At 37.2% G+C, this 144,179-nt stretch overlaps 1 pseudogene; it reads left to right on the forward strand.

Annotated features, from left to right (window-relative positions):
• The first annotated feature begins 88,356 nt into the window (after positions 1-88,356).
• Positions 88,357-88,547, forward strand: LOC123925336 (annotated as a pseudogene).
• Positions 88,548-144,179: the final 55,632 nt, after the last annotated feature.

Raw genomic sequence — 144,179 nt, forward strand, 5'->3', positions numbered from 1 at the left:
TCTCTGAGAAATTCCTAAATACCTCTTTGGTTTTGTGGTGTGAATTTATTTAAAGGTTCTGTTAACTTTATTTTGCTAAGAAACCCTTTGTCCCCATTTATTCATTGTGGATTTTTGTCTTAGTGGCTAAGGTAGATGTGAAGTTCAACCCAATAACCTAACTTCTAATTTTATTTCATCACCTCAAAAACATATTTTTACACCTATTACCTAAAGGAGTAATTAGAGGGAGTAGTAGTGTGGTTTAGTGGTTGAAGACTTAGTCTGAGAACTAAAGAAACTTTACTCCCACTCCTTGAGCTGAAGCTATGTCATTGATTAACCCTTTAAGTTCTATAAAAGTAGGGTTTTCAAAAGGAAAACCAACACTTCTCCAGAGGTGATGAGGCAAGTATTTTCCAGAATAGAGTCATGTTGTAATTCCCCTGAATGACAGTAATTTATTTTGAGGTTTTACAATCAATGGTGGATTTTGAGGGGAGCTATTAAAAGATCATGACCTGGAATGAGCAAAAGACACATTCTCCTCTTGGTCCAGGTTTATGATTTTATGCCAGAGAAGGCACAAGAGAGTCCAGAGGACTTGCTTCATTATAGAAAACAACCCAGGTAGTAAAGAAGGTTGAAAGTATATTTCTTTATTTTACTTTTGATCAAATCCATAGTGCTCTCCAGAAAGTAGTACCCTATAATAGCTTCCACTGAATCTAAAATTTCTAAAGGATTCAGAGAGAAAAGACAGAATAATATATCTTTCCAACTTTGCCCACTATACACTCTTAAAACTACTGAAAAGAATTACAAAAAAATAAAGATAATTCGTCCACACTAAAGTTAAGATAAAATCCAAGTTTATATCTCAAACTCCAGAAGTCAATTAATTCTTATATTTATAAGAACAATGTAAATCAAATGGAGAGAGAACATTATGAACTTTCAAATATCACAACAAATTAAATTAAATGTAAAATCTGTTGACAGATTGTACTTGTATCCCTGAAGAATTTTTAGATTACACAATTTCCACTCATGAAAATTTTCAAAATATCAACTCTGACATAGAGTATTACAGAATGATATAAATGAGGCACAGTATACCAAAAGGACAAATTATAGGGAAAAATAAAATTTAAAAGCATATGACAATACAGGAACAGAATTGATCCTGGAGAAAGTAAAATTAATAACATTGAGATATGAGATAACCAGAGTATAAGAAGTCTTACAATTCGAAAACAAACAAATAAAACTCCAATTGAAAAGTGGGCTAAGGATTTGAATACACATTTCTCCAAAGAACATATATAAATGACCACAAGCACATAAAAAGATGTTCAACATCATTAGTCATCAAGGAAGTACAATCAAATACACATTCTGGCAGTTTAATCATGAGTCACCATATGACTCAGCAATTTCATTCTTCGATGCACATCCAAGACAGGTGAAAACACATGTCCACATAAAACCTTTACACAAATGTTCATAGCAGCATAAGTCATAATAGCCAAAAGAAGAAAACAACCCAAAATTCCAACAATGGATGAAGGGATAAGCAAAGTGTGGTATGTGAATATTAGGAATGTTATCAGCCTTAAAAGCTAAGGAAATTCAGGCACCTGTTACAACGTGGCTGAACATGTATGACATTATGCTAAGTGAAACAAGCAAGATACAAAAGAACAATTACTATGTAATTCCTAATAAGGTCACATCCTGAAGTCCTGGGTAAATATCAATTTTTGAGGGATACTATTGAAAACCCAGTCATTTTTGTACTAAGCAATAATTCTAAGAATATTTACTTCTAATACCTAATTTATTTCTCACAAAACCTGTGAGGTCATCCAACCTTTCAGATAGGAAAACAGGCATGGAAAATACGTACAGCTAAGTGACTGAGTCAGTATTTGGCCCATTGTCATATTTAAAAGTATTTGGCTTTGCACCAGACACAGCCAAACTGGTTTGGTTTGCCATGTTTTTGTATCTTTACTCACTTTCATCTAACTCAGGAATTTTTCTGCTTTTCCGTTTATTGATTTCTCTCTGAATTTTAAGTAACTGATGCTCATTATGTATTATTATTAATGGCTAATAGTAGTAATAGTGAATGTCTAACAATTTGGGTTAGTAATAAAGAATGTCTAATAAGAGGATTTATATTTAGGGTTTTTAAATTATGTTTTTAATTTCAAAAACAATACATGTTAATTTCCACAAACTAGAGAGATAAAACAATGGAAAACTAGGGAAATTATATTCTTTATCTTATTTGCCCAGTGATAATCATTCTTAAGAACTTAGGACATGCCTTCCTATTCTATATATAATTTCTTTTGCTATGGAAACATGTTTTACTTACTTTTCAAGTATTTAATTGTAAATTAGAGACTTAATCTGCTTATTCATTTCTTCATTTGTTTACATATTCAATAACTGTTTCCTAGGTACCTGTAATGTTTTGGGTGTTATGCTAGACATGGGGGACAAGGTAATGAAATGTGAAGAGTCCCTCCCCTCACACAATGTATAGTCTGGGGAGAGAGACATATTTTTATAAAATAATCATACACATAAAGGAAAAAGGAACTATAATAAGAAAATACAGGCAAAAAAGTAAGGGGAAAATGTTTCAAATGAAGGATATGTCATGTACAAAGGGCCTATAGGCTGAGAGTGTTCAGTAGATTCCAGGATGTTAAAGGATCAGCTAGCCAGAGAGCAAGTGTGGAAAGGAGACAGTTTGGGATTTACGAAAGTAGTCAGGGGACAGATCATGCAACATATTATATGCAATTATAAATATTTTGGATTTTATCATACATACAATTGGAATCCATTCAAGGGTTCTGAGCAGGGACATGACATCATCCATTTTTTCCAACCACAGTTCTATTGCTAGATATTTAGCTTACCTTTGTATAATAACTTACCTTTGTATATTTAAGTTGTTCTAATAAATTGTTTGAATAAATATCATATTATTAAAATTAAGTTTGCTCCTACTGATTCTCTATCACTGACACTTTAGTTTGTCCCAACTAATTCCTCATTTATGACATTTAAAATATTTTCCACTAACTCACTATTGCTGGTCAATTATTTTGTTCGAACATTTGTTTTATAAACTTACAATATTTTATAAACCCAAACAATATATTTTATATATCTGAAATAATATATTTGAAATGCTTAATTGTATTAAAACATAAAAGTAATATATTTAGAGTGATGAATAAAAATGTGTCATCTCATGAGCAGTTGTTTATGCTTTCACTCTCAAATGATTGTCACATACTTATACAATAATGAAAAAACTCCATGATGTACTGATCAATAAGAATTAATACCTGACAGCTGATGATACTCCTTTTTGGATAAGTAATTATTTAAAAGAAATCTTCCTGTTAACCAATTCTTTTCATAAATTGTTTTATCATTTTGCAATCAAATCAGTTGGAACGATCAGTTGGGATAATTGTTCATCCCTGCCTTTGAACCATCCCCTCTTCAAGTCTTCAGATGTGGATTTGGCTGTCAAACTGTGCTCAGTTTTGTCTGATTCTGGAACTGATCGCAAAAAGGGGATGACGAAGAAGGAAAGCAAGCAGCTGTGGCTGATTATCTGTAGGAACTTCTCAAGAAGTTTTGAATCTACCAGTCCTATGAAACATGGTTCAGTATACCTCTATAAAGCAACATTTGATTCACTCTACGGTGGAGAAACATGACTACTTGATGACTTTTATCACTCTGCCGGTAATTCTGAAATCTAAATGCAACTTTAGTTTCAAACCTTTCTGTCAATAAATACTTTTTACTAGTTATATTGAGGGTGTGTAGATGTGGTTTCTCTTTGGCCCTTGATTCCAACACAGGTTGTGAGAGGAATAAATTAGCAAAAAATGGACAAAGATGAGAATGGTGATGATGAAGCAAGGAAAGAACATCAAGAGGGTTGGACAGGATTGTAATTTTAATTAGACAACCCACACTGAGAAGGTGTCATGCAAATCAAGAATTGAAGAAAGAGCATCTCAGTCAGGGAAAAATAAATGTGGAAGTTTTGAGGCAGGTGCTTGCTTGATAAATTGAAGAAAGGCAAAGACCATCCTGGTTGAAGCCAAGTGAGCAAGGAAGACATTACAAAAAGCAAGGTCCCAAGGGGAAGAGATAGTGTGTGAAGACAAGGAAGGATCAATTCTACATGATAAAGACAATTAAGGAAGATAAAGTGAAGGAAACGAAGAAAGTTGGGTATGTAAGATTGGTAAGGATATCTTGAAAGTTACAGAGAATAAAGGAAAATGTGTTTTGGTATTATGATTGTGGTTTATTTTATAGTTAGTAACTGTTTTAGAAAGAAAGACCAAACTTGTTTCTCAAAATTGCTGAGTAAGCATGTGCTAAAACCTTCTCCTGCTGCAAAATCCCTAGATAACACAGCATATAATTTTAAAATTGGCAATCACTGTAACACAAGGGGGAAACCAGAGGCTGTGAAGAATCTCTGTTGTAAAATAAACAGAATCAGCCTGAAAAATATAACGACATCTGAAACCATGCATAAGACAGTTGCAGTAAGATCAAGTACTGAAGTAAGATGCGAGTGTTTCCCCACCCAGAGGGGAGAGGTGCCAGAGGAGGAAGGGAATCCAGCAGAAATTTGCAGAGGATTTCCTGGAAGTACTACATCAGAGGTTGTCACTGTTCAAACTCCACACATCTCTTCTCCTTGCAGCTTTGTCTAGACTGCCATAACTGAGGTACCCACTTTATCTGGGACATTGCAGGTCAGAAAGACACATGACAGTGATAATCTCTGGGAGGAGCTTGGAGAACATACACAGAAGACTAGTCATTGTAGTATCCTGTTAGGTGGCTCATCAAAAACTTCTGCCTCTCTCACCTATAAAAAGACTGAATATAAGCTATAGAGTTATATCATCATAGTCTGCCTCCCATGCTTGCAGGCTGTCATACACACATACAGCAGGTAAACGCAACAGTGCATCTCAGCTTCAAAATTCACCATGAAAATGAGAAAAACTCAACAAACTGAACAGCTTACACCTGAAGAAACAAAATTTATAGAATGGTGAAACAGAACTTTAAAATAATGCATCTCTCTTTTTTTTCAAGATTTATTTATTTGAAAGACAGAGAGAGAGAGAGAGCACTCACAGGCACGCATGGGGCAGGGGTAGAGGGAGAAAAATCTTCAAGCAGACTCCCTGCTGAGCACAGAACCTGATCCCTGGCCCATGGGGCTTGATCCCACCATCCATGAGATCATGACCTGAACCAAAATCAAAAGTACCACTCTTAGCCAATTAAGCCACCCAGGTGCCCCTAAAATAATGCATTTCTAAAAGCCAGAGGGTGATATTGATAAAAATGGACATCAAAGAAAAGATATACACTATTGGTGGGAATGCAAACCGGTGCAGCTACTCTGGAAAACAGTATAGAGGTTCCTCAAAAAGTTAAAAATAGAACTACCCTACCACTCAGCAATCGTACTAGTAGGTATTTACACAAAGTATACAAAAATACTGATTTGTAGGGACACATGCACCCCAATGTTTATAGCAGCATTATCAACAATAGCTAAATTATGGAAAGAGCCTAAATGTCCATCGACTGATGAGTGTGTAAAGAAGCTGTGGTATCCATATACAATGGAAGATTACTCAGCCATCAAAAGGTGAAATCTTGCCATTTGCAACAATGTGGTTAGAGCTAGAGAATATAATGCTATATGAAATAAGTCAGTCAGACAAAGACAAATACATAAAATTTCACTCATATGTGTAATTTCAGAAACAAAACAGATGAACATAGGGGAAGGGGAAAAAAAATAAAGCAAAGTCATAACAGACTCTTAACTATAGAGAACAAAATGAGGGTTGCTGTAAGGGAGATGGGTGGGGGATTGTCTAAATGGGTGAAGGGTATTAAGGAGGGTACTTAAGGAGGGTGAAGGGTATTAAGGAGTTGAGCCCTGGGTTTTATATGTAAGTAATGAATCTAAATTCTACTCCTGAAATCAATCTTATGCTATATGTTAACTAACCAGAGTTTAAATAAAAATTTGAAAAAAAACAGAGAAAAGATATTTAGCGAGATGAAGACTTAAGTGAGAGAAATTTCCTAGAATGTTGTACAAATGTGTAGAGAGAGATTATAAAAGAGAAATATAGAATAAAACTAGAATATCCAACACCTAATTAAAAGCAATGTCAGTAGGAGAAAATGTGATAAATAAATATTTAAAGAATCAATAAAAGGATATAATAATAAAGAGATGAATTTTCATATTGAAAAGGCAATTAGGTTCTAAGTTGAGTTTATAAGCAAACGAACAATCCTCTCCTACAAACACAGGAAAATCCTAAAATTTCCCAATGAGAAGGAATAGATTATTTAAAAAGCAAGGAGGGACAGGGGACATTAAGCTTCTTGGCAACACTAGTTTCTAGAAGACAATTGGGTCATATCTTCCATTTTCTGAGGGAAAGTAACTTTAAGCATAAAATTTTAAGCTAAAACATTTAGCCAAACTTTGTTTAAAGGATGAGAGTAAAAGGATAACATTATACATGCATATGACAAAAACTCTATCAATTACTGACCTTTTCTAAAATATGTATTAGGGAATACATTTCAGAAAAAAGAAAATAAGTCCTTGAGTAAGACACATACAAAAAGGAGAGATGAACAAACATTTATTATTTAGCCAAAATGTATTAGATATATTTGCCTGCCAGGAGTGAATCTGAAAACAATACAATGCATACAATTTTATACTTGTAAATCTAAATATATTTTCTATTGGCATGAAATTAACAAAACAAAATTATAATCATTTTAAAGTGAACAATTCAGTGACATTTAAGCTTCATCCCATGCATTTTGGTATGTCATGTTTTCATTTTTATTTATCGCTAAGGTTTTTTTCTAATTTCTCTTGTGCTTTCCTCTTTAACACATTGATTGTTTAAGACTATGTTGTTTTAAATATCTAAATATTTTAACTTGGTGCCCAGGATTGTTGTGAACTGTTCAGTTAACCTTAAAATGTTTTTGAGGACTACTCAATGTTTTTCCACCCTGAATGAGCTCCAGGATCTCCCAGTCAGGTTGAAACAGAGAAGCACAATTATTTGTGACCATGTGGTGCTCCCTCCAGAGTCAGGAATCGGGGTCCCACCCTGGGAATGCGGGCTGCCATCTTCAAAAGTGCTGTGAGCCAGGAGGGAGTGGGACAAAAGGAATTAAAAATACCACAAAGCTTTCCTACTATTTTCAAGTTGCCTTTTCCTTGATTCAGGATTCAGTTGGATGCTGTAAACTTTGACCATTTTTCAGAGTTCTAACAAAGTTAGTTCTGTTTCTGCTTGATTTCTTGATGTTTCTGTGGAGGCAGAGGCACTCAGAGCTGACTCCTGGGCCATTTCTGGTGACCTCACTCTCCTACACCCTCATATTTTTACCCTGTGGGGAAATGGCACACTTTCCTGGGAAAATATGAATGATAATCATCTCAAGAAGAGGGAGAAAACTGAAATAGAACAAGAAATAAGAAGACATTGAAGTACTAATCAAGATCTGACCCACAGAGTAGAACAAGACCCTGGAAGCTTTATAGTGGATTTCAATGAAGCTTCTAAGAAATAAATAACCCTGAGCACCTATGAAATCAGGTCGTTCATTTCACATGGCTGATATTTGCTAAGGTCTTTAAAGAACTATGAAATATAGCAAGAAAGTTTATCAGAAATATGAGGCTGGTTAGTATTAGGTAGTTTGTCAATGCTATCATCTATATTAATAGAGAATGAGAAGAAAATAAGTCATTCATACAGATGCCTAAATAAAGTTGATAAAATTCACCACCCATTTCCTTCCAAAACAAATGGAAATTCTTATTCAGTATATTATAAAAACATGAAAAAAATGCATATTTGATCCAGAAGAAATAAAAATGTTGTCTCCAGGTATCAGAAACAAAGAAGGGACTTGTAACTGAAGAGTAAACCAACAAGTTAGAGATTCAGTGGTCCCAAGGGAGGTTTTGAACAAGAATATAATTTTTTTTATCTGTGCTTATATAATTGGACTGATTTCCCCAAGAAAATTTCAGCCTAGAGGAAGAGAGAGAACATGCACCTAAGACTAATTAATATAAGACGTTAGCCTCTAGGTGTGCCTGGGTCGCTCAGTCATTAAGCATCTGTCTTTGGCTCAGGTCATGATCTGGGATCCTTGGCTTGAGCCCGCATCATTCCCTGCTCTGCGGAAAGCCTGTTTCTCCCTCTCCCACCCCCCCTGCTTGTGTTCCATCTCTCACTGCGTCTCTCTCTGTCAAAAATAAATAAATAAATACATTATATGTTCATAAAAAAATAAGAAATAAATAAATAAATAAAATCAATCTTAAAAAAAAAATACCTTCGCTTCTGAAGTATAGATAGCCACAATTGGAGGTTGAAATGGCAAATCCTCAGCTTTCGGAGTTCAGGCAATATTCTCTGTAGCAGCTGAGTTTAAAGCACAAACCATGGGTGGAACAAGAGTGAGCTGAGGAGGGCGACCCATATAAAATATTTAAAGTCAAATTTTAAAAAGTAAACACTGCTGGCAAACAAAGAAACAAATCAATTTGATTCACAGTTGACTAAATCCCTGGCTGGCTCTGGTTTCTGGAAGACCTATCTGCAATGGTGTGGGGAAACTCACGTAATTCCTTGATGGGTTTTTTTTGTCAGTCCTGCTCAACATTTTTATCCACAGCCAGATGAGGACTCCTTTCACTCTGCCTCATGTCAGCAAATTGTTCATGTCAATCATCAAATTAAAATAAATGTTCTCAGCCTTCCCTCACAAACACAGATTGTAGTCAAACCACATTACAATGGAATTTAAAGAATACCCATCTTGCCTGTTTAAAATATTGTTTGAGACCTTGCCACATTTTTTAATATGTACCCTGATTTCTCTGATGTCACAAGTAGGTTTTTAAAAATTGTTTAGTATTTATTTAATCCCAACATATGCCAGGTCTGTGCTAAAGGATAAAATGGAAAAAAGGATAAGTAAAAATAGCCATTGACTAATGTATTTTGAACTTATGATAAGAAATAAAAAGGCAAATAGTGTTCATTAAAATAGCAAAAAAGCAGTACACATGGATTGTGAGTACATTTGAATCAAGGACTACTTTAGAAGAGTGGGTTGTCATGAGAGACCCCAGTGAGACACAGAGCCAATGTTCAAGGTTGATTTATGCCTTGCTTTCACTTTAGGTTAACACAGTGTTTAAATTTGCCTGATTGAACGTGTAATGTTGTTATTAAATGTACCTAACTATAATGTGCAAACCTAACACAATTCCATGTATTATTATAATAATGTTTTTGAACCAATTATTATTATTAAAATAAATATTCTAAACTTGATAATAATTTTTAAAAGACTGCCCAAAGAAGCTTGCTCTACCCTATATTATGATGACTTATAAAACTACAGTAATTAAAGTTGTGTGATACTGAAAGAAATAAGTCAATGGAGCAGAAATTCATGAAAGCTATCCAAATAATTGAAAGCTTATGTAGATGTAAAAGGTATAAATGGTTATCCCTATGTGTTATAATCACAGCCATAATCATCTCCCACCTTTTTCTCTTTTTGCCAATACATAATTTATAGACCACAGCAAGGGGCTTCCTTGAATGAGGCTTTCAGTTGGGTTTAGCCAGTGAGAAGTATAGCCAGAGATTAGGGGCATGAGGAGGACAGTGAGATTGGAGTATTTATTCCTTTAGCTCCCTTGCTGCTGTCTCTCTTTCTCTCTCACTTCTGCGCGCTCTCTCTCTCTCTCTAATAAATAAATAAATCTAATTTTGTAAAAGAAGACACTGAGGCCAGCAGCAGTGACTTGTTTTGGCAATAATGATAATTTGGGGCAATAATGGTAATTATGATCGTAGGGCCAAGAGTTGATTCTGTTGACTACAGAGATTGTACTCGGGGGAGAAGTAACATTGAATGCCTTGAATAAGGCATATAACTTGTGTGTGTGGGTGGGGGGAATAGGAATCAGGCTCTGTGATCCCTTTGAAGGACTCCTTCCCAGTGGAGTGGCAGGATTGCAGAGTTCTGTTCCTCAGACCCACCAGTTTTCTTATGTGAAAGTCTGAGAACTCATAGAACAAGAGAGGAATCCTGAAATGTGGGAGGAAGAACTTTGGCAGATACAGATAACTGAAAATTTTGAAAGCCCTGATCGCCTGAAATTCTCCTGTTGATTAAGGAGGCAGTTCCTTCATCTAATCTGACAGAAGAAGTTGCTCCCAGACAAACATCCTAAAGTAACTTCTGTGGAGGTGATTGTCTCTCAAGGGATGCTGCTTGCCTTCAGAAATCACACCCACCCATTCCTCCCTGACTGCAGTTCCATAAAGAGATATGACCCAGAAGAACTCAGACCTAATGAAGTCTAATCTTGAGAAGACTTGTAGGACTTAATAAACTGTACCAGTGGGACTCTGGAGAGCAAATATAGGAATACTCTTAAGTGATAAAACAAAGAGGGTAAAATTTTGAATTCCAATCTGGCTAATTTTACTGATATAAATATTTTTACCTGAAATTTGTAATTTAATCTGTTGATTTAAGCACCTAGGAGTGATTAAGTTTGTTTGTGTTTTCTAAGAGTCAACTCATTATCTTATGACCAATGAGATGCCATGCTGGAACTTAGCTCACACATTATGGAGGAAGATGTCTGAAGGCTCAGAGAGTTGAGAATGATAGATTGAATGAATCGTGTGCATACTTTTCCAATTCCCCTATCATATATTTTTTAAAGGTCTGGAGAACATTCATTTCTCCCCATTATTAAGAAATGCATTAGGGAGAGGTTCACTGAAATCCTTGAAAAGCCCTGTGGTGGTGCCCTCTCTGGGCTGAAGATGATGGTGGAAGTTGAATCCAGGCTGGCATCATGATCTCTATGGGAATAATGGGTCTGAGAGTGGGAGATGTCAGGACGTGGTGTGATTATTACAGTAAGTCATAGCGGACATTTTGTCATGCATGGTCTCTGGTGATAAAGTATACAGGTGAACTACCAAGTTTTTGCTTTATATATATATTTTTGAGATGTGAAGTGTAGATACATAATTCGAAGTACTATGGAGGATGTTCACATCAACTTACCCAGTCTGTAGTGAACACAGTTTAAAAACAGCACCTCAAATGAGAAGGATGCCAAATCCCTTAATGGAAGGGCCCTTCAGCATAGGTATCAGTGTACACAATTGACACTTGAACAGTGTGGGGTTGAAAGTGCCAGTCCCTTGCACAGTTGAAAATCTGCATATAACTTTTGACTCCTTCAAAACTTAACTGCTAATAGCCTACTGTTGACCTAAAGCCTCCTTGAAAACATAACCAGCTGATTAACCCATAATTTGTTTATATGAACTATATACTGCATTTTTACATTAAAGTGAGCTAGAGAAAGGAAAATGTTAAGAAAATCATAAGGAAGAGAAAATACATTTACAATACTGTAAAAAAATCCACATGTACGTGAACTTGGGTAGTTCAAACCACGTGGTTCAGGGGTCAAATGTATTCTGAATTGTCCTTGCACTTATTCCAAAAGGATCTGCAGTCATCTGCCAGTTTGCACCAGGGAAAGGGAATACCTGGTCTTGCTGTGGGTCATCAGAATGGAACTTTAAGGGACAACAAACTTCCAGAGACTCACAAAGCCACAGTGGCCCCAGATCAGAGAAGAGTTTTGGCCTACATCCACCTCTCTATGAGACCAGTGGATCCATTGCTCTAATTCCAGGTCTCTGTTGTAATATAATGCCCTAATATGATCTCACAGGCCTTTGATCTTCCTGCTGTTTCACTGAGCATTCCTTTAATGCCATTACGCTACCTGGACATAGGTGCAGTCATTTCTCCATGCATCACTCCAGGTGCCTGGGCCTCTGCACAGTCTGTTCTTTACAATGATACTCTTTCCCCAGACAGCCTTATGACAAGATGTTCCCCTTGTTAAGTCCTTATCCAGATGTTTCTCCTTCATAGATAATTCCCTGGTTACTCAATCTAAAACCCTATTCAATGTACAGGCTTTACAAAAACCTCTTTAATGTTACATGCATTTAAGTAGGGGCTCACGTAGGGATGGGGGATGGTGAGAAGGAATATTAAAATGAAATAAGAGGAGGACTGATGACAATAGTAGACCATAAGTTGTGGGATATTTAATTCTTTGCATCTAAAAACCAAAAAAGAAAAAAACGGAAAGGACACAATGCATTATATTATCAAACTGGGTATATTCTATCTTATTTATGCATAGATACATATATGGTGATATATAAAAAATGAGCCTGTAATCTTCAAGAACAGAGATGTCTTTGGGAAAGGTGAGAAGGACGAAAGGGGGAGGGAGAGCTTTGCTGTGTATTTACAGTACATGGGAAAACCTTAATATCTGTCCTGTCCTATGGTCAACTCATAAGTGTCATTACCTAATTGTCTTTCAGGAGGCAGACAGCAGTGTTGGATGAAAATGCAGAGGTAGACAAGGAGCAGTTCAGGGATGAACCTGTGTTCTATTCTAGGAGGTTTAAATTTCTTCCTATGGGAAAAGGCAAGCCACTGAATCACTCCCAAAAACAAGCAAATAGACAGTCAAATTTTTCCTTTTGTGGGAATCACTCTGTCATATAAAGGACACCCCCCCAAAAGAAAAGAGGGGGTCCAGTGCAAGGCAGCAAAGAAAGAGGGCCTGGAATGTGCAGAAGTAGGGGAATGAATACAAAGGGGAAGTCAAAATCAGGATCCTCACTTGGGAGTGTGTGGCTTATCACGGCCTAATTCAGCATAGGAAACAGAATTGGAGTGATTAGATCCAGTTCTGCATCCAGCCTGAATCCCTGGTGTTAGCACAATGTGGATTCATTCTGCTGAATTAGGTGCCAATCCTCAAGGAACAAAATGTGGTATGGGATGATAATGAAAGTCCAAGAAATATTGTCTAGCCTTCTATCTAGGTGATATGAAGTGTTCCTTATTTGCAAGGTCTGGAGAAAAAAAAAACTGTTCTAAATGATTCCTCTTAATTGCTACCTAAAGTCCACAAAATTGAATGTTTGCCAACTCAAAGTGGTGGTTAATACATGCATTGCATTTTCTTAAAACTGTATAAATTGAACTTCTATGAAAATAAACCAGTTATTGCTCACACAACCTTTTTTGAATCATCAACCAATCATTATATAGGACCTCACTTATAAAATTCTCTATAAAGTAGATAAAAAAGAGCAAAATTATACATATTTAAGAATACTGAATGGGGACACCTGGGTGGCTCAGTGGGTTAAAGCCTCTGCTTTTGGCTCGGGTCATGATCCCGGGGTCCTGGGATCGGGCCCCGCGTCGGGCTCTCTGCTCCGTGGAGAGCCTGCTTCCTCCTCTCTCTCTGCCTGCCTCTCTGCCTAGTTGTGATTTCTCTCTGTAGAATAAATAAAATATTAAAAAAATTTAAAAAAAAAGAATATTGAATGAACACCCTAATGAGTAACAGAAAAATAAAAGTAGTGTTCATATAGTTTCAAACAATAGTTTTGGTAACATTAAGTAACTAAATGTCAAAGAAAATATCTGACCCATGCCATAATAATTAATCAAATGGAAGGGTCAGATAAATTTACCAAAGTGAGCTGTGAAGCTACTGGTTTTCATAGTATGTTAAAAAAATCTTAATTTCATCTTTCTTGTTTTTTACCTATAGAGCTCACAAAAACCGAAAATGGAAAACATAGAAAGTATGTACACATGTATATTTTTAAATGAGTACCAGTAGTAATACATGCAAGTGTTTGGTTTACAATCCACACATATGTAAAGGCCAAAGATGTTGATACCGCATTTTAATTAACCCATGGGTCACCAAGGTTAAACAGAAGCCCGAGGGAAAGTGACAGAGACAAATTGAATCCTTTATAGCTCCTTATATTCTGCTAGTGAAAATGAAATGATCATGGCTAACATCCTCTCTAGGAACCTGTTTCTAGTCTTTCTCTAGATGCAATGAGAATAGTATTTCATCAGGCTTTGGAAAAAAATGTAATACATATCTTTGAAATAGTAACAAATTCCTATGATTCATGGTTTCTTGAGTAGGAAGAAAGGGAAAAAAATCCTAAGAAAATGGTCTTCCCCCCCCCCCCCCCCCGAGGATCCCAAAGCACGATTCATGTTTTCAGCATTTGGTAACAAATTAGAGATGAACTGAATTTCCTAATCTTTACTCACACTTGAAGGCAGAGAAAGAACTAGGGAAAACACATTCACGAATATTCACAAAGTGGTCTTCTGAGTGCTGCTTCTGAGGCCGCCTCCCAAACTGTCGCCATCAGGTAAAGAAGTTCAGGTCTTGAGCAGGTGCAACGATGATTCTCAGAGATGGTGGCTTCTTGTCGGTGGCTTCTTGTCTGCATTCACCTAACAAGAACATGTGGCTACATCTGAAGATGCACAGGCAATGCCCCAGCCTGGAATTCCCCACAACGGGCATCTCTGGAGCCAGCAGCGTAGGAAGTGAGGACATAGAATCAGTGAGTTACTTTTTCTGGAGTGTTGGAGAAGCAGCCATGTCCTCAAAGGGGGTACAGCACAGCCTCGGGCACAGGCAGCCCCAGCCAAGACAGATTCGAGGGACTGGCAGTTGTCCTGGGGGTCTGTTCTTACCCTTCTCCCATCTGCAATACACAAAGAACACCCAGGTGCCCTTCTTCTGTTGACCTGTGTGCTCAAAAATCTGTGCTCCTCCCAACTATACTGTGTGGACCAGCCCCCTGAAACATGCCACCAGCCTTACTATTTTCTCATCTCCTTAATGAGCACAACTTAAACCTTGCACGTGGGGTTCAAGATGAGAACTTGAGACAAAGAGTCACCCTGCACTCATCATCCCCTGGTTACCGATGACTGAATTTTGATAGAAAGGTTTGATAGAAAAAGCCTAGGTTACCTCGTGCCTTACGTTAGCCACGTGGAGCTGGCTTCCTAACCACAGCCTCAGCAACTCGTGTGACCCAGACAGTCTCCATAAATCCTTCTTTATCACAGGGGGCCAAATTGGAAGTCTCAGGGAATAAGCCAAGATGGTTTATCTGAGCGTCTTCTTTTGTTATTGCAGGTCCATTTGCGTGGCAATATGCTTGTCCCATGAAACTGTCTTCATTTATAGGGGAACAAAACAATAAAAACAAATAAACAGAATAACACAAAACTTTGAAAATACATAAAAGCCCAACTGAGCATGAAATTGATGTTGGGAAACACCTCAATAATTATGATAAATATTGCAAGTGATCCAGAACTGACGTGTGGATTAACCTACAAAAATTAGTTTTCATGGTGAAATAGTCAGCGTCATTCCATTTTAAGACTTCATTCAAATGATCCTTAAGCAGGAAAACCTGCAGCTTGAGCTTGCCTGAAATCTACACCACAGGGTTGCCGGCAGGGGGAGGCTTCCTGGTGGGCTGGCCCTCTCTGCACTTGGGTTTCAGAGCAGGAATACATACACCCCACATCCTGGCAGGAAGGAGGGGATCTGCAGGAACAGGAATAGAAAAACAACTACCTGGCACCAGGCTGGTGCAATCTGTTCGAGGGACTTGTCTGCCGGCATGGGGTCAGCGTGAGAGAGAAGGACCTGGTAATAGACCTTTCCTCCAGCCATGGAGTTTCCCAGAGATGCTGAGTGATTCCTGCCAGGTCTTATGGCCAGAAGGAAAGCAGAGGGCTGCGTCTTTCAATCTTTATTACCTATGCAGTTGATTTTTTTAATGTCCCAGAAATTGAGGCCCTTCATTTTTACAAAGCAGCATGTTTGGGGAATGTTTACAATCAGGACTCAAGGCAAGAGCAAAGGAAGAGCAGAAGATACAAAAACAAGGCATCAGTTAAAGAGCAAATAAGAGCCTAGGTAGGTAGCCATGTATGTAGATTTCATTTCAAAAAGGCCAACTATTTCTGCTTCTATTTTGGAAAGCCAAATAACGTTTTAAAAAAGAACGTTTGTGATTCTCGGTAGAGTTTTACTTTGTTATTTTGGCTAAAAACTCAGAAAATACCTTAAAACCATGACTCTAGAAATGTAACAAGGCATGTACTGGGCAATCACAGAAACTTCCAGCCCCGCTGTCTTAGATTTTCTGAAATGATACGGAGACCAGGGTTTTACTTTTCTCCTGTCTCATGCAGAAATAAAGCCTCTTGAATTCTCTTTGGGAAAAAGAGAGTTGGTGTGTGATTTTGCAACAAATATACAACTTCTCCATACATTTATTTACATATAGCAGGGCAAATGGAAGACAAAAATGCAATGACTCAGAGACTGTTTTCTATAGATCCTTTTCATGGAAACAATCTGTACCTACTTTGTGCAAAATGTATGATGATCACATAAACAAGCAATACCATGTATTGAAACAAGTAATGGCTATTACATCTGGATTACACTATTTTCCCCCCATAATAATAATGAATGTACGTATGAGTTTGAGAGTTTACTATGCACTGGCTGTAATCCACTCATCAATTATGTATCTTAAAAGAAAATTTTGAGAGCTTTACCTGATATGAATGCTTTATGGAGTGAGAAACAAGACTGTTTGTGAACAGGAAGAATTCAAACGGGAAAGTCGTATGAAAGTCAGTCATGACATTATGGGAAGGCTTAGCAAGCAAAAACAAAGAAGTGGTTTCACTTCGTACTGATTGGTTAATCTAGTAGGAGTTTCCAGGCAGTGGAGATTGGTTAAAAGTGATTATCTTATATTATTTTAGGAGAATGACTCAAGTTTTATTTATGATTTTCAGAGGCATTTCCAAGAAATAAGTTGTTTCACTTACGTTTATGAAAAAAGCCAGGTGGTCTAATAGGTATTGTCGGCTTGGGGGATTTGCAAGTCTGGGCTTCAGTTTATTTCATTTCATCCAACGATAGATAAAATTCCCATTTTATAGATGAACAAGTTGAAGCTTTATATTCCTTTAACCTAAATAATCCTTCCTGGAAAGATGTGAAAGATGACAACTTGGTTAAAAAAAAGAAAAAGTAGATATAGTATGGTCTTGTTCTATAAAATAGATGGCATGTTAGCACACGTATTAAAAATATGAACTTTTACTTGGGTGGTTTATTCGCACACGGAGGACGAGGTGAAAGAGACTTCTTTAATCTTTTGAATTATATTTTTTCTCTCTCTTTGACTTGCTATACCCTTATCAAAAATAGAAGTAGATTAAAAACAAATGTAACAAATTTAAAGGATAGTTTTCACCTAGAGGTTACTATTATAAACAGAGAACAGATGCTGAATGAAAGAAGTAGTTGACCACTAGATTTTAGAGAAAAATGAGATTTTTTTGTATTGCTGAAGTCAAACAAAATAGTTCTGTAGGGAAATGCTTCTATACTTTCCTTGCTGTTATGTTCATCTTTTGTTTTATTTGTTAAAACTTTATCAAAGGTGAACCTTTAATCTCTGAAAGTTCTGGCACAAGAAAGAAACTTGAGGATGCCTTGGTGGCTCAGTCGGTTAAGCATCTGCCTTCAGCTCAGTGAGTGATCTCAGGGTCCTGGGATTGAGCCCCACACCGGAAGCCCTGCTAAGCAGGGAGTCTGCTTCTCCCTCTGCCTTTTGCTCCCCTTGTTTGGGCTCTCTCTCCCTCTAAAATAAATAAATAAAATATTTTAAAAAGAGAGTGAGAAAATTGAAACTTTTGACATCTAAGTGAAAGTGATATGATTTAGACACTGTCTGGAGAACTTGAGTTTATGAGGAGTGGCCAGTCCAGACCAGGTCACGAGCAGGTACAAATAACATGTCTGCACATCTGTCTGCCAAATAGGTTTTACAGTTTTAAAGGCTGTGATCCTTCTGAAGTATCTCCAGGATGACAGCTTTTATCAGAGTACTGAATTTGTCATGATCACTTTCATAGTGAAAGAACTGCTCTCCAACACAAAGTTTGGACAGTAAATAATCTCCTATTTTCTCCCTTGATGTTTTGCGAGATTGTGACTGGTGTAAGTACATTCCAAGTTACCAAAGCAAAGGGCAAAAATAGATGAGACGTTTTCAAGGATTCCAAAATTTGGGATGGAAATTCTTAGTGAAAATGCCTTTGAAGATAACAGGAGATAGAAGCCAAAATTCTTGACAACTCAGAGTCAAAATACTTTTGGAGATACCACTGAAAGTTTGGACAACTCCAACCACAGTCACAGCCGCAGCTGCAGAGAATCCAAGGCTGTCTGCAGAGCAAATGTCAACCTTTCAAGAGAGAATTCACCTTTCCTTGATCTCTTTATATTGATTCCACACTGTTGAACTTTCAGTCTTGTCCTTTTATTTATTTATTTATATTAGTATAGTGTACAGTATATTTATTTAGCATAGTATACACACACAATGTTACATTACTTTCAGGTGCTCAACATAGTGATTCAATAAGTTTATGTCCCTTGATTTTCTTTTTAATTTTTTTTTTTATTTTTTAGAAACATATGATGTATTTTTATCCCCAGGGGTACAGGTCTGTGAATCACCAGGTTTACACACTTCACAGCACTCACCATAGCACATACACTCCCCAATGTCCATAACCCCACCCCCCTCTCCCGACCACCACAGCAACCCTCAGTTTGTTTTGTGAGATTAAGAGTCACTTATGGTTTGTCTCCCTCCCCATCCTATCTTGTTACATTTATTCTTCTCCTACCCCCCACCCCCCCCATGTTGCATCTCTACTTCCTCATATCAGGGAGATCATATAATAGTTGTCTTTCTCTGATTGACTTATTTCACTAAGCATGATACCCTCTAGTTCCATCCACGTCATCACAAATGGCAAGATTTCATTTCTCTTGATGGCTGCATAGTATTCCATTGTGTATATATACCACCTCTTCTTTATCCATTCATCTGTTGATGGACATCTAGGTTCTTTCCATAGTTTGGCTATTGTAGACATTGCTGCTATAAACTTTCGGGTACACGTGCCCCTTCGGATCACTACATTTGTATCTTTAGGGTAAATACCTAGTAGTGCCATTGCTGGGTCATAGGGTAGTTCTATTTTAAACATTTTGAGGAACCTCCATGCTGTTTTCTGGAGTGGTTGCACCAGCTTGCACTCCCACCAAAGGTGACGGAGGGTTCCCCTTTCTCCACATCCTCGCCAGCATCTGTCATTTCCTTACTTGTTAAATTTAGTCATTCTGACTGGTGTGAGGTGTTGTCTCATTATGGTTTTGATTTGTATTTCCCTGATGCCGAGTGACGTGGAGCACTTTTTCATGTGTCTGTTGGCCATCTGGATGTCTTCTTTGCAGAAATGTCTGTTCATGTCCTCTGCCCATTTCTTGATTGGATTGTTTGTTCTTTGGGTGTTGAGTTTGCTACGTTCTTTATAGATTTTGGACACTAGCCCTTTATCTGATATGTCGTTTGCAAATATCTTCTCCCATTCAGTCAGTTGTCCTTTGGTTTTGTTAACTGTTTCCTTTGCTGTGCAAAAGCTTTTGATTTTGATGAAATCCCAATAGTTCATTTTTGCCCTTGCTTCCCTTGCCTTTGCCGATGTTCCTAGGAAGATGTTGGTGCAGCTGAGGTCGAAGAGGTTGCTGCCTGCGTTATCCTCAAGGATTTTGATGGATTCCTTTCTCACATTGAGGTCCTTCATCCATTTGGAGTCTATTTTCGTGTGTAGTGTAAGGAAATGGTCCAATTTCATTTTTTCTGCATGTGGCCGCCCAGTTTTCCCAACACCATTTATTGAAGAGACTGTCTTTTTCCCATTGGACATTCTTTCCTGCTTTGTCGAAGATTAGTTGACCATAGAGTTGAGGGTCTATTTCTGGGCTTTGTATTCTGTTATATAGATCTATGTGTCTGTACCAGTACCATACTGTCTTGATGATGACAGCTTTGTACTAGACCTTGAAGTCTGGAATTGTGATGCCACCAACTTTGGCTTTCTTTTTCATATTCCTTTGGCTATTCGAGGTCTTTTCTGGTTCCATATAAATTTTAGGATTATTTGTTCCATTTCTTTGAAAAAATGGGTGGGATTTTGATAGGGATTGCATTAAATGTGTAGATTGCTTTAGGTAGCATAGACATTTTCACAATATTTGTTCTACCAATCCAGGAGCATGGAACATTTTTCCATTTCTTTGTGTCTTCCTCAATTTCTTTCATGAGTACCTTATAGTTTTCTGCATATAGATTCTTAGCCTCTTTGGTTAGGATTATTCCTTGGTATCTTTTAGTTTTGGGTGCAATTGTAAATGGGATTGACTCCTTAATTTCTCTTTCTTCTGTCCTGTTGTTGGTGTACAGAAATGCAAATGACTTCTGTGCATTGATTTTATATCCTGACACTTTACTAAATTCCTGTACAAGTCCTAGAAGTTTTGGAGTGGAGTATTTTGGGTTTTCCACATATAGTATCATGTCATCTGCAAAGAGTGATAGTTTGACTTCTTCTTTGCTGATTTGGATGCCTATAATTTCTTTTTGTTGTCTGATTGCCGAGGCTAGGACTTCTAATACTATGCTGAATAGCGGTGGTGATAATGGACATCCCTGCCGTGTTCCTGACCTTAACGGAAAAGCTTTCAGTTTTTCTCCATTGAGAATGATATTTGCAGTGGGTTTTTCGTAGATGGCTTTGATAATATTGAGGTATGTGCCCTCTATCCCTACACTTTGAAGAGTTTTGATCAGGAAGGGATGCTGTACTTTGTCAAATGCTTTTTCAGCATCTATTGAGAGTATCATATGGTTCTTGTTCTTTCTTTTATTAATGTGTTCTATCACATTGATTGATTTGCGGATGTTGAACCAACCCTGCAGCCCTGGAATAAATCCCACTTGATCGTGGTGAATAATCCTTTTAATGTACTGTTGAATCCTATTGGCTAGTATTTTACATCTGTGTTCATCCAGGATATTGGTCTGTAGTTCTCTTTTTTGGTGGGATCCTTGTCTGGTTTTGGGATCAAGGTGATGCTGGCCTCCTAAAATGAGTTTGGAAGTTTTCCTTCCATTTCTATTTTTTGGAACAGTTTCAGGAGAATAGGAATGAGTTCTTCTTTAAATGTTTGGTAGGATTCCCCTGGGAAGCTGTCTGGCCCTGGGCTTTTGTTTGTTTGGAGATTTTTGATGACTGTTTCAATCTCCTTACTGGTTATGGGCCTGTTCAGGTTTTCTATTTCTTCCTGGTTCAGTTGTGGTCGTTTATATGTCTCTAGGAATGCATCCATTTCTTCCAGATTGTCAAATTTGTTGGCGTAGAGTTGCTCATAGTATGTTCTTTTAATTGTCTGTATTTCTTTAGTGTTAGTTGTGATCTCTCCTCTTTCATTCATGATTTTATTGATTTGGGTCCTTTCTCTTTTCTTTTTGATAAGTCTGGCCAGGGGTTTATCAATCTTATTGATTCTTTCAAAGAACCAGCTCCTAGTTTCATTGATTTTTTTCTATTGTTTTTTTTTGGTTTCTATTTCATTGATTTCTGCTCTGATCTTTATGATTTCTCTTCTCCTGCTGGGTTTAGGGTTTCTTTCTTGTTCTTTCTCCAGCTCCTTTACGTGTAGGGTTAGGTTGTGTACTTGAGACCTTTCTTGTTTCTTGAGAAAGACTTGTACCACTATATATTTTCCTCTGAGGACTGCCTTTGCTGTGTCCCACAGATTTTGAACTGTTGTGTTTTCATTATCATTTGTTTCCATGAATTTTTTCAATTCTTCTTTAATTTCCTGGTTGACCCATTCATTCTTTAGAAGGATGCTGTTTAGTCTCCATGTATTTGGGTTCTTTCCAGCTTTCCTCTTGTGATTGAGTTCTAGCTTCAGAGCATTGTGGTCTGAAAATATGCAGGGAATGATCCTAATCTTTTGATACCGGTTGAGACCTGATTTGTGACCCAGGATGGGATCTATTCTGGAGAAGGTTCCATGTGCACTAGAGAAGAATGTGTATTCTGTTGCTTTGGGATGAAATGTTCTGAATATATCTGTGATGTCCATCTGGTCCAGTGTGTCATTTAAGGCCTTTATTTCCTTGTTGATCTTTTGCTTGGATGATCTGTCCATTTCAGTGAGGGGAGTGTTAAAGTCCCCTACTATTATTGTATTATTGTCGATGTGTTTCTTTGATTTTGTTATTAATTGGTTTATATAGTTGGCTGCTCCCACGTCAGGAGCATAGATATTTTAAATTGTTAGATTTTCTTGTTGGACAGACCCTTTGAGTATGATATAGTGTCCTTCCTCATCTCTTATTACAGTCTTTGGCTTAAAATCTAATTGATCTGATATTAGGATTGCCACCTCAGCTTTCTTCTGATGTCCATTAGCATGGTAAATTGTTTTCACCTCCTCACTTTAAATCTGGAGGTGTCTTCGCGTCTAAAATTAGTTTCTTGCAGGCATCATATTGATTTTTTTTTTATCCATTCTGGTACCCTGTGTCTTTTGATTGGGGCATTTAGTCCATTAACATTCAGGGTAACTATTGAGAGATATGAATTTAGTGCCATTTTATTGCCTGTAAGGTGACTGTTACTGTATATCGTCTCTGTTCATTTCTGGTCTACTACTTTTAGGCTCTCTTTTTGCTTAGTGGATCCCTTCCAATATTTTCTGTAGAGCTGCTTTGGTGTTTGCCAATTCTTTCAGTTTTTGTTTGTCCTGGAAGCTTTTTATCTCTCCTTCTATTTTCAATGATAGCCTAGCTGGATATAGTATTCTTGGCTGCATGTTTTTCTCCTTTAGTGCTCTGAATATATCATGCTAGTTCTTTCTGGCCTGCCAGGTCTCTGTGGATAAGTCTGCTGCCAATCTAATATTTTTATCATTGTATGTTATAGACTTCTTTTCCCAGGCTGCTTTCAGGATTTTCTCTTGGTAGCTAAGACTTGTAAATTTTACTATTAGGTGATGGGGTGTGTTGATTTTGAGGGGGTTCTCTGTGCCTCCTGGATTTTGATGCTTGTTCCCTTTGCCATATTAGGAAAATTCTCTCCAATAATTCTCTCCAATATACCTTCTGTTCCCCTCTCTCTTTCTTCTTCTTCTGGAATCCCAATTATTCTAATGTTATTTCATCTTATGGTGTCACTTATCTCTTGAATTCTCCCCTCCTGATCCAGTAGCTGTTTGTCCCTCTTTGCTTAGCTTCTTTATTCTGTGTTGTTTGATCTTCTATATCACTATATTCTTCTTCCTCATTGATCCTAGCAGTGAGAGCCTCCATTTTTTATTGCACCTCATTAATAGCTTTTTTGATTTCAACTTGTTTAGGTTTTAGTTCTTTTATTTCTCCAGAAAGGGCTTTTATATCCCCAGAGAGGGTTTCTTTAATATCTTCCATGCCTTTTTCGAGCCCGGCTAGAACGTTCAGAATCGTCATTCTGAACTCTAGATCTGACATATTACCAATGTCTGTATTGATTAGGTCCCTAGCCTTCAGTACTGCCTCTTGTTCTTTTTTTTGTGGTGAGTGTTTCCACCTTGTCATTTTGTCCAGATAAGAATATATAAATTAGCAAATAAAATACTAAAAGGGTGGCAAAGACCCCAGGAAAATGCGCTTAAACCAAATCAGAAGAGACCCCAAATCGTGGGGGGAAAAAGGGGATAAAAAGAAGTTCAGAAAAGAAAAAAAAAATTAAGAAAAGAAAATAAATAAAGAAAAAATATAAAAAAGAGAAAAAAAAATATATATATATATTAGATAAGCTAGTTAAAAACGCTGAAAAAGAAAAGGGTAAAAGTTAAAAAAAAATTTAGCAGAAGAAAAAAAATAAAATTATATAATATTAATAAAATTAAAAAATATTAAGTTAACAGCAAGACTAAAGAATCAGGGGAGAAAGCCGTGAGTTTTGTGCTTTGCTTTCTCCTCCTATGGAATTCCACTGATCTCCTTGACAGGTGAACTTGGTCTTGGCTGGATTTCTTGGGGAGGGGCCTGTTGCAGTGATTCTCAAGTGTCTTTGCCTGAGGTGGAATTGCACTGCCCTTACCAGGGACCGGCTAAGTAATCTGCTTGGGTTCACTTTTGGGAGCTTTTGTTCCCTGAACACTTTCCATAGAGTTCTGGAGGATGGGAATGAAAATGGCGGCCTCCTAGTCTCCGGCCCAGATGAGCCGAGAGCTCGGGGCCCCACTCCTCAGTGTGCCCTCAGAGAATAGCGCCCAATCACTCCTGTCTCCCTGGCCTCCAGCTGCGCTCCAAGCTCACCCAGCCTGCGACCGTTTCAAGGTAACCCCGAGCTGAGAGATCACTCCTCGGCTCTGTCTCTGTAGCCGGCTTTCCCGGTCTAATACCTGCGAGCTCTGTGACACTCAAACATCCCCGATCCTTCTGTGACCCTGCGGGACCTGGGGCCACGCTGACCCTGCGTGGGCTTCACCCCGGTTTAGCCTCTGGAGCCTTGTCCCTCAGTGGAGCAGACTTTTAAAAGTCCTGATTTTGTGCTCCGTTCCTCCGCCGCTTGCCGGGAGCTGGCCCCTCCCCAGGCAGTCTATCTTCCCGTTGTTTTGGATTCACTTCTCTGCCAGTCCTACCTTTCTGAAAGTGGTTGATTTTCTGTTTCTAGAATTGCTGTTCAAAGAGCAAAGATCTTTGCTGATCAAAGAGAACTTTGATCTCCTGTTGGAATTGTAGGTGTTTGCAATGGTTTGATAAACTATCTAGCTGATCTCCTGTGACCTGATGTAGTCTCAGCCTGCTACTTCTCCGCCATCATGACTCCCCTCCCTGTTCTTTGATTTTAATCCAAAACACAGATCAAGCCCACTAACAAGAGTTTAAAAAATAAGAGAAACTTCCCATGAAGCATCAAGAAAAGATCACTCCCCATGTCAAGGAACTCATGCTCTGTTTCTCCAAGTAAAATGCTGAGTGTATAGAAATTTGAATTAATGGTGTCTAGATCCAACCTTGTCCACAATGTGCACTTGATGTAAGAGGCACTGGGGAATGTATTCTCTCTCCATCCTGGATTAAGGATGTTAGTGAGCAAGAGAAGATCAGAGTTCACTTTTAGCTCAGGAGCTAACTGGGTAACCCTCAATTCTCCAACACTGTTTTCTGACTGTGAAATCAAGGGGATAGACCAGATCAGCAATAGACAAACTTCTCCCCCACCCTCCCCAGTTTAGGATGTGCTTTACAGAAGAAAATTGCATTTTTTTAGGAAAGCAAAAGAGATTTGGGGGAAAGCAAGCTGCAAGGATTTGGTAGAAAGGCTAGAATGAAAACCAGAAGGCTCTTTCAATGCTCATGTTGTATGCTCCTCAACGCCACTGCATTCCACTCAAACTTGGCTCATATTTAAAACAGTTTTGATGTTTTCTTACTTAATAACTGAAAACTTTTTTTTTCAATTTTATGATTTACTCTGCATATTACAATGTATTTTCCCAGAATTTTATCCATTATATACCCAACTTGATACAAATATCTAGTAGAATGCACAAATACATTAATTCCAATGAATAATACACATGGAAAAAAATATATGGCTTGAGAATTTTGGTTTCAGACATAAGAGAGAAAGAAAAATCATATTCTTCAATAAGTCATCTGGGCAGCAACTCTCTATTCTAAACCCCACCTGAATTGTGGAACTGATTAGTGGTGAGAAGCTTTGCAGCCCATGATGCCAAGAGTTCACCAGCATAACTGGTGGAAATTCAAGTTGTTTGAGATTTATATAAGACACCTTAAAGACTGTATTGCAAGGTTTAACATTTCTTTCATTTGTTGGAGCATGTAGTATAATACCCACTTTATGGATAAAAAAATACAGGAACAAAAGATTAATTGATCTGCCTCCATTCTTTCAATTTGTTATTGGTACTAATGATAAAAATTATGAGTCTTTTGAAAATCGGTTTTTGTTGTGCTTTTCTCTGGACCAGTGTTTTTCTAAATAATATGACTGGGATCTATAGTAAAAAGTACCTCCCATACATGAGCCAATAAAGGTATACACCAACTAAAACTAAAAAAGAAAAGAACTTCTTGAAAGAAAAATAATCCTTTCTTTTTTCTTCTCTCTCTCTCTCTCATGCTTGCCATTCTAGTCACTTAGTCTGTTTCTTTTCTTTAAAACCAAACATGATGCTTTTCCAACCTTTTTTTTCCCATTTTATTTATTTTTTCAGCATAACAGTATTCATTGTTTTTGCACAACACCCAGTGCTCCATGCAAAACGTGCCCTCCCCATTACCCACCACCTGTTCCCCCAACCTCCCACCCCTGACCCTTCAAAACCCTCAGGTTGTTTTTCAGAGTCCATAGGCTTTTCCAACCTTTTAATGGGTCCAGATATGCAGATTGAAATATAATGCTTTAAATTTTATATCCTCACATGCTTTTTTAAATTATTTTTTTATTTTTTTTATTTTCAGCGTAACAGTATTCATTGTTTTTGCACCACACCCAGTGCTCCATGCAGTACGTGCCCTCCCTATTACCCACCACCTGGTTCCCCAACCTCCCACCCCCAGCCCCTTCAAAACCCTCAGGTTGTTTTTCAGAGTCCATAGTCTCTCATGGTTCATCTCCCCTTCCAATTTCTCTCACGTGCTTTTTCTGTTGTAATTTTTTCTATTATTAAGTTTTAGAAAAATAAAGCAATAAAAAAGTCACTGTCAAGATGAGTTTTCCAGCAGACCTTTCCAGGGAAGAACCACCCTTTTACTGACTACTAATTCTTACTACTATTTGGTAATAGTAATCATAATAGTAAGATGACATTTGCTCCACAGACATCACCCTTTGCTTTTTAAAACAATGAGGATATTATCTCAACAATTATCTTTGTTTTTAACATCTCAGAAATAATTAAATAGTTGTCAATTTATATAAGTTCTCTAAATTATATTTGATGTTGTTAAAAGTTTTGGTTACTTTTGAAATGTTTATGTCTCTTGATATTTTTAGAAATTTGATATCAAATGTCTGAGAGCTATGAAAAATGACCCTTTTATTTGCCTACTGCTGGCTCTGGGCCCTTATATATTTCTACATATGTAAGTTCTCTCTAAAAAGCTGACTTTCCCAAAAGAATATAGCTGCCCTTTCAATATGAAACAATTATTTCACAATTTGGAAAAGCAAACTTGTCTGGGAAATATTCAGTATGGTGCGGCTTATGTTGCACAGTATTTTTTTGGAGGGAAGATGTTACCTATCTCTTTAAATCTGCTGAAAGTTACAAAAGCATGCTATCCAAAAAGGTAGGTAATAACCACAAGTGCCCACAGAGCATTGAAATGTCAATACCATGGCTGAGGAACTAGATTTTTAATTTATTTAATAATAATTAATTTATATTTAAAGTAAAAATTAATACTTAACAGTTAATGGAAAAACTCTGGAATAAATTGAATATGTGAATCTGTTTTTCATATGACCTAATTACAGGCCAAGTATTTCCAATGAAGATATAGCACAATTGAGATATGTTGTAAATATAGAACATACCCCAGATTTCAAAGATTTAAACAACAACAACAAAAAAGAATGTAAAATCTGTTGGGGTGCCTGGGTGGCTCAGTTGGTTAAACATCTGTCTTCAGCTCAGGTTATGATCTCAGGGTCCTGGGATGGAGTCCAGCATTGGGCTCCCTGCTCAGTGGGGAATCTGCTTCTCCCTCTTCCCCTTGCTCATACTTTCTCTCCCTATCTCTCTCTCTTTCTCAAATAAACAAATAAAGCCTTTTAAAAATAAATAAAATTAAAAAGAATATAAAATCTGTAGTTAATAATTATGTCAATTTCATGTTGAAAAAATAATACTTTTGTCATATTGAGTTAAATAAAGTATATAGTTAAAGTAAATGTCAGTTTCTTTTTAGTTTTCCAGGTTTCCAAGCAAATTTAAAATTGCATATGTGGCTCTATCTATTGATACATCTGTTGGATAGCACTTCTTTTTTTTTTTTAACAGATTTTATTTATTTGACAGAAATCACAAGTAGGCAGAGAAGCAGGCAGAGAGGTGGTGGTCGGGTGGGAGCAGAAGCAGGCTCCCTGCTGAGCAGAGAGCCCGATGTGGGGCTCGATCCCAGGACCCTGAGATCATGACCTGAGCTGAAGGCAGAGGCTTAAACCCCTGAGCCACCCAGGCGCCCCTGGATAACACTTCTATAGACCTTTCCCCTTCCCCATTTTACACGTATGCCTAAACATCAAAATACTACATATAATTCAGGATTAATGGGCTCTTTGTAGCCCAGTCATAACCTCCTGTCAAGGTAGCCCAAAGAAAAAGCCATGTCTCATCACTGTCTTCATTGTGCAGAAATGGAAACTGCATGTCTAGGTAGTTCAGTGACTTGATGTGGGTCAGCTAGTAAATGCCAAAGCTGGAGTAAAACCAGCCTTGGTTGCTTTTGTTATTTTCTCTTAATTCATACTTGAATATATAAATAGTAGCCTCACCTACATAGACTCATTATTAATCTTTCAAATGATTTTTGTATGAGAAAGATAAACATATATCAGACCCAATAAAATTTTAACATGATGTGAGGACTTTGAAAACAAGGATCCATATTTGGAACATACCATCACAAAGGCCACAATTAGTAAATTTAAAATATATAGAAGTAAATCAAGCATGTACTTTATTTATCAGAGGATAGTGTGTTTCTTACCTATAACCTTTACTTTATTTATTAAAATGCTAGTACTAATAGTACTAAGTACTATGTAATTGGTCCTGAATCTGTGTTAGGAATTTGCCTTGATGCTTTAAATATATTATCTCATTTAATATTCAAAATAATCACTCAGTAGTCATTCTCTCTAACGACTCAATAATAACTATTTGTCAGGCCATTCAGAATTTTACAAATGACCATAAGATGGAAAACTTCATTGCACTTAGGAAACTTCCAGATCACAGAACCAGGGAGGAAAGAGACAAGTTTTAACCCAGACCTGTCCAGCTCCAAGTCGAGAGCACTATAGTATCTTGTTAAAAATCTCTTGACAATCTGACTCTGTTTCTGTGTATGTATTATTTCTCTAGTCCTAAAACCAATGGGAGAGAGGGGGTGTAGAAAAGAAATCAGATGGGATGTTTTTAACCTATCATGCATGATAGAAAGCTTATAATAAAAGACATAAACAAACTTAATCAAAAGGAAATCAGTATGTCTACTGTAGAGAAAGAAAAGGATGGCCATAGTCACTTCAGAACATTTATCTATTACATGAAGTTGTGTTTTACTTTTAAGAAGGTGAAGGAAAAATTATTATCTACGTTTCTGGTTTCTGGTCCACATGATGGAAAAAACAAGGTAATTAGCAATACACTCAAGAAGATGGCAGGTTAGAGAGAAAAATAATGCAATTAAAAATAAAAGTTATGGTAAGATTTAAAAAAGAATAAAATATCAGCTATGAGACTCTGGATAGTTTTCCCCTCTGTGTAATGGGTTAATATATCAGGCCCATGCCCACTCTACTCAATATAAGCTTTTAGCTGACACTACCACTCAGAGAACCATGTGTCCATGTGGCCTAGTGGGGGGGTGGGCTCTAACCTAACAGGGACTTAGGTGATAAACTATGCATTCTGCCTGACTCCATCCAGAATTTTGTTCAGAGTGTACAGTGGGGATTTGCCAGTCAGAAAAGAGATAGGACGCTGGAGGAGAAATACAGAGGGAAGTGACTGTGAGCCCTGGAAAGATGGCTGGTGTTGAGAGTAGACTTTGCTTCTGGCAGACATCTGTTTTACCTGAAAATCCAAGTATGTCCAAGAAGGAACCGTCTCATGTCACTCTGTAAACAGACTTCCTGGATATGAAAGGTATCTTTCCATTTATTAGCTGTGTGACCCTGAGCAAGTTAAAAACCCCTCCAGGCCTTGGTGTTCTTATCTGTGAATGGGACTAATGATGAGGCACTGACACTGAGCTGACACCTAAGGATGATGGATGCTAGACAGATGGGTGGGCAGTACATGGCGTGATCTATGGAGAGGAAAAAGCATGAGTGAAATCGTGATATGGACAACGTGGGAAGCATCCAAGGCACTGAAAGTCCAGTGTGGCTGGAGTATAGGGTACCATGGAGGAATAAGACCTCCTAATGCTGGAGAGGTAGACAAAGCCAAACTACATGTGGGTTGTCATAGGAATTTTGCTCCAAGCCAGGAAACACCCTTCTGGGTTAAGACTCTGTTGGTTCTCACAAGAAAAATGCAGTGACCACTGGACGAGCTCCATAGCCTCTAAACTTGCCCTTTACTCATTTTATAGATTACTGCAAAATTAATCTTCCCAAAGCAGTGGTCTGATTAAAACCTTTCCTTGCTTAGTGGTGTCTACAGAATGTAATTCCAATCTTTTAATGGTTTTTTTTTTTAAGATTTTATTTATACATTTGACAGACAGAGATCACAAGTAGGCAGAGAGGCAGGCAGAGAGAGAGAGAGAGAGAGAGAGAGAGAGGAGAAAGCAGGCTCCCTGCCAAGCAGAGAGCCCGATGCGGGGCTCGATCCCAGGACCCTGGGATCATGACCTGAGCGAAAGGCAGAGGCTTTAACCCACTGAGCCACCCAGGCGCCCCTGTAATTCCAATCTTAAGCAGGCATTCAGTGCCCAGTTGACTCCACCAGACTTTTCCTTTTTGATTTCTTAACCTCTTTTTTATCAACCTCACTGCCTTATAGTACTCACTATTATGTAGGCATGTGCCATGCTTTTGTGCCCTTCTGTCTTTACTTACACTGCTTTGTCCACTTGGAATGACTGGCCTTCTATGTCTTTATAACCTAAATGATATTTTCTAAGGTCTTATGCCACTTTTCATGGAGACTAATCTGACCTCACAGATGGCAATAATTTTGTCATTTTCTGATTTCATAGAAAGTTTTGCCTATACTTCTTTTATAATGCTTATCATATTCTTACTTGGATCAATGTTTTCAAGTTATGAATAATAACCCATTCATACCTCACATAAGCCTTGTTAGTGGGACATTAAAAAAATGAAGCAGAATAGAACAGAATGCAATGAATTTAAAATATCAGAGTGCATTTCTTGTAATAGTTTATGTATATTAGTTTATGAAAGAAGAGTATTTTGTACAGTGCTCCATGTTGAAGAAATTTAAAAAACACTGTTAAGTAGAATGTATTTTTTTGTTTGTTTTTGTTTAATTTTTATTTATTTTTAAAATTTCTTTTCAGTGTTTCAGAATTCATTGTTTGTGCACTACACCCAGTGCTCCATGTAATACGTGCCCTCCATAATACCCATCACCAGGCTCACCCAATCTCTCACCCACCGCCCCTCCAAAACTCTCAGATTGATTTTCAGAGACCACAGTCTCACATGGTTCATCTCCCCCTCCAATTTCCCCCAACTCCCTTCTCCTCTCCATCTCCCTATGTCCTCCGTGTTATTTCTTATGCTCCACAAATAAGTGAAACCATATAATAACTGACTCTCTCTGCTTGACTTATTTCACTCAGCATAATCTCTTCCACTCCCGTCCATGTTGCTACAAAAGTTGGGTATTCATCCTTTCTGATGGAGGCATAATACTCCATCGTGTATATGGGCCATATCTTCCTATCCATTTGTCCGTTGAAGGGCATCTTGGTTCTTTCCACAGTTTGGCGACCGTGGACATTGCTGCTATGAACATTGGGGTACAAATGGCCCTTCTTTTCACTACATCTGTATCTTTGGGGTAAATACCCAGCAGTGCAATTGCAGGGTCATAGGGAAGCTCTATTTTTAATTTCTTAAGGAATCTCCACACTGTTCTCCAAAGTGGCTGCACCAACTTGTATTCCCACCAACAGTGTTAGAGGGTTCCCCTTTCTCCACATCCTCTCCAACACACGTTGTTTACTGTCCTGTTAATTTTGGCCATTCTAACTGGTGTAAGGTGGTATTTCAATGTGGTTTTGATTTGAATCTCCCTGATGGCTAGTGATGATGAACATTTTTTCATGTGTCTGTTAGCCGTTCCACTCCCAAACTACTAGAACTCTTTCAGCAATTCAGTACTGTGGCAGGATACAAAATCAATGTACAGAAAGCAGTTCCTTTCTTATACAATAACAATGAAAATACAGAAAGGGAAGTTAGAGAATTGATTCCATTTACTACAGCACCAAGAACCATAAGATACCTGGGAATAAACCTAACCAAAGAGATAAAGGATCTGTACTTGAGGAACTACAGAACACTCATGAAAGAAACTGAAGAAGACATAAAAAGATGGAAGACCTCTCTATGCTCATGGATCAGAAGAAAAAACTTTGTTAAAATGTCTATACTGCCTAGAGCAATCTATACTTTCAGTGCCATTCTCATCAAAATTCCACTGGCATTTTTCAGAGAGCTGGAGCAAACAATCCTAAAATTTGTATGAAATCAGAAGAGACATCAAATTGCTAAGGAAATGTTTAAAAAGAAAAACAAAACTGGGGGCATCACGTTGCCTGATTTCAAGCTTTACTACAAAGCTGTGATCACCAAGACAGCATGGTACTGGCATAAAAACAGACATATAGACCAGTGGAACAGAGTAGAGAGCCCAGATATGGACCCTCAACTCTGGTCAAATAATCTTTGACAAAGCAGGAAAAAATATACAGTGGAAAAAAGACAGTCTCTTCAATAAATGGAGCTGGGGAAATTGGACAGCTATGTGTAGAAGAATGAAACTCGACCATTTTCTTATACCATACACAAAGATAAACTTGAAATGGATAAAAGACCTCGACATGAGGCAGGAATCCATCAGAATCCTAGAGGAGGTCATGGGCAGTAACTTCTTCGACATCAGCCACAGCAACTTCTTTCCAAGATATGTCTCCAAAGGCAAAGGAAACAAAAGTGAAAATGAATTTTTGTGACTTCATCAAGATCAAAAGCTTCTGCACAGCAAAGGAAACAGTCAACAAAACAAAGAGACAACCCATGGAATGGGAGAAGATATTCAGACAAAGGGCTGATATCCAGGATCTATAAAGAACTCCTCAAACTCAATACATACAAAACAGAAAATCACATCAAAATATGGGCAGAAGACATAAACAGACACTTCTCCAATGAAGACATACAAATGGCTAACAGAATGTATTTTTCTTGAGGACATGTGCTAGATCCTATTCATCTATTTATACAAAGTGTTGAGCATGGTACGAAGCACTGAAAGATGTTTGTTCAATATATGCATCATAGTTTTCCATGTTCCTATTATCTGGTTACACTGAATTAATTCTAAATACATTAATCATTAAAAAATGTGAATGTGGTAAATCACTTATTAAAAAAAAAATAGAAACAGGGGTGCCTGGGTGGCTCATTTGGTTAAGCATCTGACTATTGATTTTGGCTCAGGTCATAATCTTAGGGTTGAGACCAAGCCGTACATCTGGCTTGTGCTCAGTGCACAGTCTGTTTGTCCCTCTTCCCCTACTCTTTCTCTCTCACTCTCTCTCAAGTACATAAATAGATAAGATCTTAAAAAAAATAGAAAACAAATGAATAACAAACATTTCTGTGCATTTCTGAAAAGGAACCAACATTTATCAACTACTACTGACTAGACATTATTCTACCTTAAAGTATCTATTATCTAATTTGTATCTGCCTAATTCTGATTGTCCCCACTTTACAAAGGAAGAAATAGATCTATCAAATATCTTAGTTTTGTCTCCCCAGGAAATAGATTCTTGTTTTACCACAGGCTCGTATAGCAAAATTTCATAGACTGGGTGTCTTGTAAACAACAACATATTCCTCACAGTTCTGGGAAGTTAGAACTCCAAGATCCACTGATTCTACTGATCCATGTCTGGCAGGGGCCTACTGATTCTGTGTCAGGCAGGGGCCTGCCTCCTGATTGGTAGACAACTGTCTTCTCCCTGAATCCTCACGTGCTAAAATGAGGGAGCCCTCTGGGATCTCTTTTATAAAGACACTAATTCTACTTATAGGTGTTCCACCCTCATTCTCTAATCACTTCCCAAAGGTCCACCTCCAAATACCATCACATTGGTGTTTAGGCTTCAACATATGAATTAGGTGAGGGGGATGTACAAACATTCAGTCTGTAGAACTCTGAAGCACAGCCTGGCATCTAGGTTTATTGGCCAAGATCCTGTGGGCAGAAAAAGAAAATCTACACCTATGGTATGTGTTGATTTGGGGCAGGGTGAATCACTGTTCCCATTGTAGTGGGAAGTATTCATTGTAACCAAATTGTGCAACTGGTGGTTAGTTTCCTTAAAGGATGGTACTATATACTGGAGGTTTGGCTTCTGTTTCTGTTGCTAGCGGGTTGGTCATTTGGTAGCAGTAATAATAGATCAGCCTTAGGGAGTGGGAACCAATGCTTGGTTCTAGGCATGACCTCCATTCCTGAAAACATGACTAATTATCTCCTAAATTCATTGCGCCAACACTGGAGTGGCCAAAGGTAGACGCTAACAACACTGGCTGAGTTATTTTGTCTACTTCCTTGTTTAGTGCTTTTTCCATAGTGGGTGCTCACTGATTGGTGCTGACACATGACACAAAAGTCTTTTCACCCCCAGCCTACTTCCATAGGTCTGTGTACACACTGCTTCTCCAGAACACCTGGTCTTCTAACTTCTAGGTCCCTGGCCAAAAGGCCAAGACATGGAGCATTTCCCATGAGTCTATGTACATTCTTACCCCAGGCCATTTTTCTTTCCACACAAAGTGGTGTGACAAAGTGTAGTGTCCAAAACTTTGTCCATTTAAGGATTTCCCTGGAGCACTGTCTTTCAGCTTACACTTATATACTTAGCTAGCCTATTCATGAATAAATCTTGATCTTTTCACTCTTTATCAAGCAAGTCTAAAGGGACAGCCCAGAAAGCTAGAGGTGTCAGTTGGAGCAGTGGTGGATACATGGGGAACTGGTTTCTCTGTTCATACAGGTTTTTTGTTATCTCTGGCCTGCTTGTATACAATATGGAATGTACTCTGCCATCTTGTTGCTGTTAGGCCTCATGACCCAACTCATTTTGCATCCATCACTGACCACTGCATGGTCACTTGATATTCTAGGTTAAGATGCTCCACTTCTACCCACCTAGTAGGATGAGAGGAGCTATTTTCCAAATGGTATTTAATTTTCTATGTTATTTGACATTATCTGGTCTTGTTCAAAAACCTCAAAGATCTACATTATAAATCTCTTTTTGCTGTTTTCCATAAACTCTACATGACAACTTCTACCACAATACCTCTAGCACCTTAGAGTCTGTTAGGTCTTCGGGCCCAAGGAGTGGGGCTGTTTTACTGCAGCCAGAACCTACTGCAGACCTCTTTATTCTTCTAGGTTTCTCTCAAAAATGACAATCTTTCATTATTCTTGGTATGTGTTGGGACAGTAGTCCCACTATACCTAGATAATATAACCATTAATTACAAGAATCCAGATTTGGAGCGAGCTAGCGTGGTTGAACAGCCCACAGTTTTAACTTATGCACTACACCACCTCTGTAGGTAAAGAACTAAATAAGATGACTTATAAAATGGATATAAAAAAAATGAAAATGCAGACATAGCACTCTTAATATTAAGGTAAAATTTAAGACAGAGTATATTAAAAGAACCAAAGAGGGATTAATAATATTGTTAACATGAAATATGTACTAAGATATAACATATAGACATGAGTCTTTAGATGTTAAACAATATAACTTATAAAACAAATTGGGAGATTCTTTGCATCCAGTCTTGCATTTAAGGTGGTTAGAAGTCTCCACTTCATCCTGATAATGAGAAAAAAGTTGACCACACTGAAAACACAACTTATTTTAGATCCATAGGAGAAATGAGGTCACAGTGCAAAATACTCATTGTTAGAGAGAATAGGCAAAATACAGAGACAGACACAACTTGACTGGAGCAAAATCCCTAAGCAGAAATCTCTGTAGGAACAAGTATCAAGGCAGGAAAACCTGAATTATAACTCAGTGACTCAGTGTGGAAAAATCTGTGCATCAAAAAACTCTAGGGATGGGATGGCACACTTGTGAGTCTTATCTCCTGGAGCTCTACCAGGTTTGAAGAGTGAAGATAAGAGAAGGATCACCTCTTGCTTCCAATAGGGAAAAGGGAAAAGGAATAATTTGTAAACATGCCTGAGGATTCTGTTTTTCCTAAAGAGGTCTACCCTTGAGGGAAATTATTTAACCAAAGCCTAATGTCCTAAGGTTTGATCAGGGCCTAACTGACCTGGGGGTAGGGAAATACTAAACTTCACTGGCATCTAGGCATCCTGTCCCACCTGAGAAGCATTTGTGAATTTCACAGCCAAGAGGCACAGATTACTAACAGACTTGAACCTAATCATAGGAATATAGAACATTTCACCTCCCCCACCCTTACCATCTTATTAGTAAATATCTATTTTTTGAAGTTTCTTTTACCCAGGGATTAGAAGTACCCATCTCTGGCTTTCATCAAAAATTTACAAAGCATACTACATGGGAAAACACAGTTTGAAGACAGAATAAGCATCAGAACCAGACTTAGATATGACATGAATGAAGGATTCAGAACATGGATTTAACTATGACTAACATGCTAAGGACTTTAATGGAAACAATAGCATATGAGAATATATAAATGGAAAGATATTTCAAGTTTATGAATAAGAAGACTCAATATTGTAAAGATGTCAATTCTTTCTAACTTGAGCTATAAATTCAAACAGAATCCCATGAAGTTTTTATATTCTGGATATTGATAAACTGATTCCAAAGTTTATATGGAGAGGCACAATAACTAGAATCTCCAACTTGTATTGAACAAGAGCAACAATGTTGGAGGACTGACACTACCTAGCTTATAGACTTTCTATGACTATAGTAATTAAGAGAGTGTGATATTAGTGAAAAAGAGACAAAGTGATTAGTGGAACAGAATAGAGAGTCCAGAAATAGATCCGCATTCATAGAGTCAACTGATTATTAACAAAGGATCAAAGGTAATACAATGGAGCAAAGATAGTCTTCAGATATGGTGCTGGAACAACTGGACATCCATATGTCAAAAAAAAATAGACATAGATCTTACATTCTTCATAAGTCTTAACTCACAATAGATAACATGTATTATTATATATAGCTAGAACTATATATAAAAACAGTCAAAGAAACCTGAAAAATACCAATACCAATTCAAGTAGAAAAATGTTATTAATAAAACATGAAAAAGAGAACACAATAATATTGATTTTTAGAAAATGGGTTTTTTTGATAACTTCAAAGACATAAAATTAAAATTTTAAAAGAAAAAAATTCTGAATTAAAAAATTAAGAAACAGTTTGTGAAAGGGAATTTGTAACATAAAAAGAAAAAAAATAATGTTTTATTGCCCACATTATATAGAGAACACCTGTAACTAAATAAGGAAACTTCAAACTACCAAGCCCAAGAAACAGCAGCCTGGGAATGCATATTTGGCAACAGAGAAATACAAATAGTTGGTAAGCATTTTAAAGGCTTCATGACCTCACTACTAATAAAGATCATTTACTTTTTTTTAAAGAGTATATCTATTTATTTGACAGACAGAGATCACAAGTAGGCAGAGAGGCAGGCAGAGAAAGAGGGAAGCAGTCTCCCCACTGAGCAGAAAGCACGATGTGGAGCTCTATCCCAGGACCCTGAGATCATGACCTGAGCTGAAGGCAGAAGCTTAACACACTGAGCCACCCAGGCTTCCCAAAGATCATTTAAAATTAAATTAACAATGCCATTTTTTTTTTTTTTACTCACCAGACTACTAAATTCATGTTTAATGAAGTCAAATATTGGAGAAGATTAATGGAAACAGGTATGCTACTACACTGCCTGAGGGGATGTAGTTTGATAAAGTTATTCCTAAAGGGTTATTTGGAAATATTTATTTAAAAGTGTTTGAAAAGCATGGTATCTAAATCAATAATTCTCTTTTAATTCTCTTTCTTTTTTCTATACTAGAAAATCACTGGCAATCACACACCTATGTATTTCAGCTTTGTTTATAGTGGAACAAAGTAGAAAACAATCTAGTATTAATAGAGAAATTGGTAATTATTTTATTGGAAATAATACAATGGAATAATATAAAATAGAAGAGAAAAAGTTAGATCTTTATGTATTGACTTAAATGAATATCAATCCTACTTGCATTAGAAAAAACAGATATTGCAGAGCCAATCTGACATATAATATGCTATTCTTGTCTAAATGTAAGAAAGTTATACCAGTACTAGAGTGTGATAGTGGTCACCATTGACAGAACACGGCAGTGACCAAAAGAGTGTATTTCATTTGTAATGTGTGAAAAAAAATTTTTTTTTGAAAGAGAGGAAGAGAGGAGGTGGGCAGAAGGGACAGAGAGAGAATCCTAAGCAGGGTCCTCACCCAGAACAGAGCTTGACCGGGGCTCAATTTCACAACCCTGAGATCATGACATGACCCAATATCAATTGTCAGATGCTAAAGTGACTGAACCACCCCAGCACCCCTGTAATGTATGAATATTTTACATTGAATATCTCTCTACTCATAACTTTCTAATATACTTAAAGAGAAAATGTAATAATAATTCAAATTAAGGAGAAATGAAAAATAAAACAAAATTTAATTTTGTTTACAATAAAAAGTAAAATATATGGAGTTTATATATTAACACATTTTTTAAGTATTTTTGCCAGTATTACCTTGTTGAACAATTCTTAGAACAATTCTGTAGATCGGGTACTATTTTTATCCTCACTTTATAGATTAGGAGAATCACAGGGACTTTAAGTATATTTTGAAGGATCAAATGAGATAGTAGCTTATTCTTTTAATATATTTAAGAGTGAAAGAAGTTAAGATGTAGACAGAGTTAAAAGAGAACCAGCTCTTATAAAGTGATATTTATTCAGTGCCATCCTTAAGAAATGTCTATAAACATTATAGGAGAATATGTGGTCCAAATGGAAAACTCTAAAATAGACCTGATGATATAAAACTTAAAGTTTGGCCCAGCTCTGGTGGTAAAGGAAAGAATCTTGTGTACCTGCCATAAACTTCTCGGTCCCCATTTCATTACATTCAATAGTCTTTGTATTTAGCTGCTTTAAAACAATTGAAGAAGCCTCATGATTATTCTCAGTCTTAAAATTGCGGTCTTTTCTAAAATTGCTTACTTCCATCTGCCTATCAAATTAGGAAATCAACTTGCTCCCACAAATCTGGTAATAATGTGGATAATTAGTCTAGAGAGTTTTCTAGTATTCCGTAAGGAATACCCGCAAATATACCACATGGTAGGACCAATGGAAATAAGAGCAGGGCACACACCCCTAAGCCACCGCTACTATTGCCAACACTCTAGGCTCCTGCTTTTGCTTTGTATTCCTTTTCATTGTCTCTGGGCTTTTTGCCATTTATTTCCTTTCAATTAATTCCCCTTTCCAGATCTGGCTCATCAGCATCCACTCATCGTAAATCTCATATATAGACCATCTTCTCCACTCAGCTTCCTTCCCTCCCTGACTGGTGTCCCTTGAGTGGATTCCGTATGATATATTTTCTATGAAATGCAGGTGGAGTGGAAAAGCACCTAGAAATTTTACAAATTTTCTCCCTTGTCCAGTCTTAGCAACAGTGGTTCTTTCTTAAGTCATCACTCACAGAAGTTATATTTGTTTGCACTGTCCCTTAGCTTACATGTTATGTAACATCTACTGATACTCTGTGTGTGCAAGGCACATTGTAGGTGTGTATGAGGAAAAGAAAAATTTTTAGAAGATCCTTTCTATATTCATTGAATTAATGATGGATAAAATCATCACTATACAAAGCATAGACAGTTAAGTGCATGAGTAACATGAAGTATAATCTTCTTAGAATCTACAAAATGTTCAAATTATACACCATACTTTCCATAATGAATGTTACTCTATAATTACACTTTATTACACATGGTTTCTCAGAATTTTATAAATTTGTTGGACAATAAATAAACAAGAAAATAATTCAGCAAGGACAAATAAGACTGTGGTAGATTTTTCCCTGGAATGTACATTTACACTAGTTTTCTTTCCAAACCACATTGTACATTTGATTCTTTTAAAAATGTGTGAAGGAACCAAAATGACAGGTTAGTCTGGATATGATATTGCTCTTGGAGCGATTTACGTCATTTTTTTTAACTCTTTGATCTTAAATCATGTTCACCAACCATAAATTCTAGAAAAAAAACTAACAGGGCGAGAAAGGTTTCATGGTTGAAATACATATTGATACTTTATAATGTCCTAAAAATATTTTTTTTCTGATAGAAAACATTTTTAGAGATAAAAATATAAAATCCAAGTATTATGAGTGATTTGTGCCAATACATTATTAGTATGTTTGAAAAATAAATTCAGGGAAAATGATAAAATGGATGAAAATATTTAACAATCAACCTAGTTTAACATTTTGATCTCAGCTGTTGAAAGACCAAATACAATTTCAAAGTAGAGCTAGCTACAGATGAAATTGTGATGGGAGAAAATGCTGTTTTTGATGTTACCATTCTCCAGTCTTGATAGGGAGTTTCTTTATCCCTTGTTATTTTAGTCGTTCAGTTATACTATTCCCTCTCTGGAAAGAGATTAATTTTCCACACTTGACGTTGTGAGGGATGCAAGTTTTAACAAGGCTTAGCTTCTGTTCTTAAGGAATCCCCAGTATCACGTGGGGTTGGGGCCAGGGGACTGTACCCAGCTGGGATGTGACAAACAGAATACAAGAGGGTAAATTCAGTGTTACCAAAAGGATGACTTATGGATAGAATGACTGGAGAGTGTCAGAAAAGAGATGTACTTTTGATAGGTCTCAAAGAAGAATCACTTGTACTTTGATAATCAAATGTACCAGGAAAGACTAAATAAACATATTCTCAGTGTTAATACTAAATATGAAGCATTATTCCAAGTGGAGAGAAGAACAGGGTAAACCAGCAAATGTCTACAGAAGGTTTTAGGAACATAAAACTGAACATGGGAAATTGGGACACAAATGAAGAGGCTCCTGAGTTACTTGAAGGGAGGTTCCATATTCCTAAGATTGTAAAGTCTGTTTTAGGGAAACACTGAAAGTTTATTAACAGAAGATTAGCACCATGAATGTTATGTTTTTGGATTGAAAAAAGAGAACATTTTTGGAAAAGAGGCCATTTTTTTTTTCAGATTTTACTTAAATTCTACTCAGCTAACAGAAAGGATGAATACCCAACTTTTGCATCAGCATGAGCAGGACTGGAGAAGATTATGCTAAGTGAAATAAGTCAAACAGAGAAAGTCAATTTTCATATGGTTTCACTTATTTGTGGAGCGTAAGGAATAGCATGGAGGACATTAGGAGAAGGGAAAAATGAAGGAGAAATCGGAGGGGAAGATGAACCATGAGAGACTACAGAATCTGGGAAACAAAGGGAGAGTTTTAGAAGGGAGGAGTGTGGGGAGATGGGTGATCCTGGTGATGGGTATTAAGGAGGGCACGGATTGCATGGAACACTGGGTGTTATATGCAAACAATGAATCATGGAACACTACATCAAAAACTAATGATGTACTGTATGGTGACTAACATAACACAATTTAAAAAAATTCTACTTAACATACAGCGCAATATTGGTTTCAGGAGTAGAATTCAGTGATCACTTACATAAAACACCCAGTTCTCAACACAGCAAGCACCCTCCTTAATACCCATTACCCATCTAGCCCATCCCCCACCCACCTCCCTCTATCAATCCTGTTTGCTCTCTATTGTTAAGAGTCTCTTATGGTTTGGGGGCACCTGGGTGGCTCACTGGGTTAAGCCTCTGCCTTCAGATCAGGTCATGATCTCTGATCCTGGGATCGAGCCCTGCATCAGGCTCTCTGCTCAGCAGGGAGCCTGCTTCCCCCTCTTGCTCTGCCTGCCTCTCTGCCTACTTGTGGTCTCTCTCTCTGTCAAATAAATAAATAAAATCTTAGAAAAAAAGTCTCTTATGGTTTGTTTGTCTCTCTCTTTTTTCCCACTCCCATCTGTTCATCTGTTTTGTTTTTTAAATTCCAGATATGAGTGAAATCATATGGTATTTGTCTTTCTCTGACTAATTTTGCTTAGCAAAATACCTTGTAGCTCCATCCATGTCATTGCAAAAACAAGATTTTATTCTTCTTGATGACAGAGTAATAGTCCATTGTATATATATATACCACATCTTCTTTATCCACTCATCAGTCGATGGACATTGGATTCTTTCCATAATTTGACTCTTGTTGGTATTTTGAATGGCTACTGAGACATCCCATGCAGAAGTGTGATCACAGCAGATGTGTGGCAATGTGAAATTCAAGATGTCTCTAAAAGGATCAGAAAGGAAATTTAACAGATTTCACACTGCTGAAGTCTTCATCCAATTGCTAATTAACATCCTGGTTTATAAACTTGTTTGTTTACCAATGGTTTAACATTTTCATCACACGTCTACTGAGGCTCTCACCTTTTCTAATCTCTCTCTACTCCCAACTGGGCATCCCACTTTAACTAGATTTTACCATCCCAGCTAAGTCTCCAGGTCTTTTTCCCTAATGCGCTCTCTTCCCTGCATTCTCCTGCTCCACTAAAATTTGCAGATACATTTCCTCAAATAACTCCCCCTCTTTCCATTTCAGTAGCATTGTTCTCATTCTCATACATTTGCGATTGTATTTACAGGCATTTATTGGTGCTGACTGTATATTTAACCTTTATTCCCTATCACATTAGTTTGAGAATAGGGACTTTTAGTAACTAACGTGTGAATAAGCTCCCATGTGCATATCTACTATGTGCAGTGAATGCATCTTTAGCTGATAAGTGGAAAATTAAAATGGTGAGAGATCAGATAAAAGTATAAAACACCATCATATTTGTATGTCTTTTAATCTGAGAAATATTGTGTTTGTCAAATCAGTCAAGTGCTGTGTTTTGTTGAATAACACATCCCTAGAAATTTATCTCAAAATAGATGTAAGAAATTTGAACTTTAGGACTGAAAGTTAAAAGGGGGGTTCTATTCCTAGGGAGCTAAAATGCATTTGAAAAATCTGTACATTAGCCTCTTTCCTTTTACATATGGTATTCAATGACAGAGTTGTAGATTTTCTTGTATAGATTTGAATTTTATTCCTTCAATTGAATATTGAGCCACTGCCTTAATTTCAATAAGTTTCCAACTACTAATGAGTATTTTTGCTTCTGACACACCTAAAGGTGTCTACATTTGCCTCAGTGATATTGCTGAGGCGATTTGTTTCCCACTAGGACTGGTACTCTTAGCGCTGCACTCCATATATTTTTGTATTAAAGGAAAATGCAATATAATTTCTGATTAATTGAACAGTTTCAATTTGATATACAAATTGCACTTTAGTTGAAACTGCACTTTAGTTGAACTATTGGCTGCTAGACATCTAAGCTGTTTGGGGGGGATAATTTCAAAATCTATACAAGTTCTAATTTCATATAACAAAAGTGCTTTAAGTATAGAAATATATAATAACAAAAGCTCAAATTGTTGAAAAGTGAATATAACAAACAAAAAGTCTTCCCTCTCTTAAAAAAAAAGACAATGTGGCTCATATTATCTTGGAAAAAAATATGTTATCTGTGAATCGAAGAACAATAGGGCTATAAGGGGTTTTAGAAATTACCTTACACAAAAGGCTGTTTTGAGAATGAATAAACTGAAGCCCAGTGAGGTAGAGAGAGTGACACAAAATAGTGTACTTTAAAAGGTACAGAATGGATACGTGTTAAAGTAAGCAGAAAGAAAATAATGTGCTTTCACTTCTTTATACTAACCAACATTGCACTTTTAGACTTCCACATTAGATTTTTTAAAGAATTGTGCTAAAAATATACATAATATAAAATTTGTCATCTTAACCATTTTTTTCTAAATTTGATTTTAAGCACTTGTGTCTTTGCTTTCTGCTACAGTGCCTAAGACACAGCTTTGAAATGGGTACCATGTTTGGCCATGTGGACCACTGCTAGAAGGGGCACAATAATATTTTGCCAGATAAGTAATAAAGTCTTTAGTGTGTGGCTGATGGAAAGGAATGGAAGAACCTAGAAAACAACTCTGAAATGTATGATTTCAAATTCTAAGATAAACTCTCATCATAGAAAACATGATTTAGCTCTTCAATAAAACAAATGCCATGTGTGTCTTACTGGTCAATTTCAGGACCTGCTTCTTATTAAATTAAGAGGGTTTGGAACAGGGATAACCATCATTTCCTCAACTCCTACTTTCATAGCTGAACAAATAAAGCTCAGCTCATGCTCATTATACATCACTAAGAGCTCTCAGTGAACCACAAAAGTATATTTTTTCTTTCAAGGAAATGTAACATTATATATCTCTCCAAATATGTGCTTAAGACTTTGAAAGTGTTAACTGTATCTAATATATTAAAATGCACGCATTTTTAAATATATTTGTAAGTATTTATAAATAGCAAAATATTTTTTTACTGAAGCCCTTTAACAAATTTACCACTTTCTTTCCCCATTGGTTTCTGGCTTCCAAACATTAGCATGTCATACAGCATCCTTGTGTATGCAGGCAAGATCTTTCATGTCACTTAAGTTTTGTTGTGGCTAGGTATATTCAAGTTAAATACTTTTAGTTGGGAATATTTTAAAAATATAATTACCTATGTATACTAAAATGTAAGGTAATCTTGCTTTTCTCCTTCAAATAAAACCCCAACATAAGTAATTTATTTTGTTGTTCTCAATATCTTCTATCTTGGAAAAATGACATTCAGAAGAAGTTGGTGTAATGATATCAAATAAAGTACAAAGTTTCAAAACTCAGTTTGAAAGCTTGCTTTATAGCTACATGAGGACTAATGACAGCTTATACTAATCCCATACAACTAATACCATAGCATCTATGACAACTTGCATATTGGGTGCATTAAAATTTAGTTTTACCTATTTATCTGCAATTTGGCAAGAACTGATGAAGCACTTCTAGATTTCAGCTGTATCCTGTACTTTCAGTGCATAGAAATTACCCTTTTGAATTAATAAATATCACTAAAATTAATATATTTAACTGCTTGATCTAATGAACTTGCTTGCATTTTTATTAAATATTTTAAGTTATTTGCAGACATTATATTGTGTTAGATTTCAGTGCATTCTGGAACCATCTTGTTTCTTCTTTGAAAATTAAACATTTTTACAATTGTCTGACTTTTCTAATTAACTTCTGAAACTTTCTGCTTCCATTATGAAAAAAAGGTGTTATATATTCCTCATGTTTATCCCACTTACCCAAATTCAAGATGGCATTGTTATTCTTGTTTCTCTTTTTTCTTTCTCATGTTTCTTTTCCTTTTGTTTTCATTTTTATTTACCTATTTATTTTTTGCAAGACAGCTTACTGGTGTTTTTGAATAGTCTCTATTTGTTGAATAGTCTTAGAGTTAGAGAAAAATTGACAAAATAGTACACATCTCCCATATATCCTGTACTATTTCCTCTAATATTATACCTCATTAGTGTGATACATTTATTACAATCAAGGAACCAAAATGGATTCATTTTAAATAAATAAAATACCTAGTTTATTCGTATTTTCTTAGTTTTAACTTAATACCATTTTTGTTCCAGGATTTCATTCAGAAAACCACGTTTACCTTTATGTGTCCTGTCTCCTTAGGCTCTCTGGGCTATGTGTAGTGACTTACTTCCAAACTGTACAATACAGAAAGGGGAACAAAAATAACTTCTAATGGAGAAATCCTGATAAGACACTATGTAAGCCAGACAACCAAGGTCAAGATCAAAAGTATTGTTACATTGATAGTATATACCCTTGATATGGTATGATACTTCTAACTCATGTATATAGACATATTTACAAATATTTCTGTAGCTAAATATGAGCTTTTACTGATGCCTCCAATTTGTCCATAACAAATTGATCATTGCTTATGTGTAACTCCCACTTCAATGGTGAGAAATTTGGTTTTCATTATCCTCCATTGATTTACTCAGTCATTCAGTTCCAGTATAATATGAATAGCAGCATCAGGAATTCTTTTTAGCACTAAGTAATATCCCATTATATGGATATACTATGGGTTATTTATTCAAACACTGTCAAAAGCACCTTTGTGCTTCAAATTTTTGACAGTTTAAAAAATTTATGTGTAGGTTTTCATGTAAATGTAAGTTATCTAATTTGTTGGTAAATACCTAAGAACAAGATTGCCAGATTATATGGTAAGACTATGTTTAACTTTGTAAGAAATATCAAATAATCTTGCAAAGTGGTTGTGCCATTGTATTCCCATAGGCAGTGAATATGCGTTCTTATTACTATGCATCCTCACCAGGATTTGGTATTGTCTGTTTTTTTATCCATTTTTGTAGATGTGCAGTAGTATCCCATTGTTTGAATTTGCAATTCCTTAATGACAAATGATTTTGAATATCTTGTTGGATGATTATTGTCTATCTGTATATTTTCTTGAGTGAAGTGCCTGTTTAGATACTTAAAAGAAAATGTCATTTTTGTTCTTCCTGTTAAATTTTAAGGTTTTTTTTTGCATATTTTGAGTACAAGTCCTTTATCAGATAAGTGTTTCACAAATACTTTCTCCCAGATTAGACAGTTCCTTATCTTTTTAAAATTCTCTTAGCATTGTCTTTAACAGATCAGAAAACTTTAGTTTGAATAAATGGAAACTTATCACTCTTTTCTGTCCTGATCATGCTTTTGGTGGTATAGCCAGAAAGTCATCACCATGCCCAAAGTCACCCAGATTTTCTCCTGCATTTTCTTCTACAAGTTTTATAGTTTCGAAATTTGCATTCTGTCCTATGATCCATTTTGAGTTCAGTTTTGTGGAAGTTTGAGTACTATGTCTAGATTCATTTTTTTTTTTTAATATAAATGTACCAGTGCCATTGTTGAGAGGATTATCCTTTCTCTTGCTTTGCTCCTTGGTCAAATATCAATGACTATATTTATCTGTGTCTACTTATGGGCTTTCTATTCTGTTCCATTGATCTATTTACCTACTCTTTCACCAACACTACACTATCTCAATTACTTGTATTTTATAGTAATATTTGAAGCTGATAGTGCTAGTCACCCTCCTTTGTTCTTCAATATTGAGTTAGCTATTTTTGGTATTTTGTCTATTGTTATAAACTTTAGATTTAGTTTGTTGATGTCCATGAAGTAACTTGTGAATAGTTTGGTTATGTTGAATCTGTAGATCAAGTTGGGAAGAACTGACATCTTAATAGTACTGAGTCTTCATATATATATGAATGAAATTTCTCTCTATTTATTTAGATCTTCTTTAATTTCTTTTATCAGAATTATATAGTTTGTCTCATATAGATGTTGTACATATTTTCTTAGATTTATGTCTAAATATCTGGAGGGAGAGTGTATTGTTTTTAAATTCAAGTTCCAATAGTTCAATGTTGGTGTATAGGAAAACAAATTACATTTGTATATCAACTTATATATTGCAACTTTACTATAATTGCATATTAATTCCAGGAGATTTTTTTTAATCAATCTTTAAAATTTTCTACATTTATCTTCTTCAATACAGTTTCCTTCTCTTATTTTTATTATTTCTTTTTTTATACTTTCTCTAGGTATGATTTATTTTCTCCAAACTCCTTAAGGTGGAAGCTTTGCTTATTGATTTTTAGGTCTTTATTCTTTTCATTTTTCTAAAGATTTTATTTATTTATCTGTCAGGGAAAGAGAGATTGAAAGAGAGCACAAGCAAGGGGAGTGGTAGGCAGAGGGAGAAGCATGTTACTTGCTGAACAAGTGCAGGACTTGATTCTAGGACCTGGGATCATGACCTGAACCAAAGGCAGACACTTCACTGACTGAGCCACCCAGGTGTCCCGATTTTTCTTCTTTTCTAATAAATGTATTTCATACTGCAAGCTTTCTTCTAAGCAATGCTCTACTGCATCCCACAAATTTTGCTTAGTTGTATTTTATATTTTATATAGTTCAAATATTTTTTTAAAAGCTTTCTTAAGACTTCCTTTACCCATGCATTATTTAGGAATGTGTTATTTTAATATCCATATATTTGGGTATTTTCCAACTATCTTTCTATTATTGATTTCTAATTTAATACTAATTATGGTCAGAGAATATTCTTTGTATGATTTCTATCCTTTTATTTTGGGTGTCTTTATGACCTAATATGTGATCTATCTTGGTGCATGTTCCATGTAAGCTTGAGAGGAATCTGTGCTGTTGTTAGATGGAAAATTCTATCAATGTCAATTGAATGTCAAGTTGATTACAGTGCTATCCAGGTCTCCTGCACACTTGCTGATTTTCTGTCTGCTTTATATATCAATAATGAAAGAAAACTGTTACATTCTCCAGATACAAGAGTGGATTTGTCTGTTTTTCCTTGAAGCTCTATCATATTTTGTCTTATATATTTTGATTCTCACTTGTTAGATACATGCATATTGAGGACTGTTATCTTTTTGGAGAATTGACTTTTTAAAAATCATTATGCAATCCTTCTCTTTTACCCTGATAATTTTCCTTCTGCTGAAGTCTGTTTTATCTGTTCTTGCCACCCTATCTCTTCCTTCCATCCCCCAGCAACCCTCAGTTTGTTTTGTGAGATTCAGAGTCTCTAATGGTTTGTCTCTTCCCAATCCCATCTTGTTTCATTTTTTCCTTCCCAACCTCCTAAACCCCTGCCCTGCCTCTCAAATTCCTCATCTCAGAGAGATCATATGATAATTATCTTTCTCTGGCGGACTTATTTCGCTCAGCATAATACCCTCTAGTTCCATCCACGTCATCGCAAATGGCAAGTTTTCATTTCTTTTGATGGCAGCATGGTAATCCATTGTATATATATACCCCATCTTCTTTATCTACTCATCTTTAATGGACACCTAGGTTCTTTCCATGGTTTGGCTATTGTGGACATTGCTGCTATAAACATTCAAGTGCATGTGACCCTTTGGATCACTACATTTGTATCTTTAGGGTAAATACCCAGTAGCACAATTGCTGGGCTATAGGGTGGCTCTGTTTTCAACTTTTTGAAGAATCTCTATGCTTCTTTCCAGAGTGGCTGCACCAGCTCGCATTCCCACCAACAGTGGAGGAGGGTTCCCTTACTCCGCATCCTGGCCAGCATCTGTCATTTCCTGACTTGTTAATTTTAGCCATTCTGATTGGTGTGAGGTATTGTCTCATTGTGGTTTTGATTTGTATTTCCCTGATGCCGAGTGATGTGAAGCACTTTTTCATGTGTCTGTTGGCCATCTGGATGTCTTCTTTGCAGAAATATCTGTTCATGAATTCTTCCCATTTCTTGATTGGATTATTTGTTCTTTGGGTGTTGAATTTGGTAAGTTCTTTATAGATTTTGGACACTAGCCCTTTGTCTGATATGTTGTTTGCAAATATCTTCTCCCATTCTGTCAGTTGTGTCTTGGTTTTGTTAACTGTTTCCTTTGCTGTGCAGAAGCTTTTGATCTTGATGAAGTCTGAATAGTTCGTTTTTGTCCTTGCTTCCCTTGCCTTTGGCAATGTTCCTAAGAAGAAGTTGCTGTGGCTGAGGTTGAAGAGGTTGCTGCCTGTGTTCTCCTGAAGTATTTTGATGGATTCCTGTCTCACATTGAAGTCTGTCATCTGTTTTGAGTCCATTTTCATGTGTGGTGTAAGGAAATTGTTCAGTTTCATTCTTCTGCATGTGGCTCTCCAATTTTCCCAATACCATTTGCTGAAGAGACTGTCTTTTTTCCATCGGACATTCTTTCCTGCTTTGTCGAAGATTAGTTGACCATAGAGTTGAGGGTCTATTTCTGGGCTTTCTATTCTGTTTCATTGATCTATGTGTCTGTTTTTATGCCAGTACCATACTGTTTTGATGATGACAGCTTTGTAATAAAGCTTAAGGTCTGGAATTGTGATGCCACCAACTTTGGCTTTCTTTTTCAACATTCCTCTGGCTATTTGAGGTCTTTTCTGGTTCCATATAAATTGTAGGATTATTTGTTCCATTTCTTTGAAAATAACGGATGGTACTTTGATAAGGATTGCATTAAACGTGTAGATTGCTTTAGGTAGCATAGACGTTTTCACAATATTTGTTCTTCCAATCCATGAGCATGGAATTCTTTTCCACTTCTTTGTTTCTTCCTCAATATCTTTCATGAGTACTTTATAGTTTTCTGAGTAAACTATTTTTTTCTAAAAAACTAGTTTTCAAAGAAAAATTTTCTAAGAAAACTATTTTTTTTTTCAAAGAAAACTAGTTTTCTGTGCCTCTTTGGTTAGGTTTATTCCTATGTATCTTATCGTTTTGGGTGCAATGATAAATGGGATTGACTCCTTAGTTTCTCTTTCTTCTGTCTTGTTTTTGGTGTATGGAAATGCAACTGACTTCTGTGCATTGATTTTATATCCTGACACTTTATTGAATTCCTGTACAAGTTCTAGCAATTTTGGAGTGGAGTCTTTTGGGTTTTCCACATAAAGTATCATATTGTCTGCAAAAAGTGATAGTTTGACTTTTTTGCCAATTTGGATGCCTTTCATTTCTTTTTGTTGTCTGATTGCCAACGCAAGGACTTCTAGCACTATGTTGAAGAGCAGTGGTAATAATAGACATCCCTGCCGTGTCCCTGACCTTAGGGGAAAAGCTCTCACTTTTTCTCCATTGAGAATGATATTCTCTGTGGGTTTTTCTTAGATGGCTTTGATGATATTGAGGTGTATATCCTCTATCCCTACACTTTGAAGAGTTTTGATCAGGAAGGGATGCTGTATTTTGTCAAATGCTTTTTCAGCATCTATTGAAAGTGTCTTATGTTCTTTTTTTTAAATTAATGTATCATATAACATTGTTGATTTGCAGATGTTGAACCAACCTTGCAGCCCAGGAATAAATCCCTCTTGGTAGTGGTGAATGATCCTTTTAATGTACTGTTGGGTCTACTGGCTAGTATTTTGATGATAATTTTTGGATCCATGTTCATCAAGGATATTGGTCTGTAATTCTCCTTTTTGATGGGGTCTTTGTCTGGTTTTGGTATCAAGTAATGCTGGCCTCATTAAATGAGTTTAGAAGTTTTCCTTCCATTTCTATTTTTTGGAACAGCTTCTGGAGAATAATTATTATTTCTTCTTTAAATTTTGGTAGAATGCCCCTGAGAAGCCATCTATCCCTGGGCTCTTCTTTGTTGGAAGATTTTTGAGGACTGCTTCAATCTCCTTACTGGTTATGGATTTGTTCAGGTTTTCTATTTTATCTTGGTTCAGTTTTGGTAGTTTATATGTCTCTAAAAATGCATCCATTTCTTCCAGATTGTCAAATTTGCTGGTGTATTGTTGCTCATAATATGTTCTTATAATTGTATTTCTTTGGTGTTGGTTGTGATCTCCTCTTTCATTCATGATTTTATTTGGGTCCTTTCTATTTTCTTTTTGGTAAGTCTGGACAGGAATTTATCAATCTTATTAATTCTCTCAAAGAACCATCTCCTAGTTTCCTTGATTTATTCTACTGTTCTTTTTGTTTCTATTTCATTGATTTCTGCCCTGGTCTTTATTATTTCTCTTCTGCTGGGTTTAGGTTTTCTTTGCTCTTCTTTCTCCAGCTCCTTTAGGTATAGGGTTAGGTTGTGTACTTGAGATCTTTCTTTTTTCTTGAGAAATGCTTGTATTACTATATACTTACCACTCAGAACCACCTTTGCTGTGTCCCAAAGATTTTAACAGTTGTGTTTTCATTTTCATTGGTTTCCATGAATTTTTTCAATTCTTCTTTAATTTTCTGGTTCATTCTTTAGTAGTTCTTTCTTTAGTAGCATTCTTTAGTAGGATGCTTTTTAGCCTCCATGTATTTAAGTTCTTTCCAACTTTCCTCTTGTGATTGAGTTCTAGCTTCAGAATATTGTAGTGTGAAAATATGCAGAGAACTATCCCAATATTTTGGTACCAGTTGAGACCTGATTTGTGATCCAGGATGTGATCTATTCTGGAGACTGTTCCATGTGCACTAGAGAAGAATGTGTATTCTGTTACTTTGGGATGGAATCTTCTGAATATATCTGTGATGTCCAGTTGGTCCACTGTGACATTTAAAGCCTTTGTTTCCTTGTAGATCTTTTGCTTGGATGATCTGTCCATTTCAGTGAGGGAGATGTTAAAGTCCCCTACTATTATTGTTTTTAAGTATCATATAGAGTCCTTCCTCATCTCTTTTTATAGTCTTTGGCCTAAAATCTAATTTAACTTATATAAGGATTGCCACTCCAGCTTTCTTTTGGTGTCTATTAGCATGGTAAATTGTTTCCCACCCCCTCACTTTGAATCTGGAGGTGTCTTTGTGTCTAAAATGAGTTTCTTGTAGACAGCATATTAATGGGTCTTATTTTTTATCCATTCTGACACCCTATGTATATTGATGGGGCATTTAGCCCATTTACATTCAGGATAACTATTGAGAAATACGAATTTAGTGACATTGTATTTCCTGTAAGGTGACTGTTACTGTGTTTGTCTCTGTTCCTTTCTGGTCTACTACTTTTAGGCTGTCTCTTTACTTAGAGGACCCTTTTTTCAATATTTCCTATAGTGTTGGTTTGGTGTTTGCAAAGTCTTTTAATTTTTGTTTGTCCTGGAAGCTTTTTATCTCTCCTTTTATCTTCAATGACTGCTTAGTTGGATATAGTATTCTTAGCTGTATATTTTTCTTGTGTAGTGCTCTGAATACATCATGCCAGTTCTTTCTGGCCTGCCAGGTCTCTGTGGATAAGTCTGTTGCCAATCTAATCTTTCCACCATTTTATATTATAGACTTCTTGTCCCAAGCTTCTTTCAGGATTTTCTCCTTGTGACTAAGACTTGTAAGTTTTACTATTAGATGACTATTTTTATTGATTTTGAGGGGGGTTCTCTGCATCTCCTGGATTTTGATGTTTGTTCCTTTTGCCATAATAGGGAAATTATCTACCCTAATTTGCTCCAATATACCTTCTACCCCCCCTCTCTCTTTCTTCTTCTTCTGGAATTCCCATTATTCTAATGGTATCACTTCTTATGGTATCTTATGGTATCACTTAACTCTCAAATTCTCCCATCATGCTCCAGTAGTTGTTTGTCTCTCTTTTGCTCAGTTTCTTTATTCTCCATCATTTGGTCTTCTATATCACTAATTCTCTCTTCTGCCTCATTTATCCTAGCAGTAAGAGCCTCCATTTTTTATTGCACCTCATTAATAGCTTTTTTTAAATTTCAACAGTCAGATTTTAGTTCTTTTATTTCCCCAGAAAGGGGTTTTATTACTCCAGAAATGGATTCTCTGATATCTCCCATGCTTTTTTCAAGCCCAGCCAGCTAGCAGCTTGATAATCATCATTCTGAACTCTAGTTCTGACATATTACCTATGTCTGTATGTCTATATTGATTAGGTCCCTAGCTGTTGATACTGTCTCCTGTTCTTTTCTTTTTGTGTGTGTGTGTGTGTGTGGTGAGTTTTTCTGCTTTGTCATTTTATCCAGATAAGAAATATGAATGAGAGAATAAAATACTGAGAGGGTGGCAAAGACACCACAAAAATAGATGCTAAGCAAATCAGAAGAGACCCGAAACCAGGAGGAGAAAAAAGTGGGGGGAATACACACACACATACACACACACATATATGAGACTCATGAATAGAACAGAGCCACCCACTTGATTTTGGGTGTATTCTGATCTCATAGAAGAAACTATCTCCCAAAATTTTAAAGAAAGAAAAAAAAATATATATATATATATACAAAAAAATAAGTGTAAACATGATGAAGGGATGGAATATGGAATATGAAAATTAAAAAAAATTCTAAAAAAGGAATTGATTAGTTGGTTGAAAAAAGAAAAATAAAAAGAGGAGAGAATGTGATCAGACTGGAAACCAGAATGAAGCCATGTACTAGATTCAGGCATATTTTGATCTATTGTAATAAATTGTATCCCAAAATTTTAAAGAAGAAAAGTGTATATGTATATAAAAAATAAAGTTAAATACAATGAAGGGATTAAAATATGACTATAACAATGAAAATTTAAAAGGATTTTTTTTAAAAAAGGTATTGTTAAGATAAAATAGTTTAAAAAACGTTAAAAGAGGGAAAAGGAAAAGTTAAAGATAGAATAAAAAATAAAATTAAAAAAATTTAATTTTGCAAGACTAAAAGATCATGGAGAAAAAGTAATGAATTCCAGGCATCGCTTTCCCCTAGCTCTAGAGTTCCACAGTTCTCATTGATTATGGAACTTGGTCTTGGCTAGATATTCTTGCTGATCTTCTGGGGAAGGGCCTGTTGCAGTGATTCTCAAATGTCTGCCCAAGGTGGAATTGCATTACTCTTCCCAGGGGCCAGGCTAAATAATCTGCTTGGTTTTGCTCTGGGTAGCTTTTCTTCCCTGAACACTTTCCATAGAGTTCTGGAGGACAGGAATGAAAACGGCCACCTCAAAATATCTGACCCTTTAGGAGCTAAGAGCTCAGGGCCCCACTCCTCAGTGCACCCTCAGAAAAAGTGGTCAATCACTCCTGTCTCCCTGGTCTCCAGCCACACTCCATGCTCACCTGGCCTGTGACTGAATGTTTCTATTTCTTGTGCACAGCCCTGCTTGGAGTCTTCAAACCCAGCAGATTCCTGCTGTGCACTCCCGTGCCACTCCTCCCAGAGGAGGAAGGGGGGGGGCTTTCCAGATCTGACCCTTGTGGGGTCCCTACTCGAAGAGCAGTGGTCCAATTGTGCCTTGGATCATGGTTTAATGTAACCCTGAGCTGAAAGCTCACTATTCAGCTCTGTCTCTGTAGATGGTTTCCCTGCTCCTGACAGCTCTGTAACACTCAGAAACCCTCGGTCTTTCTGTGACCCTCTTGGTCCTGAGACCACACTGTCCCTGCGAGGCCTCTACCCCCGCTTAGCCTCTGGATCAATGTCCCTCAGTGGTGGAGACTTCAAAAAGTTCTGATTTTGTGCTCCACTGCTCCACCGCTTGTCAGGAGTCAGTCCCTCTCCCTACACTCTATCTTCCCGTCACTTCAGATTCACTTCTCTGCACGTCTACCTTCCAGAAAGTGGTAGATTTCCTGTTCCTAGAATTGCTCCTCTTCTTCTCTTCTATCTCCTGTTGAGTTTGTAGGTGTTTGGAATGGTTTGATAACTATCTAGCTGAACTCCTGGGACCTAATGGTATTTCACTCTGCTACTCTTCCACCATCTTGCTTTTTCCTTGAGCTCCTCAGGCATTCTTTGTTACAGTGTTTTTTGTTCATAACATTTCCTTTTGATTATTTATTAGAGTTTCCATCTCTTCACTTATATTCCAAAATTTCTTCCATTTTTTTATTCGGGTTCTGATATTTGCTTTGTCTCTGCAGACTTTTTTGCCTTTGCGATAGCTTGTAATTATTTGTCTGAAGCTGAATACGGTATACTGAACAGAAAGAACTGTGGAAAGGTTTTACACTTATTTGGGTAGATCTTAAATTGTTTACTTTTTGCTATAGCTACAGGTTTCAGAAACTAAAATTTCCTCTACTGTCCATGGTTTTGTCTCTCCTACCGATTTTGAGTTTCCATAAAGAAGCTTTATTAAACAGTGTCTAATACTTTATATGGTTGTTTTAGTCTGAATACACTAATTATTCAGGATTCTGTTAATGTGATAGTAAGGAGTTGGAGAGTAGGCACATTCTATAATCTTATGATTAAATTTCAGTCTTTTTGTGTCCCTCAGTTTTGTTTTCCATGACCATTTCTTACCTTTGTCTCTCTCCCTTTCTTGGGTGAGACAGGAAGTCTAAAGTTGTCTGGAGTTGGTAATTGCCCTTCCACCTATGTGAGAAAACACTCTGGTGACTCTTCTTTCATTGAATAGTAAGCTCTTCTTACAGAGAAAACAGTGGGCATATTTCAAAATAGATAGTATTCCCTTATACCAAAGACATGAGATGATTTTTCTTGGTTTCTAGGATCCTTTCAGTTAAAACCCATGGAAGTATAGAGGCTCCACTAAGACTAAAGCCTCCAAGAGTTCCTCACTATTGGTCAAGTCCAACCCCAGCCTCCAGGAATTCATCAAATCCCATTTAAGTGTGTCTACTTGTTTATGCCTTCAGTGATTTCTGCTGTGGGTATGCTGATCTTTCCTGTGTTTCCCTGATTTTGCCTATATCTCCAGATTTGAGGCTGGCAGTTGGCCCTGCAAATTCAATTCTCTAATGGGTTCAAGAAAAGCCTTTGATTTTCAGTTTTTTTCAGCTCTCCTCTTGTGGTGAGGATGAGAGTGATGATTTCCAAGCTTTTTACATGTTGGTGCTTAAACTGAAAGTCTTCTGCTGCACTTTTTTTTAATGTAGTATTTTTCAAAAACACTGACATTGTGGTTAACATCTGGCTACTAGATTAAAATTTTGTGGTTAGGAAAATATTTTTTAAAGTACAAGGCTGAGAGATCAATCCATAAAACTTTGCACACATGAACAAGTGTTCCAGAGCTAAAGATCCCTTTACCAATTTGGAAGGGGGTGTCATAAATCCTATTTCTCACAGGTAATATTGTCCAGCAAATACATGCACAGCTAAAAATAAAATATATCATCTGAAAAACCATTTCCCTAATAGTTGAGCTAATTGAGATGTCACTGTATTTTCTTATAAAACATTTATCTTTTGAGGAATAAAACTTTTACAAATAAAGACCTTACTTGGGGCTCAATATTTAAGAGAAATAAAAAAGTTTGAATCAAAATCAATAATATTTCAATGCAATATTTTAAATGAGATGAATGGGATAAATAATAAACAAATCTCAAAGTGTATTTAAATTAAGAAACAGTGTAATGCAAAGTCATATTGGAGACTAAGACAAAAACGAAAATTTTTATTCCTGACTTCTTTGGTCCTTCAATATCGTGCCCTACATAAGTCTCTCACCTTTGTTCCAGCCTTGGTAAGGAATGTTCAGTCATTAGACATTGGAAAAAATACATTTAAATGTGTATATTAGAGTTAGGATAAATCAAGGTATATTAGAGACAGGAAAGTTTTCTCTCATACACAGTTTAATATCATTATCATTTGAAATTCAATATAACTAAATGGAAAAAAATTAAGTAAAAAGCTATTATTTTATACAGCAGTCTTTGCAATTGGAAAATAATATCAATATGATGCTAAATGTTTATGTATTTCTCTTTCTGCACACATATATACACATTCACAGACATACATACAAGTATTGCAACAGTAATCAGAGATTGAAAAATAGACATCCTCATCAAAATTTTCTTTAGCTGTCTTCTTTCTAAAGATTCTGGTCCACCTGTGATATTGTACTTTTGGTTTGCCTCAGGAACTCAATAGCTATTCTCTTCTCAGGTTGTTCCCTGAGAGATTTTCTTTATACAGGAAAGCTATCTTTTAAGTGTCTTCCTCCCATATATATAAATGGTATACGTAAGGTAAAATGATTCAACTATATATAAAATTAAGTGTCATATGTAATATACAATAATGTAATAATAATAAATAATATATATTATGACATGTAACAAATGTGTGTGTATATCTTGTTATACCAGAGGCTGTTTTATCACTGAAATTTTCCCTTTTTATTTTTTAATCCCGTTATAGATGTTCAAAATATATTTGAACATGAAAGTTGTTACTTAATGTGTTGTGGCAATGTGGCAGTAAGAATCAAATAGCTGTCCTCCCACAGAGTTAGTTGGTGGGCCAAAGAGACCCTGAGCACATCTAAGTATTGAAACTATTGAGTGACATTGTGAATCACAGGTGTTGAGAAATAAGGACAATTACAAAGAAGAGTGTCCTCTAAGTGCACCCAGATCACAATTAGGACAACAATATTTTTCAGAACTTTTATCTCCATAATATGTTCAACAACAATAAAGGGAAGAGACTGTTATCATCTGAATTTTATGGATCGAGTACATAGAGTACTTCTAAACTCATACACTCAGTCAGAGATGACATAATTACCTTAAAATAAATATGAATTTCAATTAAAACCAGTAAGATGCAGGCTGCTTTCAGTAATCAAACCTACTGATTACACTATAAAAAACACCCTTTTGTTTCTTTTTACCATGTTTTGTTAATGTCCTATAAGCAGTATGCTGGCTTTCTATTTTCAAGTAGTGTTAATCTCGAGTCCAATTTTGCCATTATGCAAAATAATAAAGGAGGACATTAGTCTTACACATAATCATTTTTTCAGGCACATGAATCATAGAACCTGTAAATAAAAATGCCATCATCATGCATAAAGACAGGGAACACAGACATCAATTCCAAATATTAAATTCCATTTTGGTTTTGTGTTTGGTCAAGAGCCTTTATTGATGATAATACCTTTCAGGATTCTCCCTCCAAGTTCTAAAAACGATTGAAAGACAGAGTGTGGGAAACTAGGAGAGAAGCAGAAAAAGGCAGGCATGAGGCCTAAAATAAAATGAATAAATGCAAGGAGGAATCAGATCCAGAGCAGAGGCTGGCTTTTTCACTTCATAAATTACCAACTTGATGTAAATTCAATACTAGCAAATTCAATACACAAGCAATGCAAAGAATTTTCGTGGGTGGGAAAGGCTGAGAGAAGAGATCAAGCAACAGTGTTGGTAGCTCTGGATAGTCTGATAATGGCCCCAGATTTCAAGCAGATACTTCAGTACATTCCTCACATAGCTTAGAGTACCTGGGTGTTATATCTCACAGAAACGGTATACTCATTGTGCTGTTTTTATTTCTAAGTGGAATCTTGAAAGGTCTTTCTAAGTAAAATGCTGGCAAAGAAACAACCCCATCACTAAATGTCCCTGTCATTTTGTCTTTTACGTGATTAGTTGCAGATGTTTCTGTGAAAAAAAATTCTTCAGCGTTTGTTATTCCACCTACTGTCAGTTCACAATCAGGGTCCAATTGGGAGAAATATTGAACATACCACTTGACTATAGTGATCTAGCTTTTCAGTGTGCACATTTTTATCTCAACTTACCAATGCTTATTTTGTTAAAGAAATTTCCAAGTGATCTTAGATTATAAAATAAGAATGAATATCTTAGATAACTTTGTGAAACATGTGAAACATTTAACTTTGACACATTTTTATTGAAATGCAAGAGATATCAAATATACACAAATATGAGATAAAGTTTAATTCAAAGTAGACTTGGGTGGGGACATCACGAATATTAATCACATCTTTAACAGAAATAAAAAAATGAAGGTTGTAACAACTGGATGTTTACTCAAGGGAAGGAAAATCTAAGACTAATTTTTAAAAACATCAATAGTAGATTTCTAGAAGAGTTACTTTTAAAGCTGTTGTATTACTTGCATAGCATATTTCAAAGCACAGAAATTTGATGTTCTATATAAGATGTAACCAACAAACAAGGGTTGTTCTTTTGTTGTTATTGTGTAAAAGTTGTACAAGCAGGGTGGTGTAATCAAAATGTACTATGTTAGCAATATTGCAATTGTTAGAAATATTTGCATAGTCATATTATGGTATACTCTGATTATTAATTTACCAAAAAAGGTGTCCTCAGTTTATCAGGAGAATGGAAGTGGATAGTTTATGTGAGTTTATGTGTAGAGAGGGCTGTATAAAATAGATTAATTCTCAACCTTAATAATAGGAAAGTAATAGAGGTCTCTAAAAGTTAAAAATCAAGAAATAGCTGTCCAAACATTTTATTTGGGAATGTGGTGGCAAATTAAATTAGGAACAGCTGAAAGATATGAATAAATAGATCAAAATTTGGAGGATGAGGAGAAGACCATCATTTGTCTTGGACACCTGTGTTTTTGATTATCACTACAATAGTGCCATCTGAATATTACTACTCTAATGTACATTGTATATTATATTATCATGTGTGTATATTATCACTCTGATAAAGTGAAACACTTCTGTGGAAAGAACCAAGATGCCCTTCAACGGACGAATGGATAAGGAAGATGTGGTCCATATACACTATGGAGTATTATGCCTCCATCAGAAAGGATGAATACCCAACTTTTGTAGCAACATGGATGGGACTGGAAGAGATTATGCTCAGTGAAATAAGTCAAGCAGAGAGAGTCAATTATCATATGGTTTCACTTATTTGTGGAGCATAACAAAGAACATGGAGGACATGGGGAGATGGAGAGGAGAAGGGAGTTGGGGGAAATTGGAGGGGGAGACAAACCATAAGAGACTATGGACTCTGAAAAACTGCCTGAGGGTTTTCGAGGGGGGTGGTGGGAAGTTGGGTGAGCCTGGTGGTGGGTATTAAGGAGGGCACGTATTGCATGGAACACTGGGTGTGGTACATAAACAATGAATTCTGGCACACTGAGAAGAAATTTTAAAAAAAAGATTTTTAAAAAAAAAGATGATGTAAAGAACACAGAAAAATAAATATAAATAATCTAAAAAAAAGCTTTTTCTAAGAAATAAAGTACTTCTATTAAATTTTTGGTTGTTGTTTTGGTGTGATAGACCACTGCAGTAATTCCTTTTAGTTAATGTAGAGAAGTGCAAATGTTAATCAGCCAAAACCGTTATTTCTTGCCAAAATATTAAAACACCATCAAGAACAATCAAAATTAAAGTATATAGGCTGTAATTCTGCTTCCCCAATAAATAAAACTATCTGCATATTCTTCTCTAAACTTGTAAAGACCTTTAGCATATTTATCAAGACTGAAAGCTTTGAGTCACATGAGGTTGAAATCCTCATAGTACCTTTTATTATGTGATGTTGAGCAAGTTATTTAAGTTATTTAGTGAACATGCATCACTACCTTATTTAAAAGTCAAATGAGAGAATAAATAAAAGAATAAATGTAAAAGACTCAAGTTGGGTGTCTGGCACATATTCGGATCCATAAATGTTAGCATTTCTCTGGTCCAGCATTGAAATCACAGCAGGGCACAGTTTTGCCTCTCACCACATAAACTCAATTCATAAGTCACTTTCCATCTTCTGACATTATAATGCCCTATCACACCTGTCCTGTGTTCTACTAACTCCTAGGCATTTTTAGAAATGCCTTCACTAATTGTCCCTATGCAAATTAGATCATTCCTTATCTTTATATTTTACATCTGACCTATTTTCTTAATAAAACTTACTGACACCCCAAATAAATATTTCTCTGTGTAATTATTTGTTCAACATCAATTTGTATCTGATAGTAAACTTGAAACTCTTTGGAGTAGGGACTATATCTATCTTATATTTATTATATATTATATCCTTTATATATCCTTTATTATTATATTATTATATCCTTAGCTCTGAGCACCATGTTTGGCACATTATAGGTGTCCATGATATAATTGGCTCAAAGAGTGATTGAATACTAATTATTTGGCTGCAAAACTTTTTAGTAGGCTACTAAACTACTTTTTCCTTAACTTTGTCTTACTATTAGAATGCTTCCAGTTTTTAGATGCTTCCACTTGTCCATAGTGCTATAAGTACTTTAGGAATAGGAATTTTTCTTCTTTTGGATTATACATGTTTAACTAATACACCAAAGTGTGAATATTTCCGTGTATATTCTCAGATTAGAGTTCAGACTATTATAACCTATGATCTAACATATGTTTGAAAATGTAAGTGAATGAGTGAGCCAAGACTGTCAAATAGGCAATTAGGAGATTTCCTGATCTGAACTTTATTTTATGTTGGTGGTTTTTTTGTTTTGTTTTGTTTTGTTTTTTTTTTGCAATCCATCTTCTTAGTGGCCAAATATTTTGCATGATTGATCAGTCATCTTTTTGGAAGGAAATAGTACAACATGGAGTACTTTTATGTTGTTTTTTTTTCTTAGCATATTGATAATTCTATCTCAATACCCACATACCTCCATCATAAATGGGATTTAATGACTTCTTACTGAAAACTGACTTTGAAAATCTTCTTTTATGAGTCGCTTTTTTACATAGGTCTTTCTTGGTTCTCTAAGCCTGCTTTAGGTACCCACCTCCATCCCAAGGATCACTCGAATGTCATTATCATCATATAAAAATGTTGGGTACTTAAATACGTGGTACTATGGTAAACACTTCCATGCATTATCTTGTTTCTTCATGCAGAGACCAATAAATATCTGATCATTTTCCTATTACAAAAACCAAACCCCTAAACTTGGTACATAAAGCCAAACAAGTTATTTGGCTTTCATCCTCTTTCAGTTTTATTTTATCCAGGAGATAACATTACCTTCCTTTTAACAGATGTGGAAGCTGAACCTTAGATCATGGAAATAATTAGTACAGACTCATAAAGAGAGAGTAATGGGTCTTCTTGTTCCCAAAGCCTACCTTCTAAGCCAGCACACCACTTAGCTTGCATTCTCCACTTCTGTTATGAGAGCTACCATTTGGTACATTTCTGCCCTTCAAGGATGAGCTTTGTGAAGTCACATGCTATGCCTACACCATAGCTGCATATTTAGCACCTACAAAGGACAAGCAGATAAGTCCTTCAGTGATCCTGATGTTTACTACCTAAGTAAAATTTATTTCTATCAACCATTATGGATGGGTTCAACCTAAGGTCTTTTAAAAAACTAATGAAGTACTATATGGTGACTAACATAACAACAACAAAAACCTTTTGCCCAATACAGATTCTCTTTTTTCATATTTCTGCCTTTCATTTCCACTTTGCAGAAATCATTTAACTAGCCTAACTACATTTTGTATTCTGTTTTTAATTTAATTTCCTAGTCTGAATACTAAGTAGTATGCTTTCTAATTTCCATTGAAATATCAGAGAAAGAAGTTCCAGTCATTCAGATACAGTTTTTTTTTAATTCTTTTCTCTGTCAGTTCACCATTTTTTATGCCAATCATGTCTAACTCTAAATAGTTCAATGAATATTAGCTACCTCAAGACATAAGGAATGCAGAAGAATAGTGAAATATTCACACTGTAGTTTCCTAGTGGTCTGGATCTAAGAGAAAGAATTTTTTATTTAAATTTTATTATCATCACACAAATGTCAACTAGAGAAGCCCTAACCTTTAAGACATGGCTGAATTCGGGTTAAAATCCCATCTCATGGGGGGAGAAGTCAAGATGGCAGAGAAGTAGCGGGCTGAGACTACATCAGGTAGCAGGAGATCAGCTCCATAGCTTATCTAAACATTGCAAACACCTACAAATCCAATGGGAGATCAAAGAGAAGAAGAACAGCAATTCTAGAAACAGAAAATCAACCACTTTCTGAAAGGTAGGACTGGCGGAGAAGTGAATCTAAAACGACGGGAAGATAGACTGCGGGGGAGGGGCCGGCTCCCTGCGAGCGGCAGAGCAACAGAGTACAAAATCATGACTTTTAAAAGTCTGTTCCACTGAGGGACTTTGCTCCAGAGGCTAAACCGAGGTGAAAACCACGCGGAGACAGCGTGGCCCCAGGTCCTGCAGGGTCACAGAAGGATCGGGGGTGTTGAAGTGTCACAGAGCTCGCAGGAGTTAAAACGGAGAAGCCAGCTACAGAGACAGAGCCGAGGACTGAACTCTCAGCTCGGGGTTACCTTGAACTGGTCTCGGGCTGGGTGAGCTCAGAGCGCGGTTGTAGGCTGGGGATACGGGAGTGATTGGGCACTGTCCTCTGGGGGCGCACTGAGGAGTGGGGCCCCGGGCTGTCAGCTCCTCTGGGCCAGAGACTAGGAAGCCGCCATTTTCATTCCCGTCCTCCGGAACTCTATGGAAAGCGTTCAGGGAACAGAAGCTCCCAAAAGCGAACCCGAGCGGATTACTTAGTCCGGCCCCCAGGAAGGGCAGTGCAATTCCACCTTGGGCAAAGACATTTGAGAGTCACTACAACAGGCCCCTCCCCCAGAATATCAACAAAATATCCAGCCAGGATGAAATTCATCTATCAAGGAAAACAGGTTCAATACCTAAGACAGCAGCGGAATTCCAGAGGAAAAGAAAGCAAAGCACGGAACTCATGGCTTTCTCCCCATAATTCTTTAGTCTTGCAGTTAATTCAATTTTTTTTCAATTTTTTTTCTTTCTTTTTTCTTCTTCTGCTAAATTTTTTAAAACTTTTACCCTTTTCTTTTTTAACGTTTTTTGACTAGTTTATCTAAAATATATATTTTTCTTTCTTTTTTATATTTTTTCTTTACTTTATTTTTATTTATTTTTTTTTAAGATTATTTATTTATTTGATAGAGAGAGATCACAAGTAGATAGAGAGGCAGGCAGAGAGAGAGAGAGAGAGGGAAGAAGGCTCCCTGCCGAGCAGAGAGCCCGATGCGGGACTCGATCCCAGGACCCTGAGATCATGACCTGAGCCGAAGGCAGCGGCTTAACCCACTGAGCCACCCAGGCGCCCCTACTTTATTTTTAAAATTTTTTTTCTTTTTTTTTTAACCTCTTTTTATCCCCTTTCTCCCCCCCCCCCCCACAATTTGGGGTCTCTTCTGATTTGGTTACAGCGCATTTTTCTGGGGTCTTTGCCACCCTTTTAGTATTTTATTTGATCCTTCATATCCTCTTATCTGGACAAAATGACAAGGCGGAAAAAATCACCACAAACAAAAGAACAAGAGGCAGTACCGAAGGCTAGGGACCTAATCAACACAGACATTGGTAATATGTCAGATCAAGAGTTCAGAATGACGATTCTGAACGTTCTAGCCAGGCTCGAAAAAGGCATGGAAGATATTAGAGAAACCCTCTCTGGAGATATAAAAGCCCTTTATGGAGAAATTAAAGAACAAAAATCTAACCAAGTTGAAGTCAAAAAAGCTATTAATGAGGTGCAATCAAAAATGGAGGCTCTCACTGCTAGGATCAATGAGGCAGAAGAAAGAATTAGTGATATAGAAGACCAAATGACAGAGAATAAAGAAGCTGAGCAAAAGAGGGACAAACAGCTACTGGACCACGAGGGGAGAATTCAAGAGATAAGTGACACCATAAGACGAAACAACATTAGAATAATTGGGATTCCAGAAGAAGAAGAAAGACAGAGGGGAGCAGAAGGTCTATTGGAGAGAATTATTGGACAGAATTTTCCTAATATGGCAAAGGGAACAAGCATCAAAATCCAGGAGATGCAGAGAACCCCCCTAAAAGTCAACAAGAATAGGTCCACACCCCGTCATCTAATAGTAAAATTTACAAGTCTTAGTGACAAAGAGAAAATCCTGAAAGCAGCCCAGGAAAAGAAGTCTGTAACATACAATGGTAAAAATATTAGATTGGCAGCAGACTTATCCACAGAGACCTGGCAGGCCAGGAAGAGCTGGCATGATATATTCAGAGCACTCAACGAGAAAAACATGCAGCCAAGAATACTCTATCCAGCTAGGCTATCATTGAAAATAGAAGGAGAGATAAAAAGCTTCCAGGACGAACAAAAACTGAAAGAAGTTGCAAACACCAAACCAGCTCTACAGAAAATATTGAAAGGGGTCCTCTAAGCAAAGAGCGAGCCTAAAAGTAGTAGATCAGAAAGGTACAGAGACAATATACAGTAACAGTCACCTTACAGGCTAATAATGGCACTAAATTCGTATCTCTCAATAGTGACCCTGAATGTTAATGGGCTAAATGCCCCAATCAAAAGACACAGGGTATCAGAATGGATAAAAAAACAAAACCCATCAATATGTTGCTTACAAGAAACTCATTTTAGATACGAACCACACCTCCAGATTTAAAGTGAGGGGGTGGAAAAAAATTTACCATGGTAATGGGCATCAGAAGAAAGCTGGGATGGCAACCCTTATATCAGATCAATTAGATTTTAAGCCAAAGACTATAATAAGAAGTGAGGAAGGACACTATATCCTACTCAAAGGGTCTATCCAACAAAAAGATCTAACAATTTTAAGTATCTATGCCCCTAACATGGGAGCAGCCAACTATATAAACCAATTAATAACAAAATCAAAGAAACACATCAATAATAATACAATAATACTAGGGGACTTGAACACTCCCCTCACTGAAATGGACAGATCATCCAAGCAAAAGATCAACAAGGAAATAAAGGCCTTAAATGACACACTGGACCAGATGGACATCACAGATATATTCAGAACATTTCATCCCAAAGCAACAGAATACACATTCTTCTCTAGTGCACATGGAACCTTCTCCAGAATAGATCATATCCTGAGTCACAAATCAAGTCTCAACCTGTATCAAAAGATTGGGATCATTCCCTGAATATTTTCAGGCCACAACGGTCTGAAGCTAGAACTCAATCACAAGAGGAAAGCTGGAAAGAACCCAAATACATGGAGACTAGACAGCATCCTTCTAAAGAATGAATGGGTCAACCAGGAAATTAAAGAAGAATTGAAACAATTCATGGAAACAAATGATAATGAAAACACAACAGTTCAAAATCTGTGGGACACAGCAAAGGCAGTCCTCAGAGGAAAATATATAGCGGTACAAGTCTTTCTCAAGAAACAAGAAAGGTCTCAAGTACACAACCTAACCCTACACGTAAAGGAGCTGGAGAAAGAACAAGAAAGAAACCCTAAACCCAGCAGGAGAAGAGAAATCATAAAAATCAGAGCAGAAATCAATGAAATAGAAACCAAAAAAAAAAAAAAATAGAAAAAATCAATGAAACTAGGAGCTGGTTCTTTGAAAGAATCAATAAGATTGATAAGCCCATGGCCAGACTTATCAAAAAGAAAAGAGAAAGGACCCAAATAAATAAAATCATGAATGAAAGAGGATAGATCACAACTAACACCCAAGAAATACAGACAATTATAAGAACATACTATGAGCAACTCTACGCCAACAAATTTGACAATCTGGAAGAAATAGATGCATTCCTAGAGATATATAAACTACCACAACTGAACCAGGAAGAAATAGAAAACCTGAACAGGCCCATAACCAGTAAGGAGATTGAAACAGTCATCAAAAATCTCCAAACAAACAAAAGCCCAGGGCCAGACGGCTTCCCAGGGGAATTCTACCAAACATTCAAAGAAGAACTCATCCCTATTGTCCTGAAACTGTTCCAAAAAATAGAAATGGAAGGAAAACTTCCAAACTCATTTTATGAGGCCAGCATCACCTTGATCCCAGAACCAGACAAGGATCCCACCAAAAAAGAGAAGTACAGATCAATATCCTTGATGAACACAGATGCAAAAATTCTCACCAAAATACTAGCCAATAGGATTCAATAGTACATTAAAAGGATTATTCACCACGATCAAGTGGGATTTATTCCAGGGCTGCAGGGTTGGTTCAACATCCGCAAATCAATCAATGTGATAGAACACATTAATAAAAGAAAGAACAAGAACCACATGATACTCTCAATAGATGCTGAAAAAGCATTTGACAAAGTACAGCACCCATTCCTGATCAAAACTCTTCAAAGTGTAGGGATAGAGGGCACATACCTCAATATTATCAAAGCCATCTATGAAAAACCCACTACAAATATCATTCTCAATGGAGAAAAACTGAAAGCTTTTCCGTTAAGGTCAGGAACACGGCAGGGATGTCCATTATCACCACTGCTATTCAACATAGTACTAGAAGTCCTAGCCTCAGCAATAAGACAACAAAAAGAAATTAAAGGCATCCAAATCGGCAAAGAAGAAGTCAAACTATCACTCTTCGCAGATGATATGATACTATATGTGGAAAACCCAAAAGACTCCACTCCAAAACTGCTAGAACTTGTACAGGAATTCAGTAAAGTGTCAGGATATAAAATCAATGCACAGAAATCAGTTGCATTTCTCTACACCAACAACAAGACAGAAGAAAGAGAAATTAAGGAGTCAATCCCATTTACAATTGCACCCAAAACTATAAGATACCTAGGAATAAACCTAACCAAAGAGGCTAAGAATCTATATGTAGAAAACTATAAAGTACTCATGAAAGAAATTGAGGAAGACACAAAGAAATGGAAAAATGTTCCATGCTCCTGGATTGGAAGAATAAATATTGTGAAAATGTCTATGCTACCTAAAGCAATCTACACATTTAATGCAATCCCTATCAAAATACCATCCATTTTTTTCAAAGAAATGGGACAAATAATCCTCAAATTTATATGAAACCAGAAAAGACCTCGAATAGCCAAAGGAATATTGAAAAAGAAAGCCAACGTTGGTGGCATCACAATTCCGGACTTCAAGCTCTATTACAAAGCTGTCATCATCAAGACAGCATATTGCTGGCACAAAAACAGACACATAGATCAATGGAACAGAATAGAGAGCCCAAAATAGACCCTCAACTCTATGGTCAACTAATCTTCGACAAAGCAGGAAAGAATGTCCAATGGAAAAAAGACAGCCTCTTCAATAAATGGTGTTGGGAAAATTGGACAGCCACATGCAGAAAATGAAATTGGACCACTTCCTTACACCACACACGAAAATAGACTCCAAATGGATGAAGGACCTCAATCTGAGAAAGGAATCCATCAAAATCCTTGAGGAGATCGCAGGCAGCAACCTCTTCGACCTCAGCTGCAGCAACATCTTCCTAGGAACATCGGCAAAGGCAAGGGAAGCAAGGGCAAAAATGAACTATTGGGATTTCATCAAGATCAAAAGCTTTTGCACAGCAAAGGAAACAGTTAACAAAACCAAAAGACAACTGACAGAATGGGAGAAGATATTTGCAAACGACATATCAGATAAAGGGCTAGTATCCAAAATCTATAAGGAACTTAGCAAACTCAACACCCAAAGAACAAACAATTCAATCAAGAAATGGGCAGAGGACATGAGCAGACATTTCTGCAAAGAAGACATCCAGATGGCCAACAGACACATGAAAAAGTGCTCCATGTCACTCGGCATCAGGGAAATACAAACCAAAACCACAATGAGATATCACCTCACACCAGTCAGAATGGCTAAAATTAACAAGTCAGGAAATGAGAGATGCTGGCGAGGATGCGGAGAAAGGGGAACCCTCCTCTACTGTTGGTGGGAATGCAAGCTGGTGCAACCACTCTGGAAAACAGCATGGAGGTTCCTCAAAATGTTGAAAATAGAACTCCCCTATGACCCAGCAATTGCACTACTGGGTATTTACCCTAAAGATACAAACATAGTGATCTGAAGGGGCACGTGTACCTGAATGTTTATAACAGCAATGTCTACAATAGCCCAACTATGGAAAGAACCTAGATGTCCATCAAGGGATGAATGGATAAAGAAGATGTAGTATATATATACAATGGAATACTATGCAGCCATCAAAAGAGATGAAATCTTGCCATTTGTTACGACGTGGATGGAACTAGAGGGTATCATGCTTAGTGAAATAAGTCAATCGGAGAAAGACAACTATCATAGGATCTCCCTGATATGAGGATGCAGAGATGCAACATGGGGGTTTAGGGGGATAGGAGAAGAATAAATGAAACAAGATGGGATTAGGAGGGAGACAAACTATAAATGACTCTTAATCTCACAAAACAAACTGGGGGTTGCTGGCGGGAGGTGGGGTTGGGATAGGGGGAAGGAGTTATGGACATTGGGGAGGGTATGTGCTATCGTGGGTGCTGTAAAGTGTGTAAACCGGGTGATTCACAGACCTGTACCCCTGGGGATAAAAATACATTATATGTTTATTTAAAAAAAAAAGGATGAATACCCAACTTTTGTAGCAACATGGACGGGACTGGAGGTGATTGAGCTGAGTGAAATAAGTCAAACAGAGAGAGTCAAGTATCATATGGTTTCACTTATTTGTGGAGCATAACAAATGACATGGATTACATTGGAAGATGGAGAGGAGAAGGAAGTTGGGGGAAGTTGGAAGGGGAGGCGAACCATGAGAGACTATGGACTCTGAGAAACAACCTGGGGGTTTGAAGGGGCGGGGGTTGGAGGTTGGGGGAACCATGTGGTGGGTAATAGGGAGGGCACGTGTTGCATGGAGCACTGGGTGTTGTGCAAAAACAATGAATACTGTTATGCTGAAAAAATAAATAAATTAATTAAAAAAAAATCCCATCTAATTACTCTAATATTCTTCCCGGGTTTTTGTGAATTCCTGGTGTTTATGTTCCTTTAGTTTCTGGCTCCTGTTCCTATTATTACGGACATAACATAACATTTACGGATGTAAAGTAGACTTCATTCGAGATTTGGGTAAAAAGAAACCAGAGATTACACTGCCATAAAATTCAATAAAGAATTTAAATTTAAGCTATAGTTGTTCTTGCCTCCTGACCACTTCTCCACCAGCACAAATGGCAGGTTCCCATTATTTGGCTCTTCTTTCATCTCCCCTTTCTCTCTTCCTAGGCTCATTCCCACAGCTTCTTAGACCACTGCTCCTTGGGGATTATCCTAGGAGTCTTGACGTCTCACTCTGCTCCCCTGTCACACTAGGGCAAAAATTCATCAAATATTTTCTAAACCAAAGGAGGTTGTTCTATAACTTCTTTTCCTAGAATCCTCTGATTTCCTCTGCAACACTCTCTACCCCCAACCCTGGTTAATACTCAGGCATAAGAGTCCATCTCTCTCTTTGCAGGGACATGTCTGCAGACCTCTCTGCTCGGCAAGGAGGTGGGAACTCATGCGACTTTGGTGTTCGGCAAACCAGAAATAATAATCAAGAGTTCCTCAAATCCAACCTGAATTATCAGTTCTTTTCCATTTTGCTGGAAGCATAGAAACAGTATTAATTTTTTTAGTACTGGACTAAAAAAATTTTTTATTGTTACTTTTTTAGAGAATGGTGCATCTAGATGTGAGCTATCAATCAGTTTTGATATACAGGTGACCATATACATGTATAGATGATATAAATGTGTTGTAATTCTTATATTATCATATATGTGATATATAAATAAGTATTATATATGATTCTCTATCAATGTTAATTGATAACAATATATAAAAATGCAATGTATATAAAACTATGTATATATTAAGGTGTACGTACACATGTATGTGCATATTAACTTCCTGTATTAAACTTTAATATGCACACACATAGATGTACATAATGTATATCTTCATGGCTCTATTACACAAGATATATATGTAATCTATATCCTAGGTCCAGTTTGTCTCTCCTCCAACGCACATTAAAAGCAGGAACTTCACCTTGTCTATTCATATCTTCATTCACTCATGATTCAGTAAATGCTGTCATGAAACAAAGATGTATCTAATAACTATTCATTAAATGTCAGGTGCCTCCTCTTATTCTTGTTTGCTGCTGGTTTTAAGATCGTGTAAGGAGGGGCACCTGGGTGGCTCAGTGGGTTAAGCCTCTGCCTTCTGCTCAGGTCATGGTCTTAGCATTCTGGGGTCGAGCCCCATATCAGGATCTCTGCTTCCTCCTCTCTCTCTGCCTGCCTCTCTGCCTACTTGTGATCTCTGTCTGTCAAATAAATAAATAAATTCTTTAAAAAAAAAAGATAGTGTAAGGAAAAGATGGAAAGTTCTGAAGTTTACCAAAGTCATACATTTAACTCCGAAATGAGACTTGGAGGTTAATTTACACTCTATAGAATGTTCCCTTTTCTTTCTTGAGTACTCCTAAATCAGTCTGGTCTTCTAGCATGCCTTCCGTGTCCTTTTACTCAGAAACTGATCTTAAGCAAGCACACATGTATTCGAGGTGATTCTTCACTGAAGTAGATTATGTACAGAAAGAAACTAAGATTGCAGTTGTTTCTATTTTCAACCTTTTGAAAGCTTTAATATTATTTAATATAATTAATATTAATATAAATAATATTATTTAATATAATAAATATAACATTTAATATAAATGTGATTGCACAAAGCTATAAATGCCTCATTTAATCGTTTTTAAATACCTCTGACATGCAACCAGGAGTTGGAAATATATAAATATTAAGTTTTATGATGTTTTTGCATGTTACCATAGCTTGTTATTCTATTATAACTGTTAAACTATAAACTGTTACTCAGTCAAAGGAAAATGAGTAAGAAAAACTTATTGTAGTCCAAGGAACATTCCTTTTTGCATGAATTTACCAACTCTAATAGGTTGTAGGCTAATGGAGTTCTCAAAAATGGTAAGACTAAGTGGGAAAGGATCATACATGCCTCACCCCTCTCTGCTCTGCCTCTCACTAACACCAGTATAAAAATATCTAATTTACAATATGTGTTTGGGTGCACTCTGTCATCAGAAATATTTCTCTTGTGACTCAAGTATATTCCTTCTGATTGTTTTCTAATTTCAAACTTAAACTCAGTTTTCATGTCTTTTTATCCCAGATGAAGATAAAACATGCCTTGCTCAAAAATGCACCTTTTTTCATGAAAGAGAGGAGGGACAAACTCTGGTTTCAACAGAAGTCTTTTACTCTGTATCTCACTCTTGTTAAACATTGGGTGGCCAGAGAACTGATAACAGGAGTTTCCAACATTTTGTTTTAGTATGTACAAGGTGAGAAGAGTCCAATTTTACAGCTTGAATAACTTCTGCAGTAATTCTAGCTCTTTTTACTAGTGTAAGATCTCAAGCTATGCCTTGCTTTTCTTCCTAGTCTGTTTTCTCATCAGCAAAATGGCAATAATCACATTTACTGCATGGATTTCTGCTGATGTCTTGAGACTGAAAAGAAATCAGGTCTTTATGTCACATCATAAATAGAGGAGTGCCAATTATTGATACATATTATTATCAACTATTATAATACCTTGGTTTCCAAAGGAGTTTGAATCATGATTTTAATATTTTTCAGGACTCCTTGAAGAAGTGGTTGATCCCAGACTGCAGGCAGATTGAAACAAGATGAACTTGGAGTATGCTGAAGTGCCAGAAATTGAGAAAGTGCTCAAGAGGAGATAGAGCATTATTGAATGGGCACAGCAGACAATCTGAAAAAGCTCTAAATGGCCAAAACAGCAATAATTTGAGGAACAAAGTCAACAGAGTACTGGATTATTGCCCATAGAATAAAACACATATCCATGAGCCCAACATACTAGTATAAGTAAACAACGGAATAAATTAATAGAGAAGGGATATACCAATTGGTGAATGTAGAAACAATATGGAAAATAAAAAGTCAACATTAGAACACCACAGCAATAATTGTTGTAAGCAAGATTCACAATCTTGTAACAAAATTTACAGCAATATGAATTTTCATAAATTCACAAATTTATGAAAAAATTTGGGGAGAAACATGAGTCTTAAAGTATCTTTCCCAAGATATTTATAATTACAAAGGGAAAATAGTATCTTTATAATGGAAAAAAACACAGACACAATCTTAACTAAGTAATCAAGGTTAACATCACTGGTAATAAAATATCTCGGCATCATATACCCTTGACATGTTTCACTGAGAAAGGCCCAGCATGTGTATGATCTTCTTTAAAAAACACCTTCCTTCAATTCAATAATGAAAAAATACAGGATTAATCCAAACCAGAGGATAGTCTATAAAATAACTGACCAGTACACCTTGAATGCCAAGGTTCTAAAAGACAGGAGAAAATTAAGGAAACAAGGGAGACTGACAACCAAATTCAGTGTGAGTTCCTGCGCCAGACCCTGGAACAGAAATATAGTTGGTGGAAACACACCAATGTTAATTTCTTAGTTTTGGTAATCGTGTTATGGTTGATGTAAAATATTAACATAATGGGAGACAGTAAAATATATACAACTGTTCTGTAAGTCTAAATGTATTATGAAATAAAATAAATTTTAAAACTGAGTTATCATTTTCTTTGGGAATATATCTAGTATTATTAATTAAAATGGCTTACTTCTTTTTATTTAAGATGTCTTTAGTAAAGTCATGATAGAAACATGACTTTAAGATTTAATTAATTATTTATTTATTTAAGAGAGAGTGAGAGAGCAGGAGAGGGAGGGGAAAGTAAGAAGGAGAGGCAGACTCCCCACTGAGCCCGGAGCCCCATGTGGAGCTTGATCCCAGGATTCTGGAATCATGACCAGAGCCAAAGGTAGACACCTAACCTACTAAACCACCCAAGTGCCCCCCAAAATGGCTTACTTCTAATTGTATTACCTATACGTCTGAATAATTTTGAGGCAAATTCTCTGACTCTATCCCTGAGTAGTTAAAAACTAAATACTGTTGTTGTTCCTCAATACTATTTTTATTTATTTATTTATTTATTTATTTATTTATTTATTTAGGTTGGGTAGCTGGAACTCAAGATCACTAAGTGATATGGAAAGAAACAAACCCAGATGACATCATGAATTAAAATTTGAACCCAGAAACATTTCCAGAAATGGTCTGCAAACCTCAAAAAGTCTTTGAGAAAGGAAAGAGGTTCAGGATGGAATGAACCACCAAACTACTATTCTATTCTTCAGACTCTTCAGGCTTTTTAATCTGTTTGAGGAATGAAAAAGCATTTGATTACCCTTCACAATAAGTATTTTATATGAAGCATGGTAGATCAGAGAAAGCATCAGAGTTCCAGACACAAGACAATTCTTGTAACCGACAGAAATGTAATAGAACTGTCAACAGAACATGGAATAAGGCATGGGTATTGATAATTAGTACATGTACATTTATTGAAAAATGATGCAAAAATAATATACTTTTTAAAAATTTTTTAATTTTTTTATTTATTTCTTATTTTTTTAATAAACATATAATATATTTTTATCCCCAGGGGTACAGGTCTGTGAATCGCCAGGTTTACACACTTCACAGCACTCACGATAGCACACACCCTCCCCAATGTCCATAGCCCCACTCCCCCTCTCCCAACCCCACCTCCCCCCAGCAACCCCCAGTTTGTTTTGTGAGATTTTAATCTCAAAAATCATATACTTTTTAAATTAAAATTAAACACTGAAAGGCTTTTATTTAGATTATCTCATCACAATAGTTACAGAGCTTTTAGGTTTCATTACTACAAAAACTTTTTCAAAAGGAACTTTGAGACTTTGCTAGGTACTTCAAAAACAGGTTACAATTCATTATAATTTAATTAAATTACCCATGTGTTTTTTTATTATAAGTTTATTCATTTATTTATTTTTAGTAATCTCTATACCCAAAGTGGGGCTTGAACTCAGGACCCAGAGATCAAGAGTTACATACTCTTCCAACTGAGCCAGTCAGGTGTCCCAAAAGCCATGTTTTTAAAATGATAGTTTTTACTTTTTATTATATAAAAATTTGTGGGACTTCGAGTGGATTTAAAAAGATGTGCGTGTGGCTATTGAACTGCTAATTTCAATGTTGGTAATATTTATTATTGCTGCTCATGGCCACACATCTCTTTTTCTGACTTCTCAGGAACAGTCTCATTTAACCTGAAAGTTTTAATAACATCTGGTATATAACTACATTTTCTGTTGTGGACTCATAACTACAGGAAAACCAATTCTAGAATTGGTGGGGGTTTTTGTTTGTTTGCTTGCTTTTAAGGTTTTACTTGACAGAGAGTAAGAGAGTCAGAGAGTGCAACCTGAGGAAACAGCAGAAGGAGCAAGAGAAGCAGGCTCCCTACTGAGCAGGAAGCCTGATGCAGGGCTCCATCCCAAGCCCTAAGCTCATGACCTGAGCCAAAGGCAGAGCTTAACCAACTGAGCCACCCAGGCACCTCTAGAACTAGTATTTTATACAGAATGTCTCATAAAAGCATTTAAGATCATTTTATTTTTAAATAATGAAGTCTAAGAGCAAAAGAGTGTCTTTTATAAAATGTGAATTGTCTTATGATCTAGGAAATTATAAGCTACATTTCACTTCAGTCTTGTGTCTCTAAATGATTAAAGGAATTTGCTGGAGGCCGGAGGCAACTCCATTCCCCAACTTTCCCCAAACATGGAGAGACTCCACTGTGAATGATTTCTCTCTCTTCACTTCCAGTAATCTAGCATGTGCTCTTTCTTAAGTTTAAATGCAGTGATTCTGAACCTTTTTGGATTTAGATAAGCCCATCCCAAAATATGATGACATTCGTTGACTGTAAGAAAAAGAATATCTATATTAAAATCACACCCAGTTTTGCTTATGATTTCAGGAGGAATCCTAGATCTGAGGAAGTTTTCCCATGGGCTTTAGCTTAACACCTGAAAAAGCATATTTTACTCCTAAAATTATAGTCTGTTAGGAACAGATCTAGCCTAGACAAATAGGGCCTTCTGATGTACGAAAAACAAGGAGAGGGACTGATCTTTGAGGTTAGAGGCCTCAGGAAAGTCCCGGGAAATGATGAACTAGAGGTTTCTCTGGGGAATTAATACACAGGTGATCTTTGAACAACATGGGGTTAAGGGTGCAGACCACCTGAGCAGTTGAAAATCTGTGTCTATACTCCCCAAATCTTTGTTAATAGCCTACTATTGGCCAGAAGAGTTACCAACAACATAAACAGTGGATTGACACATATTTTGTAAGTTACAGGTGTTATATACTGTAGTTTTACAATAAAGTAAGCTAAAGAAAAAAGTTATTAAGGTAATCATAAGGAAAAGAAAGTATGTTTATAGTACTGTACTGTATTTATTGAAAAAATTGACTTATAAGTGTACCTGTGCAGTTCAGACCCATCTTGTTCAAGGGTCAACCGTAAACCATGGCTCAAGGCACTGGATCCAGATGTCATAAGAGGCAGGGAATGTTCTAGAAGTTTAACAGTGAAACAAAGAATAGTGTCAGGAGCAGACATGGGAGACCCTGTAGTGAAAGAACCAGCAAGTCTGGGTAATGGATTATATTTGGATGAAAGACAAGAACAAGTCATATTCAGGGAAGGATTGATGAGGTATTTAAAGGATTTTAGTAATATTCCTTTTCAAGCCACAAATCTCATCAGGTCTCACTGAACTGTATTCATTCAGATGTAACTCCTACACTAATTCTATAGATACTGACCCAATAAAAATAAAAAAACGCTTTCATTCTTGTATGTCTTACCACAATTCCTTTGTATTGCTAAACTGAGATATTTTCGACAGCCATATTCTCAATCCTCCAACCAAGATTCCCTTTGAGATTGAGGAAGAGAGTGGGGATGCAGACTCTGGTTTATGATACGGGCCTTCCTGCATGATTTCTAAAAACCTCCAGACATAGGAGAACATTCTTGTTTTTTGCTAGGCTACCTGTTTTTGTTTTTGCTTTTGTTTTTAATGCATCAGGCTCTCACTGGGAACTAAGTGGCCAATCAGAGGAGCTTACAGACACATAGCCTCTATACCAAGGTGAATGAATTCCCCTGAGCAAGGCAGGATGGTCTCAGATAGAATATAAAAGGGCCTAATTGGAGCTGTGATCAGCACCTTTTTTGCACAGAATTTGTTTGTTGGTTCTTTTCCCTCAAATTTGTGCATTTTTCTGGTTGCATAACTTCTCTAACAAAGCTTTCTGGATGATTGTTTATCAATTCAAAGGGTTTAACATTGCCAAGCTAAGTTTACTCATTTCAATGACTCCACCAAAGTTAGCTCATTCTTAAGAAACTTTTGTCTACACTTGAAAGACTAGTTGACCTTAAAATAGAATTCTACAATGTAAAAATAAATTAAATAAAATAATAAAACAAGTAAAATAAAATAAAATGGAACACTCCATTCTATGAAGTATGCTAAATGCCTTCTGCACTAGTACAATGTCTTCAGAGTTACCCATCATGCTCTGGCCCTCTGCCCTTTGTAGAAATGAAGAACATCATCACACTGCTCATTGCCAGATCTCCACAGGAAATGGCTGGAGCTCAAAACGTTAACCTTAACTATCTCTTATAAGATGGATAAATGTAGGATCTGTTCTTTATAAAGCTGAACTTTAGCTTTAGTTGTGCATAGGCACACAGATATATATAGATAGGGTAGCTGAGGAAAAAAATAAAGGAAAGAAATAAATGTTGGATTCAAAGTCTTTTTATGTGCATTTCAAAAGATGAAATCAAGTTTAATATTGGTTCTTTAGTTTACTGTGGCTGCTGTAGCAAAGTACCACAGACTGGGTGGTTTAAATAACAGAAACTCTTATTTTCATAGAGTTCTGGAGGCTAAATGTCCAGAATCAAGAGGTTGCCAGGATCGGTGTCCTCTCTGACTTACAGATGGTTGGCTCCTCTCTGGGTCTTCATAGGGTCTTCCTTCTGTCTGTGTCACATGAAGCCCATCCTAATCACCTTGTTCAAACTGAATCCCCTCCTTAAGGGCCCTAAATACAGTCACATTCTGAGGTCCTTGGGGCTAGGACTCCAACATATGAATTTTGGAAGGGACAGACACATTTCAACAACCATGACAATTAATAATTTTACTTTGTGAAACACAAGTTCCCATGTAAGTTTAGGAGTCAATTCAGAGTATCATGTATATAGTTCAAATGCGTGCTTCAAAAACCTGCTTGATTCAACTTTGCGTAATATTTCACTCAGGGAAAAGACTCTCACTTCCTTTTGTTTTCCATCACTCAAGTAAATCTTAATTTAAGATCCATTAAGTATAAAATGTTGTTAACTGTGCTATGATTGGGTAAGTACTCAGAGGTGTGTAAGACATGACTCCCACTGTCAACACAACCTCAAATCTTAATTAATAACTAATCAGGTTCTAGAGTTAGTATATGATGAATGCCAAAATATAAGCTAGCCCTTAAAACAATGACTAGAATATAGTAGACATTCACTAAATGTTTTGAGTAAATATTATATGCATTAAACAATTTTTCAGCATTTATCTTTGGTATCTGGAGAGGATAAAAGTAAAGCTGATAATGTAGTCCAGAAAATATCTTCATGACATTTTCCCAGTGACAACTGAGGCTTTGGGATGAAAGATGGGACCATACCTTAAGTGAATCTAAAGTAAAAATTAAAGTCAGTGGCTGTTGACCACTTGTGAATAGTCATCCTAGTTCCTTACCTTAGGAACAATTTTTGAGAATTTCCTGTGAAAACAAATTATGGGGAATTGATAAGAAAGCTAAGAGGCAGCAAGTTTCAAAACCATATCACATTAGAAAAAGTCATATGTAGTTTGACTATATAATTTTTATTGGATTAATACATTTACTTAGTCACAGTTTATAGATCTTTTTCCCCTTAAGACAAGAAATTCTACAATTTTTATAGCACGTCTTTAAACAAATTTTTTTAGGGTGCCGGGGTGGTTCAGTCAGTTAAGCATCTGCGTTTGGTTCAGGTCACTATCTGGGGGTCCTGGGATTGAGTCTCATATCAGGCTCCCTGCTCAGCTTGGAGCCTGCTTCTCCCTCTCCCTCTGCTGCTCACTTTGCTTGTGTTCTCTCTCTCTCTCTCTCTCTCTATTAAATAAATATGTACAATTTTAAAAAAAATTTCTCTGCAGAGAGAATCAAAACAATGTATTCCTTTTTTCCCCCTTCAGATGTTTTGAAAAATACTCTTTCTAGATTGATAGCCAACATATCATGCTTCAATCCTTCTGGACCTTTATTTGTGCCAAGTTAGAAACCTTTAGACACAGTTGTTAATAGTGGCCCAGGCGGGTGGACTTTGAACTGCTGTCACACTCATGGCTGTTATTTCTACAGCCTTGAAGCTAACACTTAGGTTTGTGCAGTGTTGTTAATATCCTGGGTGTTAGTCATAAAGAAGTCATAAATAATTCCTGTGTGAAGCTCTCTACTTTTCATCGTCTTTTAGTCTTAATTCAAAGGCATTTTAGAAGTGAGTCCTATTACTCTCTGTGAAACAATGCAGAGCTGTGGTAGGTCTATTTGAGACAAGATTTTACAGCTATGTCATAAAACATATCTGAGTAAAAACACATGGTTACTTGATCATTAAGATTTTTCCAATTGAATGAGCCAAACTTCACAATACAGCTGAATTTAGTTTTTGCTTCAATACCTGTAATGAATGACCAAATAATCCCAGAAGACCATGGATTTTAACAAAAGATTAACCATTTCCTAAAATCTTGTGCATGTTCATTGAAGTACATGAATAAACCTCTTTCCTGATTTAGCCCAAAATAAAACATGTCCAGGCATACGGGCTCAAATCCATTCAATTTGCTCCCAACAGCCTCTATCTGTTGATGTCAGGGCTGATTTCCTGTCCCAAATCACTTCTGGATGATCAGGAAAATGTTTTCTCCTAGAAGATAGTGATAACTGCCTTGAAAAAGAATCAAACAGTAGAGTAAACCAGAGAAATCTCAGGCCAGGGAGACATGAACTGAAACTTTCCTGAAATTCCTTCTTTTAACTCATTAGAGAAAACTTTTTTTCTTATGACATCGAAAAGAATCTGGGAGTAAGAGGACACACACCGATGTATCAAATTACAGATTAATGGCCCAAGTTCCATTTTGGTTCAAGGAAACTCAATGCACCTAGCAATTATTCGTCCATCTTGTAAGGTGGTATTCTTATTAATTTATTTTAAAAACAGCCACCGAGAGCAACAAGCCAAGATGAGCTATGTACTTTTTTTCTCCTCAACACACAGAATGGCTGAAATGTCTGAGTTTCACACTATTGTGACAATTCACTAGTCCCCAAACCTAACACAAGAATTTGAGCCCCAAAGAGCATGCTACAAATTAAGGAAGGGTGTTACCATGTGATTTTATCTCTGGCAGGATCCTGATAGCAAACTCCCCAAACCCACCCTCACCCATATTCTAGCTTCAGCAGCAGAGTTTCAGACTCAGGGAAGTTCTGGGAATAAACCAAAAGATGGAATCATTCAGTTAGTCCCTTAAACTAAGTGTTTTTAATGCTATTGGCTTATTCCAGTTTCTTAAGTTACACTCACTCCCAGTGTGCTTTCTGGCCGTGGGTGGCCTGGGTAAGTCACCAGCGGCTCCAGCTCTATTCCCCACACATGCTGCCTCTGACAAAGAATGGCTCTCCGCCCTGCTCCCTCCCTGGTCACAAGGAACAAACAGGAGAGTTTGTTATTTCAGAGCATTAAACACTTTCTTAAATTAGAACTCAGTTTCTATAGCATACTCATATTTCACCTAAGAGACCAACCTAAATAGTCTGATAACATTTTACACACACACACACACACACACACGCACACAGCAAAGTAGAATGATTTAAAAATCACTCTGTAGGTGATTTTGAGGAGGGAATACATTATGCCTTTATTATTGATCATCACTAAACACAGCTGATCTTGGATGCCAGTAGAATATTTTAAATTTTATATATCTACGTGGCCAAAATTTATACCTAGGTTGAATGCATAAGTTATTAATTACCAAATAACATTTGGTAACAGGTATTGATATATATTGACCTAACATTATCTATCAACACTGTTCTGAGTGCTTCATTTCATCCATACAACAGCCATATGAGACAGACAGGAACACTGAGGCACAGAGAAATTATATGGGTAGTCCCAGTCTTCACAGCACCCAAGTATCTGACCTTGGATTTCACCAGAAGTCTGGTTCTACAGTGCAAACTGAAACCAAACATAGAATATCCATTGCTGATTGTTTGGGAAACAGTAACTGCTCAAAACATGCTTGCTACTAGTAATGTTACTAAAATTGCAGGAAAATGGGTTACTGCTGCTACTTTCAAAGAAATAATTATTTTGGTCAATATTTATGTGAAGAAACAGAACATTCAACCCATCTCAGGTAAGTGAATGTTGGACTTTTTTTTTTTTTTAGGATTTATTTGTTTATTTGAGAGAGAGAGAATGAGAAAGAGAGTGGGGCAAGGGGCAAAGGGAGGGAATCTTCAAGCAGACTCCCTGCTGAGTGTGGAGCCAGAAGCAGGGTTCCATCTTCCAGCCCATGAGCTCATGACCTGAGCCAAAACCTAAAGTCAGAGGCTTTACTGACTGTGCCACCCAGGCATCTCTGGACATGTTTTCTGACATGACCATCTTACCCTTCAAATGTATTAGTTTCCTGATTATGATATTGCCCTTCTGAAAGTTTGGACCTCTAGAGTAATAAAAGATTAAAATATTTTAAGTTACAGGAACTTGGGGAGAAAAACAAAAGTAAATTATTTATGAAAGCTAGTTGAGCAATAAGCTATTCTAAGTAGATACACTGAGTTTTTCACATCTTTAAACCAAGTTTGGCAAAGGAAGTTGTCCAATATTAGTGGCTGTATTAAATATTTATTGATGACATGTGAATCAAAATACACAGCACTAAATGGAGATTGTAATAATCAGAGAAATGTTTTATATGCAACAGGAAGAGAACCTTTAAAACACCTGCCAGACACCAAAGGTATTGCCTGTTGCAAAAATCGCGAGCTTTGGGCCTGAAAGAGCTGGATTGGATTTCTCATTACAGATGTATCCCCAGGAAGGTTTACTCAAGAGCCTTAAGTTTCCATGATCTCATCTTTGAATGTGTAACTGTGGATTATATGAGATAATGTATTTGAGGCACCAAGCACAGTCTGGCATACAGCATATGCCCAATACCTGGTACTTCTACAACGTCCTTACATACTTGGGGGTAAAGACCCTTGCCATGAGCGCTTGTTTGTCAGGAGTATAACTTCTCCGTTGTCTTTATGGTCGGGGTCAGGGGCAACTGTGGGAAAAGGGCATGCACTTTGAGCATGGGCTGCTGCTGCCCTGAGGAGGGCAGATGAAGGGTGGTGTGAACCAATTTGCCTGGGGTCAGAGGTGGGCTGCCTGAGATAACCTCACCCCCAGGTATCTCACTGTGTCTCTTCCCACCTTTCCCTCCACCCAACTAGGGATACACACATGCACGCACACGCACACACACACACACACACACACACACTTTTGTATGTCTGCATTCTCAGAGCAATCCTGAACTACTTTAAGTCATGGACAGAAAGAACAAAGATCAACCCATCAGTCCTTATTAGGACCCTCATCATTATCTTCCTATACAATCTTCGGGCCAGTCAGCCTGGGTTAAGGCCGGGAGAGAGAAGGGAGAGTGGAGAAGAGACAAACATGTCCTGTGGTGTTTACAAATAGATAATTACAGAAAACAGCCTTTTCTGGAGAAGATGCACCAGGAGGCAGAGTCATGGCGGATGGCTCTGGAAACCACCTTCCTCCACATGGGCTTTCTCCAAGTGGTGTTTCAGCCCTGCTTTCCAGCCAGTTCTCCGCATCTGAGTGAATTGCTCTCAGATTCCCACCAAGAAATCTAACATGCATCCCATCCATGTAAGGAACTTCCTTAGCCACCAACAACTACCTCTTAAATTGTTAAGTTTGACTTTCGCTTCTTCAGATAATGTAACAGATATTTATTGTGTTTCCTGTGGTAAGGGAAAAATGAAGATTTTACTGGAAATACAATGACAGATGAAGGATCGTCCTGATAATCCAGGAGCTGGGGGTCCTTCGTGGGAGCCAGAGTCAAATATAGACGTAGAGCATAGTGGGGGAAGGGCAGAGAATGTTGTGGGAGCAGAGGGGCCTTCCAGGGCCAGTGAGAGCTGTCAGAAGGACATCCTGGAGGGGAAACTTCTCTGCTGAATTTTAAATAAAGGAAAATTTTCAGGGGGCAGGAAGATGTCACCACTTAGATCATATTCCTTCTCTGTCTCTCTTTTCATTTAGTGTGGAGGTATTATAACATATTTGATGGGCTTACCAGAAGGAAGAGAAGTACAGAGGAGACGAACACAGAGAACGAGAGAATAATTTCCAACACGGCCTGTCCAAAGTGACACATGGCGGTGTGCGTCACAGACAGAAATCCCGGATCTGGCCGTGACCCCAGGCCACTGCCCACAATAAACAGATCCTGAAGAGAACTTCAAACACTCTCTGTGCACTGTTCCTTTGCCCAATTAATAAATGGCATTTACTTGACAGGTGCTGTAGTCTGACTACCAGACGCTGTGTGACTTGCTGGTGGCGGCGAAGGGGATGAAGGGCTCCCGAGCTTTCTGTTCCCACTGTTTCAGCTACGGAACACTTATGCATGCTGGGAACACAAAAGGCCCTGAGAGGAAATTTACTTTTAAGCCCAAAACCAGAGTTGGAAGTCTTCTCTGTTTCTGTTATTAGTCTAGTTTAATACATTAAAATATCTAGAACCAGAGCCCACTTTTTATATTTCTAATAGTTTCAACCACTGTGCCTCTGAGCACAGGCCCTAGAATAATATTCTACCCAGGAACACAGAGGTACCTCAAGAGGGAAGTTGCTGGAGGCCGGTTCCATTTTGTCAATCTTTCAGGCTCCCCAAACCCCCAAACTCCTCCCAGACCCTTAACTATACACATATGTACATGTGTATGTATGTACATGGGTCTGTAAACATATAACGCACATAGGTGTCATCTAACATGTAGTATATTTGCCTTATATCTAAATGTAACAAATGCAACTTTCTTTAGAGATGCTTTTTCATTAGTGTCTCAACCTCTCAACTCCGAAGTTTCTTAGAATAAAGGATGAATCAATTTGACAGCCATGAAATTGAGCCCAAGACTGTGTTTACCCAAACCACTCCGAGTGGATATGGGGAGAGCGTTCATGATTTCTTGCTCTGAATTTCATCTGCTTGTCTCCCTGCCCTATCAAATTATAAAAGGCAGAAGAGAGAGACCATGCTCGCTGCTATAGAGGTGCATTTTCTAATTCTTCGGGAATCCCAGGCCAAGCTGGTCTGGTCAACAACCCTTCACAATAATGATCACCTAGATGGAGAGTAAACGCTATTGAGGACACGATGCTATTTCCATAGAGAAATCGATCTTGTGATGTGTGACATTTTTGTTTCCGTTACACCGACTGCAGCTTGTGGCCATGAAAGTGGGAGATGAGGCGGTTTAATAGTGCTGTGTGAGTTCCTGATAATGGTGCCATCAATCTTAGCGTCACTCAGACTTGAGCGTACTCTAGCAGGTCATCTGTCGCGCCGAGAGTGGGGTGATTTAATTATTTTTTAGCCATCCCTGATTAGATGGGAGGCAGTGCAATAACAAATGTCACCCAAGGTGACCCTCCACCATAAATAACCACTTGCTCCTTCTGTGTGCCGCTCTCAGACTCCCGATCAGCTCCCGGGGTCTCTGGCACATTGGAGCAGGGCTAAACCCTGCTGTGTGGCTGGAAAGCCTTGGCGGGGTTACCAGAAGCAAGGAGATGAAGCGGGTGCAAAGGAGATCTAGTGTGACCATGGGGTACTAAAGAGGGAAGGTATTTGTACGCTGTTCTCTTTCAGTCCCTGGAATTTTTCATCAATTTTTCAGTCAACCCAAATCTGCTCTGGAATTCAAGAGACTTAATAATGATGCCATGTAAAGGAATTATTACAGATGTCTACATGATCCCTTCTAAATAATCCTTTACATTTTCAAAAAATACCTTCCTTTGAAGAGATGCCCATAAGGGCCCATTGGCTCCTACTGACCTACATATTTTTGATTTCCTAATACTTCAAGCTCGCTTTTGGCAATGCACCAGGAGTTTTTGGTAGGAAAGTTTTGCATTAGATAGCTTCATACAATAAATTTTATCTGACAACTCCGGCACTCACTTTTATTACATCTCATTTTTCCAGGCACATACACTTTACAGATCCAGCGGGTACACCATGCCCCACGCCAAGGTAGTGCCCATGCTCTTTGCAAACCTTTCCTTTAATGAACTAAAATGAAACTGTGTTTCTAGTTACATGTCATACAGAAAATAGACCTTTTTCAATAAATGCCTACAAATTTATACAACAAATGTCACTAGTAAGCTGATTCATAAGTCCAACTTTCTACTATGGAAAATATTAGTAATTGTTAGCTTGTTTTTCGTTATAAAATGTTATCTAATGTTTTTTTCTTCTTTTAATGTAAACACTGTTGCTGAGGAAGAGAACCTAAGGTGTTTTAATTAGCAATTTAAAGACTGTCCCCTATTATGTATTTCTAAGTATGAAAACCTTTTGTGTCTTATACCCCGAATAATGAGAGGAAGACTGTTAGAAAACACCATTCAACTTGTTGGCTACAATCGCCCTTCACTCTGCACTGCTTAGAGAGAGATGGGAAATGTGTATCATCTGACATCAGGCAATCAGGAATGTACCTGATAGAGTATCGAGTTGAAACAGCAGAGGTGAAACCATGGATGCCCCCATTAGGCTGAAGCCTTAAACTCTTCAGCCAGAAATTCCTTGGGTTTTTAGCAACTTCTCCAAACCCTATTTCTTTCTGTTTCTCTGCCCTCTTTTTGCTCCACAATGAGTGTGGAGAGGAGTTGGAATCTGTGCACGAATGTTCTTGTATTCATTCATTCGTTCATGTAATAAGGAAACACTTCTTGACCTTTTTGGCCTGCCCCAAGCCCTGTTTCAAATGCCACACTGAACAGAGCCAAACATGTGGATATCCTGACCTGACCGGCTCTCAGATGATAAGCTCCTAGGCAGGAGCTTGACTTAATCTCTCTGAGCCTCACTTTCCCCATCTGTCAAACAGAGAACTGAGTGGTCCTTACCTCATGTGGTTGCAGATATTGGATGGGGAGAGTGGCTCTACTTTTCAGGAAAGCAGAAATGCAATAACCATGCTTTTATATTTTCCTGTATGATGCTTTAAGCTTTTCCTATGAGTTTCTGCATACACGATCTCATTTGATCCTCATGCTAGCTTTGTGAGGTAGTATTTATTATTTTTATTCTCTTCAAGAACTGAGGAGACCAAAGCCCGGCTCGGGGAGGGGGAGTCATAGATTAGCCAAGATCCCCACTAACCAGTATCCCCGAGTACACACTGGCACTCCTGGCTGACCCACTGCTCGCTACGGTTTTCTTGCGGAGGACCATGTGTGGAGAAAACATGTTAAAATCAGTGGCCATTGGTTCATGGCCTTGGGACCATATTTTACTGGTTCTATAGCAGACGATTACCTGTGGGTTCCCTGAATCACTGAAATACTCTGCTGCAAACCCATTGATGCCAGAAATCCCAGTAACAGTGACCCATTCCCTGACAAGAAACACTGATCTTTTCCTATAATATTTATCAAAAATGTACACAAGCATAAATACAGGAGCATATTTAGTCTATACTACTTCAAAATGCATGATTTCCTGAGCTTTGTGCTTGAAAGAAAAAAAAAAAAAACTAGGCAGAAGGAGAGATCTAGAGTCCTGGGAAAGGAGAGACCCAGCATCTCCTGCATGTCGTCTCAAGCTCCTCTGGAGCCCTGGGAGTCACTCAGCCAGCATGTGCTGCCTGGAGCCCTGGGGGTTGGGGAGGGGGGGAGCGGCAGAACCAGGCCAGCCCATCGCACCACACAGAGTCCTCAGGACTTATCATCTGACCCAACGGGCTCTGTTGTGAATCTAATTTATACTTTTATTAATAAAGGCAAAGTCTCTGCCCCTCCCAGCTGTGTGGATAAACCTATTTGCCTCTGGACTGAGGCTGATTCTTTCAGGATAGCACCTAAGGAGGCATGAATTCGTTTCTTTCTCTTTAACAAGGTGTTAAATATGCAGTTTAATTATAAGCACTGACATTCCAGTGATGTCAATGACTTCGCTGCTCAAGGCCACCCGAGGCAGAACCACAGGACCCGGAGTGAGGATCATGCCATAGGAACGTGTGGACTCAGCACACAAGCATGTGAGAGTGGCAGAGGTAAGCCTTTTAGGTAATGTCTAGGAATAGCTGGTTTCATCAGGATTGTGTAGAAAGGGCAAAGTGGGGGATAGAAATTTCTGGAAAAGGGAAGAATCGCAGTTCAATAGACAAAACATAGGTTATGCCTGCATGTACGCATTCTCTTCTGCTATTTTATACCAGATTCATGGAAAAGTCCAACTGACAGACCAGTTATTAATGGGTCAGTACATTCCAAACTGCATATGGAAAATTTTTCTGTAAGAAATGAACCAAGTATGTATTACTTTATTTTTTTTTAATAAAGAGAGAGGCTTTTTAAAAAATTGTTTTTCGTTGTCTAAAATTTAACATGTTTGCCACAGGGAAAAAAAAAGGTTAAAAAAAAGCATTGACAAATGATTTAAACATAAATTTCTAGAAAGAAAATTGCTATATCCAAAAGCCAGTTTCTAATGCTCTGGAAGTATCAATTGCCACTGCAAAGTAGCCTTCCCCAAAGTTTGTTATGATTAATTAATAAGAAATGTTACGTGTCCAGCTTTGCGCAGTGGCAGTATGGTAGCCAATGAGGTTTATCCGAGGCGCGATTATTGCTAATTAAAGGAATGTTATGTGTCCAACTTCCTTTGCACCTTGATAACCCTTTAAAATACTACATTTTGCTATTACAAATTAGGTGGGGGAAAACTGATATTGTTTTAAAGATTTATTTTATTTACTTATTTAAAAGGGGGGAGGGGAAGAAGAAGAGGGAGAGAATCTCAAGCTGACTCCCCACTGAGCACAGAGCCTGACATGGGACTCAGTCTCATGACTCTGAGGTCATGAGACCTGAGCCAAAACCAAGAGTTGGATGTTTAATCAAGTGAGCACTTTATTTTTTTAAATTTTGGAACAATTTAGTCTTACTGTTTGAATTGCTTACTCATTTCTTTTGCTCAGTGTTCTACCGAATGTTCAGGATTTTCTAATTTGTTAATAAGAGCTCTTTATACACTAAGTTATTAACCCTTTATTATGTATTTTTTCATTATTTCATTTTGAGTTTTGTTATGGAAAACTTAGATGCACAGAAGTTTAAAGTATGTATGAAAATAATGTATATAAATATTTTCTATATGTTTATAAAGATCTTCCCAACTCCAAGAATGTGGAAATAATTTCTTATATTTTCCCAAAAATAAAATCTTTATGGGCTTTTATGTAATAAGAGACAGAAGCCTTAACTTTGAAAATTTTTGAAGTCAATTACCTTAATATCATTTAATAAATATTATATATTTTCCCTACTGATTTGCTAATCCTTGTAATACATTAACTTCATATATATAGTTTTTTAGCAAATTTATTCCTTCAGATGATCTTTGAAATCAGCCTGTAATTCTAAATCACTTTGAAATTTTGAATGAAATTTTGTTAAATATATAGATTATTTGGGAGAGAAATATGTCTTTATATGCAAATTTTATGTCTTTTATGTGATGTTTTATGCTGATATGCTGGTATGCCCTTTTTATTTTACTTTATTTTTTTACTTATTAGATTTTATTTATTTATTTGACAGACAGAGATCACAAGTAGGCGGAGAGGCAGGCAGAGAGAGAGGGGGAAGCAGGCTCCCTGCTGATCAGAGAGCCCGATGCAGGGCTCTATCCTAGGACCCTGGAATCATGACCTGAGCTGAAGACAGAAGCTTTAACCCACTGAGCCACCCAGGCGCCCCATGGTATGCCCTTTTTTAAATTTAGATGTAGGCTTTTGTACGACGCATTACTCGTTGCCAGAGCAAACTTGATTTGGTCCCTGTCGTTTACAAATGTTTATTCCCAAAAAGTTGTTATATATTATAAAATATATGATGGGGTTATATTCTGATAAACCCATTGTAAGTATGAAAGTATTGTAAATTAAAGATGTATTTAATACACCTAACCTACTAAACATCATTAGGCTAAGCTACATCATGCTTACACTAGCCTACAGTTGGGACAAATCATCAAACACAAAGCCTATGCTGATGCTCATGTAATGTACTGAATACTGTATGAAAGTGACAAAGTGAGTGGTTACCAGGGGACAGAACGGTTGTCTGCTTGTCAGTTGTTGACCCTCATGGTCGTGTGTCTGACTGGGATCCGCAGCCACCACCCAGCATCACTGGGGAGAAAGGTCCCACATACCAGTAGCCTGGGAAAAGATCTGAATTCAGAATTCAAAGGATGGGGGCACCTGGGTGGCTCAGTGGGTTAAAGCCTCTGCTTTCGGCTCAGGTCATGATCTCAGGGTCCTGGGATCGAGCCCCGCATCGGACTCTCTGCTCAGCAGGGAGCCTGCTTCCTCCTCTCTCTCTGCCTGCCTCTCTGCCTTCTTGTGATCTCTGTCAAATAAATAAATAAAATCTTTAAAAAAAAATTCAAATGATGTTTTCTACTGAGACACAGCTCTTTCACACCATCATAAAATCAAAAAATCCTAACTCAAACCATTATAAGTTGGGGCCCATCTATACTTCTATGGTAACCAGAACCATTCCGATGTTGTTTTCTCTTTTTTAAGTTTTGATTAATTTTAGTTGTTAATTGTTTTTAGCCCAAACAAATCATTGAATCCTCTGAAAATAATTACCTATTTTTCCCTACCTTGTCTTTTTAGCTTGATTAGCTATGATTGTAAGGAACCCTTTTTAAATATTTCACCATTTAACCTAAGTTTGACATTTAAGGTGTTCTTTGTCAGGTAAGCAAGTATATCCTCCTCTTCCTTGCTTATCAAGTGTTTAATAGGCATTTACACTCAATTTTCTCAAAGTGTCTTTAGATTTTGTCTTTAGGAAAAGACACAAAGTGTCCTAAAGTGTCTTTAGTATTTTGGTGGATCCTAAACACTTTTTTAAGTAACATTTATTCTCTACTTTAAACTTTTGGAAATGGAGTTCCCTAAACTTTAGCTAAGCACACAACTACCTAAAAACAGGCTACTTCCTAGCTTTTCTTGACATTAGACTATATGGTTAATTTCAGAGCAATGGAATAGAGCAGAAATGACTTCCTTAAGGGTAACTTCTTCTTATAGAATTTTCTCTATTTCCAGTTTTGGAATATATCAACTAGAATAGCTCTTTGGAATAAGAGATAGAAGCTAGATGTTGAGTTAGATAGTGTCCACCTACCTGACTGAAAGCCTGGATTATCTCAAAGATCAGAATAATTTACCAGTCAAGAACAAGTAAAACACTGTTTACCACTAGACTGCTATGTAAAGGACAAGTAATTTTATACATAAATATATACATATGCATATGTGTATAATGTGTGTGTATATATACATGCATAGTGTGCAGGCATAGGTGTATATTTATATGTATACATATATACATAATCACACAATTAATTTTAAGGAAGTTGTTCAATCAAGGATGTTACCTGCTTTTCATTAATGATTTTCCCTTCTTCCACTGATCTTATTCTAGTATTGGTTTTTCTTAGAGATAATCTCCCCTAAGTCATCACCATAAGGTCAAGGCTTCTTGAAAGTTCCTATATGCCTAAACAAAAGTTTAAAAGCCCCCAGATAGTCTGTTAAACAGGTCCTTCTAGGTGCAAGAAACTGGTCTCTGCTAAATTCAAGTGAAGCCACGATGATAGTGCAGATTAATTCTTGAAACTGTGTCTGTGCCTCATCTCCCCTTCCTTTCCTTTATCAAAGAGACATGCTGGTGAACAAAGGTGCCTGTTCTCTGTGTTCACACACCCAATATGATTATCACAGGGCAGGTATGGGCTCAATGGAAGTGGGTAAGCAAAGACAAGTAATGCAGCATAGTTATCGAGATTTGTGCTCTCCTGTGTTTTCCTGTCACCCTCCTCAAAGCTAATAGATGTTGAAATATAGTTAGTTAGGGCAAGTTACTTTCCTGTGAAGAGAACAAATGGTGAAATGATCAGGATATAAAAAAAAGCAGTTGTAGTCACTATAGCATATGGAAAATTTCCCCCCCAGGAGATATTAAGTCATAACACCCAGGATCTGCAAATATGCTCTTACTGAGAAATAAAGCCTATTAGATGTAATCAAACTGTGATGAAACCATACTGGGTTCGGGTGGAGCCACATCCAATGACTGATATCTTTATAAGAGAAAGGAGAAGGGGATTTGTCCTCAGACAGAAGCGCAGAGGGAAGAAGGCTGTGTGAAGATTCACAGTACTGAATTATGCAGCCAGAAGCTAGGGAATGTCAAAGATTGCTGGCAACCAGGGGAGCCTAGGAGAGTCAAAGAAGCATTCTTCCCTGAAACCTTCAGAAAGAAGGCTCTGCTTCAGAGAATGGCCTGTCGACACCTTGATTTCAGACTTCCAGCCTCCAGAAGTGTGTGAGAATAAATTTCTGTTGTTTTAAGTCACCCAGCTTGTGGTAATATGCTATTGCAGTCTTAGGATATTCATACAGCTGCTAAAAGAAAATTGAAGGGTTATAGTCTTTTTTTCCTCCCCAATATATATGCCTTTTATTTTTCTCTTTTTTTCTTCTTATTACATTGAGTATGAATTTGATTTTGATTTGGGGGAAAGGATTTTAATCATTCTCCATTAAAGATGATATTAAGCTTTGACTTCAGGAAGTTACAAAAAAAAAAGAGCAAATTAAGCCCAAACTATGTAAAAGAAAGTAATCAATAAACATAAGGATAGAAATAATGTACAAAGTCAGAAAATGTAAAATGTCAGCATCAAATTCTTTAAAACAATTTTAAAAAGTAAAAAAATTAATGAGACTAATTATCAAAAAAGAAAGGACAACTTAAAAATATCAGATATACACAATGTTAAAAGGATATGAAGGTAATATTCAAGAAAACTTTATGTCAATAAGTTTGACCATATAGATGAAACGGAGAAATTTATCAAACTGACACAAGGAGATATGAAATATCTACAGAATCCTTTATTAAATATATTGAGTGGAAAATAAAAAATCTTTCCACAGAAAATACTATAAATATGATTTAATTTGTATATGGAATCTAAAATACTAAAGAAATCAACAAACAAACAAATACCAAACCAACTATTAAATACAGAGAACAAACCAGTGTTAGCCAGGGGGAAGGTGGGTGGGGGGATGGGAGAAATAGATTAAAAAGGGTGAAGAGATATAAACTTCCAGTTACAAAACAGGTAAGTATGGAGATTAAAAGTACAGCATAGGGAATACAGTCAATAGTATTGAAATACCATTGTGTGGTGGGAAGTGGTGATTACACTTATGGTTAAGTATTGAATGACGGACAGAATCATCAAATGACTGTTGTACACCTGAAACTAATATGACATTGTGTGTCAACTACACTCCAAAAAAAAAAAAAAAAGTCTTTCCAAAATAAAAGCATTTCAGGTCCAAATGACTATACTTGAATTCTATAAAACATTTAAGAAGAAAGTTGCAACAATCTTATACAAATGTTTATAAAAAATTGATACAGGAAATTTTTTTAAGATTTTATTTAGAAAGCATAATTATGATAACAAAATGTGATAAAGATACTACCAGGAAAAGAAATATAGCCATGTATCTCTCAAGAACATAGGACCAAAAATTAATAAAATATAACCATATCTAGTTCAACAATAGAGAATATATTATTACCAAGAATTTTTTTTCCAGATGAACACATTGGTTCAACATTTCACAACCAATCATTATAATTCACTTTACTAACAGGATAAAGTAAAAATTAAAAAGGTCATCTCATTTCTTTTAACATTTTTAATTTTTTATTTGTTTCTTATATTTTTATAAACATATAATGTATTTTTATCCCCAGGGGTACAGGTCTGTGAATCGCCAGGTTTACACACTTCACAGCACTCACGATAGCACATACCCTCCCCAATGTCCATCACCCCCTCCCCCTCTCCCAACCCCACCTCCCCCCAGCAACCCCCAGTTTGTTTTGTGAGATTAAAAGTCACTTATGGTTTGTCTCCCTCCCAATCTCATCTTGTTTCATTTATTCTTCTCCTATCCCCCTAACCCCCCATGTTGCATCTCCACGTCCTCATATCAGGGAGATCCTATGATAGTTGTCTTTCTCCGATTGACTTATTTCACTAAGCAGGATACCCTCTAGTTTCATCCACGTCATAGGAAATGGCAAGATTTCATTTCTTTTGATGGCTGCATAGTATTCCATTGTGTATATATACCACATCTTCTTTATCCATTCATCTGTGTGAAATTTCATATCCAAACATGAAATTTTATAAAATCAGCAAATTAGAACACAATTAAATTTTTTTAATATAAGGCAAGTACAAAAGAACTAAAGTTAACATTATATTAGTAATGCATTATTTAATGCTTCATCCCTGTGGTTGGGAACAAGAATGTTTATTTTCACCACTTCTAATGCAGCATTACTTTGGAAGTCCCAGACAGTGCAGGAAGGCATGAAACAGGAGGTCATCCAGTGCGGAAATAAAGAGATAAAACAGTGCTTCTTTAAAGATGATTATGATTGTGCACATAGGAAAATCTCATGAGAAATATAGAAGAAAAGAAAATTTAGAAAAAACAAAAAACCTCCTAGGGGGTCCTGGCTGCCTCAGTCAGTGGAGCATGCAACTCTTGATCTCGGGGTTGTAAGTCTGAGCTTACATTGAGTGTGAAGATTACTTAAAAATAAAATAATAATAATTTTAAAAACCATTAGAACTAATAAGTGAATTTATCAAGGTCATAGGATTAAAGGGTCTATATACAAACATCAAAGATATTTCCGTTTCATAATAAGGAAAAGTGTGAATATAAAAATTGTAAAGAAAATATCATTTAAAAATGCATTAAAACTCAAAACCTAACACATAGAGATAAATCTCACAAAATGCACAGAAGAAGATACACAAACACCATCTAAGCCAATGTAAAAACACCAACATTGTTAGTCATCAGGGAAACAGAAGCCAAAGTTACAAAAGATGCCATTTCACAGCCCATAGACAAAAACATTTGCACACTGGATTTTGACGTGTCCTTTCCGATCTCTCAGTGCATGTAAGGATACGAGGGAGGTTGCTTCCAGAAGGCCTCAGTGTCATAGCTCTCCCTTCCCCAAAGTGAACGATGTTCGGCAGAGAATAAATTGAACCATATGCTTGTGGGTAGCACAGTGTTTAAACAGAAATGTGTTCCAACCTTTGTTTCCACCCCTTTTAATGTTTCTTTCAGCTTACATGAGGAAATATTATTTTCTAAAATAAAAATAAAAAGTTGCCTGCTTCCGGGGTGCTGGTGGCTCAGTCAGTTAAGCATTTGCCTTTGGCTCAGGTCATGATCCTGGGGTCCTGGGATGGAGTCCCATATCTGGCTCCCTGCTCAGTGGGAGTCTGCTTCTCCCTCTCCCATTGCTCCTCCATGTCTCTCTTCTTCTCCTCCTCCCTGCTCAAGCTCTCTCCATCTCTCTTAAATTAATTAATTAATTAATTAATTAATTTTTTAAAAAGTTGCCTCCTTTCCTACTAAGATATTAGCTCTCCTTCTAGCCTATTGTCTTAAGTGCCCTTAACACCTCATGGTAATCACAACAGGAAACCCCATGGTAATCACAACAGGAAAACAACAGGGGAAAAAACTGGGAGCTGTGACTAAAATGTGTATAGGGCAATTTGCCTCTTGTGTCTATATCTTTGTGTCTGAGACGAGAAGTTCTGTAGCGGAGTATGTCAAAGGCAGAATAGGGGGTGAATATTGCTGGTATCTCTACTGGGAGGTAGACATGAATGGTAAAACTGATAGAAACTTCAAGAAACTATATGCCTAATTTCACTGATGATTGTCCCTCCAAGCCTCCTCTGGATTTTTAGAAATATGCCTTTTAATTAAGTCTTTCACTATCAATAAAAGATTGTGACTATATCAAGAAAATAGGATGGTTTTATTCTAAGGTACATTACATGACCAAACTGCCAGCATTCTGAAGCTAGTTAACTGGTTTCCATTGGACAAGTTCCATGAAATAACTGAAGTCTGAATTCAACATATCTAAAAACACTTTCCATGTTAATATTTCAGGAACTCTTGTTATTCCTGGGGGTTTCTTTGAATGTAAGAAGCAAATGACTAAATCATATTTATATGGATGAGGTGATTTTATTTGTACCTGAGGGTGCTGGAAAACAGATAGAAGTATTTGTCTTTAAAGAATGGTATGCATCTTTTGTTTGCTTTCAGTCGGTGAATTCAAAGAAGTCAGCAGGTGAGCCTGTGTTTTCCAGCATTAGTATTAGATATCAATAAAAGTAACCAAACAATGTGCATATTTTTACTGAACAGTTGGTTCACCAAATTGGTAAATATTTTTTAAGAGAAGTATCATGAAAACATCACAGCAACTTTGTTGCAGATCTAGCTAATTTATTATCTAAGGGACATAACTCAGTTTCCCACACACACACTCAAAGAAATTCCATAAAAATTTATGTGTATGTGTGTGTGTGTGCATGGGTACTTTAAGGTTATAACCTTCGTATTATTTCACAGAAAATGAACACTAGGTTTTCGAGGTTTTCTGAGTGGTCTAATTATATCCATGTTTAAGATATTTATAGGAAGATTCCTGAAAACTTCCAAACGTTACTGGAGAATGTTTGAGGGGATACCCTTGATTCATTCATTAATTCACTTAAATATTGGATAACCTCAATTCCTTCTCAAGGCCAGGGCAATGTGAGGTTTCCATCTTTCAACACATTAGAACAAAATCCTAATTTGTGATTTACCTCCAGTGAATTGTACGGTGGAAAGAATTTGTAGAAACCACATTATAGTAACTGTGTGGAGACTGGCAGAGAAAAGAGAAAAGAATGTAAAATATATTGAGCTTTCTCTACCCTGACTGTGTTTAAGGATTCATAGTGGAGAAAGGACCAATAGATGACTGTCCTTGAGATGGCCGGTTTTTTGTTTCAAGTTTTTCTTGAGCAGTGATGAGCCGCTCTGCCTCCTGGAGATAAGGGAGGCCTGAAACAAGTCTCTTGTTGTTTTCAGCACAATCGATTATAATTTACCTCATTACGGCTAGATAGGTAACAACCTCATTCTTCCCTTCAAATGGAGAACTGCTCTAGGGAACAATGGAAGTGAATGTTTTAAGTGAAATTCTTGGCTTACAAGTCTTTTACTGAGCAGAGTTGGAATGCAGAGAAAGAGGCAGATGATATTTGAATATAGAATTCTCATGTTTAGGGACAATAGTCAGGTTACCTCAGGCTCTTCAAATTACCTTTTCTCTGAACTCTAGGTCTGTCCTTCCTTCCTTCCTTCCTCTACTCTCTCTCTTACTTTCTTTCTCTCATCTTTCAGAGAGACTTCAAACTCACAGTTCTCTTCCTAGAAATGCTTTAACTGTCAGAGAATAAGCCTTTTGATCAACACTTTTATATAAAAGTCCATGTGGTACCAAGGGCAAGGAATTTACTAGAGCTTTATTGACAGAGTCACAAAGTTTTCTCTTCGAAGAGCAGCAAGATTTATTTTCCTTCGTTGTGAGTCAATAGAAATAATACAGTATGATTTGCTTCTCTCTTAGTTCTTTCATGTCTTCCTCCCAAGGCCTGAACCTCAAGGCTTCCTGACAGGAAGTAACAGGACTGTTGGTGGTTAACCTGCTATCCTTTCACTTAATCCACTCTCAATAGCCTTTAGTCGAGACAGAACAGACCAACCTGGGACTATCCATGAGCTTCTGCTCCAAGCTATTGTGATGACAGAAAATTACGTTCTACTGTATTTGTTTTTCTCATTGAGTAAACTTTATTTGGAAAGAAAAATAACAAAAATTAGTATGTTTTCATAAATTGATTTTGCAGGAAAGTGATTAAATATTTAAACTCTTATCATTTCTATGATCTTTCATGTAGAAAATTTCACCTAAAAAAAGGACCAGCAATCAGACAAAGTAAGTGGTCATTTTACATGTTTTTATTATTTTATTTAATTTTTAAAAGGTTAAATACAACATACAATTACAAAAGCTTGAAGAACCATATCTGTATCTATGTATTGACAATCCATTGGCTGCATCAACATATGCTTTGCATTTCACAAAATAGAAATTTTTAGGATTTAGATATGTGGGGCTGCCAAAGCGACAAATGTATCCTTAGACACGTTTTGAACTCTGAAGTCTAATTTTACAAAAGTTTACTGAAAATCAAAATGGCAATCTGAAAGTTCCAAATGTTAGACAAGATAGGAACAAATAAGACAGACACACCAACAACACTATCTATCTTTCCTTTTCAGAGATTTTCATCCTTGTGAATGAACTTAGGCTGCACAGATGTTCAGATAATAAACAGGTATTTATCCCATTAATTTATAATGTATTACTCATAAAGCAATGAAACAAGTGCTACATATTACCATGTGCATTCAAGAAAATTAATTAATTTTGACTTTTGCACATTTAATCCTAAAATCAGCACATGAACATTAAAAATTTCATAATTAAATTACATTCTCTTTTTCTTTTCCAGTGGATAGCTAAGTTCTCTCTATATATATATATAGAAAACATACCTCTCTATGTAAGTTCTCTCTCTATATAAAATATACCTAATTTTCTATGCATATTGATATATATATATGTATTTGTACATACACATATATGTGTGCATAGATAGATTAGATGAACAAATGAAAAAATAAATATCCCCTCTATTTCCACCTCAGTGCTCCAGAATGAGGACACACCCATCTGATGTCTTCCCTAACCCTCTTCTGGGACCAGTATTGGATATTTTATCAATAATCATATGAAAAAGCAGGAAAACTTGAAGCTATTTCCTTCTTAGCACCCCATCTACATAGCCACAGTAGAAATACCCAGTGCTTTTGTGGTGCTAGTGAGCAGAATTGTCACCAAATGCCGCCCACCACGGGAAGAGGGCAAACACAGCCACCCTACTCTGCCTGCTCCCATACCTCAGGAATGCCCTAGGTCCAGGCGTCTCTACTACAACACCGGCAGAGATCTCCAGTTCCATTGCTTCAGCCCACTTGCCTCCCTTATTCCGCACAACCATGTTTCTCAGCCTGGAGTAGATGCTGTGCAATATTGTCTGCCTAATACCTTCCCCAGTAAAATCACAAATTGTTTCCATTTAGTACTGTTATTCTAAAACGTGACACTACGCTATGAAACAAAAACCAACTCTAATGTAGATCGTTTAGATGAGAGGAAACACAAGAGAGGGAGATCTTCCCAATATGAATCTTCTCGGTGACAGAACTACTGAGTATGAACAAGACTGCCATGTCCATCTGTCCCATCTTGGTTCTGATTTTCTTGCTCCATAGCTATGTCTTTCAGAAAACAAGTATTGCCAACTGATTTTTCTCAGATGGGCCTTTTCTGAGAATCTAATATACAAGAGAACCATTGTAAAAGTTCTCTCTTATGACTATAAATATGGTCAGACATTTATTCAGAGTATGTCTAAGAAGCTTAGAAATTGTACCAAAGCAGGGTTGATACAACCCAAAGTGTTCTTTGAGACTGGGTAGGGGAAGTTCCAGATCTGCTGTCTTCCTACAGGCGCCATGCCTCAGCATAGAGCTTCAGGAATCTTTCTTGGAATATGCATTTTGTCCTCTCTGATTGTTCACCTTCCTTACCTTGTGAATTCTCAGTATACTGTAGCCAGTTATCTGAACTGATCGCCTGGCTATTTCACACCTTGTCGTAGCTCTCACTCTAAACTGATCTGGGGAAAATGGAATCAGCAGAAAAGAGAGAGAGAGAATATGTAGGAAATAAAACAACCTCAAGAGGCATTTCTCCTCCAGAAGGCTGCTCAAGGTCAGTGTGGTATTTGTCTTCTCACATTCCAGATGCTCCCATCTTCATTGACATCCAGAGACCCTGTCCCATCATGATCTCACAATCCTGCCCATAACTTCCCAGGTGGAAATTTCAGAAAGATCTTCCATCCCAGAGAAGCTACTTGAGGAAGAGAATGAGTTTTCTCTTGACCTCTGGCCAAAGCTCACAGGAAAACAACAACAGTTAATAAGCTGTCTTTATCGTTTTTTGCTGAGGAGAAGGCACACTGTGGGGAGATGTTAGAGATTTCTTAGAGGATTTGGACTTGTCTTAGAATATCTGAGGAGCATTTCAGGAAGCAAGTCATCTTCAAATGGATGCTGTCAAAAACTGAGGATGACTCTATGATGGGACATCTTAAATCTTATCTGGGAGGGACAACTAGACTGAGGTTTAAACTGTAATTATTAAAGCACCATACTCATACTCGCTAGAATAGGAGTTGTTTGGTCATTTCTGTGGCTTGGATAGTATTTGTGTCTGTGTCCAGACATGATTGGAGGTTTCTTGTTTCTATCTCGATCCTTTGTTTTCACTGTATGGCCTTGTCTGATGTTGAAATGATTTTTGTGTTTAACAGAATGCCAAGTCCTGGTTCTGAGTGCCAGGCCAGTTTATAGCAACACATATTTCTAGATAATGTTACTTGGCTAGCTCCTGAACATCAGGAGCTGCTTTTCTCTTTCTTAGTCTCTGATTTGGCCAAAGGCAGACAAAGGAAGCCATGAGGCACTACTCCATGCTCTTCAGGTTTTCACTGTGTCTGATAGAGTGCTTTGTAAAGAGATTATCAAGAGAACATGGTCAGTGGTCCAACCAGGGTTAATCTTTCTTATACCGGGATATTGGTTGGATCCTTTGAGGAGGCAATAGCTGCCTAGTAATATTTAAATTTCTTTACAGGATACATCAGCCAACTAGAAAACACAATTATCAGAAAGGAAAAAAATTCAAAATGAATCTTGAAACCAGGAGCCTAGATTAGAAAACCCACATAATGAATCCAGTTGGGTCTGTTTGGGAGATCCAAGTAATGTTTTTCCATAGTTCAGTCATGAACTTATTTATCTTGTAGGATGTAGGTTGTGCTATAGCTTGCCTTTCCCCATGGCTAATTAAGAGGAAGTCAAAAACTCTGATTCTCTGTAATAATTCCAGCTAATAGTTGGGCTTTTAAACTTCTCCAAGTGTCAAAGTCAAGTTTTCTAAAACCTTCCAGTTTCAGTAACCCTAAAATGAGAATCGCAGTTGACATTCAGTAACCCTAAAATGAGAATTCATGAAGGCATATCTCAATTGTCCCTTCTGAAAGCTTTATAAATAAGCTTGTGTGCACCTCATTTGGGGAATTTGGGGGTAATTTTTCCAATGGAAACACAATCCACTGGAGTTGAGATAGCCTTGAATAATTGCAAATCCCTAAAAAATATCCTGAGCACAAATGTGTGTTTGGCAGGCACGTATAAATCTGATGACCATATGGCAAGGAATGATCTGGTAGTGCACAGACCAGAGGGGGAACGTAAGGATTATTTATCTCAACAGGAAGAGGTGGATTTTGAATCTCTTTATGAGAACAAATTTTTTGAATCAATTTGAAACAGACTTAAAGTGTCTCTGAAGGGAACAAATTAGCCATTGTGGTCAGGATAGCTCTAATATTAGTGTTTGGGGAATTGACTAGCTCTTGTTAATAGGTCATAATGATCTCAGCAGAAATGTTTTGATAACATGAGGCTAATGTTCACTTTTTAGAAGACTGGAGGTCAGTATTAATTATGTGAGGGAGACTGAAGACCTAAAGGGACCAGGTGAAGAAGCAATCTATTCTCTAAAGTATTTGAAAAAACATCTATCAGATGGATATGCCAGATCCAGCAAACAGCTATTCAGAGCAGTACTTAATGGGTGGGGGGAAATTTTCAGAAAAGTCTTGTGTTTCCTTAAGTGGAAAAAGAAGACCATAAAGGCTAAAAATAATAGAATAAAGATAAGAAAGTTCCAAAGGTTGTCAAACTATAATAATAGGTAGGATTTGTAGTACAGCAAAGGGGCAGAAAAAATTGTGGATGAGTCAGAAATTCATCTTATCTTGTTCCATTGTCTTGGGTAGAAAGTATCTGCTTCTGTAGTCAGTGGCTTCTAGAGGATTCCAAAGATCCTCAATTTGTGTTTCAAAGGACTGGGTGTCTAATGGTAAGCAGAAGCTAGGTATGTCATTTAAATGAATCTAAGGATCGACACCTTATGTTTGACTTATATGCGAGCTATTCGCAGCAATTCTTCCACTGGAGCTCACTGGCAGCTTTCTCTGATGCTTTTACAGACTTAGCTAAAATTGTGTCATGAACAGGAGGAGTATGCCCTGGACACCTCATCAACACTACTTCTTACAAGTAGCTCACCGATGTCAGGCCAATTTTTCTCTGTATTATTATCTATAATATTATCTCTACATATTATATAGATAATATCTATATTGCAGATAATATTGTGAAATGTATTTGCTTGATTCCATTTCATTATTGTTATCTTATTAGCTTATAAAGCCCTTCAAGTTTTTAAGTTTGCCATTTATTTTATAGGAGTTCTTAGATCAGGAGATCTTATTCTATGCATGTCAAAATAATTGATACATCTAAAATCATACACCTATTAACAATATAAGTGTATTTTATCTTTTTTCAGGGCAATTAACAACCTAATTTGGTTTAATTTCTGTGAGAAGTTTTAGTTTAGGGATAAATTTAAGTCTGTGACTGCATTATCTCATTTGGCAATTTTTGGTTCTACTTTTTATGTAGGATTTGTTGACAAGCAACGAAATCACAGTTATCCAAGAGAGTCTCTAGACAGTCTGTGAGGAGTCTGGGTAGTTTCCAAATAAAAATACACAAGCATGGAATATTTTAATTTCATGTAAAGGAAGGAGATGGATGGATTTGGACAGCGATGGGTGAAGAAAAAAGAAAAATATTTTATAGAATGTCTGAATATTGGTGGGCATCTTGTCATTGTTATTGCCAATAGACAAGATTTATGTAAAAATCCAGTATCAGGGGTTAGGTGGTCTCATTGACCTCACCTGTATGTGCTTACCTTTAGCCACAAGGCTTAAGAAAAGGATGAGACTCCAGAATAATATGAAGGATTTCTTGTCACATACAGTAAAGAAAGGTAGACTTAGTATAACCAAACTGGAATTTTAAGAGGATACAGAATGGTTAGGTTACCATCTCAAGAGCATCTCAAGGTGTAGAAGTGAATATAGTAGAGGCAAAAAACTAATACTGGCCTCATCATAATAATAAATACCATGGATATGAGTTCCAATCTCTGGTTTGCTTGTTTTTATTGTGTTTTAAAATCTCATGGTAGATTTCTTTTTTTCCTTACATACAATAGTTCAGCATATACTGAGAGACCCAGTGACTTACTTCTCTGAATGACATGAAGATAGACAAGAATGGTGGATTTTTAGAAGAGAAAAGCTTTGGTCAGAATCTGTAGGAGTGGGCAAATTTGTACAATCACAGAAGAAAATGAAGTTTCTCCGCAGAGTTGCTCTGCTTACTTGGCTTCTCACTATTCCTCTGCAGCTCGTTGCCCACTTTCCAGCAATCACACAATCCTAATTTTTAGGTAAAAGATGCAACCACCATTGGTTAGGCTTTTCTGAGAGCCTGATTTTTTTTTTAATTGAAGTATAGTTGACATGCAATGTTACATTAGTTTCAGGTGTAAAACATAGTAACTTGACAAGTCTATATGTTTATGCTGTGCTCAGTCACCATAAGGGTACCTACCATCTGTCACCACACAACACAATTCCTTTGAGTATAGTCTCTATGCTTGAAACCTTTTAACAGTGCTCTGTGAGAAAACAATTTGGAGTTCCAAATATCTGACTTCTTTAGAACTTATATAAACGAACCACAGGAACGTCTAAGTTTCTTCAACATGGCTTAGATGTTTTTCTGCTTATTTCAACTAGTGGCAAGGAGGAAGTAACCACCATAACGACTAGCTTACAATGCTGAAGAATTCTCCATCTTAGTTACAATTATCTTGTGATCTCTAGATCTGATGTTTTTGTTGCAGGAGAAAGATTTTCAAACTAGAGTTTGAGGAGGCATCTTGGTTTATTGTGGATCTATGAGTTGTAGAGTGCTGGGAGACTCTATGTCTCATAAGCAGTGTGTAAATTGTTGCATTTCAAAAGAAGTTGACAAGAAACATTCAAATTTTCCCTGCCTGTTTTTAAAACATCGGTATGTGCCATTGTGATTTATGGTTTCACTTGTCATACTGACACCTGCAATGGATAAGATCATTAAAAACTTTTTTTTCAAGTTTTTCTTTATCAGAGCCATGGAAAAATTACATTTCTATTAGTTTTAAGTTGGAAAAGTTGGAAAAGTGTGTTGCAACTCATTCCAGGTAATATCTTTCTTTTTTGTATAGCTATTACTCAGACCTATCTAAAGAAACAGTTGAGTGTGAACTATTTCACAATCAAAATAGTCTTTTTAAAATTTGAAATGCATGATGCACCTGAGGTGCTGACAGCAAAGTCCATGCCAAGCATTTGATCCGCGAATACCCGTTTTCCAAGTACTCCAGATCCTCAGATCTGCATCTCTTCCATTTTTGCTGTGGCCAATTTTTAAATAAGGGATCGGGAAACGGTGTAGTGATCATAAATCACACTGATGGTTGGGAAATAAAAAGGGTTCCTTTGCTTCTTCAGATGTGGTTCCACACATTTTTACACATCTCCAAGCTAAATCAGAAATCCAGATGCAAAACTATGGTGCTTACACATATCACATCTATTTGTGATCTTCCGTGGAAGAATATAGGACTGGAAGACCTGACCAAGCTACCATGTGGCATAATAAAGTACAGGTCCATACTGTAAAAAACAATGGAAAAGAATCTGCTGAAAAACTAATGTGGCTTCCACTGCTATGTATACATTTCACTAAGTGGTCAGTTCAACCACCACGTAGCACTCATGTACTTGGTCATATTAAGACAATATTTGTGACTTACTCATTAAATGTAGCAAGAGTCTCCTTTTTACCTTTAAAAATGCCAACTTTGGGACACATGCATGGCTCAGTTGGTTAAGCGTTTCCCTCTGGCTCAGGTCACAATTCCAGGGTCCTGATATCCAGTCCCTCATTGGGCTCCCTGTTCAGTGGGGAGCCTGCTTCTCCCTCACCTGCTGCTCCTGCTGCTTGTGCTCTCTCTCTTTATGACAAATAAATAAACAAAATCTTTTTTTAAAATGTCAATCTTATTCTTCTCCTATCCCCCTAACCCATGAAACAAGATGGGATTGGGAGGGAGACAAACCATAAATGACTCTTAATCTCACAAAACAAACTGGGGGTTGCTGGGGGGAGGTGGATTGGGAGAGGGGGAGGGGGCTATGGACATTGGGGAGGGTAAGTGCTATCGTGAGTGCTGTGAAGTGTGTAAACCTGGCGATTCACAGACCTGTACCCCTGGGGATAAAAATACAGTATATGTTTATTAAAAAAAAAATTTGGAAGGGGAGGCGAACCATAAGAGACTATGAACTCTGGAAAACAACCTGAGGGTTTTGAAGGGTCAGGGGTGGGAGGTTGGGGGAACAGGTGGTGGGTAATGGGGAGGGCACGTTTTGCATGGAGCACTGGGTGTTGTGCAAAAACAATGAATACTGTTACGCTGAAAAAATAAATAAAATGGGAAAAAAATGTCAATCTTAAAAAAATAAATAAAATGTCAACCTTTAAACAAAGAGAGAAGTAAACCTAGGAACAGACTCTTAACTATAAAGGACAAACTGATGGTTATCGGAGGGGAGGTAGGTGAGAGGATGGGTGAAATAGGTGATGGGATGTAGGAAGGTACTTGTAATGAGCACAGGGAGATGTGTGGAAGTTTTAAATCACTATAATGTACACATGGAACTAATATTACATTATATGTTAACTAATTGGAATTTAAATATAAATTTTAAAAATAATAAATAAAATGCCACCCCTCTGATAGGACTGTTGACTATTTTCCTTTTATGTTTACTTATCTTGATTCTCCCAATGGTACTTAAGTAATGCAAATGGGTTACTTTTCTAATTATAAAATATATTAAAAATCCCCAGCCTTTCTTTAGATCTCACTGCCCCGCTTTCCAGATGTTGTGTTCATGAGTATGTCTTCTTCCTTCACTCTCTCTGGCAGTTTGTTCCAGGAGTGTGTACCCCTCATACGACATTCATATGTTAATTATCCCCTTGAGCATAAATCGTTTTTTATCCCAAAATGACTCCAGGAAGCTTAAGTATTGAGATGATTTATGAAAGGCCTGGTGCTTCTCAAAGTAGTAATACAATGCTAGCACCAAGTAGACAATTGTGCCCAATAAGTTTTCTCTTTTTAAATTTCTTCTCCTGGCTTCCCAAGACCCCCATTCTATTCTTTCTCAAGGAGAGAAAACATATGCCAAATCTCAAACCTTTGAATTATAGCTAAGAACATTTTCTCCAAACTTGCTATCTTTGTATTCCTATTACCCACTCAGAATGCTGCCATGAACCTTTCTTTCTTATAGAACAGTGTCTCTGGTCATTACCTCCAAACTCCAGATTCCTGCCCCGACCTCAACCCCAAATTGGGGAGAGAGGTAGACCTTGATTTAGCTATATGTTGGATGATGATAGAAACTGGTTATTTAAATAGCTGAAATATCTTAGTTCTTTTGGGTCTTATCTTTATTTTTATCACATGTATATTCTTTATTTGTTCTTGTTTTCTAATTAATTATTCATCTTTTGTTAATGTTTTATTTTTACTTGTAATTTATTATTCACCTGTGAAAAACAAAAATAACAATAATTAATAGTTTTGTTTTTTAAAAAACACAAATAGATCATATATCTTGAACTTTCTTACTTTTGGCTAATGAGAGGACATATACCCAGCTTCATAGCTAATCTTTGGGGCAATTAGATTGGCTTTACTTTTCAAATACATTGAAAATCTGATCATTTATCACCATCTCCACTGCTAGTATCATTTCTCCTTTTTTTAAGTTTGATGTCCTCCTTACAGACCCAGCTGCTCTTCCTGATTCTTTTACCCCCTTCATTTTTTGCTCAACACAGTGACCAACAGAAACTTTTTAAACTTTTTAAAAACAAACCGCAAGAGCAGAGTCCTCTGCTTGAAACCCACTCAATGAACTTCAGAATAAAATTCAAAGTCCTTGCGATAACCTCTGAGGCCTTATATAACACGGCCTCTCTTCATTATACATTTCCACTTTGACATCCTCTCTCTATTTTTTCATTCACCATTTCCCTCCGGCCATACTGGCTTCTTTGCTCTTCCTGCAATATTCACCCACCCGGCTCAGTTTAAATCTTTGTGGTGGCTGTTTCTGATGTCAGGAATAATCTTCCCTTCAATGTCAGGATTACTGAGTACCATGTTTCATTTAAGTCTGATGAAATGTCATTTTCTCAATGACATTTTAAATTTCAACTCCAAACCTCATTTACCCCTAAGCTCCTTTTCCTTAAAACTTGTGTTTTTTTTCCTATGCCATATCACCATTTAACATATTATATTTTACATATTTTTGTGTTCTACATTAACTTATGGCTTCCGATGTTAAATATATGCCCCAGAAGGGCTCTTCTATTTATATACAGCTGTATCTCAAACACATAGAACAGCAAATGGCATATAGGAAAGTTTCAGTATTTTTTTTTCAAAGATTGAATAAATCCCAGTGAAATCCCAGTGTCATTGATCATGTGGATCTCATGCTTCTTCACAACATGTACAATCTTAAGTCTGAATTTGTCTAGGTGGTCCCAAACCCTAGGCTGTCTTCAATGCAGACACTGGCTCCAGCATCAGCACTTCTAGCACATATTTGGTGAGTGTCTTACTAGATATAAAATGACATTCTAGGCATTGGGATTCAAATGGAATAAGACAAATTTCTTGACCATCATTGCTTTGTCATAGAGGTGAAAAGGACTACAGGTGGTGATGGGGTAACGGTGGGTATAAGAAAGAAAAACCTCCCTCTTGGTTTAAAACATGCATCATACACTACCATGACCATCCTCATCACCACCACCACCGTCACCGCCACCAACCACCAAATGCATTTATGCACACTCATTCCAACATTCAATTTCTAAGAAAGAATTAAAACTGACAATCTGTGATAAATAAGAAATATTAATCCATTAACATACATAATACAATTCATAGTTATGTTTGCACTGGGGCAAAGAACACATTTTAAATATTTCATTAAGACGGGTGCCTGGGTGGCTCAGTGGGTTAGGCCGCTGCCTTCGGCTCAGGTCATGATCTCAGGGTCCTGGGATCGAGTCCCGCATCGGGCTCTCTGCTCAGCAGGGAGCCTGCTTCCCTCTCTCTCTCTCTCTCTGCCTGCCTCTCTATCTACTTGTGATCTCTCTCTGTCAAATAAATAAATAAAATCTTTAAAAAAAAATATTTCATTAAGACAATTACTAAAAAGCTAATGACAAGCAACAATTTGTATTTACACATCCCACTGAAGACAAATTATGCCTTTGTCCAGGATGCCTTTGCTTGTAAAGTTACCAGAGGGTATGGAGAAGAGAAGGTACAATATGGCCTGTGATAATAAATTAATGTAGGGGCTAGTAAATAGAATTATTTATAAAAATAAAATATTAGATATGTACCATGGGGTTGGTACAGGTAATAGATGGTGCAGTGGTTCACAGGAAGAAATAAATTCTAAAGTTTCATAAAAACTTAATTAGGCTTTAAAAAAAGAATTGAATTTAAATAAGCTGAGAGGAGACATTATTATGGAGAAATCTATCTTTCAAAATAAGTTGGGTCCTAATATTTGTGGAATCCAAGATGAGAGTTTAAATGGAAACCCATAGGCTAAGCTTAGTGCCTGAATATTAAAAAGTTATAAATCAAGCCTACAAACTATTTAAGAATATATTATTTATTTTTTCAACTCTGATAAATAGCTTTATAACACCAACCTGAAAGGCTGCATTTAAGTTCAGCATTACCAGGCCCTTCAAAGGACTGAGCTAGAATGTGACAACACTTACTAGACCTCTCTACCATGCTCTTGCATCATCCCACCCTGCTAGAGAACTCATGCATGCACCTTTGGACAGCCAACCTAGACATCTAAGCTCAATCCATATTCTACCGCATCCAAGTCCACCTTTTTGTCATCTCTCAGGCCTGTGGATTTATATGCCTGCTGCACAGTCTACTCTTGAGGGAATGGATATAGAAAGAGGGCACATGGACACTAGGTACTCCGGGATACCAGCTAACCTTAGTTTAAAAGGAGCATTCAATCTCAGTGGACATGTTCTTTGGCTAAATGACCTCCTGACTTGTGGAGAGGTGTTTGGCCAGAGGAAAAGCCAAAGCAGGGAGCTCTCTAAAACTTGGGGTATCTCCCAAACAACCAATGGATCAAAGAAAACATTAAAAAAGAAATAAATAATTTTCTTGAGACAAATGAAAATGAAAACACAACATACAGAACCTACGAAATGCAGAGAAAAAATAGTTCTAATAGAGAAATTCATAGCAATAAATGTCTACTTTAAGAGGCAAGAAAGAGCCCAAATATACAACATAAATTTATGCCTTACAGAGCTAGAAAAAGCAAACAGAGTCCAAAGTGGGCAGAGAGGAGGAAATAATAATTACTAGAGCAGAAATAAATGAAATAGAGAACAGAAAAAGCAATTTAAAATATTAAACAAACTGAGTTGGTTTTTTAAAAGATAGATAAAATTGACAGACTCTTAGCTAGAGTAACCAAGGAAAAAAGAGGATCCAAAACAGTAAAACTATAAATGAAAAAGGAGACATTACAACTGATACCACAAAAATACAAAAGATCATAAGAGGCTTCTATGAAAATTATATGCAGACTAAACAAAAGCAATAATGGAAAAAATCTTAGAAACATAAAGTCTACTAAAACTGAATCAGGAAGAAACAGAATTCAAATAGACTAAGGACTCATAAGGAGATTGAATTAGCAATCAAAATCCCCCAACAAAAAAATTCCCAGGACCAGATGGTTTCACTGGTGAATTTTACCAAACATTTAAAGAATTAACATCAGTCCTCAAAATCTCCCAGAAAATCAGAGAGGTGGGAACATTCCCAACTCACTTTACATGTTTAGAATTACTCTGATACCAAAACCAAATAAGGACTGTACCAGAAAAGAAAACTATAGGCCAATATCTCTGATGAGTATAAATGCAAAAATTCTTGATAAAACATTAAAAAACTGATTTCAGCAGCACATTAAAAGGATCATTCATGATCACCTGGGATTTATCCCTGTGATGCAAATAATAGTTCAACATATGCAAGTCAATCTATGTGATACATCATACAGTAGAAGAGCAGAAAAGAATCATGTAATCATCTCAATAGATGCAGAAAAAGCAGCTGACAAAATTCAACATCCCTTCATGATAAAAAAAAACACCTAACAAATTAAGCATAGAGGGAAAGTATCTCCACATAATAAAGGACATATATGATAAGCTCATAGTTCACAACATATTCAGTGTTAAAAGTTTGAAAGCTTTTCCTTTACAATCAGAAACAAGACAAGGGTGCCCATTCTCACCACTCCTAATCAAAAACAGCAAGTCTTGGCTAGAAGAATCAGGCAAGACACCCCACCCACCTCCACCGCTGCCCGCCCCCACCGCCAAAAGGCATCACAATTGGAAAGGAAAAGTAAAATTGTCTCTATGTGCCAATGACATAGTTTTATACAGAGAAAATCCTGAAGATTCAACAAAACAAAAACTGTTAGGACTAATCAACAAATTCAGCAAAGTTGGAGGATACAAGTTAACATAAAAATCAGTAGTATTTTTAAACACTAACAAAGAATTTTTTGAAAAAGATAGAAAGAAATGGATCCCATTTACAATAGCATGAAAAACAATAAAGAACTTGGGAATAAATTAAATCAAAGAGGTGAAAAATCTCTCCTCAGTAAACTACAAGGCGATGATGAAAAAAATCAAAGAAGATACAAATAAATGAAAAGGTATCCATGCTCATGGACAGAAAGTAACAATATTGTTAAAATGCCAATAATACTAAAAGCCATTGAGAGATTCAATGCAATCCCTATCAAGATTCAAGTGACATTTTCTTACAGAAATAAATAAAAACACTCCTAAAATTTATATGGAACCACAAAAGCCCTCAGATTTTCACAAAACTGAAAAAAATAAACAAACCTTGGGGCATCATATTTCCTGATTTCAGCCTTTACTATAAAGCTATAATAATTAAAACAGTATGATACTGGCATAAAAACAGACACATAAACAAACAGAACGGAACATATAGCCCAGGAATAAACCCAGCCATATACAGTCAACTAATTTTTGACAAGGGAGTCAAGAATACTCAATGAATAAAAAAGAGTCTATTCAAAAATGGTGCTGAGAAAACTGGATATTCACATATAAAAGAATAATCTTTTATTATCTTATACTGTTGACAAAAATTAACATCAAACTGATTAAAGACTTAATGTAAAACCTGAAGCCTGAAACTCCGGAATAAAACATATGTAAAAAATCTCCTTGACATGAGTCTTGGAAATGATTATTTTTTGGAAATCACACCTAAAACAGAAACAACTAAATAAAAAATAAATAAGTGAGACTACATCAAACTGAAAAGCTTGCACACAACAACAAAAAAAGAAAGTGAAAAAACAACTATGGAATGAAAAAAAATTGCAAATCACATATCTGATAAGAAGTTAATGTACAAAATGTATAACTCATGTATATATTATATAATATAAATATTATATTATATATACATATATAAAGAACTCATACAGCTCAAGAACTACATATATAGCTACACAGCTACATATATATATAGCTATATATATATTATATAATATATACATGTATTATATAATACATACATAAAGCCAATATATATATTATATATATTTATATATATATTAGATTTATATATATCTAATTTTATATATATAAATATATATGTATATTTATATACATAAATATATATGTAATATATAAATCTAATTTTAGAATGGGCAAAGAACCTGAATAGACATTTTTCCAAAAATGTACAGATGGCCAACAGCTACATGAAAAGATGCCTAACATCATTAGTCTTTAGGGAAATGGAAATTAAACCCATGAAGAGATAACATCTCACACATGTTCGGATGGCCATTAACAAAGAAGACAAGAGATAATGAATGCTGGTGAGGATATGGAGAAATTAGAACCTTGTGCACCCTTGTGGTGGGATTGTAAATTGGGACTGCTTTTCAAAATCTACAGATAGAAAATTAACAGGCAAAGGAATGACATTAACAAGCCTGTGGAGTAGGAGATCCCAGCCCTTATGCTCCCACAAAAAGCAACTGGACAGCTGTCCATAAACAAAAATGGTTTTGGGAAAGCTCCGGAGAGGAAGAAGCTGTTCCTACAGCAGAGCACTAAACAAAAATAAATGCACAGAAAGAGTAGGAAGACTAGTTTCAGTTCACCTGCATTATCACCTCTCCCAGGCTGACACCACACAGTGTCGAGGAGACTATCCTCAGCTCTCCAAGCTCCTCTCATAGGGAAAAAGGACAGCAGAGTCAGCAACCACCTTCTTTAACTTTTTAGGACATTATCTGAAGAACCACTTTGCTTTCACTCCACGTAGATTGCTGGAGTAGATCAGCATAGCTGAGACATCCAAAGTCAAAAAGGAAGAAAGTAAAATGATTCACACTACCAGTATGAGTCATGCAGTGCATGTTATCACGATTCCTAGTGGTCTCCTGTACAAAGAAGTTTATCAGTCTTTGCAACTGAGAACTTCAACAGCCCTTGTAGCATCAGTGAATCCTTGTGGCTTTCACCACGGAGGACACTAAAGTAGTCATCATCAGTGACCTACTTTGCAGAAGACCTCATCAGCTAACCTGTTAAGGTGCTGAAGAGACAAATGTTCACTATAACTACAATAGAAACCCCCTACCTTTTCACTCCAAGCAAGGCCCTCCCAGCCAACACCACCACAGGCACCCAGGTCCCAGTTCTCAGTACAAACATTGCATGTGTGCCTGCAGCCAACCCCAGCCCCTGCTGCATGCAAAACTATAGTCAGCTCCTGACTATATACATCCATACCACCACCCCCAGGGAAAAATCACGCCACTGACAGAACACAATAAACTTATAGTAACTTACCTCAAAGAAAGGATATTCACAAATTGCCTGACAAAGAATTCAAAGTAATTGTTCTACTAAGGTCTGTGAGCTAAAAGAGAATACAGATAATCACTTTAATAAAATCAAGAAAAATTATAAAATGAGAAGCTCAACAAAGATAGGGAAAAATTTAAAATTTTTTTGAAGCTAAAGAATGCAATGACTGTAGGGGCGCCTGGGTGGCTCAGTGGATTAAGCCGCTGCCTTTGGCTCAGGTCATGATCTCAGGGTCCTGGGATCGAGCCCCGCATCGGGCTCACTACTCCGCAGGGAGCCTGCTTCCTCCTCTCTCTCTACCTGCCTCTCTGCCTACTTGTGATCTCTGTCTGTCAAATAAATAAACTCTTTAAAAAAAAAAAAAAGAATGCAATGACTGTATTTAAAAAAAAAAAAGTAATATAGAACTTCAATTGAAGACTACCAATCAGCAAACTTGAAGACAAGTTATTTGAAATTATCTAGTTGGAGGACAACAAAGGAAAAAGAAACATGAAAAAGAATGAGAAAGCCCTCGGGGTTTATATGACACATAAAAATAATTAATATACTCAATATAGCAATCCCAGAAGGAGGGGAAGGGGCAAAAAACTTGTGTAAAGAAATAATAACATAAAACTTTGCAAATCTGAGAAGGGAAAATGGATATCCAGACTCAAGCTCATGTGACCCCAAATAGATTGAACATAAAAGGGTCTATACTAAAACATATTAAAATCAAACAGTCAAAAGTCAAAAACAGAATTTTGAAAACAGCAAGAAAGGGGTGACTTTCTATAAGGTCATCCCCTATAAAACTATGAGAGTATTCCCCAACAGAAAACTTGCAGGCTAAGAGTGGGTTGATAGTATAGAAGTACAGAAGAAAAAAATTGACGATCAAAAATACTATACCCTACAAAGCTATTCTTTTTTTTTTTAAGATTTTATTTATTTCCTTGGGAGATAGCAAGAGAGAGAGAGAAAGAGAGAGTGTGCAGAGGAAGATGGAGAAGCAGACTCCCTGTTAAGCAAGGTGCCCAACAAAGGGCTCTATCCCAGGACCCTGGGATCATGACCTATGCTGAAGGCAGACGCTTAAGGACTGAGCCACCCATGTGCCCCCTGAAAAGTTATTCTCTAAAGAATGTGGGATAATAAAGTCTTTCCCAGGCAAACAAAAACTTAGAGTTTGTCACTACTAGACCTACCTTGCAAGAATTGCTTAAGAAAATTTTTCAGATGGAACTAAAACACAATAGCAACATGAAAGCATATGAAAACATAAATCTCACCAGTAAAGATAAAAATATAGTCAAATACAGATTGAAACAATATTGTAGTGGTAATGTTCAAGTGAAAACACCCTTAATAATATAAAAGTTTTAATATAAAAGTTTAAAGACAAAGAGTTGAGAATAACAACTACCACAACAATTTGGTTATGAATTAACAATATAAAAAGAAGAAAACTCTGACTTAGGAACATGAAGTATGGAAGTAAATGTTTAGAGGGTTTGTATGCAAATTAACTTAAGTTGTTGTCACATTAAGAGAGATGATTATAAATATAAGAAGATTTATACAAGCCTCATAGTAACCACCAAGGAAAAAATCTGTAGTAAGTACACAAAAGGCAAAGAGAAAGGAATTAATCAAACCACTACTAAAATTATTAAATAACAAAAGAAGAGAGCAAGAGAGAAAGAAAGGAAGGAAAAAAACTGCAAAACAGATAGAAAACAATTAACAAAATGGCAATGTAAGAACCCACCTATTGCTAATCACTTTTAATATAAGTGGATTCAATGCTCCAATCAAAGTTCATAGAATGACTGAATGGATTTTTAAAAAAAAGTTCTAGCAATATACTGTCTACAAGAGACACATTTTATTGCATTTCTTAAAGAATTATTTATTTATTTGAGAGAAAGGGAGAGAGAAAATCTCAAGCAGACTCTCTACTGAGCATGAGTCCCGAACTTGGGACTAAATCTCACAACCCTGAGATCATGACCTGAGACAAAATCACGAGTCAGATGCTTAATGTATTGAGCCACCCAGGTGCCCCAAGAGACTCATTTTGAACTGTAAGGACACACATAGATTGAAAATAAAGGACAGGAAAAATGTATCCTGTGCAAATGCTTACCAAAAGCAACAAGAATGGCTATATTTGTATCAGACAAAATAGACTTTAATTCTAAAATTGTTATTAGCAACAAAGAAGATAATTATGTAATGATACATGGGTCAATTGAACAGGAATATATAACAAATATAAATATATATGCATTCAACATCAGAGCACCTAAATTCATAAAAATTATTGAGAAATCTGAAGGAAGAAACTGATAATACAATATTAGTAGACTTCAATACCCCACTTTCAGTAATGGATAGAACACCTAGGTACAAAATCAATAAGAAAAGAGCTAATTTGAATACCACAGACCAAATGGACCTAACAACAGACATACAAAATATTCCAACAAACAGCAGCAGAATAATAATTTTCTCAAACACATATAGAACATTCTCCAGGATAAATCCTATGGTAGGTCACAAAATAAGTCTTAAGAAATTTAAGAGATTTGCAATCATACCAAGTATCTACTCAAACCACAGTGGAATGAAAATAAAAATAATAACAGGTTTAGAAAAGGAAAATTCACAAACACATGGAAACTAAACAACATACCTTAGGAAAAAAAAAACAATTAGGTAAAAGAGAAAATCAAAAGGGAATATTTAAAAATACCTGAGATGAGCAAAAATGAAAATACAATTCTCCACAACTTATGGAATATAGCAAAAACAAAACTATGAAGAAAGTGTATATCATTAAACACCTACACTAAAAAGAATTCCGCATCTAAAAAAACTAACATTATAATTTGAAGAACTAAAAAACAAACAAAACGAAACAAAAAAATTAATCCCAAGGTTGACATAAGGAAGGTAATAATAAATACTGGAGCAGACAGACATAAAGTAAATAGAGAATAGAAAAACAATAGCACAGGGGCGCCTGGGTGGCTCAGTGGTTTAGGCCACTGCCTTCGGCTCAGGTCATGATCTCAGGGTCCTGGGATCGAGTCCCGCATCGGGCTCTCTGCTCGGCAGGGAGCCTGCTTCCCTCTCACTCTCTCTGCTTGCCTCTCTGCCTACTTGTGATCTCTCTCTGTCAAATAAATAAATAAAATCTTTAAAAAAAAAAAAAGAAAAACAATAGCACAAATCAACAAAACCAAAAATTGTGGGGTTTTCTTTCTTTTTTTTTTTGGTCTTTTTAAAGATGTATTTATTTATTTTAGAGAGAGAGAGACACAGTGGGGGTAGGGGGAGAAGGAAAGGACAAGGGAGAGAGAATTTCAGCAGACTCCCCTCTGAGCAGGGAGCCTCATGCCAGGCTCAATCTCATGACCCTGAGAATTATCCCATTAGGCCCAAACTGAAACCAGGAGTCGGATGCTTAAGCAGTTCATTGAGCCACCCAGATGCTCCCCAAGAATAGTATTTAAGAAAATATAAACAAAATTGACAAATCCTTAGCTAAACAAGAAAAAAAATAGAACACATGAATAAAATCAGAAATGAAAGAGCAGATATTACAATAAAAGACATAAGAATCGGAAAGGACTATCATGAACAATTATAAACCAACATATTGGAGAACCTACAAGAAATGAATAAATTTCTAGAAACACACAACCTACTGAGACTGAATCAAGAATCAACAACAGAATGGACAATGAAGGGGTGCCTGCATGGCTCAGTGGGTTAAGACTCTGCCTTCCGTCAGGTCCTGATCTCAGGGTCCTGGGATCAAGCCCCACATCAGGCCCTCTGTTCAGCAGGGAGCCCATTTCCTGCCCCCCCGCCTCCCACCCCCACTCCCTGCCTGCCTCTCTGCCTACTTGTGATCTCTCTCTCTGTCAAGTAAATATAAAATCTTTTTTTTTAAAAAGAACGGACAATCAAACTGTAATATTTTTCCTGTACCTTTTTTTGTTTGTTTTATTGTTAGAATCGTTTATATTTACATAAAAAATTAAGAAGTAGTAAAGAGAATTCTCCTAAACCCAGCATCCAATTTCCTTAGTGTGGTACATTTGTTACAGTTTAAGAACCAATATAGTATTGTATACTTTTAAAATGTCATAGTTTATTAAATCACCTTAGGGTCCCATTCAGGATACCACATTTCATTTCATCATTATAGCTCCTTAGGTTCCTCTAAGTTGTGACAGTTTTTCAGTCTTTCATTGTTTTTGATGACCTTGACTGTTTCAAGTTCAGGTATTTTGTAAGATGTCCTTCTACTGGAATTCATCTGGTGTTTTTCTCAGTAGGAGACTGGAGTTCTAGGTTTTTGCAAGATTTTATTACATAACATGCCATTTTATCATGTCATACCAACATACATATTTAATGTTGCTGATATCGACCTTGAGCACCTGGCTGAGTTTGTGTTTGTCAGGTTTCTCCACTGCAAAGCTTATTCTTTTATTCCCCTTTTTCCACACTTCACTTTTTGGAAGGAAGTCACTATACAGAGCTACATTTAAGAGGTGAGAAGTTATGTCTCCTTTCCTTGAGGATGAGGTACTTTCTGATCTTTTTCTGCAATAGAATACTCATCAATAAGGAGGAAGAAAAGCATACTCTGATAAAAGGAACAGCATAGTTAAATTTCAGAATTATTATGATGCATGAAAGGAGCCAGCACAAAAGTGTAAATGCTGTAGGATTCGTTTATATGAAATTCAAGAATAGACAAAAGTAATATAAGGCTATTGAAATCAGAGCACTGAATGTCTCCCTCTAGGGAGTAGATTGACCAGAAAGGGGCACCAAAAATTCTTGGAGGTGATGAATATCTTGTTTCTTGATGGAATGTGTTCATTTGTAAAAATTTAGTTAACAGTAAACTTAAGATTTTGATTTCACTTATATAACTCATATTTTAATTGAAATATTATATTTTAAAAGATCCTTTTGCAGGGTGCCTTGGGTGGCTGAGTCAGTTAAGTGCCCAAGTCTTGATTTTAGCTCGGGTCATGATCTCAGAGTCCTGATATCCAGCCTCACATCTGGGCCCATGCTCAGCGGGGAGTCAACTTGAGATTTTCTCTCTCCCTCGCCCTCTGCCCCTCCCCCACTTGTACATGCACATGCTCTCACTCTTTCTCTCTCCTTAAAAATAAATAAATAAATCTTAAAAAAAAAGAGAGAGAGAGCCTTTTTGCATGTGTTGCCATGTAAGTCACTAAAGATTCTGGTGAAATCAATTTCGTACAACTGTTCATATAGAAAATGTCTTGGATCTTGAATTTTCCTAAAAGACCCACAAATATGGAATGCAGTGAGTTAAAGAATATTCCTTATTAAACTAGATCATTAATTAAACTCAAAAAATTAAATGAAGAGAGGATTAAACATCTACAAAGAACAGAAAGCAAACTGTGTGAACATACAGTAAAAGTGCTGTTCTCATAAAGAATTAAAAATAGAGTTCACAGTGCATCCAACGACTACAGCAGTTTAATTGAGGGGGAAAATGCAAGGAGATGACTAATGTTCTTGTGACAGGCTTACCCCTAGACCTCAGTCTAGCAATTTTATTGTATCTTACATCTTTTTATAGTGACCTCTGGAGGTTTGCTAAGCCCTTGAAACACTCTAGTAAGAAATAATCCCTTAAATTTTATGGCTTTTCAGGACACACACAGGTACTAGGGAACTATAATTTTAAAAGCATGTGTAAAAGCACATATAAAATAATATACTGTATAACATACAAGAATCAGCACAATTGTCACATGGCTGTCTAATGAGTTGGGTACTACATTTCATTTTGTCTTGTGTAATTTGAGAAAATCTCAAGAAATTAATAAGAGAACAGAGAAGATCGTTAAAAGAATAGGGGGAAAAAACTTCTCTGAAAGTAAATTAGGGAAATTATCCAACATGTTGAGGAGAAAGAAGTCATAAAAGCTGCTTTCTGTCGGAATACCAAAAAAAAAAAAAATCTGTTCTGTATAAGAAATAAGAACTTGCTGAAAAGCTATCTAACCTATCATGGAGCTCTAGGTAGAAATTAAGAGAAGACACTAAAAACACTGACCTTGGAACACTGAAAAAATAAAATTAAATTTAAATATATAAATAAACAAAAACACTGGGCATAAAGGAAAAAATACAAAGAAATAGGACCTTTGTATATTTTTTGATGGGTTTGACAGGGAATCAAGATCCTTCTACAAATATTTTCCCAAAGTCTTTATATTAAATCTAGAACTATAAAAAATAAGTCAAAACTGAGAGATTGAAGCTCAGATACTTTTAAATGTACATCAAATAAAAAAAACATTTGGTGGGACTATGTATTTCATTAGTAAAGTAAAAGCCAGCCTATGAACGTCGAAATTAGATAGAAAGGATTGTTAAGATATAGATGCAGACAATCACATAATCCAGTGAAAAACTAAGAGAATATGGATTTTAATTGCATCAACTTTAATTAAATCCTCCTTCTAGCACATACTCTGTATTTGGCAATCACTCACTCTACAAACATTTATTGAGGACAGATATTGTTCTGGGAACTTAGTTTTCAGAGATGAACAAGCAAAATTCCTGCTGTCAAATAATTCATTGTTTGCATTTTTCTGGATTTTTTGTTTTTTGTTTTGTCCTGTTTTTTGGAATAGTATTATTGCAAGATTAGGAGGCAGATAAGATTTCCTCTTAGAATTCCTTCTAATCACATAATTTTATTAAACATCTTGTTGCCAACTCAGAAGATCAGCATCACTAACGCATCTACATTGGTAAGGGCTTAAATAAATATATAGTTGGGCTTTGAGAAAGGATATTAGATTACATACCGAGGGAGCTAAAGCCAACATAAAGGAACATTTATGTCTCTGTTTTCCTATGGCATGGGGTTTTGATTCCAAAGAACTCCTGAGCTTAAGTTATTTATTTAAGCATTTCTTTAATATCACAATATCAACTGGTTATTACATTCTATGTACCTGTGATTCTTTCATTATTTAATACATAAGTATTTTAAGTTGTTTCAAGATGAACTGGTGTATTTAGATAACCCAACAGTTACTCAGACATTGAGGGCTAGCTCTTTCTGTATCTCCTTTTCCATCACTATAAGTAGAGATAGAGATAAATACTATCTCCAATCAAGGAAGGGTAATGAAGTCTCATTAGTCCATGAAATCAGGGAATAATTTTTATTGTAAATATTATTTTAACATATTTACTTTAACTATAAAAAGCATTTCTAATATATGAAGTAGAAGTTCTAAATGGAGAATATGGAAATTGCTGAGTCAAATCTTTCCGTGAGACTCAAGGACTGAATTTTGTCTTGATTCTTTCCGAATCTACCAGTCTTATTTTAGCTAAAATTGTTTTGCGAGTAGAGCTGAGCTGGGGAAGTTTAACACATTTTTCTGACACTAAAATTTGGGATTCATTGAAATTTTTTATTTTGTTTTATAAAATTATTTCCAAAAATAACTTCAGAGATAGGTAAAATTAAAAAGAGTATTCAACAAAGAAACAATAGCCAGTGTTAAAAGCCCAAATTCTTATGGTGGGGGAATGGATTTTGCACACATACACACACACACACACTCACATACATACTCCCCACATATTTGAAAATGCTTCAGTGATTGGTCATTGCTATCAAATAACAGAAAACAGCTGCATTTAGTAAAGTAACAACTGGACTGCAATTGTAACTGTAGCTTTTCATTTGATACTTAGGGTTTGGGGGAGTAGAGAGGACCTTCCTTTACATATGATACCAAAATATGACCGGTTCCCTCATTAGTCAACCAGTGAAGAGGAATAACCAAATAAGTACTGATTAACATATCTTCACACAATCTCTTCCTTCTGCCCCTTGTAGTCATACATAGTTCTTTCAAGTAATATTTCTATCTCCATTGGGCAAATTGCCTATCATGTAGCAAGCACTCATAATTGTTCAAGAAAACACATAAATGATCTTTCGCATGTCCATTATTAACACCTCTAGGAAGCTTAACAATTTTAAGCTTAAACTTAAGGTTGCTACCCAGAAACTGTTATTGGCAGAACTACACTGGTTGACTTTTTCCCTTAAATGTATGGTTGATCTTTGAACAACATGAATTTGAACTGCATGGGTCCACTTATACACAATTTTTTTTTCCGCAAAAAGCTTGTTTCCATTTGGTCCACAGCTTGGGAGAGGGTTCTGGGGTGATGAAAAAGCTGCCTAGTGGCTGTGGGGAGATGCTCAGGCAGAAGTCCTGACACCAGTATCCGAGGGTCGTCTCCAGGGCTGTAGGGTCCCTGTAGCTCCCAGTTGTAATTGAGGGAGAGCCTTTCAAAGAGATAGTCACCCAGGCCAGCCCATGGAAGTTAGTCAAGTGGTCACCCATCTTCTTGACCTTCAGGTCCTTCTCTCCAAGGAGTCGCAGAGATGGGGGCCCACATCCAGGGCATGCAGATCCAAAGGGGTCTGGTTCAGGTACTTCTCTAGGATCATGGCAGCTTCCATGGTGTGCAAGGTTTTAGTTCATCCATCTCAGGATGACTTTGGTGCAGAGGGTGCAGCAGACACTGGGTCTGCATCTTTGAGAGATGCTGGGCACTCTTGTGCTTCTCTTAGGCCAACCTGGAGAAAAAATGACCCACACCCTCCAAAGTCACCTTGTCATAGTCAAAATAGAGCCCACGGAGAGCTAGGTGTAGGAGGCTTGTTGACAAGGTCATTGAAGACCCCCACCTTCATGGAATAATTTTCATGATTCTGAGAGCTCATGGTTGACCTACAATAAGGAGATAAACTCAAACAAAACAAAATAAAACAAAACAACAAAACAAAACAAAACAGTGTTGCCTGGTCCCAGAGGCAGAGAATGGCTGAGATGGTTCAGAGGGTTTGACTAGAAAAGATGTGGCATTCTGGTCAGAGACTGGAAGAAGGGGAGTACCTGGTTCTGTTCCAACTGAACACTGTTGAAACAAGGGATAGATCCACAGCGCCACCCTGCATATTGCCTATAGGAAGATTTTTTTTTTTTTTTAAAGATTTTATTTATTTATTTGACAGAGAGAGATCATAAGTAGGCAGAGAGGCAGACAGAGAGAGTGAGAGGGAAGCAGGCTCACCGCTGAGCAGAGAGCCCGATGTGGGACTCGATCCCAGGACCCTGAGATCATGACCTGAGCCGAAGGCAGCAGCTTAAACCACTGAGCCACCCAGGCGCCCCGGAAGATTTTTTTTTACAGTATAGTGCTATAAATGCATTTTCTCTTTATTATAATTTTAATAACTTTTTAGTTATTAAAATAGCTTACTTTATTGAAACAATACAGTATGTAATGCATAAACAAAATATGTATTAATTGACTGTTTATGTTATGGGAAAGGCTTCTGGCAACAGTAGACTATTAGTAGTTAAGTACTTAGGGAGTCAAAACATATGCAGATTTGCAACTGCATCCTTAACCCCCATGTTTTCAAGGGTTAACTGTATTTATTTTCTGGGGTTGACTCAGTTGGCTGAGTCTAGGTGCTCAAGTGATAGTTTCAGGACTATGCATATGTCTCCGTGCCTATTGTTCAACTTCTTTTCTCCGGCTATACTTTAGCCAGCTTTCTATATACCTTTTATCTAGAAAGCACAGCACGTATGCTAATGGCTTGAGCAAAATTTCCAGTGATGATTCTCACTGGCAAGTTTTGTGTAAAATACCAGTCCCTGCACTGAGTAAGCTTACTCTGGGATGGGTACAGCAAAAGTTCACTGATCCTGTTATCCCCATCAATTGTTGCACTACCTAAGATTTTTTCATTTGCCAATGACAAACAACTATCTTAGAGCAATTTAGGCAGATAAGATAATTAATTGGATAAAAAATTCTAAAAAAATATTGAACACTTAAGCCTCAAGGAAGGTAGGAGTGCATCTGGGTTAAGAGCCCTAGAAGCAAGGACATACATGTTGCCAAGATACTCTTCCCATCTTTTTTTTTTTTTTTTTTTTTATTTATTTATTTGACAGAGAGAGAGAGTGAGCACAAGTAGGCAGAGAGGCAGACAGAAGAAGAGGGAAAAGCAGACTCCCTGCCCAGCAGGGAGCCCAATGCGGCGCTCCATCCCTGGACTCTGGGATCATGACCTGAGCTGAAGGTAGCCGCTTAATGGACTGAGCCACCCAGGGGCCACTCTAGGAATATTGTTATCACCTAATTATATTTCTTGAAACTCCCAACTTTCTCTATTGCATAGCATATTATGAATCAGCTGACCTTATATATGTGGGTCTATATCATTTATCTATTCTTGCATCATAATACTGTCTTAAGTGGGAGAGAAGAAGTCTTTGTATTTGATAGCATAAGTCTCCCAATTTCGTATTTCTTCAAAATTTGTCTCAGCTATTTGGGGCCCTTCTATAGTACTCTAAACATTTTTGAAAGCTCATGTTATATTTTACAAAAAATTAAGGAAAACTGCTAGAATTTATATTGAGATACTACTGACTCTACAGATAAATTTAAGGGATAATTGTTATCTTTACATTATTGAAACTTTCAATCCATGAACATGGCATAGCACAATATTTATTAAATGAAATACCATAAACAAAATGGCGGAGAAGTAGCAAGCTGAGACTACATCAGGTAGCAAGAGATCAGCTCGATAGCTTATCTAAACATTGTAAACACCTATAAATCCAACGGGAGATTGAAGAGAAGAAGAACAGCAATTCTAGAAACAGAAAATCAACCACTTTCTGAAAGGTAGGACTGGCGGAGAAATGAATCTAAGACGACGGGAAGATAGACCGCGGGGGGAGGGGCTGGCTCCCGGCAAGCGGCGGAGCAACGGAGCACAAAATCAGGACTTTTAAAAGTCTGTTCCACTGAGGGACGTTGCTCCAGAGGCCAAACCAGGGTGAAGCCCATGTGGGGTCAGCGTGGCCCCAGGTCCCACAGGGTCACAGAAGGATCGGGGGTGTCGGAGTGTTGCAGAGCTCGCAGGTGTTAGAACAGAGAAGCCGGCTGCAGAGACAGAGCCGAGGACTGAACTCTCAGCTCGGGGTTACCTTGAACTGGTCGCGGGCTGGGTGAGCTCGGAGCGTGACTAGAGGCTGGGGATACAGGAGTGATTGGGTGCTGTCCTCTGGGGGTGCACTGAGGAGTGGGGCCCCGGGCTCTCGGCTCCTCCGGGCCAGAGACTAGGAGGCCGCCATTTTCATTCCCGTCCTCTGGAACTCTACGGAAAGCGTTCAGGGAACAGAAGCTCCCAAAAGCGAACCCGAGTGGATTACTTAGTTGGGCCCCCAGTAAAGGTGGTGCAATTCTGCCTTGGGCAAAGTCACCTGAGAGTCACTACAACAGGTGCCTCCCCCAGAAGATCAACAAAATATCCAGCCAGGATGAAGTTCATCTATCAAGGAAAGCAGGTTCAATTCCTAAGACAGCAGCGGAATTCCAGAGGAGGAGAAAGCAAAGCACGGAACTCATGGCTTTCTCCCCCATGATTCTTTAGTCTTGCAGCTAATTCAATTTTTTTTTTTCAACTTATTTTTCTTTCTTTTTTCTTCTTCTGCTAAATTTTTAAAAACTTTTACCCTTTTCTTTTTTAATGTTTTTTGACTAGTTTATCTAAATATATATATTTCTTCTTTCTTTTTTATATTTTTTCTTTGTTTTATTTTTTAAATTTTTTTCTTTTTTTTTCTGAACATCTTTTTATCCCCTTTCTCCCCCCCCCCCCCCACAATTTGGGGTCTCTAATGATTTGGTTACAGCGCATTTTTCTAGGGTCTTTGGCACCCTTTTAGTATTTTATTTGATCCTTCATATAATCTTATCTGGACAAAATGACAAGGCGGAAAAAATCACCACAAACAAAAGAACAAGAGACAGTACCGAAGGCTAGGGACCTAATCAACACAGACATTGGTAATATGTCAGATCAAGAGTTCAGAATGATGATTCTGAACGTTCTAGCCAGGCTCAAAAAAGTCATGGAAGATATTAGAGAAACCCTCTCTGGAGATATAAAAGCCCTTTCTGGAGAAATTAAAGAACTAAAATCTAACCAAGTTGAAATCAAAAAAGCTATTAATGAGGTGCAATCAAAAATGGAGGCTATCACTGCTAGGATAAATGAGGCGGAAGAAAGAATTAGTGATATAGAAGACCAAATGACAGAGAATAAAGAAGCCGAGCAAAAGAAGGACAAGCAGCTACTGGACCATGAAGGGAGGATTCGAGAGATAAGTGACACCATAAGACGAAACAACATTAGAATAATTGGGATTCCAGAAGAAGAAGAAACAGAGAGGGGAGCAGAAGGTATATTGAGAGAATTATTGGACAGAATTTTCCTAATATGGCAAAGGGAACAAGCATCAAAATCCAGGAGGTGCAGAGAACCCCCCTAAAAGTCAACAAGAATAGGTCCACACCCCGTCATCTGATAGTAAAATTTACAAGTCTTAGTGACAAAGAGAAAATCCTGAAAGCAGCCCAGGAAAAGAAGTCTGTAACATACAATGGTAAAAATATTAGATTGGCAGCAGACTTATCCACAGAGACCTGGCAGGCCAGAAAGAGCTGGCATGATATATTCAGAGCACTCAACGAGAAAAACATGCAGCCAAGAATACTCTATCCAGCTAGGCTATCATTGAAAATAGAAGGAGAGATAAAAAGCTTCCAGGACAAACAAAAACTGAAAAAATTTGCAAACACCAAACCAGCTCTACAGGAAATATTGAAAGGGGTCCTCTAAGCAAAGAGCGAGCCTAAAAGTAGTAGAGCAGAAAGGTACAGAGACAATATACAGTAACAGTCACCTTACAGGCAATAAAATGGCACTAAATTCATATCTCTCAATAGTTACCCGGAATGTTAATGGGCTAAATGCCCCAATCAAAAGACACAGGGTATCAGAATGGATAAAAAAACAAAACACATCAATATGTTGCCTACAAGAAACTCATTTTAGACGCGAAGACACCTCCAGATTTAAAGTGAGGGGGTGGAAAACAATTTACCATGCTAATGGGCATCAAAAGAAAGCTGGGGTGGCAATCCTTATATCAGATCAATTAGATTTTAAGCCAAAGACTATAATAAGAGATGAGGAAGTACACTATATCATACTCAAAGGGTCTATCCAACAAGAAGATCTAATCATTTTAAATATCTATGCCCCTAACGTGGGAGCAGCTAACTATATAAACCAATTAATAACAAAATCAAAGAAGCACATCAATAATAATACAATAATAGTAGGGGACTTGAACACTCCCCTCTCTGAAATGGACAGATCATCCAAGCAAAAGATCAACAAGGAAATAAAGGCCTTAAATGACACACTGGACCAGATGGACATCACGGATATATTCAGAACATTTCATCCCAAAGCAACAGAATACACATTCTTCTCTAGTGCACATGGAACCTTGTCCAGAATAAAATCTGTGGGACACAGCAAAGGCAGTCCTGAGAGGAAAATATATAGTGGTACAAGCGTTTCTCAAGAAACAAGAAAGGTCTCAAGTACACAACCTAACCTTACACCTAAAGGAGCCGGAGAAAGAACAAGAAAGAAACCCTAAACCCAGTAGGAGAAAAGAAATCATAAAGATCAGAGCAGAAATCAATGAAATAGAAACCAAAAAAACAATAGAAAAAAATCAATGAAACTAGGAGCTGGTTCTTTGAAAGAATCAATAAGATTGATAAACCTCTGGCCAAACTTATCAAAAAGAAAAGAGAAAGGACCCAAATAAATAAAATCATGAATGAAAGAGGAGAGATCACAACTAACACCCAAGAAATACAGACAATTATAAGAGCATACTATGAGCAACTTTACGCCAACAAATTGGACAATCTGGAAGAAATGGATGCATTCCTAGAGACATATAAATGACCACAACTGAACCAGGAAGACATAGAAAACCTGAACAGGCCCATAACCAGTAAGGAGATTGAAACAGTCATCAAAAATCTCCAAACAAACAAAAGTCCAGGGCCAGACGGCTTCCCAGGGGAATTCTACCAAACACTCAAAGAAGAACTCATTCCTATTCTCCTGATACTGTTCCAAAAAATAGAAATGGAAGGAAAACTTCCAAACTCATTTTATGAGGCCATCATCACCCTGATCCCAAAACCAGACAAGGATCCCACCAAAAAAAAGAACTACAGACCAATATCCTTGATGAACACAGATGCAAAAATTCTCACCAAAATACTAGCCAATAGGATTCAATAGTACATTAAAAGGATTATTCACCACGATCAAGTGGGATTTATTCCAGGGCTGCAGGGTTGGTTCAACATCCGCAAATCAATCAATGTGATAGAACACATTAATAAAAGAAAGAACAAGAACCATATGATACTCTCAATAGATGCTGAAAAAGCATTTGACAAAGTACAGCATCCCTTCCTGATCAAAACTCTTCAAAGTGTAGGGATAGAGGGCACATACCTCAATATTATCAAAGCCATCTATGAAAAACTCACCGCAAATATCATTCTCAATGGAGAAAAACTGAAAGCTTTTCCGTTAAGGTCAGGAACACGGCAGGGATGTCCATTATCACCACTGCTTTTCAACATAGTACTAGAAGTCCTAGCCTCAGCAATAAGACAACAAAAAGAAATTAAAGGCATCCAAATCGGCAAAGAAGAAGTCAAACTATCCCTCTTTGCAGATGATATGATGCTATATGTGGAAAACCCAAAAGACTCCACTCCAAAACTGCTAGAACTTGTACAGGAATTCAGTAAAGGTGTCAGGATATAAAATCAATGCACAGAAATCAGTTGCATTTCTGTACACCAACAACAAGACAGAAGAAAGAGAAATTAAGGAGTCAATCCCATTTACAATTGCCCCCAAAACTATAAGATACCTAGGAATAAACCTAACCAAAGAGGCTAAGAATCTATATGCAGCAAACTATAAAGTACTCATGAAAGAAATTGAGGAAGACACAAAGAAATGGAAAAATGTTCCATGCTCCTGGTGTCTATGCTACCTAAAGCAATCTACACATTTAATGCAATCCCTATCAAAATACCATCCTTTTTTTTCAAAGAAATGGAACAAATAATCCTAAAATTTATATGGAACCAGAAAAGACCTCAAATAGCCAAGGAATATTGAAAAAGAAAGCCAAACTTGGTGGCATCACAATTCTGGACTTCAAGGTTTATTACAAAGCTGTCATCATCAAGACAGCATGGTACTGGCACAAAAACAGACACATAGATCAATGGAACAGAATAGAGAGCCCAGAAATAGACCCTCAATTCTATGGTCAACTAATCTTTGACAAAGCAGGAAATAATGTCCAATGGAAAAAAGACAGCCTCTTCAATAAATGGTGTTGGGAAAACTGGGCGGCCACATGCAGAAAAATGAAATTGGACCACTTCCTTACACCACACACAAAAATAGACTCCAAATGGATGAAGGATCTCAATGTGAGAAAGGAATCCATCAAAATCCTTGAGGAGAATGCAGGCAGCAACCTCTTCGACCTCAGCCGCAGCAACATCTTCCTAGGAACAACGGCAAAGGCAAGGGAAGCAAGGGCAAAAATGAACTATTGGGATTTCATCAAAATCAAAAGCTTTTGCACAGCAAAGGAAACAGTTAACAAAACCAAAAGACAACTGACAGAATGGGAGAAGATATTTGCAAACGACATATCAGATAAAGGGCTAGTATCCAAAATCTATAAGGAACTTAGCAAACTCAACACCCAAAGAACAAACAATCCAATCAAGAAATGGGCAGAGGACATGAACAGACATTTCTGCAAAGAAGACATCCAGATGGCCAACAGACACATGAAAAAGTGCTCCACGTCACTCGGCATCAGGGAAATACAAATCAAAACCACAATGAGATATCACCTCACACCAGTCAGAATGGCTAAAATTAACAAGTCAGGAAATGACAGATGCTGGCGAGGATGCGGAGAAAGGGGAACCCTCCTCCACTGTTGGTGGGAATGCAAGCTGGTGCAACCACTCTGGAAAACAGCATGGAGGTTCCTCAAAATGTTGAAAATAGAACTCCCCTATGACCCAGCAATTGCACTACTGGGTATTTACCCTAAAGATACAAACATAGTGATCCGAAGGGGCACGTGTACCCGAATGTTTATAGCAGCAATGTCTACAATAGCCAAACTATGGAAAGAACCTAGATGTCCATCAACAGATGAATGGTATATATACACAATGGAATACTATTTTCTCATATGTTTACACCTTTGTGACTCCTCATTCCTTTTGGCACTTGCATGTTTCCATATAGAGAAACTTCCAATCTTTGTGAATGACTCCCATTTCAGTTACATATAAAGCAACTCTAGATGACAATTTTATTTTCTTCATTTTTCAGCATGGTTCTGCTTTTATGATATGATTGTTCATTTTTTTAGGTATTAAATACTACAGGTGAAGGATTGTTATCCTCCTTCAGAAAGTTTACAGTATTTCCTCTGTCAGGGAGATTCCATCAAGGCAAATCATTGTAATCTTACCTAGAACCAATGTTACTGAAAGCTGTATTGAAATGTGTTGAAAGTCTTATCTCCACAGTCTGCATGAATTTCTAGGATGCCACTCTCCTGTTGGCCCACCTGAAAGCCTGGGATATTTAGCAGAATACTTTCTCCCTCATGATGTTTGAATACTTTTTTGTTGCTGTTGTTCTGAACATTTACAAGAAACTCCATTATATTTTTCGTGACTTTCTGTTGAACTCCCTATCTTCTTAAGAATTCAACAAATGGGGGCGCCTGGGTGGCTCAGTGGGTTAAGCGGCTGCCTTCGGCTCAGGTCATGATCTCAGGGTCCTGGGAATCGAGCCCCACATCGGGCTCTCTGCTCCGCAGGGAGCCTGCTTCCTCCTCTCTCTGCCTGCCTCTCTGCCTGCTTGTGATCTCTCTCTCTGTCAAATAAATAAATAAATAAATCTTAAAAAAAAAAAAAAGAATTCAACAAATGTCTTGGGGGGGTAGGCAGCACATAAAATCTAATACAGCCCTATTATCTCTCTTCTCACTAGGAATTTAGCTTCTCACATCCCAGCTATTTGCCGTTCCAAACTCCAGTTTCTTTGTTTCTTGTCCCGTGACATTGCCAAATGTTCTGATGGTTTTGTGTCCCTTACCAGAATTTCTCTGCCTGAAACCTGGGCTTCACGCCTTGTGGACAAATTGAAAAATGCCCAGAAAATAGTGGTTCTTAGAATGGCCTCCTACATCTGTTGCTCCCCAGAACCTTGGTGTTTCCATTTCTGGTTGTTCTGGCAGCTCTCCAATGTATTCAAATGGTTTAATCCAATATTTCTTTTTGTTTTCAAGCTTATTCACTGGCATGTGCAAGCGGCTCTCCAACAAATGGGGGCAGAATTGTCAAGGCTCATTTGATCAATAAAAATAATAGGTACGTCTTGCATCCATTACTATGGTTAAGAAGTCGTTGCTATTTTTAATTCTAGGGAACTAGGGCCTCTACACCATTTCATTAGACAATCCTAAGTGGCACTCAACTACTCTCTAAATCATTCTAAAGTGCTGATTTGAGTTTCAACCAGGGGCCAAAAGATCCTCGTCTTTTACAGATGTCATTATGTTTGAGGTTGGACACTGACTTTTGGTAGGGCATGCGGCATTTCCCAAAGGCAGTAGCATCCTGTGATTACCACATTCCCAGATACCAGAATTGCTGTGAAAACTCAGGAAGCTCCCTTGTTTATTTGTTCTTTGTTTTTCATATGGTAAATATTGGATCAGCCATATAAGTTGGATGTGCAATCCTTGCATATCTCAAAATCATTTTATGCCATTTTTTTAAGATTTTATTTATGTATTTGACAGAGAAAGATCACGAGTAGACAGAGAGGCAGGCAGAGAGAGAGGGGGAAGCAGGCTCCCTGCTGAGCAGAGAGAGCCCGATGTGGGGCTCGATGTTTTCGATTGAAACAGACTAACCTCACCCTTATGCTCCATTTATCTATATTTAAAACTTTATATTTTTTACAGACACTTGGAAGAAACATTTTTCCCTCTATTCCATGTTCCAAAAGCTTTTTGAGTATAAAAATAGTTCTATTGCATCAGTGATTAACACATAAAATATATAAATAGGAAAATGTTTTCCATGTTGTATTTGACTTAACATGTGTTCATATAATATCAAATAGTTTTCATTGGTATAACTGGTTTTACCATTGTGAGAATTTATATAAATATCATTGAATGAACTCAGGTGCTTGCAACTCTAATATGATGGAACTATGTGATGACTGGCTTAGTAGAAGTTTTTGGTATGAATAAATGAGAGAAGCATTTGATCCTGCTTTGTTCCGTATGATTTCAGCATCCAGTTTAGACCTCATCCACAAACAGGAACAACAATTACAAACAAGACAATATATAAGATCACCTAGTGTTTCACTCACAGGACTGAAAAGAAGGCAGCAGTTGTCAAGGGACAAGTTTTCCAATATTTGCAAATATTTCACACGAGAGCTTAGGAGACACCCTTGGTCCTTATGATGTAGAGAGGCTCAAAGTGTGGCAAGCTTGGCTTGAGATGTCTATGAAGGATTTTTAATAATTAGAATCATATTCCATGAGTTAATTAACACAGGAAGTTAAAATGCGTAAAACACAAAAGATGTTCAGTGGTTTCTTGGGGGTGGTATCAAAGGGATAAATAAACATATCCTACCAGGAATAATCTAGGTGATTTCTATGATTTCTTCCAAACCTAAAACTCTAAGACCCAGCAATGTGATACAAAGATGGATCTCTGTTTTCCTTTCTCATCTAGTAACATTTATTTATATGGAACATCAAACATGGATTTTTCATCTCTTGTAATTTGGGAAAGGGCGTGAAAACTTGAAAAAGAACAAACTGTTTGTAAAGAATTTTATCATGTTATATATTGAGCTCAAATTTTCCATCATATGGTCATTTCTATAATTAGCACTAGTAAAGGAATAGGATCTATGGTTAAAGATTTTAAATCAAGCCAAGTATTCTGTCACCTTATAAAAAGAATAGCCTTTCCTCTATTTCCTTCATCTTTTCCTTCTGAGGCCTTGGCATGTTTAATATTCAAATTCCTACCAACATCTGTTTGTGACGATCCAGCATTATGAAAGATGCTGGAAACTTTCTGTCCTGTGCTCCCTACTCCTTCTGAGTCCTCTAGCATCTGTATTTCCACCAGGTCAAAGTCATCTAGGTTTTTCTGTAGCATGCACTCTCAAACTTCCCAGCCTCTACCTATTACCAATCTCCAAACCATTTCTATATACTCAATGTTTGTTACAGGAGCACCCCCACTCCTCGGTACCAAAATTAGTTTTTTGAGGCTGTCGTAAGTAAGAGCCACAGACTGGGTGACTTCAACAGAAGTGTATTCTCTCATAGTTCTGGAGGCCAGAAGTCTGAAATCAGTGTTGGAAGGGGCACTACTCCCCTGGAGACTCCAGGGAAGAAACAGCTCCTTGTTTTTGGGTCACAAATGTATCTGTTCCATGACATTCCTTGGCTTGCAGCTGCTTCCCTGCAATGTCTGTCATCATCGCGTGGCCTTCCTCCCTGGGTCTTTCTCTCTGCGTTTCTCTTACGTGATGACACCACTCATTGAACTTAGGGACCACTTAATCCAGGAGGACCTCGTCTTAACTAGTTGACTCTGCAAATATCCTGTTTCTAAATAAGGTCGCATTCTGCGGTGCCAGGTAGAAATGAATTTGGGGCTGGGCGGGGGACACTGTTCAAGCCACTGCATAAGTTTGTTCTCTGGGGGCTGTACTGTGTCTGATGATCTTAGTTCCAGAAGTTAACAGTGTCTGGCACTTAGACTGAATGGATGAAGAAGTGAATGTCTTCAAATACTAGGTCTGTCAAATGAGACCAGTGTAAGTTGCAAAGTTTAGATCAATAATTTAATAATGTCCGTGTCATTTAAGCACAAATTAAGATCCAGCTGTGGTCTCCAAGCCACCTGTTCAGCCACGTTTCCCATTATTACCAGAGTCTCCTTTTCATCTCACTTCTTTGATTGTCTCCAAATTACCTTGCTTGAGGACACCGTCCACTTCACCCACTGAAATAGAAGTTTGCCATTAGCATTTGAGCTTGTCCTAGTCCAGGAGGATTCTTATCACATCCTTTACCTGGTTCCTCTCACAAGAGAGGATCCAGCGAGACCATCAAAGTCTCTGTATATTCAGCATGTAACCTGGGTAAGTCACTTCAACTTCCTGTGCTTCTGTTTCTTTATTGGTAAAACAGGATTAATCATGGTACCTACCTCATAGGATTGCTGTAAGCACTAAATCACCTAATATTTATAAAGTGCCTTAAACTGTGTCTGGGGCAGAATAAATGCTATCTATGTGTTTGTTAGGTAAATAGTATTTCATGTCAATAAAATCAAGGATGTTTCTCTGTAAGTGAATTATTAAACAACTATTAAGTTCCCAAAAGGTAACGGGTGTTTCTCATAATTTTCTTAGAGACATAGCAACTTAGAAGTGGTTTCATCAAGGTAGTTACTAAATTCAGAAACATGAAGGAAAATTTTCTGAGAAGCATTTTCCTGGCTAAGCTTAAAGGTCTGCCTCTCAAACACTTCTGTTTTGGAGATATGACATTTTATAGCATGAATGGAAAAAATTGCCTGGAAGCTATAGTGTGTTTTTTTTTTCTTTTTTTACATAACACCCACTATTTGTACCTTACATTTTGTAGTTTACAGAGTGTTTGTTTTAAATAGTCAGTCGGATTGCAAAAATCCTGCCCGATGTGCATCCTAATCTGTGAATCACATAATCTGAGAATGTTGAAGATCTGTTGATGTCCTTTTCTTGGCCCGTGCTTTGCATACTCACTTGAAGGGCTGTCAAAGTTGGCATAACTTAAATGTCATTTTTTAAATAACTGAGGATACGAAGTCAGGCTGAGGTTTTGTGTGTGTGTGTGTGCGCACGTGTATGTGTGTGCCAAAGATGAAAGAGTTGAGGCAATACCATAATTTTATTGAATATGAAAATTAACCCAGACTTCACTTAAAATAAGTCACTTTTCTCATCCTCCTGTAGGACTGGCTCCATTGAGTTCAATCAAAGTGACACTAATGAGCTGAGAATCTGCCAGCTAAGAATGACATATACATCAGGAACATTCTTTGGGCTCTAGCCCCGCCCTTCTTTTATCCAACCCCGCCCCCACCTTTTGTCCTTTGCTAGAACCTGAAATCTGTTATTATTCCTCTTGGGAGGTCCGTTTACGTTGAAGGCACATCTGGCTTAATTAGGTTGACAGCTGCTACTGGTCCCGTTGGACAAGGTCCAGGCATCACAGTGCATTACCATTCACTTAACAGTTTAACCTTTCATAATCTCATCTTCAGACTGCAAATGAACTTGAGAGATGTGCTTTTATTATTTGTTAATACACGTTCATTTTCTAACTGTGCTACCAAAATCATAATCCACAGAGACCACGCTAAAAGCCAAAGGGCATTTCCCTAATGCCGGTTGGTGAGCTGCAAAGACCGAACTATGAGAAACTGTGAAAACCAGGCCACAAAGCATACTAAGAAGTGGTCGAGGGTGGGTGGAGAAAAGGCTGAGAAAACAATCCCACTTTCAAGGCTTACGGCTTGAGTTTGCTTACATAAAATCTTTAAGCAGTAAAAAGTGATTATAGTTATTGCTGCTTCAGCCACAGCCAACAAAGAAGGTGGTCTTCAGATTCCCCACACGCACTGATGTTTTTCATCTATACTGTTGTTCTTCTAGCAACAGGGTAGTCAAAAGCTTTGCACATGCATATGGGACAAATCAGGTTGTTGCAAAGCCATGCAGTCTATGTTTTAAACCACCTGCATTAAATGACCTTGCAGTTGTTTTAATTAATTTGGGCATCGTTGTACTCCACTAGAGCTCCATGTAGAAAAGCACAGAGAATCACAAGTGCTTTTAGCTGCCTCGACCCAAGCTGGAGCCCGGATTAATAAAAGCAAAGTCAATTCCAAAAGGCCCTTCCAAGGAAAGGTGGTTAGCTTTTCCCTACCATATTCACTAAGAGCACAAAAGTGTTTTATTTAACAAATTGCCATTGGCCTTCCTGGAGGTTCAACTAAGAGAATATTTGGTTCTCTATGGGGTTTTGTTTTTCCAACAAGCAATACCTTTGGGAGGCCAGGGGACAAAGGGATTCTTTCGAAACTGAAGGCTATTCAGTTTGCCTTCGAAACTGGAGGAACATGATCTTCCTTTTGCTATTACTTTCAATCATTAGAGTTAAATTTTTTTTCCTCCCTTATAATTCATCTTTACTTTGATTGGTCCCTGGACATGCATAATATACCAAGTTTATTACACCATACCTCCTCTGAGAATTTCATGTTGAAATGCATTCTATCTTACAAAATAGGCCCAACCAAACATTTTCACATGTGCACTTTTGTTAACTTTGCTTTACCTTTAGAATTTTAATGTTTCATTTTACTGAGAGCCCTTTTTGTGAGACTGATGGAATTCATAATCTATAACATGACACATCCAAATGCAATCTCAAGTGTAGATTACCGGGAATCAAGTAAAACATAAGGATTTGTTAACAAATAAGTCTGTCAGAAAAGAATGATGGCCAAGTGAAACACAGAAGCTGTGATAGGCTCCTTCCCAAAACACTTAACCTAACAGTACTCCATGACGGAATGCAGTACAGTGTTTCGTATTTGGAGGGGGAGGCCAACCTCTTCCTCCACACCTCTTCCTACGTATGAGAAAACAGTCTTCCCACATCCTCGTGCTTGGGAACCAATATCAGCTACCTTCTCAGCTTACGGAAGGAGAACCACCAGCACAAGTACCCTTCTCCTTCAACCCTGATTTGTCAGGAAGAAAGGAACTGCTTGAGGGGCAGGAAGCCTAGGGCTGTTTTTCCTCCAAGCAGCAAGAGTTGCCAGATCTAAGGAGGCATGGCAGTGGTGTATCTCCATAAATAGGTGGTATTTTATGAATATGAGTTGATGGTGTGAAGTAGGAAGAGAGGGAGACACAGAGTCAATACCTGGGTGTCCCCAAGTATTGTCACCACTTCAAACCTTAGGGTGACTGCTCAAGGTCAAGTTAGAATAGGTGCCAGGACAGATTTTTCCTTTCAGGAACAAATAGGACACCCTTAGGCCCCCAAGGGGCTAAGTTGTTTCCCTCTTTCCTCTCAAGTGACTTGTGGGAATGGTTTGAGGCCATCATGGAGCAGTCATGCACTGGAAACGCTGGGAGAGTTCCAAGCCCCTCGCTTGCCCCCTTTTTACCCCACAGCCTACGTGCCCGTCACTGGCCTGGACTGGCCTCTCAAAGTAGCTCACCTGGGGAAAAGAGGCAGCTAGGACTTCTAGACTGCCAATAAAATCCCAAAGTATTCAGATAGTTCCCTTGGGTTCATAGCATATATAAATAGTTATGTTTCTTAGACATATGTGTCTATAATTTGAAAAAAAAAAAAAGAAAAGAAGCTTCTTTACAAAAGTATGTTACACTATAATGTCACTCACAATGTATTGGTAGATGTAAAACAATGTTAGGAAAATTAGAAAAAGTTTTATCACGTCTTTTTTGCTGCCCACCAATTAAGTTAACAGGAACATTTAATATATTTAAAAGGTATATTAGCAATTAGCTAATAAGTATGCTAATATATGTGCTTTAAAATCAACAAAAAGTAAAATGTGTAACTGAGCAAGCAAAATATCAATCTGTGCTTCTTCAAATTTTAATTCAACGACAATCAAATCTGTGCTTCTTGATCGAACATTGTCAGAATAAGTGACTCCTTTCTTTTCTTCTCTCTCTCTCTCTTTTTAACCTTTTAATATCTCTACACAAGTCAGGTCAAATGTCTGTTTTGGTTTATATAAATATTAATAACCATACAATAAAATGTTATGACCTAATCAGACACCATGCCTTAATATTAGCCATAGGCCATGTACAGTACATTTCTATCTACTGTGAATCACTCGGCACAGCGGCTGGCTTGTTTGTAACAAACCGTTTGGACAAAAAAGCAGTGCTGCCTTTTTCCTCTGCATTAATTAATATGTGTGACAAAGGATGATGCCATCCCTGGGACAACAAAAACCTTTTGTTCCACTGAGCCTCCAGCATCCACTTAGACTACCTTCGTTGGTGATTTTTTCTTGTTAGTTAAAGGAGAAAAATTTAGGCTATTTTGTGAGTTCCAATCAATGAACCAGGAAGAGTAATCGTGCACCTGTTAGAGCCTTGTGAATCTGGGGAGTACGTCTCCCAGAGCTCCCCTGCATACTCCATATTCCCAACGCGGAAGGCTGACAGCGAGCTTCCCAAAACTGAACCAGCATCTCTCTTAGCTGCCCTCATGTCACTCAACCACGCTCGCTGGATTTCAGAGCTCCATCTTCGTTTTTCAGGTTTTTTTTTTAAGGCTCTGACAGATCTAACAAGTACAGAGGATATAATTTAAGTCTGAAAAATAGAGCAAAAAGAAAAAGGCTACTTGAGTTATTTTTTAGACCAAACATTTAGCTCTTTGGAAATATCTGTTTTCAACAGAGTATTTATGCTCATGCAGATGTCTGGCATTTTGCCGACATGGATTAAGAGCTCATATTAGTACATAAAGTGTCACATACCTATAAACTTGGGCAAACTAAGAGACCGGCTTCTTTCTTAACACAATCAAAACAGATTTCTCTCCCCTCGCTTATGACCCTATCCCAAAGAGGAAGAGGTTATCCCTGACATAGCTGTTTTCATCTAGTTGCTAATTGTTTAGAGGATGAGGATTACTAGCTCACAAAACCACGAATAAACTGAGCAGTCGGGGCATGGGGAAGCTCGAAGGGTCCTGCTCACGCAGGAGCCATGACGCAGGCCCACTCCCTCAACCGGCAGCACGAGACCTGGTCCCAGGGGAAGGCCTGTAGAAAATACAGATGCAATCACAACACTCAGAATTTCCCACTTAGGGTTGAGGGTGTTAGAGGACAAAACTTGGACCCCCCTTGGTGACGTGCAGGGCCCAACAGATGGTAAGGCAGCCTAGCTTTGTCTCCTGCGGCTTACAGGTGCACAGGAGGGTCAGGGATGAAAGTTCCCATGCCGTGTCGCTAAACGCTCCATGCAACTATCCTAAACACTGTAGGAGAAGCCACTTCAAACCCTGGTATTCAACTAGTTGTGAGACTAAACAGCAGTTGCTTGCTCTCTCTTTGTTTTTGTTTTGTACAAGTTTATGGACATGGGGGAACTCTGTGCAGACCTGCTACAGGTACAGGCTGGTAGATGTTCTAGTAAATTCCTCCAATGAGGTGTATAGGATCATGGTACAGATGATGACAAAGGGGAGAAGAGAAGCTATTGACAGATATGCACAGAGACAGAGGGCTATTTTGTAAACAAAGAAACATTTCTGTAGCTAGTAATTGATGCCAAGTCTCTTCCTGAGCCTCAGTGCCTGTGTGGATGTTGCAACTGACTCCCAATGGAAACAGAGAAACTGAAGTCCTTTTCCATGAGATCATAATATTGGAGGTGAATCTGGGCTAGCCAGATTAGTTTTCAGCATTCTAATATGTATGAAATAAACACTGAGTTTCCAAGTGTTTGAAACGATAATCTTTTTTTTTAAAGATTTTATTTATTTATTTGACCGACAGAGATCACAAGTAGGCAGAGAGGCAGGCAGAGAGAGAGGGGGGAAAGCAGGCTCCCTGCTGAGCAGAGATCCCGATGCGGGGCTCCATCCCAGGACCCTGAGATCATGACCTGAGCCAAAGGCAGAGGATTAACCCACTGAGCCACCCAGGCACCCTGAAACAATATTCTTATCAAAACTTAAATCAATATTAGTACTGTTGTTGTTTTCAAGGTCAAGGGTTTGTAAGGCGTTTTGTTTGTATTTTATTGAACACTGTGGCATAATAGAAGGAGTTCTGGCTGGAAGTTTAAATACCCAGATTTTATTATAAATCATATCCAAATATTACCAGCTATGTGATTTGGGGAAAATCATTTAACCTTTCTAAGTCATTCTTAGTTTTGGTCTAGTGATGTTATAATAACACTGACAATCAGAACTTGTTAGAAGGGGTCCATGAGAACACAGATCTTTTGAATTTTGTAAACTCTCAAGTGTAACATATAAGGCTAGAGGGATGGGCACTTTTATCTTGTAAACTACGGTAGAGCATTGAGAATGTCAGCTGAATGTGTGGAAGAGCCTTTGGGAGGTTTTGTGCAGGAAGGTGACTTGATTTAATTTACATTTTAAAATGGCATTCAGATTGTCATGTAGAAACTTAAATCTAAGGGGAAAGGGAGGTCTTTCAGAGGCTAGTATGGTATTTTATGGAAGACAGGGTGGTCTGAATGAGGGTGGCTCTGATGGTCAGTTGGTGGTACTGATGGCCATGGTGAAACCTGGCCCATTGAAGACACTAGCAGGTTAAAGACTCAAGTGTGTTTTCTAGCTTGTTTGGCCTGAGCAGCAGTGTAAATGGTACAAACTTGGGAAGACAGAATGAGAGTAAAACACAAACAAAAACCAAGAGTCAGTCTGGCACCTGTTTAGGTTACCTGCAGACACCTGCTAGAGAATGTGAGCAGGTGAAAATCTGAGTCTACATATCAAAGGTATAACAGCGGGGCTGAGACATGAGTTTGGCATATTGATAGAATTTAAAATGATAGCTCCCGCAGACCACTCAAGCCCACCTTGTTAGGGTAAATAGCAAAGGGAAATGTCCAATGACAGAGTTTCAGTGTCCTCCAACATTTCAAAGTCAAGGAGAAGAGCAGGAACCAGCACAGAGCCTGAGGCACACATGACCTTCTCTGGGTGGTCTTCCTTAAACCAGCATTCCCCAATACTGAGTTGTATTGTGATTCTGTGGAAGAATGTGCTTGCCTATGGTAGCATTTATCCAATTGTAACTCTTTTTTTTTTTAAACATTTTATTTATTTATGAGAGAGAGCGCATGCGCACTAGTGAGAAAGTGAGAGAGAGCATGAACAGGGGGGAGGGAAAGAGGGAGAAGCAGACTCCCTGCTGTGCAGGAAGCCCAGACTCAGGATCCCAGGACCCTGGAACCATGACCTGAGCTGAAGGCAGACACTGAACTGATTAAGCCACTCAGGCATCCCTAACTGTAACTCTTTTACACAAGGTAATATGTTCTGTGAAGGCAAGAATTGTGTCTTGCACATTGCACTATATCCTGAAACTGACTCAGGCAAATGGCAGACTTTGAAACCAATACTTGTTGAACGAAGGAAGAAAACTTAGATGTAAAAAGCACATCAATACCCTAAAATTTTATTCCATTTCATAAGTAACTTGTGCCGGTAGCCTCTTCAATTCCATAATAGATGAGGTTTGAGTAAATGCTAGTCTACCAATAATTCATGGCCCTTTGTGTTTTGGGGAGGTGACGTGTTGCCCACAAAGTTATGAACCATACATGGCACGGGAAGAAAAAAAAGAAAAAATCAATCTCTCTTTCTCTCCTCCCTCCTTTCAGTTTTAGAGAGCTGGGGAAGGGAAGAAATCCTCTACGATGAAGACTACTATTTCCAACGTTTCACATTTGGAGTCATTTGCTTTCTTTCTAATATCATCGCCATAGTGCACTCCCCCACTCCCAGCCTTATTTTTAACCAAATGTACTACCGGCACTGCCTTATGAAAAGTGTCCATGTCAAAAGATCACACACAGACACACACACACACACATTCATCATCTGCCCCCATATCTTCCCAGTGATTTATCTCTTGCGTCATACATCTCCTTATTAGATTTATAAGTTACGTGATAATTCATTTTCTGTGTCAGCTTCCTGCTTCTCATTTTGCAAATTCGATGCCACATATGCACTTCTATTAATTTGGCACATGGAACTGATAGATTTACTGTGTGGTATTACATCTCTAGTTAAATCAAAATAAAAGGGCAGACCAGTAGCTCTTTCCAGTGCCAATATTTTCTTGTTGTTCTTGTTGTTTTGTATTAAGTTAAACCATGCCTTTCAATAATATGCCTCAGTTTCCCTGATCATCAAAATGGGGATAATATCTGCAGTGTTGTAAATATTCTTGAAGTAATAATCATTTCCTAGTGAGAGAGTGAGACAGCATGAGAGAGAACATTTGACTTCTGTGGGTAATGAAAGTATTTTCTTTACAAAACACCATGTTTGCCTGAGTGACGAGGCAATTCTGTTCATCCACAGCCAATGTCTGTTTGTCACAAAGTCCTGGAGAGAAGCGTCAGCATCGCACAGCCAAGCTTTGTTGATGGTATTTACTTTTGTAGATGAGATCTATGAAAACAATTACCTCTGTAGAATTTGAAGAGGATTAGATGCCTCTGCATTAGAATAACATCTGCCGTTATACCAGGCAGGATAAAATTACCAGGGTGATCAATCCTTATCCTTCAAGATGTAAGCTGAATAACAGCTGGGTTTGAGAAGAAAAGTTCTACCCCTGTGATCAAATTTCATCGATGATCAGACACAAGATGAGTAGCTGCCCGCCGCTGAAACCCATGGCCCAGACCTTTGTTGTGAACAGACTAGAGATGAATAGATCCTCTTTGTTACTCAGGCAAACTCTGTGGTTTATAAGGAAAATTTCAGAACCTGCAATCCAGAAACCTGTTTAAGCTTCCAGTATCCATCAAGTGTTTGTTCCACGAGAAGCGTGTCACTTATGCAAATGTAAACCAGGCCAATGGATGCTAGGAAAATGCCCCCAAAGCACCTCTGCCAAGGGGACTGGTATGCTGGAAGTTAATCAGGGCAAGAGTTTGTCCCTACCACCAAGTTTTTAAAAGAGCTGGACATTTTTGAACATAGTAACTCTCTTCTTCCTTCATCCTCACTTCTTCTCCACCCTGAAATCTGCACTGGGAAAGAATCATATTTGGTAATTTCAGCATTTCTCTTAAGAAAAGTTCAAAGGAGGTGTGGAGTAAATGTTGTGAGAAGGAAACCTGAACCGAAAGTTAGTGTAACAAGTCCAAGTTGCAGACATATCAAGAAAGTTAGCAATGCCAGAAATAAACACAGTCGAGCGTAAATCAACAGAGAATGTGGATGGAAATTTCGCTGTGGGTATCACTGGGAACAGGAATAAAACAAGCAGATGGTAATATTGGAGTCAAAGAGGAAGCAGAAAAAGAAAATATAAAAAGAGGAATGAACGATGTAACAGCTTTTCATAGGATAGAAGAAATTTTGAATTGTTTTCTACTTAGCAAGAGTTAAGATAAGAATCATGATGAAAATAACCCACTCATGGAAAGATTATATAAATGCACAGAAGAATGTTAGGGTTAAAAATGGGGCTCAGGAAAATTCTAGAAAGCAAGTACATATATATTTGCTTAGCTCAAACCCCTGCTGCCTCAATTTAGTGACAAAACTGAATATATCAAAATCTAATTTAGATTTGACAAGATATAAAACGGTCTACAGCCAGCAAATTTAATTTAAACACACCCACCAAATCAGAAACAAGATACAAAGTTCAAAGGTGTAAGTTTTCAAAACATATTATTTAATAAGTTTTTCCATCCTTCCTAGCTAATATTAAGATTCTTTGTCAATATCTCATATTCAATTTTAGCCATCTTTTTTACAATTGGAAATATGTATTATCTAAATTGTCATATTTTGCAAAAGCACTACAATAGGTATTGCCTTTGTTTATGTATGAATTGTTTCAGCGGCATGCACTATGTGTGCACCGTGCTCTTGGCACAAACTGGGTGTTGTTGAGGCCAAGACATTGGGGAGCACATGACCGTGGTCTCAAGTGTCTTGGGCTAGTCAAGTCACTGAAATTACTCTGTGCACATGTCTTCAGATTTACACCAAGACACGTATTTCACATGAAAATCTCTAAATGTTTCCATTTCAAATGGTAAGCAATGCCATTCATTTGTATTTAAGAATCATTTCCTCTGAGACGTCCCTCCTTGACCCTCTAAATTGGGTTAATGTCATTCTCTCAGTTCTTATGGAAGTCTTTCCCTCAAAAAGCATTCAATAGTCTCTATTTCTTGGGCTTCCTCTCTGCCATCTAACTGTCTTGTTCATTAGCATCTCCCAAAGGATTCAGTAAGTGCCTCGTAAATGAGTGATTACATGACTGAAATGGAATAAATGAATAAATGAAGTAATAATTAAACTGGACTCTCCCAGGACAACAATGAGATCTGAAAAAAATAGATAAATAAATTAGGCATTTGTTCGTGTCCATCTGTTTTTCTCTATTTTCTTAGAAATGAAACACTGCTAATTTGAATTAAAAGTTCATTTCAGTTGGAATAACATGTTCAAATTTCTCAGCATCTTTGTATTACACTTTCTGGATAATCGAAGGGTTATGAATTCTTCTGTTCTCTTTTAAGAAAATGAAGAGTACGACTTTAACAATGAAAACTACTGCTTTAAAAATTGCTAACAATGGATATAATTAGATAGGTCAGTATGGCCTAAGCATAATGAATATTTTTTTAAATTTAAATTCGACTAGCCATTGTATAGTACCTCATTAGTTTTTGATATAGTATTCAATGTGTAATAGTGTTACTCACAACGATGAAGAAAAGATAACTTTGCTGTGGGATATATGAACAAGTTTATACATCTTGAATACTTCTTGCAGGTTTTATTATGAAAATATTTTCTATCCTCAACAATGGATTAGTTGTCAGAAATCTGATATGTTCAGCAACAGAAAGAATCTTGATTTTCTGATGGAGGGGGATTTTCTGCACAACATTAGTCACAACTTGTTCTTATAAAAACACACAAGAAAGGGATAAGAGACATTCTTCCATAATATTGCAGGGAAGCAGGTTGAGAATTTAAAGATTAATTACCTCATTGTTTTACAAATATACCATAATTAGCTGAGCTGCTCAGTTTAAATTACTAACTGGGGGATTTCTATCACAGATTTGAGCTCCTCTTTCTCTCGAGAATGTTCC

The sequence above is a fragment of the Meles meles genome, chromosome 14 (genome assembly GCF_922984935.1).
Source record: "Meles meles chromosome 14, mMelMel3.1 paternal haplotype, whole genome shotgun sequence".
Classification (NCBI taxonomy): domain Eukaryota; kingdom Metazoa; phylum Chordata; class Mammalia; order Carnivora; family Mustelidae; genus Meles; species Meles meles.